Source organism: Papio anubis, chromosome 8, assembly GCF_008728515.1.
Source record: "Papio anubis isolate 15944 chromosome 8, Panubis1.0, whole genome shotgun sequence".
Classification (NCBI taxonomy): domain Eukaryota; kingdom Metazoa; phylum Chordata; class Mammalia; order Primates; family Cercopithecidae; genus Papio; species Papio anubis.
The window spans coordinates 128,727,296-128,835,528 of record NC_044983.1 but is presented as its reverse complement, the minus strand read 5'-3'; the positions used below and the strand labels follow the sequence as shown (position 1 = coordinate 128,835,528).

At 49.8% G+C, this 108,233-nt stretch overlaps 1 protein-coding gene and 2 long non-coding RNA genes across 6 annotated transcripts in view; 1 reads left to right on the top strand and 2 right to left on the bottom strand.

Annotated features, from left to right (window-relative positions):
• Positions 1-31,847: 31,847 nt before the first annotated feature.
• On the top strand, positions 31,848-77,513 carry ST3GAL1 (ST3 beta-galactoside alpha-2,3-sialyltransferase 1). Of its 3 annotated transcripts, none has more exons than XM_009213629.4 (9): positions 31,848-32,799; positions 32,917-32,971; positions 55,927-56,249; positions 56,453-56,807; positions 66,310-66,506; positions 67,449-67,628; positions 68,910-68,955; positions 70,372-70,491; positions 72,421-77,513. In XM_009213629.4, the coding sequence occupies exons 4-9, from the start codon at positions 56,502-56,504 to the stop codon at positions 72,592-72,594; spliced, it is 1,023 nt and encodes a 340-aa protein (XP_009211893.1). In that variant the 5' UTR covers positions 31,848-32,799; positions 32,917-32,971; positions 55,927-56,249; positions 56,453-56,501; the 3' UTR covers positions 72,595-77,513. The 3 variants fall into 3 exon arrangements, with proteins under 3 accessions (XP_009211893.1, XP_031525640.1, XP_031525639.1); XM_031669780.1 differs by adding an exon at positions 53,165-53,455 and having other exon boundaries at positions 31,848-32,971; XM_031669779.1 differs by having other exon boundaries at positions 31,848-32,971.
• Positions 77,514-84,406: 6,893 nt separating this feature from the next.
• LOC110744017 overlaps positions 84,407-108,233 on the bottom strand; it is a 32,506-nt gene continuing 8,679 nt past the window's right edge. For both annotated transcript variants that reach the window (XR_004185947.1, XR_004185948.1), the window contains exons 3-4: positions 86,889-87,025; positions 84,407-84,563 (exon numbers count right to left, since the gene is read on the bottom strand). This is a non-coding gene — a long non-coding RNA (uncharacterized LOC110744017). The remainder of the gene's footprint in view (positions 84,564-86,888; positions 87,026-108,233) is intronic.
• LOC116276417 lies at positions 94,743-96,289 on the bottom strand. Its single transcript, XR_004185949.1, has 3 exons — positions 96,204-96,289; positions 96,015-96,084; positions 94,743-95,097 (listed from the first exon to the last, which is right to left on the bottom strand). It is a non-coding gene; the product is annotated as an uncharacterized LOC116276417 (long non-coding RNA).

Below are 108,233 nucleotides of genomic sequence, written 5' to 3'. Positions count from 1 at the left end.
AGAGTGGTATTATTTTACAGATCCCTTTACTATCTGGCTTAAAGGAAAACAGCTGGGTTTTCATCTCTGCCTCTGTATTCAGTCTTTTGTGAAATCAGATGTCATTTGTCTCTGGGGAGCTCTACTGTACATGCAGGAGAGAATGAGAGTGAAAGAGTAAATGAAGCCTTCGTCTCATTATGAAAATGGCTTTGACATCGTGAATTCCCCAGAAGGATCTCAATGACCCACAGAGATCCCTGAAACATAGTTTTAAGAACCTCAGTACAGTGGTTAAGAACATGCCTTTTTTTTTTTTTTTTTTTTTTTTTAATTTTTAAGTTCTGGGATAAAAGGGCAGAATGTGTAGGTTTGTTACATAGGTATACATGTGACATGGTGGTTTGCTGCACCTGTCAACCTGTCATCTAGGTTTTAAGCATGCATTAGTTATTTGTCCTAATGCTCTCCCTCCCCTCACCCCCTGACTGGCCCTGGTGTGTGTTGTTCCCCTCCCTGTGTCCATGCGTTTTCATTGGAGAAGAACATGGCTTTTCAAGCAGGCTGCCTGGGGTCAGGGAGGTGTTTGGGAGGAATTGCATCCCGGATCCACTTGCAGCCCGTTGAGTTACCATAGACAAGAGATTTCACTTCTCTGCACCTCACATCCTCTATAAAGTAGGATAATAGTACCTAGTCATAGGATTATTGTAAGAGTTACTTTAGTTAATATTTTAAAGCTCTTAGAACAGTCAGGTACATATTAAATGCTATACAGGTTATGTATCTATAGCTACACACACGTATCACATACATACATACTATATACATACATATGTATATATGTACACATACATAACATATATATACTATATATGTGAGTATATATGTGTGTGTACTATATATTCATGTATATTTATGCTATATATTTATTGCATATACTAAAACCAACTGAAAAATCACAGATGTTACTATAGCAATCATCCATTTCACATTATTTCTAAAAATATGAATATGTAAGAGCCATTTCTTAAGGCAGCTTTTCTATCACCTACTAAGAGCGGGGGACAGCCGCTGCCCTGTTTGGGGTGCTGCAGAGCATAATCATAAACATGGGAGTCCAGATCCAGGTCAGCTGTTGGGGCTCAAGGAGTCTGCAGACCCCTGCTCTCACCTGTTTGTGTCACCAGAGCTCCGGATTAAGGGCTTTCTGACAACTCCGGACCACACTCGTCATCTTCTTTCCTTCCCTTTGTCTGATGAAGCAGCTGTCTTCATTTGGCTGCCTGATGGAGAACATCTGGCTCCAGGCACCACAGAAATCAAAGAAGGAACCCACGATGCTGGCCCCAGGAAGTCCCCAGAAACCTCAGGCAGCTCCTCCTCTCACACGGGATGCTTTTCCCGAAATACTTTTTGTCTGGAAGCTCTCCATGTGAGCTTTACAAAGGCATGTACATTCCCTTAGCCTTTGAAAATGCTCATAGGTTCAAGAACAACAACAACAAAAAGCCTTGGCGTCAGTAATCTGAGCACAGCATTGGAGTATGCTAAGAAGGCATCGGGGACTGGGAGCAGTGGCACATGCCTGTGATCCCAGCACTTTGGGAGGCCAAGGCGGGTGGATCACCTGAGGTCGGGAGTTCACGACCAGCCTGACTAATATGGTGAAACCCTGTCTCTACTAAACAAAATTAAGTGAGCGTGGTGGCACATGCCTATAATCCCAGCTACTTGGGAGGCTGAGACAGGAGAATTGCTTGTACCTAGGAGGTGGGAGGTTGCAGTGACCCGAGATGGTGCCGTTGCACTTTAGCCTGGGCAGCAAGAGCAAAACTCCGTCTTGAAAAAAAATAAATAAATAAATAAATAAATAAATAAATAAATAAAATGAAAGAAGGCATCAGGACACCGGCTCCTTGTCCTCTGAGTGCGTGCTGTGCGGCGAGGTTCTCAGCGTGACGCTCACCTGGAAGGCATTCTGAATAGGACGAGACCCACCATGTCACCCCCCTGCTCTAGTTTATTCATTAATTCAATTATCAAACGTCAGTGGAATGCCTACAAGGGCCGGGCAGCGTTCAGAGTGCTGGAGACACTTCCATAAACTCACAAGCAAACATTCCTTGCGAAACCTACGGTTCAGTCGGGGAGACTCCTGATAAATAACAAAGGTCACAAATTAGAGATTTCATGATGCGTAGGAGGACAGGTACTAGAAAAGAGTGGGCAGGGGGCTGGGGAGCGCTGGCAGCAGAGGGGCCCGGGGTCAGCAACACCGAGAAGAGAAAGATGAACAGATTTGAGGAAGGCGAGAACCTTGTCCACGTGGGTCTGGGGGACAGCTCTCGAATGGGGGATACAGAGCTGTGCCTGGTGAGTCAGGGAACTGAGAGTCCGGGAGCCTGGGCAGTGCATGAGGGGCTAGTGGTCAAGTGAGATGCGAAAGGGGCGGCCAGACCAGAGGGGTTCTTGTTGACCTTTGGTGATATGGCATGCCTCCAAGGTGACACTGCCCCTTGCTGGACTGCAGTGACTTCCTGTTGTTGACTTCCTAGGCTTCTCTGGGCATCTACCCTAGAGCCCACCATGGGTCCTGGAACCCCTCTTCTGGGTCCCCTGATGTTCTATGTCAGCTCTCGCCTAGCGTCCTCACCTTCATCTGTCTGCCTGTCTGCCTCCCCTGTTAGCTGGGCCTTTCAATTTTCCATCCCACCATAAGGGACAGCCGGCAGGTCCTGAGTTTTATGACCTTGTACATTTGTTTGGTAGCAGCACCTTCAACCTCTAAGCTCCTAAGACCTGTCTCTCTCCTTCATTAGAACTGCCGCATCCTCTCTTGCCCACTTTCTGTCTGGCATTTGCCTGACACATTCCTCCACTAGATGCCAAATTCCCCAGGGTGAGAACCCAGTCGGCCTCCATCTGCGTCACCTTGAGCACTATGGCAAGAGGGCTAGAAAGCCTGTCCCGTCGGTGGGAGGACCCATCACCACAGGGGTTTGCCAGCGAGTCCTGTATGCCTGGCCCTGCCTAGCTGTCTGTGAATCTCCTGTGTACGCTCTGCTCGGTCAACCGCTGGTTCGCTTTGTCCCACCCGTGCTGCGTTCCTGTACTAGCTTGTTAGTTGCAGAGCCCCATGTGTCTTAGCACAGGCTGATTCCTTTACCAGAAATGCCACTTTTCTATTTATTCATCCAGCAAGTGCATTTACTGGCCCTTGCTAACTCATTGGAAGGACCATCTCCATTAGGAAGCTGATGCCCTCTGTCTTGTGACACGTTTTCATCTGGATACATTGGACTGTGAATGCTAGGCCCTGGGGTGGAGAGGGGAAATGTGGTCCTGCCCTTGGAGCCCTAATATACCCTAGCTCCAGGGTCAGCAAATGTTTTCCGTAAAGGGCCAGGTCGTAACTATTTTAAGTTTTGTGGGCCAAATCGTATCTCTCATGACTATTCACATTTGCTGTTGTAGCACAAAGCAGCCATAGACAAAACATAAATGAATGAATGTATTTGTGTTCCATAAAACTTCATTTACAAAAATAGGTGGCAAGGCCAGATTTGGCCCGTGAGCTGTCGTTCAGTGACCCTGGTCTTGACTCAGTGTAGGCCATAGAGGGAAACAGCTTGTATAGCTCAATGTACTCATTAATTGCTAATTACTAGTGTTCCCATCACTGGACAGAGACTCTTCCAGGGCACAGACTGTCCCGCAGTCAGCATTGTGTCCTCAATGCCTAGCACAGCGCCTGACACAGAGTAGGCACCCAGGATGTGTGAATAAATCAATGAGCAAGTGAATGGAAATTCTATGGGTACTGAGCTTAGCAATCTAGGCTAGGCCCTGCTCCTTCCCTGCAGGCACAAAATGCTGGCAAAGGGCTTGGTGTGGTCTCTGGGGGCCCTGGAAGTGAAACTAAATAGGCTTCTCCAAGTGCACCATTTCTGGGTAATTTTTTTTTTTTTTTTTTTGAGACAGGGTCTCGCTGTGTCACCAGGCTGAAGTGCAGTGGCGCGATCTTGGCTCACTTCAACCTCTGCCTCCCAGGTTCAAGCAATTCTCCTGCCTCAACCTCCCGAGTAGCTGGTGCTACAGGTGTGGGCCACCACACCCAGCTAATTGTTGCTTTTTGTTGTTGTAGTTGTTTTTTAAGTAGAGTTGGGTTTTCACCATGTTGGCCAAGATGTTCTTAATCTCTTGACCTCAATCTGCCCACCTTGGCCTCCCACAGTGGTGGGATTATAGGCATGAGCCACCACGCCCAGCCCATTTCTGGTGATTTTAATGAGCTCTCGATGGGGGTGGGCTCAGTCCCCTGGGGTGGCCAGAGCCCATCTGGATTGACTTCAAGGAGCTATGATGTGAGCTAGGGCAGGTGGAGACTTTGCAGCATGGGACTTACCAGCAAGCGAGCTATTCCTTGCTTCCCGCAGATCTTTTCTGGCTCTGCGTGGGCCATGGGCTGAGTCCTGGCATACATTTCCCCCGTGCCTAGGATGAGCCAAGTGCTATTCTGACGGTTGCACACACATGATCTCATTTAATTGTCATGGCAACCTGGGTGGTGAATAGTATCATTATCCTCATTTTACACAGGGTAAACTGAGTCACAATATGCAACTTGCCTGAGGTCACACTGTAGCTTAGGGCAAAGTTGGGATTTGAACCCAGCAATCTGATTCCAGGGTCCTTGCTCATAACCATCATTATTCAAACTGACATGCAGTGTAAAGGATTCAGACCTGCAAGGACCAAGAGTGGACACTTCTCACCCCACCACCTCAACCCCTTTACTCCCGATGCCGACACTGTTGCACAGAGAACTAAAGTAATTGGCCCAAGATCACATGGCATTAGTAGAGGAAAGAGTTGAAGCTACGTGAGTCGATTTCCAACTCAATGCTTTCTCCACAAGCCCAAGCCCCTCTTTTGGCTTGGCACCTGTAGGCAAACAGAGGCAAGTCTCTCCTCTCTTTCTCTCTGCCTCCCCTCCCCACAGAGCAGAACAACCTCTCATCTTATCCTTTGTGAAAGACCAGCCCCTTCACAGAGAAGTGACAGTACAAACTTGCACCTTCGTTAGCATGGATGGGTGCCCTGGGCCTGGAATCAGTCAGATCAGGAATCAGGTGAGCTTGGGCAGGTCTCCTCACCTCTCTGACCCTCTGTTTTGTCATTTGGTGACTAGGGGTACAAGGCCTGACTTGGCTGAGTTGTTCCAAGAGCTGAGTGCAGTGATATGTCTCAGTGCCTGCCTGTCACAGCCCTTGGCCTTCAGCAAATGTGGTTTCCTGTCCTGCTTCCTCATTTCTCCCCACAGCTCTCTCGCCCATTCTGCCCCAGGAACAACAGTGTACCCCACCCACTGTACTCAGCTGGAAAACTGCATCCAATGACCTCTCTTCTAAGCAACCACTCTGACGTCACCTGGTGCAACATTCTAGGTCCATCCAGGAAGCAACGTTGGGCTATTTCTACCCCAGGCACTGTGGCAGCACTCTTTTTTCTTCTTGCCCTGTAATTACAGGGTTTTACAGTGGTTTCTCTGTTGCCTAAAAGTCTCAACATTTTCTTTGTTTCTCTCTTACACATAATTGTATCTCAGAAACCCACAAGCCATTAGGTCCCTGACCCTCAATGGATGCCCTTTTCTATGGAGACAGACATCTAGATCAAAAGAAAGATGCTGGCTGGTTAGAGTAAACTATTCGAATAGACAAAACCCTTCATGAGGCCTCTACATGGATTTTGCGGCCCTGGGTGGTTGGAGAGACTTAGGAGTCTTCATGAACTTTTCTACTTCCCCTCTTTTTGATATAGAATTATCTGCAGGAGCCCAGGCCCCAGACTCTGGCTGGGGAATGAGTGTGGTAGAATAATAGCAGAGGTTGGGGGCTCTAGTGTCCAGGAGACACAGGGATGGGTAGAGTTGCCGTGTTTGCAAAGGTGGGCATCCTCAGCTCTTGAGCTTGCCTGAATGCAGGCTGCCTGGAGCCTGACCCAACTTTCCTAATTCATGGCTCCCTTTGTGAGCTGAAAGAATTGTCAGTGATGGCAGCGGTGGCCTGTCTGGAGCAGCTGCTGTGGGGATGCCAGCTGCAGCAGGGGAGGTGTAGCTGGGGCTACGTGCTCCACAGAGCTGGCAGGGGCCAGGAACAGGTGGTAACCCCGCCTTCTACCAAGTTGGCAGGGCAGGAGCCCTGAGCTCCCCGGCACAGCTGCAGCTACCTAGCCACAGCTCTGGACCGAGGCATTCTGCCGCTCTCGAGGGCCCAGGAAGCCCCACTGTCGTGAAGGCTTGTAATTGCCTTCTCCTGCTCCCTGACATCTCACCACTCCCAGTGCCCACTCTGATTTTTAGAACAAAGTTGAAGCTGAGCCTGAGTGCTGTCGCAACCTAGCTGGGTGCGCATGCACACTGGGTGGTGCTGACATGCCAGACCCCTGCCACCTTGGCCCCCTCCAGACTTTGGTCACCAACAGGCACAGGAGGGAAGCCAAGAGGAGACTGAGGGCAGCTCAGTGTGGGCCTGCAAGCATCCCTCAGCACACACAGCCTGGGTGCTCTGGATGCCATGTTGATGGTGGCAGGAGGCAGACAGGCTCCTGAGTGGAAAGGGGTGGGTCCCAGGTGAAACACCACCTTCAACCCAGAGACAGCCTGAAGCCTGGAGGCCAGGCTGCCAGTTCTGGGGGGAGTCCATGGCCTAGAATAAGAACTTATGGCGCTTTATCCAAGCCCACCCATGGCCGCCCACGGACCAGTCAGCATGCACTTCCACCCTTCTGAGCCCATAAAAACCCTGGACTCAGCCAGACATGCAGGTGTCAGGAATACCAGCTGCAGGAAGGAGCTACCCTCTCTGGGTCTCCTTGACTCTTTGGATTAACCTAACTGCAGAAAGGAACTACCCACTATGTGTCTCCTCTGCCGAGAGCTAGACATTCATTGGGACAACCTGCCTGTGGAAAGGAGCTACCCACTGCAGGTCTCCTGAAAGCTGTTCTGTCACTCAATGAGGCTCCTCTCTGCCTTGCTCACCCTCCAGTTGTCTGCGTGCCTCATTCTTCCTGGACATGGGACAAGAACTCAGGATCCGCCAAATGGTGGGACTGTAAGTGCTGTAACACAAACAGGGCTGAAACACACCCTCCTCCCCCAATTCACCACATTGCAGGTGACAAGAAGGAGAGAAGAGCTGTGGCCCTTTGGGGAGTCCAGATCTAGGGGCTCCCCAAGCCAGGGCTGTGACAACCTCTTTGGGGCTCCACAGTTCCTGATGTCTCCAAGCTTCTGGGTGCCACCATGTTCCCCTGGAACGTTTGTAGATGTGTTACTTAGGAATGTGGCAGCTTTCTTGCTTCTTTATCCAGATATGGGTCCAGAAATGGGTGCCTGCAGCAGAAGCCGTGTGTGGTACATCTGGTCCAGCCGCAGCCTCACACGGAGCTGGCACCTGTGCCAGTACCCAGAACTGCCTGTTGCAGCAACCAGCATGCCTGGCTGTGCACAGTGGCTGGACCCTCTGCTAGCTTACCCAAACACCCCTTGCTGCTCCATGCCTGGCTTGCCCTTACCAGGTGTGTGATCTAGGCTGGTAGCATAAGCTAAGCACAACCTACTGGGCCGAGTGGGCGAAATGAGCCCAGCAGGCATGAGCAATACTCAGGTAGAAGGCGCTGCTAGCCACAGAGGTTTCTGGCTGGCAAAGTGATACCCAAGGATCCTGTGACATCAGAATCTGCTCACCTGCAAAATGCTGGTCTCACCTGGGGCTGTAGTGTTGCCTGGTTGCTGAGAGCTCTCTCTCGGGGACAATGCCTGGGTTTGTGTCCTGGCTCTGCCACTTTCTAGCTGGGAGACCTTGGACAAGTTCTTAACTCCTTTGTGTTTCACATTTTCATCTGAAAAATTGGGGTAATAATAGCTCATTCAGTCTTCATTAAAAACTTAAGAGGCAGGTTTTTAAATTATTGTTCCAGGCTTTGCTTGAGCTGAGAGGGCCAGCCAGAGTCAAGGTATAGGAGCAATTGAGCAGTGAGAGTGTGTCAGTCAGTTTTTGCTGTGTAACGAAACCATGAAATGGCATAAGAGCATTCATTTAGATCTCATGGTTCTGTGGGTCACATGTGGTGGTTCTGGCTTAGTCTGTGAGTTGAGTTGGCCCTGACTGGAGGGTCACAGGCTGCCTGAAGCATGTTTTTCTCATAATGGAGGTCAGAAGCTCCCCAAAGGACAGGTACACAAAGCTCTTATGGTTATGGTTGTGAACTGGCATCTTGGCACTTCTTCCCACATTCTATTGGCTAAAGCATGTCACAACATCCAGAGCGTGAAAAAATACACTCCCACTTCAAGAGACGAGGACCTGGGATAGAGACCCCTAGCCTCATCTCCTGTGGCTCCCATACCCAGCCTTCTGCCAGCCCATTTGTACTTGTTTGCCAGCAAGAAGCTCAACAGACATTTCTCAATTGGTCATAAATCTGCTACCTAGGGATGGTGCTGACCTCTTGCAGGCCTTCAGGGAGGTCCTGAGAGTCCCATGAGAGTTGACTTTGCTTTGTCACAGAGCAGGACAAGTGGCCATTCCATCTGTAATAAGACCCTTCTAAATGATCTGCAGGAACTCCTGATGCATCCTTGCAGTGCCCCTTTGAAGTAGCTGCCAGTTTAAGCATCACCATCTTCACTTTACAGAGGAAGAAATGAAGGCACAGAGAGGTTGAGTTACTTGCCTGAGGGTGTCCAGCAAAGAGTGGGCAGAGCCAGATTGAGGCTGAGGTGGTTTGGCTGTGGAGTCTTTGTACTGCTTCTGGGGGTGGAGAAAGCAACAGCTCCACATCTCTGTGACTTACCCTAGGACAGAGGCATGCATGGGGGTGTGGCAGTGTCTGTGAATCAAGACCTGGACCCTCCAGTCTCCCATGTGCTCTGTGGTGTTTGGGAGACTTAGCAACCCCCCACAAAAGAGTGAGGACCCACTTCCCCTGCTCCCAGAAGCCATGCAGCTCCCCTCTCAGCAGGGTAGAAGGGAGAGGCCCCTTGCTGCTCGCCAGCACCCTGGGGCAGGTGGGAGTGACAGAGCACAGCCCCATCTGTTTGAAGTTAGAAGTGATTGAGCACAGTTGTCCAGAAACTCCATGCAGTTTAGAAACACGGTGCTGAATATCTTCCCCCAGCAAGGCTGTCTCTCCTTGAGGGATTTCATCCCTGTCTCTTCCCCCCAGTGCTCTCAGCACCTTCTCTGTCCTAGGCTCTGAGGACAGAGACAGTGAGACGAGCCCCTTCCCTTGCCTGGTGAGGGTGTTGGGGGCACACCAGGAGTCCAGAGAAGGATTGTACTCCAGGGAGGATAGTGGTAGCAAAATAACAACAGTAATTAGTGTGTGCTTGTGGAGTGCCACGTGCTTAACACTTTGCCCCTTAGGCCAGCGTTATGTTTGCCTTCAGTTTTTGGATGCAACCCAGGCTCTCAGGGTTAACTAGCAAGACCCTGTGGCCACCAGGTGACTCTGCTGGATATGAACGTAGGCTTTTCTGTGCCAGCACCTCAGCACCCTGGACCAGCTGGGGTACAGGGTAAAGTACTCTGAGAGTCAGATCAGAAGGCTTAAGGTCCCACTTACTGTTCTGTCCCACACAGGCTGTGCGGCCTCAGGCAAGTCAGTTGACCTCTCTGAGCCTCAGACCCTCAGCTATGACTTGGAATTGCAAAACATTTCCAGAGAGGTAGAGGTCAAACCACACTGTACCTGTGATGGGGCTCTGAAGTAAAGCCGGAAACCTTCTGTGCCTGGGGAGCCTCAGTATCTAGGGGCAGTGTCCTGAGCCCCCATTCCAGGGAAGCCATTTGCATATTTTTTTTTTAAGATTTTTTAAAAATGTTGCTGAGTCTGTGTTTTTCTATCTCCTCTGAACTTTCCTTCTTGCTAGTTTTCTATATTGCTTCCTATTTTTTCTCTGCTTTGGGCATAGGCTTTAGAAATAGAATTTTAAATCTTAGATGGCTTCCCCATTCTGTATAGCGCTGGGGAGTGCTCACATCAGACTTCTGGGAGACTTTCCGCCCAGAGTTGGGTTGCTGGAGAAGACTGTAAAGGCACCACCATTTTTAAGGTTTTTGTTTTGTTTTGTTTTGTTTGGAAGTTTGGAAGTTTCATTTTAGAATCAGAAAAGTAGCCCATGACCATTGAAACAAATCTGAAAACAGAGAAAAGTATAAAGGCCCAAAACAGAAACAGAAAAACCTACCGAAACCGTCTCTCCCAGAAAGTACCTATCTCAGTAGTTCATACTGTTTTCTTTCACGAGATTTTGGTTCCTCTAGGTTTACGTACACTAAAATCGGAATTATGATTCTGAAATTCTCTTCTGTTTTCGTTTCCAATTTAACAGTGTAGTAGATATTCCTGCATGTTATTTAAAATTCTTCATGAGCATTATTAATGATTGAAAATTTCGTCCTGTAACAGATATTTTAACATATCATGATTTATCTAATGATTTCCTTAATGTAGAGCATGCAGGAGGAGCTCTCTAACATTTTGCTATTAAAAATAACGTGATAGGCCGGGGCAGTAGTTCAGACCTGTAATTCCAGCACTTTGGGAGGCCGAGGTGGGTGGATCACAAGGTCAGGAGTTCGAGACAAGCCTGGCCAACATGGTGAAACCCCTTCTCTAATAAAAATACAAAAATTAGCTGGGCATGGTGGCAGGTGCCTGTAATCCCAGCTACTCGGGAGGCTGAGGCAGAGAATCGCTTGAACCCAAGAGGCGGAGGTTGCAGTGAGCCGAGATCACACCACTGCACTCTAGCGTGGGTGACAGAGCAAGACTCTGTCTCAAAACAAAAACAAAACAAAAAAAAACACACAAAAATTAGCTGGGTGTGGTGGCACACACCTGTAATCCCAGCTACTCAGGAGGCTGAGGCAAGAGAACTGCCTGAACCTGGGAGGCGGAGGTTGCAGTGAGCTGGGATCACACCATAGCACTTCAGCCTTGATGACAAAGCGAGAATCTGTCTAAAAAATAAAAATAAAAATAAAAAAACCCACAAAAAACGTGATAAACATCTTTGGGCACAAAACTGCACATTGAGCTATTTCCTGGAATAGATTCCTAAAAGGGGAATTATGTATGCGGTGGAAGCAGAGAGCACTTTTTGAGGCTTTTGATGCCTCAAGCAAATGTCCTTTTGTTTTAGACTTGGAGGCTGTAGTGGGGTGGGCTGCCAGAGACCTGGCTTCGCTGCCGGGGCTCATGTTTCTGCTGAACAGGGGTCCAAACCCATGAGCTCCTGACTCAGGAAAGGTCCTAGGTTGGCCCATACCCAACATCTTTTCATGGTGACTTGTGAGAAGCTCTAGGAGTCTTGATGATCTAAACTGTTTCACTTGAAAGCGGAACTAGGAGCATTTTGAAGGCAGAAGTGTCAAGACGCAGAAACTTCTGTGGTGCCAGAAGAGGGGGCTGCCTCCAGCAAGATGGAATTCACCATGGAATATATACCAAGCAGCATGTGGGCAGGGGCTGTGCATACCACACCCCGCTGCGAGCTGTCCCCGGCTCCAGCCCCTCCTCTGCATTCCTCCCTATCAGCTGAGCTCTACACACTCATTTCTTTGCATAGTCTCTGCCTCCCCTAGAATTTCAGCTCTCTTCGTCTGTTTTGTTCTCTGCTGTAGCCTTAGCCCCCCAAAACATTACCTGGCCCATTACAGCTGCTCAATAAATATGCATGGGCTGAAAGAATGATGAGTGGGGAAGATTGTAAAGACCTGCTCACAAGTCCCAAAATATGATGCTTTACTTGCCCGCATTCCTTTACTGGGTTCTTTTTGTTTATTTTGTTTTGTTTTTGAGACAGAGTCTCACTCTTTCAGTCAGGCTGGAGTGCAGTGGTGCAATCTCAGCTCATTGCAGCTTCTGCCTCCTAGGTTCAAGCGATTCTCATGCCTCAGCCTCCCTAGTAGCTAAGATTACAGGCAAGTGCCATCATGCCCCCTAATGCTGTATTTTTTTAGTAGACATGGGGTTTCACTATGTTGGTCAGGTTGGTCTCAAACTCCTGACCTCAAGTGATCTACCCATCTCGGCCTCCCAAAGTGCTGGGATTACAGGCGTGAGCTCCCGAGCCTGGCCTCCTTTACTGAGTTCTTAATGTGTGCCTGGCATGTATCTCTCGGACACCCCCCAGGTAATTCTGTTATGGATAAGGTGACTGCTGTTGTCCCATTTATTTCTTCACTCATGCCAGCTTGACATTATAATAGAGCATTTCCCCCATGCTATTTTAAATTCTTTCTGAACCATAATTTATCTTCCTTTAACATACATAAGAACATTCTGGAATTTGCTCAATAGTTTGCACAGCTCTAGTATTTACCCAGGAATGGAATTGCTGGGGCCTAAGGTGTGCCTGTGTGTAACTTGCCCCTGTACTACCAGGGGCACCTAGTGTGGCTAATGAGTCCACACTTCACTGGCAGGGCGTGTCTGCACATGGCCTATCAACATTTGGCATCACAGTGCCTTCTAATTTTTGCCAGGCTAGTAGGTGTCAAGGATGTCTCATTCTATTTTCGTTTGCATTTCTGATTGCTATTGAGGCCCTAGACCTTCATGCCTGCCCTGCCTGCCCTCACCAGGCCCCTCTGTCCTCCCTTTCCCTACCCCACCCTGACCTCCATGTCTCTTCTGCTTACCCTTCAGAATTTCACATAGACATTTGCACCTCCAAGAGGCTGTAATCTCAGGCCTCCTCTCTTCCCTCCACGGACTGCCCTTGTCAATAGCAGGCTGAGGTCATGTTTACAAATTCTCCTCCAGAGCCTTGCACTGCTGGGATCAGAGTCTGCTCCAGCACCTACAGGCTCTGTGGCCTTAACCAAGGGCCTTAATCTCTCTGAGCCTGAGATCCTTATTTGCAAGCTGGGGATTAAAAATAGCACCTCCTGGAAGACTTTTCTTGAGAATTAGGTGGGATAATTTATTCAAAGTGTTTAGCGCATAGTATGGCTGAGCAAATGGTAGCTTTTGGGTTTTAGAGTCCTTGCAGTCCTTCCTTGTGACTATGTTTACCTGACCAGCCTCCAAGCCTAGGGAGGCCTCCTGGGTGGGGCTGTGTTTGCTGCATTTTTGTATTCCCAGCTTCCAGCAGCGCTGAGCAAACCTGAAGTCCTTGGCCAATTGGTATGTCAGTCTCGCTGGAGGAGATGTAAGCATCAAATGAGGGGTTGGTCCAGATGCCCTTTTAAAAGTCTTTTCCAACCCTGAAATTCTCTGATCAGGAAATTATCAAGGAAAAAATTCTCCTTGCAGGATCCTTTCTAAGATTTCTAAATGAAATTAATTATTACAAGGGGCAGGTAATTACAGGAGGCTGCAGCTGCGGCAGAGAGCGTCACACGGCTGGTGGCTGATTGGTGCATTTTGGAGGCTGCCATCTTTGTTCTGACTGGGGGATTGGAATCCTGGCAGAGGCAGGGCCTCTCCCTTAGCAGTACAGTGGAAGGCAGCCCTGCAGGACCCACCCTCAAGCTGGTCACCTCTCCACTGACTACCCCAGGGGATGGCAGGCAGCATCTGGTGGTATGTGAATATCAGACAGGTCATGCACAGTAGGAACAGAGGTGACTGTTGGAACACTCAGCCCAGGAATCAGTTTCATATATCCCCAGGGGCCACGTGGGTAACACAAATGGGTTGAAACATCTGGGCAAGACAGTAGAGAGCAGTGGGGTCTGCAGCGAATTGTAAAACTGACTAGGTGCCAGCCAAAGGAGATGGCTGCTGCTCAGCTCTGCGAGATCGTTCTATGGGTAATGTGAGCCCAGGGTTCCTGGATCTTCCCCTCCTTTTCCAAAGGTAGCCAGAACTCTAGATTTTTATGTAAAACTTTCTGATTATTGTTGCACCTAATTCAAAGTTTCGTTGTGCTCTACGGTGCAGACAGAACGTGCCTGTGGGGCAACTGTTTTCATACCTGATTTAGCCCAATACTTGACAGGCTGGAAAACTGAGGCTCAGCAGTTAAGGACTTTCCAGAAGTCCCTAGGGAGTTAGTGACCATGATGGACACAAAGTACACAAGTCTGGGCCAGGCGCGGTGGCTCACACCTGTAATCCCAGCACTTGGGGAGGCCAAAGCAGGCAGATCACTTGAGGTCAGGCGTTCAAGACCAGCCTGACCAACGTGGTGAAACCCTGTCTTTACTAAAAATACAAAATTAGCCCAGCGGGTTGGCACGCACCTGTAGTCCCAGCTACTTGAGAGGCCGAGGCGGGAGAATTGCTTGAACCTGGGAGGCAGAGGTTGCAGTGAACCGAGATTGCACCACTGCACTCCAGCCTGGGCAACAGAGTGAGACTCTGTCTCAAAATAAAAATAAAAAAAAAAAAGTGCACAAGTCTGGGTGAGTTATCCACCAGCTTGGTGGGCTCTTCCCCAGCACCTTTATTCAAGGCAGGGACTAAAGCTTAGAGGAGTAAAGGGACTTGCTCAAGGTCACATAGCTTGGAACAGTAGAATCCAGAGACGGACTGGGGCTTGCTGGCCCTTATCCATGGGACTGTCCAGCCACCGTGTTAGTGAAAACGTCCCCGTAATGGTTTCAGTAAAGTCCTAACCAGGAACTTGGCACAGGGCAAATTCTAGCCTGCTGCCAACCAGCAGGAAAACAGCTGTCATGCCAGTAGGCAGGAAGCTGCCAAGATGTTACTTCTGCCCAGGGAAAGTGGTTTGTGTGTTTGCTTAACTAACATGAGGCTGGAGGCAAAGGCTGCGGTGAGCAGAGATCAACTCTATCTCTTCCTGAAGGGTCCTTCCAGCTGGACGCCTGGAGTCTGATTTAAGAACATTCCTCTTACCCTTGACTTGGTGTTCTTAGAGAGCCTGCCTATAAAATCTCATAATCAGTGAGGGATGTTGATTCTTCTTTGTGATCGGGCACATGACTTAGGAAACGAACCTGGGCTTAGAGTTATGAGGGTCGTAAACACTCCCAGCTGGCAGTATCTTATCTGTGACATTGCGCTGGCCACTTTTATCATTGCTGCCCTGCCAGCCTTACAGAGCTATTGTGAGACTCTGGTTGAATGGATGGATCTCAATTGCCAAAAAAAATAGCTAGAGAAATGTAAACTGGTTTTGGCCTCATATTCCTCCTCCTTGAAGGATGACATTTGCACTGGAACAGGAATGATAGGAGGGAGCCAGAAAATTCAGCAGGTGCAGAGGCCCTGGGGCAAGAATGAGCTTGGAGAGTGAAGAACGGATGGGGATTTATTAGTCCATTCTTGCGTTGCTATAGAGGAATGCATGAGGGTGACTAATTTATAAATAAATGAGGTTTATTTGGCTCACAGTTCTGCAGGCTGTACAAAAAGCATGGCACTGGCATCTGCTTTTTGTGAGGACCTCAGGAAGCTTCAAGTTGTGGCAGAAGAAGAAGGGGAGCTGGCATGCCCCATGGAGGGAGAGGGGGCAAGAGAGAGGGAAGAGTGCTCATAATAAATATTGATAAAATTATACCTTCTAGGCATAGCAGGGAGGATCAGTAGACTTACCCGCATTAAAGACATAATAAGGCCCAACGCAATGGCTCGTGCCTATAATCCCAGCACTTTGGGAGGCCAAGGTGGGCGGATCACCTGAGGTCAGGAGTTCAAGACCAGCCTGGTGGGTTTAGTAGAAACTCCATCTCTAGTAAAAGTACAAAATTTAGCTGGGCATGGTGATGGGTGCCTGTAGTCCCAGCTACTTGGGAGACTAAGGCAGGAGAATCACTTAAACCTGGGAGACTGGAGGCGGAGGTTGCAGTGAGCCGAGATCGCACCACTGCACTGCATTCCAGCCTGGGTGACAGAGCAAGACACCATCCCCCCCCCCCCACCCCCAAAAAAAGACATAATAAAAGCTAACATATATTTATATAAATAGAGGGCATTTGGTAGTTATGATTTATCATAATCTAATGGGTTGAAATCATTTGTTTTGGTTTAACTAATTACCAATTCAATTCGTTCTAACCTCTTTTGGACTCACTCATAGGCTAGGCCTAGGATTAAAATAATAATTAGTATAAGAGCCGCGCTAATTATTAATTTTAGGTTGCCTCTCTGAAAAACTCATGGTAAGGGTAATAGCAGGAAGATTTCAAAGAGGGGAAATGTCATGGCTACTAGAGAAAACTTTATGAAAAAGGGGACGTGGCCAGAGCGTATTGGGTCAAAACTACATTCGTAGGGGCTCTTTTTAACAATGATAACCCTCGAGATCTAGCAGAGTGAGAACTCACTCATTACCCTAAGGACAGCGCCAAGCCATTCATGAGGATTTGCTCCCCGTGACCCAGATGCCTCCCACAGGGCCCCACCTCCAATACTGGGGATCACATTTTAAGGTGAGATTTGGAGGGGACAAATATCCAGACTACATCAGGAGCTGACATGACTGAAACAGTGTAAGGGAGACAGCAGGAGGACAAAGCAGAGGGGAGGCCGAAGTCCTGCCAGGAGCAGGGTGTGGACCCAGGAGGCCTGGCTGCCTGGCATGGCATGGGAGTGAGCTCTCCTGCAAGATGGCAATGGGGACCTCGTCCTCAGAGGCAGGCCTTTCCACTAAGGCCAGGACCATGATGGGACAGCAGAGAGGTCCAGAAAATGAAGAAGCTGGCAGAGGGTGGGGGAGTTGGATCACCCCAAAGACATCATCAAGAAGGGAGGGGCAGGTCATCTGGGCTGTGAAATATGAGTAGGGTTTGTCTGGGCAGTGAGAGGGAGATGGACTTTCCAGAGGGCTTGGCCTCTGCCAGGGGAGTGGGGGCGGGGGGACGGCACATGGAATTGTGTGGTGTTGCTTCCCTCCTGCTTTGGAAGCTGTGAGTGCCCCACAGGATTGAATTGAAGGCCTAGAACCCTGGATGGGAAAAACCAGGAACCCAGGAGATCTCAAGGGTCTTAGCAGGCAGACCCATATAATGTCTGGACCCTGACCCTCCCCACCTAGTGCCCCAGGATTGCAGAACACCCCCTTCCTTGTAGCCTTGCTCATTTGCTCAGAAGTCAAGGCCCAGGATGGAATCTCATTGCCTGAGAACGCAGGAGCATGAGGAGCTTCTAGGAAGCCCTTGCTTCTGTTGTGGGAGGGAGGCCTGTGTGTTTACCATCCCACAAGGAGAGCATGCGGTGGAGGAGAGGTGCTCCCCAGGAAAGGACTGGCGGCGGTGAGATGGGAGCACAGGATCCTTTGGGAGCAGGGCAACCCCAGCCCACCCTCACCCTCTTGATTCCTGCCTGTTCCATTCTCTTCCACGGCATGGAAGGAGTTCCCACCCCAGGCTCCTTGCTGGAGATATGACGGGAGCAAATAGCTGTGACACTGGTCCACTCTGAGCTCCTGCAGTGATCCTAAAGCCAAAATGAATAGTGCCCACTGCCTGTGGCCAGGGAGCTCGCTGCGCTGGGTGGGAAATGGTCCTATGAAGAATGAACTAGGGGTGGGTCGTTGGTGTTAATCTTAGATCCCCATGAGTAAGAAAGGACACATCTTTGTTGTCTGTGTCACTTTGATTATTAGTGAAGTAGAAATACTCTTTGTAGTCTATTGGTCATGTGCATTTCTTCAATATTGATTTGCCTTTTATCTACTATTTTTAAAAATTTGTGTTGTGTGCATTTGTGATGATCGTTTTGCAAGAGCTCTTTGCGTTTATTATGGATATTAGCCAGGCGTCCGACATGGGCTGAAAAGACGCTTGGTTTGCCATTTATTTTGCACTGTCATTCAGGGCATTTAGTCTGTTAGCACAGGAATCAAATTTTTTTTCTATTTTCTTTTTTCTTTTTTTTTCTGAGATGGAGTCTTGCTCTGTTACCCAGGCTAGAGTGCAGTGGTGTGATCTCAGCTCACTACAACCTCCACCTCCCGGGTTCAAGCAATTCTTCTGCCTCAGCCCCCCGAGTAGCTGGGATTATAGGTGCGAGCCACCATGCCTGGCTATTTTTATTTTTGTATTTTTAGTAGAGACGAGGTTTCACCATGTTAGCCAGGCAGGTCTTAAACTCCTGACGTCGTGATCCACCCGCCTCAGCCTCCCAAAGTACTGGGATTACAGGTGTGAGCCATCACGCCCAGCCAAAACCTTTTTCTAGAAAGAATCAGATAATAAATATTTTAGGCTTTGAGAGCCATGCCTTCTCACTTCCATCTGTTTGACTGTGCCATTGGAGCATGAAAGCAGCCGTGGACACTGTGTACACAGACGTTCACATTTCTTATGTGTTCAGTCTTTTCTTCTATGTAAATATGGGAGGACTTCCCTACTCCAAAATTAAATGAAAGAAAAACAAAAAACTAGAGAAGAGGAAAAGTCCTCAAAAGTGGTATAAGTGTAATAAGCAGTGATGAGTGCTGACAGAAGATGTACTAGCATCGCCTTGGATCTCCGTAGGTCTTTAGTCCCCAGGAGAAGAGGCGAGAGTGAGCACTGCTGCAGGCAGGGGCAAAGTCACGAGGGAAAGCCGAGGCATCCGGGCCTGGGGGAGCTCTTCAGCAGGGCCGGGGTTGGGGTGGCACTCCAAGGGGCATCCCCTCATCCTGTGCCTCTCCTCTGATCCTTATTCTCTCTGCTGACCTTGATGACTGTGTTCTCAGAGGACGACACTAGGCTCAATTGTGTCTTGAGAGACGTGTTCAGCCAACCACCTGGTCTTTGTCAGTCCCAGTGAAACCCCTTAGCGTCCTTCTATGGAAACATCAGGCCCCTTCCTCCCCTCTAATCTGGGCCCTCCCAGGGACTGGCTTGTCAGGTCTGATCTTAAGGAATCACATGTGAATTTTACACTTAGCTCCTCTACCCTTTTCTTTTAATGCTGTTACACAGATGTTCTGAAACCCAGTGCTGTATTTAAGATATAACTTTCCTATCCTATAACTTTGAATGATAAACTAAAACATCCAGCTGGTTTTGCAAAGGGTTTTCTGAGTGTGAGAGGGTCGGATGGGTGTTCTCCCCTTCTCCTCCCAACCCTCAGCTTGGTTGCTCTCATGACATACTGGAGAAACAGGCTTGGGCCTGGACCAACCCTGTGCAGACTCACAGACTCACAGCTGGCCATGGGACCTGGGACAGGCCCTTCACCTTTCAGTGGCCTCCGAGATGATATTATCTGTGATGCTTAACTTAATATTGAATGTCAACTCATTTGATTGAATGATAAAAAGTATTGTTCCTGGATGTGTCTTTGAGAGTGTTCCCAAAGGAGATTAACCTTTGAGTCAGTGGACTGGGAGAGGCAGACACACCCTCCATCTGAATGGGCACCCTCTAATCAGCTGCCAGCGTGGCCAGGATAAAAGCAGGCAGAGGAACATGAAAGGACTAGACTGGTAGATTGGCTGAGTCTTCTCGCCCCCATCTTTCTCCTGTGCTGGATGCTTCCTGTCCTCGAACATCGGACTCCAAGTTCTTCAGCTTTTGGACTGTTGGATTTACACCAGTGGTTTGCCAGGGACTCTTGGGCCTTTGGCCACAGACTGAAGGCTGTGCCGTCGGCTTCCGTCCTTTTGAGGTTTTGGGACTCATACTGATCCGCCACTAGTTTCCTTGCTTTTCAACTTGCAGACGGCCTATCGTGGGACTTTACCTTGTGATGCTGTGAGTCAATTCTTAATGTTTGTTTTTGTTTTTGTTTTGAGACAGCGTCCCACTCTGTCGCCAGGCTGGAGTGCAGTGGTGCATTCTCAGCTCACTGCAACCTCTGCCTCCCAGGTTCAAGCGATCCTCCTGCCTCAACCTCCCAAGTAGCTGGGATTACAGGCACCTGCCACCACACTCGGCTAATGTTTTGTATTTTTAGTAGAGATGGGGTTTCACCATGTTGGCCAGAATGGTCTCAATCTCTTGGCCTCATGATCCACCCACCTTGGCCTCCCAAAGTGCTGGGATTACAGGTGTGAGCCACCGTGCCTGGCCTTCTCCTTAATAAACTCCCCTTTATATATACATCTATCCTATTAGTCCTGTCCCTCTAGAGAACCCTGACTGGAAACGTCTCTAGTGAAGGTGCAGTGAGACAACTTAGCTAGTATGTATTGGCGTGACACGTTGGCATCACTCCAGAGCCTGGTGACCTAGGTTTGGGTGACTGACTTTGCTGCCTACTAGCTGTGTAGCCTGGAACAAGCGACTTCACTTCTTTGTGCTTGTGTAAATATGGGGGGATGATAAGGCACCTAATAATAGATTGTTTGGAAGATCGAATGGCTTAATCCACATCAGGTGTCTGAAACAGTGCACATCTACGTAGTTGGGAAATGTTAGCTATTGTAGGCCAAGTGCCAGTCACATAGTAGGTGTTCAATAAATACAACCACCTTTCTGTTATTAGATGTGCTGGAACAATTCCATTACACTAACTTTTGCTACTTTTGTAAGAACTGCAGATTTAATGCCTATCTACCTCCCCATAAGCAGTGTTAATTAAAGCCCCCAAGCCCAGATAACCTTGCTTTTCTGTCCCTAGCAAGCTTTGGCTTGATAAGAATTTTCAAAATGTGTTTGTTGATCTTTTAAAACCCCTGAGATGAATATTTACTGCCAAAATGTGCAAGTGTATCGCAAGGATTTAATTCAGGCGCTAGATAATAATGCTGGAGATTTAAAGAAGGAAAATGGCGACGTTTTCATTTCTTTGCCCTCTATCTGCTATCGCTATGAGCACTTCTGTTTATCATTTAAATCCTATTTGAAAAGGTCACTGGTTATTTGTGTGAATCATACAGTGTGAGGACTTAGGAAAAAAGAGCCAAAGATTGGCCGTCGCAGTCGCCTGCTTAATTCCCTGTCCTTCCCCCATGATGGAGTTTGCTTTGAGTCTCTGCTGTTCTCAGCTTGTGGTGGCCACCACGGGGTACAGGAGGACCCCTGGGTCCAGGCATGTGAGACTGTCAGTAATGATGAGAAGACCAGACACTGCTCAGAGTGCATGGAGTTTGTGAGTCCACTTGAAATTAGGCTGGTGCAACTGAGGAATGGTGCTTTAAATTTTATTCCATTTTAATTAATTAGCTAATTATTTTAATTAATTAGCTAATTTAATTAGTGGCACTAATTAATTAATTAGTGGCATTAATTAGTTAATTAGTGCAACTGAAGAACTGTATTTTAAACTGAAATTTTCAATCCACTCTCATTTTTACTTGCATTCCCATTTTACAGAGGAGAAGTCTGAGGGTCCAAATGCTTCAGCACTGGTTTAGAATTGCCCGGCGTGTACGTAGTGGACCTGCTCTCTTCAGATAGGTGCAGACTATCTCTGAAAGCTCTCTCTGCCGCAGTTCCTCTCTAACGATGTTCAGCAGGTATTCTCTGAGCCTCCTGTAGCCTGTGTTCCGCAGGTGTGAGGTGAAGGGAGATGGCGTATTTATTGGCCTCGTATCTGATAGTTGCCCGCACATTGTGCCCAGAGAAGCACTTTGGGAAGTGGAGCTGGTGTTCAAAAGGTCACTAATTGGCTTATTCCCGAGGATTCATCTTCAGGTGTTGAAATCTCTTTTTTGAAAGACCTAACCTGGGAAGTCCACTGAATACAGGTGTGTGATGCAGTTTCTCAGGGACAGCAGGAAACCAGGGGAAGTTTCCAGAGAGGAGAAGTGTGAAGAGCCATTCTCCATTGCTTTTTTTTTTTTTTTTTTTTTTGAGATGGAGTTTCACTCTTGCTGCCCAGGCTGGAGTGCAATGGCGTGATATTGGCTCACTGCAACCTCTGCCTTCTGGGTTCAAGTGATTCTCCTGCCTCAGCCACCCGAGTAGCTGGGATTACAGGCATGTGCCACCAGGCCCAGCTAATTTTGTTTATTTTTAGTAGAGATGGAGTTTCACCATGTTGGCCAGGCTGGTCTCGAACTCCAGACCTCAGTTGATTCACCCGCCTTGTCCTCCCAAAGGACTGGGATTACAGGCGTGAGCCACGGCGCCTGACCCTCCTTCACTAATTTGCTGGGTTACAGTCACTGCCCTCCAGAGGGACATGATCTGCTCTGCTTCCCTCACTGACCTCATCCTGTAAAATTATCCCTTTTACTCCCCACACTGGCTGAATACCACCAGCTCCTTTCCACCCTGTGATCTCCCACTGGCATGTCCCTCCACCTGAGCTCCACTCTCCTCACCTGGTGTTTGCAAGCGGCTCACTCAGGAGCTCAGTCTCACGGTCCCCCGGTGCCCCATGCCCTGTCATTTGCAGTGGTGTCCTGTGATCCTCACAGGAGCCTTGTGAAGTCAGTCCTGTTCTCATTTTACCGACGAACCTTAGAGAGGCTCCATAGCTCACTCAGAGTCTCAAAGCAAGTGAAACGCAAGGGTAGAGCCCACTTCTGTCTGGCCCTAGACCCTGTGCCTCAACTGTACAACCAGTATTCTCTGATAGAACTTTCCCAGTGACGGAAATGTTCAATATCTGTACTGTCCAGTTCAGTGGCCTCTCACTGCATGAGACTACTAGGCACTTGAAATTTGGCTGGTGCCACTGAAGAACTGTGCTTTAAATTTCATTCAATTTTAGTTAATTAGCGAATTATTTTAATTGATTAGCTAATTTAGTTAGGAACACTAATTAGTTAATTAATGAGTGCATCTGAGGAACTGCATTTTAAACTTAAAATTTAATTTTAATTGGAAATAGCCACATGAGGCTAGTAACTGTAAAGAACTGTGACAAGCCTGAGATGTCTCCCTGTTTGCAAGCTGACAAATTAGCCTGCTGACAGATGCTGGCAGAAGACAGGAGCTTCCTGGATCAGAGACGAGGGACTTCATTACTCACAGCACAGCGGGCAGCCGGCTTGAGTTTCATACTTGTGTCGTTTCTGCTTGCCTCCAAGTCCCATGGGGTTTTGTGCAAAAGCATTTACCATTATCTGCACTGTTTTGTATGATACACAAGCTTTCAGAGAGAGGGACTATATATATCACTCCTCATTGTATCTTCAGTATCCCAAAGAGAGCCTGGAACATTCTAGGGACCTAACAAGTCTCTACTAAATGACCAATAGCTCTGGTTCCTCACAAAAGCCAAGAGTCTGGACCCAGTGGTTATTGAGGATCCTCCCGGCTCTTGAAGAAGGTCTCTGAATTTAAGTGAGTGCCCTGCTTCTGAGGTTGTCTCTTCCTCACAGTCACTGCGGAGATCAGCCTCAAACAGGGCTCTCAGTTTCCTCCCTGCGGAGCCTGAGTCTGGGACTCCGTGCACGTAGATTGCAGAGGAAGTGTTCTAGGGAAAGGATGGGGGACACAGGGCTATGCAGGGGAGCTGCTGAGCAGGGATATACTCCCAGCTAGATCCTATGGCCAATCCCAGAGCACAAACTGCACCATGAGACTGTCCCACAAACCTAAAAGTTTGGCCTGGACCCAGGGACATTTGGGAGCCTCAGAAGATTATAGGCAGCAGGAAGGAAAGACAGAAATCCGAGAATTCCACATAAGAAAACGTGTTCTGGACTCTGGAGTCCAGGTAGTTTGGTGTTTGACTCAGACTCTAGGTGGCAGTAGGGAAGAGAAATGAGCATGCTTCCATGCTGTTGGGGAAAGGTGCATTTTTTTTCAACTCTAGTACTTACCATCAGCAGGGGACACCGAAGGAAAAGGCAAAGGAGGCCAACCTTGTGTAACCCCGTGTCCCTCCGTCATTGTCTGTGGGCTGCCTAGGGTGTGGGGGGTGAGAGGGTGGGCACCTCCCAGGGGAGGCAGCTCCTGTGTGGCCAGAGGCAGTTCTCTGGATCAAGGGACAGCTGCAAGCTGTCAGCAACCAATAGTCACAGCAGCTGCGGGGTGGTGGCCCAGCCAGAAGAGGCCCCTGGGCAGAGTGCCAGCAGCATCTACCCTGCAGGGACCCAGCACCTTCCAGGTAGCCTGACCCCAGCTAAGGAAATGAAAACCTGAAACCTGCCTTTCCAGGTGAAGTGGCTCCGAGGGTCACTGGGCGTAATTTGCTACCTAAGGAAAGTCCAGCGGTTCTTGATTACCATCCCCTGCCCTCCACGCCGCTCAGGTTTCCTGCTCGTCCTCTGGGCCGGCCTGGAGAAGAAACGCACAATAAGTCTTCTTTTCTTCATGTCCCTACCATGTGCCAGGAACTCTTCAAGAAACTTGGCCTATATTATCTCGTCTAACTTTCCCAGCAACCCCGAGACATGGGCCTCGTAATGCCCGTGCCTGCAAGGTGGAAGCCGTGGCTGGCCGAGGTGAAATCCCTTCCCGGCACCGCACAGCTAGGAATGGCAGTGCCAGGACTCAAAGCCAACCTCCTGGGCCAAAGCCTGTGCTCTTCCCCAGCATCTCCATGGGCGTGGGTCGGGGAGAGGACGCATCAGGAGACTGTGCCTTCCTGTTCTTTCTCTTTCTCCAGGCAGCCCCAGCAAGCACTGCAGGAATTCAGGGAGCGAAGAGGGAAGTCAAGGAGCCCCATCCTATGGTTTCCCCTACTGATGAGTAGTGGATTTGAGAATGTGCGTCTTTCCCCAACAGCATGGAAGCTCACTCATTGGTCTTCCCTACTGTCACCTGGCATCTGATTCAAACACCAAATTACCTGGACTCCAGAGTCTAGAACACGTTTCTTATGTGGAATTCTTGGATTCCCGTCTTTCCTTCCCGCTGCCTATAATCTTCTGAGACTCCCAAGTATCTCTGGGTCAAGGCCCAACGTGTAGGCCTGGGTTTTGAGATCCCTCTGCAGTTTGCCAAGTTTCTTTATTTCTATTTATTTATTTATTTATTGTAATTTTTTTTTTAGTAGAGACAGGGTTTCACCATGTTAGCCAGGATGGTCTCCATCCTCTGATCTTGTGACCCACCCACCTCGGACTCCCAAAGTGTTGGGATTAAGGCGTGAGCCACTGTACCCGGCCCAGGTTTCTTTTTTTTTTTTTTTTTTTTTTGAGACAAAGTCTCACTCTTGTCCCCCAAGCTGGAGTGCAATGGCACAATCTTGGCTCACTGCAACCTTCGCCTCCCAGGTTCGAGCAATTCTCCTGCCTCAGCCTCCTGAGTAGCTGGGATTACAGATGCATACCACCACGCCCAGCTAATTTTTGTATTTTAAGTAGAGACGGGGGTTTCACCATGTTGGACAGGCTGGTCTCAAACTCCTGACCTCAGGTGATCTGCCCACCTCAGCCTCCCAAAGTGTTGGGATTACAGACATGAGCCACCGTGCCCAGCCGCAGTTTGCCAAGTTTCTTCCAACCAATCCTATCTTTCAAGGTTGCCCATCACCATCTCCCACTGTAATACAAAGGAGGTCTGCCATTTATTTGCTCAATACCTAAAAATATTTGTTCTTATTTAGGGAGCCATGCCACATGCCCAAGATGGGCAGATCACTTTGTATGTGTTGTCTTGTGTGAGCCTCACGAGGACCCCATCAGGTCAGTCCTGTTGTTCTCATCTTACAGATGAAAAATTGGAACTCAGTGAGGTACAATAACCTATTCAAAGTCTCAAAGCCAGTGAGGAATAGAACAAGGATTAATGCAAGTCAGTCTGGCCCAGACCCTGTGCTCTCTACTTCTCGGTCAGCACTCTCCAATAGAACTTTCCCAGTGATGGAAATGCTGTATGTTGGTACTGCCCAGGTCAGTAGCTGCTAGCCACATGAGGCTGTTAAGCACTTAAAATTTAGCTGGTGCAACTGAGGAACTGTTCTTTAAATTATATTCAATTTTAATTAATTCAATTAATTTAATTAGTGGCATTAATTAGTTAATTAATGAGTGCAACTGAGGACTTGTACTTTAAATTTAAAATATAAGTTTAATTAGAAATAGCGGGTGAGCGCGGTGGCTCACACCTGTAATTCCAGCACTTTGAGAGGCCGAGGTGGGCGAGCTGCGAGGTCAGGAGTTCGAGGCTAGCCTGGCCAACATGGCGAAACCCTGTCTGCACTAAAAATACAAAACTTAGCCGGGCATGGTGGCATGCGCCTGTAATCCCAGCTACTCAGGAGACTGAGGCAGGAGAATCGCTTGAACCCAGGAGTTGGAGATTGCAGTGAGCCAAGATTGCACCACTGCACTCCATCCTGGGCGACAAGAGTGAAACTCCATCTCAAAAAAAAAAAAAGAAAAAGAAAGAAAGAAAAAAAAAAGAAAAGAAAAAAAAAGAAATAGCCACATGAGGCTAGTAGACATAAAGAACTGTGACAGATCTGAGATGTCACCCTATTTGCAAGCCAACAGATTAGCTTGCTGGCAGATGCTGACAAAAGATAGCAGCTTCCTGGATTAGAGTCAAAAGACTTTACTCCAGCACAGCAGGCAGCCTAAGTTTCACGTTTGCATCATTTCTACTTGTACCCCAAGTCTCATGGGCTTGCTTCATAGATGAGGAACCTCAATCTTTTACAATAATGGTCTGCAAGTGAACCTACTCAACTTTTCTCTTGGAGGGAGGCATTATCTTCATGATCCTGGAGGGTGAGCACATCTGAGCCCTGCTCTGGAAGGAGACACTGTCTCTATGTTCTATGCTCTGTGCCTCCTTAAAAAGGTAGTTCAGAAAAGAAACCTCCCTGTGCTTCTGCTTGCAAGACACACGGAAGTGCAAGAGACCCATAAAGAATTGTCTGTCAGCCATGATGCTGCATTGGATACTGCAACTCCCAATTGTCTGCAGTGACTGTTCTGGGATGTTTCACATGTATTACATCATTGACCACCCCCAGATGTCTGCAGAGTTAGCCTGTCTTTTCTGTTTAGCAGGTGAAGAAATTGAGGCTCACTCCCACCCAGCTTCCTGAACTTTGAGATCGTGGATTCTCCTACCCAATACCAACTCTTTCTACTTCCCCCTTGTTCCCCCAAAAAACAGAAACCTGGAATGTGTGTCCTCCTCACTCCTTTTCAAAACTTTACCCTCCAAAACTGGAATTCCTTTTCTCTTCTGCCTTGTCATCTTCTTCCGATTTTCCAGAAGAGTTGCCAGTCTGACCTCCTCCCCGAAGCCTTCCTTGCGTAGCCCAACCTGTGCTGAACTCCCCTGTCTCTTCTCGATCATAGAAGGTCCTATCTCATACTCTTCACTGACAGCTCTTGAGGGCAGAGTCTGTACCTTCCCATGGCCACTCTTCCCCAACATGGCCTATCTCAGGAGTTGGGGGAAAAACAAACCAACAAATAAGAACTCAAAAAACTAAACCAGAAACAAGCAGCTATTATTTTATGCCTGGGATTGACTTCCCACTTCACTACCCACTTTCAATTCCAGGCCCCAGGGAGTGGGTGAATGGGCTTGATTCTTTCCCAGAAAGGGGAGATGTTTTGAAATGACTCAAAGAAAAGCTGATTGGATTGGATTGAGTTTTGGTAAATCCACCCACAAGAGTAGAGAAACTTGACATTTGCCTTCCGAGCCAGCAAGAGGGAGGAATCTCATTTCCTTCTAACTGAGCAGGAGGCGATGGAATGATGCCTGAGCAGGTCTCAGGAGACTGGGTTCTAGTCCAAGTTCTGAGGCTGGCTGGCTACATGACCTTGGGGAAGACACTCCCCTTTTCCAGGTCTTAGTTTCTCATCTGTGATGCAGGACTGGAGGAGGGGGAGAGGAGTCAGACTCTCCAGTTGCCCTCCCACCCTGCCTTCCATTCTGGGCTTCAGTGGCTCTCCGGGCCAGGAGAGCCCAGCCTTCACTTCACAGGAACTCAGTGACGTTCTGCTCCTCCCAGCCTACTTCCTGCCACCTCCCTGAGCAGGACCAGCCTTCCCTCCTCTCCATGTACAGTGTAGACGTTGCACACTGCCTGGCTGAGGGAGCACCGACTGTAAGGCTGTGCTGAAATAGCAGCATTTGATTCTAATCCAAACTCCTCTATCTTCAGCCCTGATACATTACCTCATCATAAACGTAATTCACAGTGCCGCCATCGCTGCCTTGAAAGGTGGGCATGTTTTTCTCTGCACTCTCATTCAGTTATTTTTAGGAAATGCCATGTAGTTCCCATACACTTGACATCTACCTGCTTTCACTACATCTGGAGAGATTCAGGAAATCAGAAAGTCCTTGTTAAGGATAAGGCCTAGGGTGGAGCTGCGATGTACTTTCCATTTGTAAAACCCAGGCAGAAGAGTCCGTGCAGGTTAAAGACACAGATAAAGAAAAACAATTGATCGAAGAACAATTGGCCCAGCTAGGGTGGAGGTTCTCCAGGCAACCAGGGAGTGGGGGGCTGGACGGAGGGAGGAAGGAAAGGAGGGAGGGAGGGTCTTCAAGGAGGGGTGTCAGGGATGGGGCAGAGAGGGAGCAGACAGTGGATCCTAATCATTACAGGCACTGTGCTGAGAACTCTTACCACCTCTCACTGAATCCTTACAGCAGCCCCAGGATGTGGGTATGCTCATTATCCCTGTTTTGCAGATGAGAAAACTGAAGTTCAGAGATGAAATGGCTTATCCATGGCCACTGAGCTGCAAAATGGCAGAGCCTGAGTGGGAGTCGGATCTCCCCACCATCTACTCAGTTCTTACAAATCAAACGTTTGTTGGGGGGAGATAGAATGCTTGCAAAAGGAACTCTGTGTTTGTCAGCTTTGCTGCATAACAAAATCTTCCAAGCTCAGTGACTTGCAACAAATGTTTATTTCTTGTTCATTACAAGTGAAAATGCTGTGGGTAACCTGCAGGTCAGCTGTGGCTCAGCAAAGCTCTGTGAATTTTCTCAGTTTAAGGTCAAGGGTGAAGGTAGTCGCTAACCAGGACATGCTGTCCTCTAACCAGAACTGAAAGAACTACGTAGTCAAATTTCAGCTTTCTGCTCAGAGATGGCACATGTTAGAACCGCACATACTCTGTCGACCAAAGCAAGTGACGTGGCCAAGCCCAATATCAGTGGAGCAGGGAGGGATATTGTCTGTCCTCCCACAGTGAGAGGTGGAGGGTGCTAGAAGGGGAATAAATAGTTGCATAATACAGTTGGCTGGGCCGCACTGGGCTCTGCAGACAGATGCCTGGGTCTGACTCCTATCTCTGTCACTTAATAGTTGTGGTCATATGGCCTTCAGCAAAGTGCTTGACCACACTGTGCCTCAGCTTTCTCATCCGCAAAATGGGGATGATAATTATAGTCCTGCATTAATTTGCTAGAGCTACCATAACAAAATATCACAAACTTGGTGGCTTAAACGACAGAAATTTATTTTCTCACAGATCAGGAAGCCCAAGATCAAGGTGTCTTCAGGGTTGGTTTCTGATGAGGGCTCTCTTTCTGGCTTGCAAATGGCTGCCTTCTAATTTGTCCTCACATGACTTTCTTCTGTGCATATGGTGAGAGTGCTGTCTGGCACCTCTTTTTTTTTTTTTTAATAGGAACATCAGTTCTAGCAGATTGTGGCCCCACCATTATGATCTCATTTAACCTTATTATCTTCCTAAAGGTCTTATCTCCAAATACAGTCATCTTGAGGGTTAAGGCATCAACATATGAATTTGGTGGGGGTGTGGGGGACAGTTCAGTCCATAGCAAGGGCCAGTTCTGCAGGGCTGTTGTGATGATTTAAATGGGTTAGGATAGTGTCTGGCCTACAGGCAAGCACTGAATAAGAACTAGGCTGCTCTTAGTGCCCTGGTGGTAGCAGGCCCCACAGTATCATGATTGGGCATTCCCTGCAATGATAATGCCTCATTTGCTTTCTTTGTCCTTTGCAACCTCTCCCAATTCCTGGCATAAATGAGGTGACCAGGAAATGGATGCTTGTGTCCCCCAGTGAATCCTGAGGCAGTTGACAGAAGGCACGCAGGGTTTGAGGTGCCCTGGGCTGCACTCGCTGCTGTGTTGCTGACCTGCTTGGTGACTTTGGTCAAGCCACCGTCTTCTGCCAGCCAGGATGCATCTCATTAAGACAAAGCTTGTTTTGTCCACGAAATCTCAGCAGATTTCATTTCCCCATGCCTTTTGTGGCTATTCCTAAGTATTGGGTAGTGCTCAGAGCCAAAGTGCTAGAGATTGGGTTTTTGTTGTTGTTGTTGTTTTCTTGAGATGGAGTTTCGCTCTTATGACCCAGGTTGGAGCACAGTGGCGCAATCTTGGCTCTCTGCAACCTTCGCCTCCCTGCAACCTCTGCTTCCCAGGTTCAAGCGATTCTCCTGCCTCAGCCTCCCAAGTAGCTGGGATTACAGGTGCCTGCCACCACACCTAGCTCATTTTTGTATTTTTAGTTGAGACAGGGTTTCACCATGTTGGCCAAGCTGGTCTTTGAACTCCTGACCTCAAGTGATCCGCCCACCTTGACCTTCCAAAGTGCTGGGATTACAGGCTGAGCCACTGCACTCAGCCAGAGAGATTGTTTCTTTTACAGAAATGTTCTTATAGATTCCAAATGGACAGTAATTCTCCAAACCCCCTCCCACAGCTACTGCTCCCCACCTTAAGACAGCACCTAATGACCCTGCCAGATAGGGCCAGGCTGGACAGGCATAGGAGAAGTTACTCTCGCTGCCTGTGTCTGGGGCAGTTTCTGGGTTATGCCTAAGTGCACACACTTCCTTGGGGATGGGGGTGGGTGAGAACAGCCTTTGACCTGCAGACCTGGGTTCCAGTCCCCATTCTGCCCTTGCTCCCCTTAGTCCACCGAGCTGCTCGACCTCCGAGCTTCGGTTTCCTTCTGTGGGTGATGGCGAGGCTGGAGCTACCTCCCAAGGACTGCCATGGGGCTGGGGCCAATGGATGTGGGAAAGGCCTTAACCTATGCCAGGCACACAGCAGGTCCCAGAAAAAAGATGTGTGCCATCCCTCTCACTTTCTGTTTACCCCACCCGTCCTCATCCTTCACTGAGTGAGTGTTTTCCTGCTCTTGAGTAGCTACCCACAGACACAGAACCACCCAGGCTTGGGGCAACCTCTTGGGATTCCGTGGCAACACTGAGAAAGCCTGCGTGGATTTTTCTATCATCCTCGCCTGTTACCTTTCCCACATCTGGCCTTGCTTAGAAAGAACGATGTCTGAGGCTGTTTGTTTAGTAGAGAGCTCTGTTAGCTGAGGAGGGACAGATTAAAGGCCGTGGGGACAGCCAAGCCTGTCCAAGTCCCCTTGCCTGGTGTGGCTCAGCCCGGCAGCGTTGGAAAGGAGAGCACCAGGTGAAAGTTTTGGCGTCCTCCCAGCTCGTTGCTAATTCGTTATTTGTATGATGACTGATGCAGTGCATTTGACCTCTCAGTCTCAACTTCCTCATCAGGGAAACAGGAACAAAGATACCTTCTGTGAGATGTGCAGCATCTGGCCCAGAGTAGAAGGTGATGATGATGATGAAGATGATCATAGCTCAGCCCTTAGGGAGCATTGCTGACAGGCCAGGAATGCTTTAAGCACTTCATATTCATTGACCCTCTTAATCTTCTTGGCAACCCTAGGAGGTGGGCGCTATTATTCTTTTTCTTTACAGATGAGGAAACTGAGGCACAGTGAGGTTAAGTGACTCTGGGCAGGATGTACCACCAGTGAATGACAGGGCTGGGAATTGGACCCAGGCTGTCTTGCTCCATAGCCCCCGACCCTCATCACTGCCCTCAGACCCAGGTGACATCAATTATGTCAAGCTGTGTCTCCTCCCTACAACCTTCCCTGCACTGTTGGGGAAAAGGACACAAAGAGCAGGTGTTGCTTGTTCTGAAAAGTACTTACTTTTAATTAAACTAAAAATGTCCCTTTCGTGTTGTTTCTCTAGAGAGTCAGAGGCAAGGCAGCCCCTCCCTGGGCACTCACCTCCCTCTTCAGGGCCCCCGGTGGCCTCTCGGTGTGGGATATTTAATGTCTGAAGGCTTCCGACTCATCCATTATTGATGGGGCATGGGTACACTGTGGGGAGAGGGTGAGATTGAGGCCCAGGCAGTCTTAACAGCTCAGGAAGTTCTTTTTATCCCTGTCCCTGGTGGAAAAGTGCATTACAGGTGACAGGCGCAAAAGCAGCTGTGACCAAAGCTACTGCCAGCCGTGGGTAGGGCATGATTATCATTTGTTATTGCCCCCTACTGAGCACCCACTTCTCATTCAGGATTTAGGGAAAAAATTACAGCAATGGCAACACCACTTCTCTGATCTTGAGTCTTAGGTTCACGTCTCTCTGTTCCTTCACAAAATGCCTAGCTGTCTGTTTCCTGCCAGTTAGAAGAATATGCCAGGCTCAGAACTACCTCCCGCCCCGGCCCAGTGAGATCTGTGAGCTGCCCCCAGCCCTGTTGTGAGTGCACACACTTCCCCTGGGGTTGGGGGTGGGTGAGAACAGCCTTTGACCTGCAGACCTGGGTTCCAGTCCCCATTCTGCCCTTGCCCCCCTTAGTCCACCGAGCTGCTCGACCTCCGAGCTTCGGTTTCACTCTGTGTGTGATGGCGAGGCTGGAGCTACCCCAAGGGACTGTCATGAGGCTAAATAATGGATGTGAAAGGCCTTAACCCAGTGCCGGGCACACAGCAGGTCCCAGAAAAAGGATGTGCCATCCTCTCACTTTCTGTTTACTCCACCTGTCCTTATCCTTCAGGGTTTGAGCAAGATCCGCTTGTCCTGGCCCTCTTTGACTCATTCCTCCCCCATTTCGGTGTTGTGCACGTTGGTTAAAACTCTTTGGGGCAGGCTCTCCAAATTTAGTATTTTTACAACAGGAAGTGGTCTTAGAGCTCATGCAGCTCAGAGCTTTCTGTTTGCAGTTTGGGACAGGAAGCTTCTGCACGAAGGTCCCCTGGCTCCCGTCCAGTGCTCCTTAAGTGACTATCTTCTTTCCCCACACTGAGTGCCTTGATAGGGCTCAGAGGCTTCATGTGAGCACTTAGCATTTACTGTGTATATCTGAGCCAAGCAGGGACAGAAACTGTCTCACCGATCCTCACGCCCTCTCCCCATGCTCAGTGTCCTGAGTATTTTCTTCTATTTTTCAGATGAAGAAACTGAGGCTCAGAGAAGTTAAGAGACTCCATTGAGGTCACACAGCCGGTAAGTGGCAGAGCTGGGATTCGAACCCAGCTCTCTTTCACTCCAGAACCTGTGCTCTAAATTGCCTTGCTTTCTTTGCCTTAAAATGGGGAGACCTGCGACTTTGTTTTCTGTTTTGATGGTGCTCACACAGATTCCTGGGTTGAAAGGAGAGGGCCCCTGGGTCCAAGAATTCAGAAGGGTGGTGGTGTTTGAGAAAAACAGTCCCATTCCCAGTGGGTGCCGTGGCTGGGACAAACCCGGAGCTTCAGCACACATGGGTTCAGGATCGAGCCCACTGTGGCCAGCAGGGTCCTGGGTCCATTCTCCCAGGAGGGTTGCTCCGAGGCCCCAGGATCTCTAGGAACCAGACCCCTGGAACCCCACAGCAGGGCCCAGGTGCCTCTTCGTGTGCTGTGTGCCTCACGTTCTGCCTCAACCACAGAGGAGCCCGGCAGGCAGGACTCAGTCTCACTCAGCACCACTCTGGATGGTTGCATAGTTACACGGTGTGGTTTGTAGTATTTTTGGTTTTGTTGTTTTTGCAAAAGCCAAAGGAAGTCTGTGGGCTGAGTTCTACCTTCCTTTCTTTGAGGATAGTTGGTCTGCTCAGTCAGGGGCAAGCAGAGCTCAGCTAGGGGAAAAAACAAAAACAAAACAAAACAAAAAAACCCTCCAAACACAAAGTTCACAGATCAGAGGGCACCTGACCTAGCCGGACAGTGGCACTGGCTGTTCATGGGCAGGGCTCATTGGAAGTTCCGTTACAATCATCCCATTTTCCAGATGAGGACACTGAGGCCTAGAACCAACCACACCCTCACCTCTTGGGAGGCACAAATCAGAATGAATCTTTGCTCCCTGAGTGCTGAGTGCTTTGCTGTTTCACAGCTCGCTGTCCCTGCAGTCCACACATACTCATTGAGGGCCTACTGCTGCTCCCAGCAGGCACACAACAGTCAGGGAGTCGGTTGAACTGCCTGCCTCCTGGTGGGGGAAGACAGAGAGACAGACATTCAGTCCACTGTCAAGTGCTAGTTCCTCATGAAGGCTGTGAAGGGGAATGCCACAGAACAAGTGGCACAGACAGTGATGCTATTTTAGGGTGATCAGGCTAGGCTTCTCCAAGGAGAAGCATTTGGACAGAACCGTGAATGCAGTGGGTGAGCAAGCCATATGAATTCTGGGGTAGGAACAGTATTGGTAGAGGGAACAGCAGGTGCAAAGGCCCTGAGGCAGAGAGTATGCTTGGTGTACCATCACGCTCTTTGAGTTTGATTCTCTGGGTGTTTGCTACCCCACCCCCCACCACCATCACAGTGGCTGCTCACCTCTAGTATCCCTTCCTTAGTCACCTCCAAGTGTCTGCAGGAGTGTGGCAGTGGGATGGGGGTTGTGTAGCAAGAAAAATCAAACAAAATTGCATGGGGCAGAAGAAAGATGTATAATAGGAAACTACTTGTCTTAGTCCTTAATCTAACTCTTTGCACAATTTCTGTCTTTGATGAAGCTTGCAATGGTTTCATCTTCTTGCTTTGTATGTATTCTCAAAATACCTTCTTTAACTAGAGCTGTGAGTTCTCAGCACACTGCAGTCCACTATGTCAGGCCTGTCTTTCCAGGCAGAGCAGGAACCCAGATTCAAAAACCACAGAAATAAGAGAAGAAATAGTTTTGGAAACTACACTGCCGACCTTGTGCTGAGCTCAGGGAGGGAGGTGCAGCAGGCAGACAGTGGCTGGGTGGGGGTGCAGTGGCTGACAGACCTCCGGACCTCTGTCTGGGCACAGCCATTAGGCTTAGGCCCCTGTGTGGGGACTCAGGTCCCTCCTTCATCACAGGGTGGTGTTAGCACCAGCCGAGTTCCTGGGGGAGCGGTTCGTGGGGCTGGGTGTGCTGGAAGAGACATGCTGAGGAGTTAGGGGCCCCAGGTTCTCTCTGACTTTGTTTTCTGTTTTGATTTTGCTCACATAGATTTATCAGTTGATAAAAAAGAAGGGCTCCTGGGTCCAAGAACTCGGAAGAGGGGTGGTATTTGGGAAAAATAGCCCCATCCCCGTTGGGTGCCGTGGCCTGGACAATCCCAGAGCATCCACACACCAGCGTTCAGGATTGAGCCCATTATGGCCGGCAGAGGCCCTGGTCCCCGTCCCAGGAAAGTTGCTCTGAGGCTCCAGGCTCTCTAGGAACCAGACCCCTGGGCTCCACAGCAGGGCCAGGTGCCTCTTCATGTGCTGTAGTCTCATCTGAGTGCCACCTCGGCCAGTGTACAACCTTGGGCAAGTCTCGCCCCCTCCTGGAGACTCTGAAAATGGAACAGAAAGGTGTGGTCATCTGTATGTTCCTGTGGTCTGGAAACGCTACAACCAACCTTTTTGCCTCTAAGGCAGGTAGCAGCCAGGCATGGGAACTGGGCTTCTGTCAGCTCCCCTTTGATTCTGTAGACCTCTGGCTCTTAGCAAAGAGATGTCCTAGAAAGGGGGGCAGTACCTTGGTGATCCTGTCTTGGACATTTAGACCAGAGCTTCCGCCCATTCTCACCTCTCCTTGACCTGAGACCTGTGGCTGCAGAACCAGAAACTCATTTCCAGAAGCAGCAGAATGTCTCTGTTTCCACAGGGCTCAGAAGTATTTATTAAGCCTTCCATTAACTGCATCTTACTCAGCTGGAAAAATAATACTCAGAAAGCAATTCTGTCTGGTTTCTGGCCTGTAAGCTCCTGAAGAGTTCTTGTAAGGAAGGCTCAAAAAACGCCTGTGCTGTGTGACTCGGAGCCCAGCCCTGCAGCTTCCCTCCAAGGAGCAGGCAGCTCAGTGGTTGACCAGCAAGCCCATTATCATTCAGCACCATTGGGTAATCCATGTGTCTGCCTGTCAATTAAACAAGTGCTTAAGAGGGGCCTGGGGCCAGGGGCACATACCGAGAGTACTAAGGCTAAATAAGACACAGCGCGTGCCCTCCACAGCAGTTCAGGCGCAACATGACCACTTTCTCTATTCGGTAAAACTCAGTTCTTGACTTTATTATTCGCAGTTCAAAAGTGGCGTGAGCTTTTGTGTCGGCTCCCCTTCACCCCCTAAGTGCCATAGTGGGCATGCAGAGGGCCCATATAGATGCCTGCACATGCAATGGGTTACGATATAGGACAGGAACACCAAGCTTGGGGGATCCACCATCTTGTGACAGACAGCGAGCAAGCCAGCTTTTTGTCCCAGAGGGAGACATTACCGCATGTCTCAGGATTGGTTGCTGCAAATGCAAGCCAGGTACAGAGCAGTCAGAGCCTTGCATTCTTTGTCTACCCAGCAAGATGTGTAGGAATGCAAGAAACTCATGGAGGAATGTCTGCAAACAATGCATTAGCATTGCACATATCTGGATCTGAATCCTACCTCTAACAATTTAACTAAGTGTTAAATTGGGTAAATTGCAATCACTGGACTTCTCAGCCTCAGTTTCCTCTTCTATAAAGTGGGGATAATGCCTACTTTCCAGGTGATTGTGAAAGAGAGTGTAGGGTCACTCCTCTGGGAATACAGTAGGGAACTAAGAAAGCCCTTGAGTTCAAGAAACTTAGTTGCTCGGGGAATCCTTTCAGCTATATGTAAGTATGCAATGTCAGTCATGTGTGTGGCTCATGCCTGTAATCCCAGCACTTTGGGAGGCTGAGGCAGGCAGATCACGAGGTCAGGAGATGGAGACCATCTTGGCTAACATGGTGAAACCCTGTCTCTACTAAAAATACAAAAAATTAGCTGGGCGTGGTGGCACATGCCTGTAGTCCCAGCTACTCGGGAGGCTGAAGGAGGAAAATCGCTTGAACCCAGGAGGTGGAGGTTGCAGTGAGCCAAGATCATGCCACTGCACTCCAGCCTGGGCGACAGAGCGAGACTCTATCTCAAAAAAATAAAAAAAAATAATAGAGGGAAAAATGCAGAGACCGATACATATCATGGTTCAGGGACAGTTTCTGCAAGGACTTGCCATTTGACCCAGCATCCTGAATTGAGTAAAGGAATGACCTTACTACCTGTGGGAAGAGCATTCTGGGCAGAACAGATAGCCTGTGTGTAGGTCCTATGCTTGGCCTGCTTGAGGGATAGCGTGGAAGATGATGCAACTCTGCAGAGTGAACAAGGAAAAGGCATGGAAAATGGAATCAGAGAGTAGGCAGGGACCAGTTCATGTAGGATCTTGCAGGCCTTGATGAGAGCCTTGGATTGCATTGTGGGTGTGGAGAGAACCCACTGGAGGCTTCAGGTAGGTGGGGGCAGGAGGAGAAAATGGCATGGAGGAGGCCGGGAGAGGCTGCAAGGTCTGGGATTTGCTTTTATCCTGCTGCTACTAACAAGTTAGCCTGTTAGTGTTTCACGGATCCTGGCAGAAGACGTGAGATTCCTGGGTCAGGAGTGTTGTAAAGTGGGAAAGATCTGACTGCTTTTTGTGCACAAAGCCTGAGCTCAGAATGAACTCTTCTGAGTTTGAAGGGGAATGATAGCTCAGTCAACACTTTCAGAAGCTGAGCCTCAGTCAACAAATAGGAAAGAGATTCTTGGAACAGATTCCAGGACACAGCGTATCAGAAGGCTCTTATTCTCTCTCAGCCTCCACGTCTTACCTGCAAAATAGGGAGAACATTGCTTCCCAGGCATATTGTGGGGCCTTGTAAATAGAAATTGAATCTGAAGACTTATTCTCTGAGTTAATAAGAAACAGCAAATTCTTCCTAATAATTTATCCTTCTAGGTTTTTGATGATCCCCTTTCTTCACTGAGAAGCTATTAATGTTTCTATGTAGCTCTGGTGCACAACACACACACTCTCAGACATGCTTGCAAAGTTTGCCTGCCAGTGTCTTCCTGGATAAAGGATGGTGTTGGTCATTTAGGGGACGAGCAGAGAGAAGAAGGTGAAAAGAGTCAGAACCCAGAGGGGCAAGAGAAAATAGCCAGGGTGGCCTCTTTTTTTCCTTTTTTCTTTTTTTCCTGATACAGAGTCTTGCTCTGACGCCCAGGCTGGTGTGCAGTGGCGTAATCTTAGCTCACTGCAACCTCCACCTCCCAGGTTCAAGTGATTCTCCTGCCTCAGCCCCCCGAGTAGCTGGGACTACAGGCGTGTGCCACCGCGCCTAGCTAATTTTTTGTTTTTCTAGTAGAAATGGGGTTTCACCGTATTGGCCAGGCTGGTCTCAAACTCCTGACCTTGTGGTCCACCTGCCTGGGCCTCCCAAAGTGCTGGGATTACAGGCGTGAGCCACCGCGCCCGGCCAGGGTGGTTTTTCTTTAGATCACGTTTCTTCCTCCCGCCCCATGCTGTACATCTGAAGGGAGCTGAGGCTTATACGCAGTGTCCCCCACGTGCAAACTCATGTGCACCCTCTACCCACCCCAGGATGCTCAGCCAGCTGGCCAAGCTTTAGAGCTGGAATTCAGATGGCAGTCTCTAGCCAGTGCTGGGCACATTCTGCCATCCCCATCCCTAGACCTTGTGCCTTTCCAGTCTTCGTTTCTCCCAAAGACCTAAGCAGTACAGCCTGCCTTGGCAAGGCCCGCCTCTTGTCACTGCATTGTGGGAGGAAATAAAATGGCACTTGCGTGTTTTAAAGTTGAGCAGAACAAGACGTTTTTAAAATGCTGTGTTCCCTATGTGGGAGGCCTTCTAATGGGCAGCTGGGGACAAGGCGTCCAGTCCTCCCACCCCCGGGAGGTCCCGGAAGGGACTGCAGCGTGGGATGGGAGGCACACTCCCAGCGTTGGATGCCCACCTGGTGACCAGCTCAGACAGAACTGGGACAGAGCTACCTCCTGCACCTGTGGCCATGAGGGTGTTTGGACATTCCCAGCAGTCATTCAGCATAGCTCCCTTTACCTCTCCTGTCAGACTTGCCTCCTCATTGGACAGAGGGTGAAGAGGACTCGTGATCACTTTGTGGGGAGGGTGGGCAGAGTAGGGCTGAGTGGAGGTGAACTCCCCCTGCCGCATGAACGCTCCCCCAGGTGGGGCATGGGCGCCATCCAGAGAGACCAGCTGAGGCTGAAAGGTAGATTCTTAGAATGAAGAGCTGGGCCTCTGGAGCCAGGCTGCTTGGATCACCTTTTATCTTATTCTATTTTTTTGAGACAGAGTTGCACTCTGTCACCCAGGCTGAAGTGCAGTGCTACGATCTCGGCTCACTGCAACCTCCACCTCCCGGGTTCAAGCAATTCTCATGCCTCAGCCTCCCAAGTATCTGGGATTATAGGCATGTGCCACCACGCCCAGATAATTTTGTATTTTTAGTAGAGACAGGGTTTCACCATGTTGGCCAGCCTGGTCTCAAACTCCTGACCTCAAGTGATCCATCCGCCGCAGCCTCCCAAAGTGCTGGGATTACAGGCATGAGCCACCACGCCTAGCCCCATTTCTTCACTTTGAAAGAGAACATATCACCCCCTTGGTAAAGCTGTTGAGGTCAAACAAGCAACCTGAGAGAAGTGCTGACTTGGTGCCTGGTGCAGACTTGGTGCACTTTAGGGACAGGACCCAGTGCTTTCTTCCCCAGCCATCTCCAGGACTCATGAGCTGAGGACACACTTGCGGAGACATCAATACTAGTATCTCACTCTCTCCATAGTCCACGCCTCCTGTCCCCCAGGGACAGGCTCTGGGAATGCCTCCTGTTCAGAACGGGCCCCTGCTCTCCTACCTGCTTGCTGGGCCTCTGCAGGCCCAAGCTGCCCAGTGTCCTCTCGTATCTTCCATCCCGAGCCTCACCAGGACTGCCACGCTTCAGCTGCTCTGAACATGCCCTGGACCCGTGGTGCCCATGCTCCCTCTGCTCCGGCCACCCGTGGACAGCTCTCGGTCCTCCCGGTGGACAGCTTGGCAGTCCCTTGTCAAGAGGGCAAGGTCTCCCTCCTTTCCTGACTGCTGGGCCCTTTCTGATGAGAGCTACCCTTCCTCTCCTCTGGGGCCCAGGGATGGGTGTGCAGCTGGGCCTGGGCCAGGGCAGTTAGTCCTGTGATCCAACTGGACACGGTGACACCCCTCCAGCCTTCAGTGTCTGGGGATGGGATGGTTCATGCCAAATGCCTGCTGTCGCCTGACGTTCCCACAGATCCCAGAACCCTGGAGGGTGCTGCGCGCCTCGCCATCGCCGCAGCTGGGTTTATAATGTGATCTTAATCCCCGTTGTGAACACCGCTAGAGGTTGCCCCTCGGCTCCCTCAGGCGCCTCCTGGATGCCCCTGAAAATCAGTAGCGTTAAAATATTTCCATGAAGTCAGGGACTAGGGAGGAGGGGGCCTCTTTAAGTCACGTGTCAGACTGTGAATCTCAGCTCCAGAGCGGCCACACCCCCAGCTTTTCCTTTATGCTGAGGGTTTTAGAACCAGTGACAGATGCCTGAGGGCAGGTGCAAGGGGCATTAGGAGCTCTGAATTGTCTCTTTTTTATCAGCCTCCTGCACCACCCAAATGGGGAGAAATCCTTTGTTCTGGGACAGGTGTGAGCCTGAGTGCCCTATGGTGCAACCGCTTGAATTCCTAGCCACATTACACGCTTCTAATGTCATTTGGATGTCCTGGGACTCCAAATTTAGCACTCCTCAATCCACACACATAAGAAGATTTGTGGATTTAAATTCTTTTTGTGAGGCTGTGAATATGAAAACATATTCACCTCCTTCTCATGTGATCCTAATCCTGGTTAATCGTGTTTCTCTGGGGCACTTCTCCACACTGCCTACTCTGAGCCACTATTTGTGCTTCAGGGGAATCTTTTTATTTCCCCCAAGTTCCCCAGCAAAGGAACAAGCAGGAGGCACCAAGGTGCAAAGAGGAAGATTTGGAAGCACATCGAAGGGTTCTCCCAACCTGCTGGCACTGCTGGACTGTGGGGGAAATGGGCAAGCGTCGATGCAGAAAGGAGCAGGGAAACAGAGGCTCCAAAGGAAACAGGCTTCCCAAGTCACCGCCATGGAGACTAGGCCACTCTCTCAACTCCCACAGGGTGTCCCGTGCACCCCTCTCCAGTTCAGCCACCATGTGCCAGTTGCAATCACTGCTGTCGTTGCTCACAAGCCAGCCGGGCTCCCCCTTGCCTTCAGTCCCCAAGTCCGTGTTCCTCAGGACTTCCATGATCCAACTCCACCCACAGCAGCCACTCTGAAGGGCATCCTGTTTGCTGAAACATACCGATGTCTCCATCATCACCACCATGTGCTTTTTTGGGCACAGGCCTGGTTTACCCTCCCCTTCTGCCCTCCTCTGTCAGTGCTAAGCCTCCTGCCTCCGTGGCCACCTGCCTTACACAGCCTTCCTTGTCTCTTTGGTTGTCATTCACCTGCCACTTGTGGATCGCTACGGCCCTTGGCGTCATGTCCTGGGAGGCACTGGTCCCTCATGAGCAGATTTCTATGTGTGAACTGCCCTGGGCTGGATCCTGGAGCCGGCCTAGTCTGTGGCTTCGCTATCTAGCAGTGAAGATACGCATGCCGCCAGCTGTGTTCTTGAAGCATCGCAGGCATGCTTGGATAGCTGGGTGAGAGGTACAGAAGTGAAGCATGGAAGAGCAGGCTCAGGAATCAGCCCTCACCCCTTCCTACCCACATGACTTGGAGTAAGCTACTGATGCCCAAGGGCCTCAGCATCCCCTTCTGTAAAATGGGATTATGGCGTCACCTCCCTCATAGGACCTGGAACTGTACTCTAGCTAGTCCCTAAAATACTGCGTAGTCTCTCAAAGCCCAACTTCCTTCTCTGCCCAAAGAACAAATGCCTGCCCAAAGAGCCCCTGGGGACTTTAGCCAGGCATCCGCACAAAAGAAATGTGTTAGCTACGGATGGGTCAGGCACGCACAGATAAGGTGGGGAGGCAGGAGATAGGGAGAAGGAGAGCGGACCAGAGGCCGCTAGATTGAGTTAGAGATATTCCATGGGCTTTTGTCTGCAGAATTATCAAACAATAAGGATTCTTTGATATTTAAGCCCGGCAGCAGTCGGAGAACAACAGGAGAGGACCCAGCAGATCAAACTCCCAGAGGGGCCTGGGAGTGGGCAGGGAGTGGGCAGTGGTCAAGCCACAGGCACTGATTGGAGCAGCCTTGGGTGGGCTAAGGGGACCTTGCCCTCTGGCTCTACTGGTGTTGACTACATTTCTGTGGGAGGTGCTGGTGCTGTCATCAGGGAGCCTAGGGAACAGGGTGCTTGGGGTGTCCCCCTGGTCGGACCTGGAATGTGTTGAGCTTGGCTGAGTGGTGCAATGGTTCCCCTGGTGCCATCCCTGCCAAAGACCCTATCAGTGTCATGAGCCTGATGATGAAATCTCCCCATGGGTGAGTGCCCCAGCAGCAGCTGGAGCAGAGTTTGGGCAGATTCTAGCGAGAGCAGCTACCCAAGGTGGAGGCGAGGCCAGAGCTCAGGGCATCCAGCTGACTCATGCGCTTCTTGCAAATCCTCTGAGGTGGCCAGCGCCTCAGAGGGGTCTCTGGGGTGGGGCTGGAGGCATGGCTTTCTGTAGAGCACAGCTCCTGGGGCACTCATTGCTTAGAGAACATTGTCAGCTGTGCCCCTTGGAGTTAGGTCTGTGGGGTCATCTGGACTGGTCATGGTGCTGGCAGGACACAGATGGTGCATTAAAAGTGGGCAGTGGAGGGGAGCTGAGTTGAAAGGTTACTCACAAAGTCATAGTGTGGTGTGGGAAACAGCAAATATGGTGCAATCCCTGGGACTGGGGCTGTTTCCAACCCTAGGGCTGAAGGGACAAGAGGACAGAGACTTACTGAAACCCCCAGGACACAGCTGATGTGTGGATGGGGCCATTCGACAGAAGCAAGAGACCACCAGCCCTTGGTTGTCCAACAGGGAGGGCACCAAGGCAGTCACTGCCTGTCCCCAGTCCCCTCTCTCCCTCTGGCCTTCCTCCAGGGCTTCATGTGGCTCCCAGAAGGTTGTCCAGACCTCATCGGGCCACCAGATCTTGCCTGGCCCACCCCTGCCTGCCAGTGCTGTTGCAGTCTTACAAATCCACTTGACTTTGTTTCTTTCAGTTCCTTGGACTCACCTACTGTCCCCACAGCCCTTCACACCTGTAGCTTCCCCTGCCTTGCAGGCTGTCACACTCACTGCCCAATCACCTGTCCACCCTGTGGACCCTCAGTCACTACCACTTCCCCCAGACACCCGCCTGTCCCTCCCATGCCCTCTGCTTTGTGGCACTGAAGGCTGCCAGTCAGGGCTCTCCAGGAGAGCAGAGCCTATCCCATATTTGTGTATGCATGTTAAGAGATTCAACTTTCGGAACTGGCTCAGGCAGCTGTGGAGGCTGCCAGGTTCAAAACCTGGTGGGCAAGCCAGAGGGCTGGAATCTCAGGCAGGACTTGATTTCTCTGTTACAATCTTGAGGCAGAATTTCTTCTTTTCCAGGGAACCTCAGTTTTTGCCCTTCAGGCCTTCAACTGACTGGATGAGGCCCACCTACATTCATCTCCTTTACTTAAAGTTAACTGATTGTGGAGCTTAACCACATCTGCATGCTACCTTCCCTGAAACACCTAGAGTGTCTGACCAAACTCCTGGACACCATGGCCTAGCCAAGCTGGCTCATTACATTTATTTATTTGCTTAGAGATAAGTCTCACTCCCCCAGGCTGGAGTATGATCATAGCTCATTGCAGCCTTGAATTCCCGGGCTCAAGTGATCCTCCTGCCTCAGGCTCCACATAGCTGGGATGACAGGTACAAGCCACATGCCTGCTGATAAATCTAACCATCACAGCTGGTCTTTTGTGTGATTCCTTAATAATCTCAGCCTCTGTCCTGCCCTGTGATGTTGTTTTCAGTGAGCAAGGATGAAAATCATTCTATTTTTCTCTCTCTTGTTTTTTTTTTCAACCAAGTCTCGCTCTGTTGCCCAGGCTAGAATGCAGTGGCGCAATCTCGGCTCACTGCAACCTTTGCCTCCCAGGTTCAAGCAATTCTTCTGCCTCAGCCTCCTGAGTAGCTGGGACTACAGGCATCCGCCACCACACCCAGCTAATTTTTTTTAGTTTTAGAGATGGAGTTTCACCATATTGACCAGGCTGGTCTCAAACTCCTCACCTCAAGGGATCCACACTCCTCAGCCTCCCAAAGTGCTGGGATTACAGGCATGAGCCACCGCACCTGGCCATTCTACTTTGTCTAACCATTGTTTTGTTCAGCACTTAACAGTAACTGCTAGACAGCTGGTGCCCAGTGAGTAACTGTCAAATGAAAGAATGAAAGCAAGAGAGAGAATCTACAAAGGGGCTTGGCAGTGTCCAGGTCAGAGATGTTGCCAAGACAAAGTGAGATGCTGTATGTCAAGTGTCTGCATGTAGTAGGTGTGAAACTCACACATGCTATTTCTTCTTCATTTTCAACCCCGCCAGCCACTATCCACACACACACACATGCAGTTCTGAATTTCTCAGAGGAATGATGATCCCGGGTAGGTGACATTTTCCTAATATTAATATTAATGTTGAATATTCTTTTGTGATGGTCGAGAATTGTTCTAAGCACTATATATATATATACACACACACACACACCCCAATAGTATTGTTTCCAATGTGTGTTAAATATTCAAGATTATTAGTAACATGATTGTACGGCACGGTGGCTCACGCCTGTAATCCCAGCACTTTGGGAGGCAGAGGTGGACAGATCACAAGGTCAGGAGTTCGAGACCAGCCTGGCCAACATAGTGAAACCACGTCTCTGCTGAAAATACAAAAATGAGCCAGGCACAGTGGTGCACATCTGTAGTTCCAGCTACGCGGGAGGGCGAGGCAGGAGAATCGCTTGAACCCGGGAGGCAGAGGTTATGGTGAGCCGAGATCACGCCACTGTACTCCAGTCTGGGTGACAGAACGAGACTCCATCTCAAAAAAAAAAAAAAAAAAAAGAAAAAAGAAAGAAAGAAAGACAGTGACTCTCAGGACTAACCAATATTCATTAATTTGCTCAATTAGCCGAGTCTAGGTGAGCAGGGGCTGGGATCATTGTCGCATTTTACAGATGAAGAGCTGACTGGCCTTGGCTCCTGAGGTGGCCCCAGTCACGCTGTGCTCCATGGCTGCTGTCCCCAGGGGCTTGGGGTGGGTGTTCCCTCCTCTCCTGGGAGGCGCAGGCAGCCTCAGGGCAGCACAGTTGCTGACTGGCTTCATTTGAGACTGATTTTTTTTTTTTTTTATATCGGAGTCTGGCTCTGTCACCTCGGGCTGAGGCAGTGGCCAGATTCAGCTCACTGCAAGTTCGCCTCCCGGTTCCCCGCCGGGCTTATCTCCTGCCTCTAGCCTCCCGAGGCTGGGACTACAGGGCGCCTGCCGCACTGGGCCTCGGGCTAGTTTTTATTTTAGAGGACGGGTTTCACCAGAGCCTGCCAGGGATGGTTCCCTGGATTCTGATCTGGGTGGATCCTGCCTGGCCTCGCCTCCCAGCAAGCGGGATTACAGGCTTGAGCCTCATCATACTCGGCCGAGACTGATTTAATCGGAGAAAGAGGTAAACGCCCGCCAGCACCTGAACCTGCTACTGACCAGGAGCTTGTCATCACCTGTTTACCTTGCAGTGGCCAGGGCCTCCTCTCAAGCCTCACCTCACTGTGGTCCTGTTTCTCTTGGATGATGTTCTCTGGAGGGAAATGGGTCTGGCTTCCCTCACTGCTGATCCTTCCTGACCCGGGGGAGGAGAGCGGCATCGAGTGGGTCCAGGCCTGGCTCGGCCATGAGAGCACAGCTGCCAGCTTCAGGGGTGACTCAGCGGGTGGAGCTGAGCTGCAAGGAGAAAACAGAACAAGGGAAAGGAAGGCTCACGCTTGCCCCTGCCAGGCCCTGAGCTGCGTCACACGCAAAGCCCGCCCAGTGCTCGCACTGCCACCATGGAATGGGGATAGGCTGGTCCCTCTTCCACAGCTCAGACACCAAGGAGGCCCAGGGCAGGGGCGGACCTCAGCCTGGCACCATCCACTTCATACTAGCAGGTGTGAAGTTGGGATTCGGCATCAGCCGTAATCCTGACTTTACACCTACCGGCCGAGGGCCTTGGGTAGGTGGCTTGACCACTGCAGGCCTCTGTCCCAGCTCTGAAAGCTGGAGATAATACCCAGTACCCTCATCGGGAGCTTGTTGTGGGCCCAGCCAATGTGCACCGGTATTGTGCTTAGAACAGGGTGTAGAAAAGACAAAGGTGATGGTAGGTGTCCTCAGTGTTGACACATTACTGCTCTATGCAGTCACCTCAAGTAGGGATGGTTTCTAACCCCCGCTTTATAGATGAGGAACTTGAAGCTCAGCAGCCCATGTAACTTCCCGGGGATCACCGCAAACAGACCTCGACCCCTTGTGGCAACAGCTAAACCGACTCCTGACCTTCTCTCCTCCCCAAAGCTCTACCCTCTCTCTCTTTTCAGTTGCATCCCATGACACCTCCTAAGATCATGGCCCTGGGAATGGGAAGAACACCCACTCCAGGGCAGCCGGCCTGTAGAATACAGCAGATTCTGTCTAAGGAGTCAAGTGTGTCTTGGGACTTGGGCATCTGGTTTTCTTTAGCCCTGGTGCACTTTTCCTGTGTATCCTTGGAAAAGTCCCTTCCCATTTCTGAGCTCAGCTTCCACATCTGTGGAATGAAGTGAGGCAGCAGCTTGAAGCGTAAGGATTTGATTCAGGGATCCAAGTGCTTATAAAGTTCTGAGAAGGGCAATGAGAATGGGGGCCCTCCAGGGTTTGGGCTGCAGTGCTTCAGGTTGAGGCCCATAGGCCACGAAACTTCAGGAAGTCAGGACAGAATCTGCAGCTGCCCCACTGCCTGGAAGTGGAAGAAGGCAGGTTCTGGAGTCCAGATTCTGGGGCAGCCACACAGCAGCTTCTACCACTGCTGGAGGGAGGAAGGCTCTTGCCTCGCCCACCTGCCATCCCAACTATCACTGCTCAGATCTCAACCATTTCCAGAGCACTGTGGACAGGGATGCTGGGAAATGTAGTTCCCAGGCTTCCAGCTCCTGCAGTCTGGGGAAGCACACAGCGGTTGGGAACAAGCCCTCACTCCTGTAGACAGTGGCCAGCGTAGGAACCCCTGCTGCAACAAGAAACAGGGTGCTCTGAGAACCCTCAAATGCAGGCAGGATTGATGCAACTCTCAATAGGGTATTTGAGCCGTGTGGCTTGCAGATACCACTCTAGTTTCTAGCCTTATTCGTTGATGATAGCTACAAGTTTGCTGAGTTCTTAAATGTTTCTGAACAGTCTCCCATCATGATTCCCTGTGTGTGATACCCAGGGAGCAGGGAGGGTTAAGGATATCAGCAAAGAGAAGGCCTCATCACCCAGGGTCAGCGGTATCAGGCCAGGAGTACCCCTTAGCTGCAGGGGGATGGACAGGTGGCAGGAATCCTGGGGCAGGGGTGGGCTTGCTAAAGCCCAGGAAGGCTTCTAACCAGGCGCCTCTAGCTCTGACTCACTTGGCCCAGGTTTCTTATTAGGCGGATTCTCTGAATGAGGGATTAAAGTGGAGGTCAGACACACCCCCTTGTAATAACACAGGGGCACAAGGGACTGCACTGGGAGAGTTCCATATGGAAGTTCCACACACTCAGCTTCCAGGTACTGCATCTTCTTCCTGGGGACCCGTGCTGAGCACAGAGTATGTAAGAAAGGAGGGAAGGAAGGAGGGAGGAAAGAAACGTTTAGACATTGATCCCAAAGATACAAAAGACCTGGTCCAAGTTGGCTCTGCCATCTGGTTGTTTTAACTCAATCCAGGTGCCTGCCCTCTGTCAGCCTCAGTTTCCTTGTCTGCAAGTTGACAGTGAAGGTAACTCCCATGTATTGAGCATCTGTTAAATGTGAAGCATTTATGTACTTAATCCTCATGTGTCCCTTTGAAGAGATGTGATTTTCCCCCATCTTGCTGGTGCAGGCCCTGAGCCCGATGAGGTAGATGAAGTCCCTACCCAAGACCTCTCGGCTAGGAGGTCGGAGATTCAGGATTCAAACCCAGATCTGGCTGACCCCCCAATACCCGTATTCTGTTCACCACCCAGTGAGTGGGGCTGCTGAAAGGGTCAAATGGATGGCAGCTGTGACTGTTTTGGCAAACTATAAAAAACAATGCAAAACAAATGAGATGATCCCCAATTCAAGACTGGCAGTCGGAGGCTGTGAGGGTGGCCAGGCTTTCCTGCGGATGTGTAAATCGTGGATACTTTAGAAGACAATGCATCTGCGTTTCCAAGCATGTGGGAAAAAAGACTGATTGGAGAGTGGAAAATTGGAGATATCAGAGCAACTTTGAGGAACCTTTTCCTGGGGAAGGTCAAAGCTGGTTGCAAACTCAGGTGGGCCTGACTCTGTACATAGGGCTCTGGGACAGCTACCTCCTGACCTGAGGCATGGCTTTTGCAGAGTCCTCTGGGTCTGGGAGCCCCTGGGAACCCTGACCTTTCCCCTAGTATGTTAGGAGCTCCTTCCTGCCGGTCCTGGGAGGTCTTGGCCACAGGAGTAGAAAGCATGAAGATTTAGCTGTTCAGCACATCAAGGAATTCACACAAATAATGAATTCAGCGAGAATCATCATTTGTGTAATACCACTGGTTTGCATGATTTGATGCCTGATTTCATTTGGTTTTAAATAACCCTGCCAGTGGGACGGACTAAGGGTTCTGCTGGACTTTCTCCTTTTTGTTTACAAATGAGGACCTTGAAGCTTAGTGGGGAGAGACAGAATTGACCTTTGTGGTCACCTACGCTGTGGCAGGAACTGAGCTGCTCACTTTTGTGCAAGGCCTTTTATCTCACAGCAACCCTTCGTGTTAGCAGTTTTGTTTGTTTGTTTTTTTGAGACGAAGTCTCACTTTGTCAGCCAGGCTGGAGTGCAGTGGTGCGATCTGGGCTTACTGCAACCTCCACTTCTCAGGTTCAAGTGATTGTCCTGCCTCAGCCTCCCAAGTAGCTGGGATTACAGGCACCTATCACACCCGGCTAATTTTTGTATTTTTAGTAGACACAGGGTTTCACCATGTTGGCCAGGCTGGTCTCGAACTCCTGACCTCAGGTGATCCACCCACCTCGGCCTCCCAAAGTGCTGGGATTACAGGCGTGAGCCACCATGCCTGGCCTGTGTGAGCATTTTTAATCCTATTTTGTAGATTCAGGAATTGAGGATCAGAGAGGGCAAGTGCCTTGCCCATGAACACACATCCAGGAATGGGAAGAGTCAGGATTTGAATGCAGGTCTGTCTGTGCCTTTGTTGTTGTTGTTTTTGTTGTTCAGACAACTGTTGGCCATGATCCACTAGGAAATTCTTTACAAAACCAGATTAAATGGGTTCCAAGCATCCAGTGACCAGGCCGGGGCCAGAGAGCAGTTCAGAAAGGAGTCATTCTTCTTACCGGAAGGTTTGAGGGCCTTTAAGTATCCAAGATTTACTGGTCAGGTCTTACTTGGTCCCACCCTGTGCCCATACATGAAGCCAGCCGGCCAGGATCCCAAAGCCCACGGGAGGATCTGTTTTTCAATATGGGAAGTCCCCGGATGTGTTGCACTAGAAGTCATCCTCGCTGTCTGTGCAGAGCTGGCCTGGGAGCAGGATGTTCTGACATAAAGTGAAAGCAGATGCAGTGGGGCCCCTTGGGTGGGGCAAGGGGGTGGTGGCTGCCACGGCTGCAGTTGCAACTTTCCAGCCTGCAAATCTGCCTCTTCCTCCCACCATCTGTGCACTTGGCTGGTGTGAGGAGGTTTGCCTCGGCACCTCTGAGGCCTCTCTGGCCCCACCCTCTTCTCTGAATTTGCCAAGCCGCTGACGCATACAGGCAACCAATCCAAGAACAGGAACATGGAAAGGCAAAGGAAAGATGCTGTACTTCTACTTTGGGCAATGGCAGAAGCTTGTACCAGATCTTTTCTCCCACTGAGAACTATGAAAGCTGGAAAAACTTGAAATCCAGCTCTTTGAAGGCATTAGAGAACAACTAAAGCAGCCAGGACTTGAGGTGTGAAGACCCCCAAGAGAAAGGAAATAAGTTGGGGGAAACCCAATACTCCCTGCTCCTTTCCTGCACAAGGTATGTGCTGATTTTTGCAGAGGGTTCAGAGGACGAGCAAAGAGCAACAGTTCAAAGTGTTTGGCAGTCTCACAAGGTGGGGAAACAGAACAGAGATAGGTAGGTAGGTAGAGGGAGTCAGTGAGTTCAGGACTACTAAGTCAACCAAAACCCAGGGAACCAAGAACCTAGAGCAAAAAGAACCACAAAGAAAAGAACGTGTGCTCTGTGCCTTTTAAAATTTTCCTTTCAAGGCATTTGCCAGCACTTAAGTTTCATGGGTCCAGAGTCTAAGAAACCAAGCAGAAAACAGCAGATGAAAAGCTGAAAAGGCTGGCCATGGTGGCTCATGCCTATAATCCCAGTACTTTGGGAGGCCGAGGTGGGTGGATCACCTGAGGTCGAGAGTTCAAGACCAGCCTGACCAACATGGAGAAACCTCGCCTCTACTAAAAATACAAAAATTAGCCAGGCACAGTGGCGTGTGCCCATAGTCCCAGCTACTTAGGAGGCTGAGGCAGAAGAATCACTTGAACCCAGGAGGTAGAGGATATAGTGAGCCAAGATCACACCACTGCACTCCAGCCTGGGCAACAGAATGAGACTCTATCTCAAAACCAAAAACACAGTAACAACAACAACAACAAAAATGGAAGGCTAAAAAGTTAAGCTAAGCTTATGGTGATCCCATATTACAGGGGAGACAGAAATTGGAGATAGGAGCCTGTAAGGAAGAGTCACCCTGATAAGCATCTCAGTTTACCTGTTGAGAACGGCTATGCCCCAGGGGTAAGAGTAAACCAGAAATAGACCAGTCTTCATGAAAAGTGAAACACAGCCGCAGTCAGAACAGAGTAATGTGCCCCTTCTGTACCTGCTGGTCTGGAGACAACCAGTCCTCTCTGAAGGAGGACAGCCTCATCCAGAGCCTCTACATTTTTGTCATATACAATACAAACAGCAACCAGGCCTGCCAAGGACAGAACCAAATAACCAAAGAAAGACAGAGCAACCGAGAAAATAGACAATAGAAATAGACCCATGTTATCCAAGTATCACAGGATATCCAATGTGGGCTTTAAGATGGCTGTGGTGAATAATTGCACAAAGATAGATGACAAGATGGAGACATTCACCAGCAAAGTAGAACCTGTCAAAAAATTAGGTGGAAATTCCAGAACTAAAAGACACCACTGAAATGAAGAACTGAATACATAATTCAAATAGAGTAGGCACAGCAAGAAGGGAAGCTAAACAAGGTAGTACCCAACATAAGAGGCTGGAGGGATGACAGTAAACCAAGTCCAAAGAAGTTATCAGAAAGGGAATGGGGGAGATAGGGCAGATAAGAGCAAGTATTGATGGAATTGAACGATGAGCCGTGGCTACATAGAAAGCCACAGGAGAAGGCAGGAGTCTGGCTTTGCCACCATTTTGCTGTGTGACCTTGGATAAGTCACTTGCCTTCTCTCGGTTTCAGGGAGACAAGCCTAAGGGTTACCCACCTTTCCCGTAGGTAGGTGGCTTGGGGATTACATGGGGAAAGTTGTGGCCACTCTGCATTGAAAGTGTCAACTTTGCCAACAGCCTGCACAGTTCACTCAGGCATACCTGTTCTCTGGTGACCATAGTGCCAGGGGCTGTGTGAAGGGCTGGGAGGGCATCCCAGCCTGTGATGGGTATTTACTACCATCTCGTTCAGCGGGTATTTACTACAGGTTCAAAACTCCATGCGGTTCATTCATCCGTGTTTGCAGGAGTTCCACACAATTCTCTCAGTCTCTGGTCATTGCCCCTCAACTCCCCATTGCCAGAGGAGTTTATCTTCATTAGGTACTCTCCGTATGGAAATTCTTACTTTCCAGTCCTCAAAAGTGTGCTAACATTTGTCAGTCTTGTGCTGGTGACCCCACTAAGCTCTGTTGTGTGCAGGTGCTTCATGCCTCCTTGTATTGAGCATGTGGCCAGGAAATGACTGCCATTTGGCAGAGGACAGGAAGCCAGCTTCCCTCCTTCCCCATCCTTCCCTGCTCCCTCTCTTCTTTCTCCTTGTTCTGGGAGGCCAGGCCTCCCTCACCACACACTTGGCATGCACAGATCTTTGGCCTGTGGCGTCTTGACCCAGGTTTCATTTCTGGGAGCCAGGGCTGGCATTCCCCCATGCCTGCGGGCTGCCCCACACTTGCTAGAGCACAGAGAAGACATGCAGTCCTGTTTCTTCCCTGCAGCCAGGGAAGGGGTGGGGTGGCGTTCTTGCTTTTCCATTGCAGTTTTATCTAGGGCTTTGGAAAGCACTAAATGATACCAGCTCGGAAGCCTCTGATGGTTATGGGGAGTACCCTGGCCTTGGAGGTGTGGCTGCAGGATGCCCCAGAGGAGAGGAGGCTGTCACAGTCCCACAGCCTGTGCAGCACAACCTTGCTCTCTGCCCTGCCTCTCATCCAACCCCTAGCAGCAGTCTAGAGCATTAATATCTCTCATGCAGAAGCAGGGCATTGTAGGAAACATGACCTCTCATCCATAGCCTTGTTTGATCAACACGGTTCAACAGTCATCTATTTCAGAGAACTCATCTCTGCCCTGGCATTAGGGGTGCAGAAACACTAAGGGCAAGGGTGCCCTAGGCCCTGTTCATTGTAAAGGCTAATGTAATAAGACCATGGCATTCCTCTGCTCAGCCCCACCAGCGGGTTTCCAGAGAAACCCACTAACCCAGAGAGAACTTAGTCTTGACTGTGGCTTCTCTGGCCCAACGTACTCTCACCCCAGCTGCATGCCCAGATTCCCTTTCACCCCCCACCCACTCCTCTCCTCCAGCCTGTGTCTGATCCAGGCATACTGGCCTCCTTTGTTCCAAAGGATCTGGGGCCCTATTGATGCCTGGGAGGCCCCTACCTTAGATCCCTTTACGATGTACCCCAGCCACCTTGTCCAGGGCCTGGAGAATGCAAGGACCAGCAAATATGCAGTCGATGAATGAGATGAATGGACAACCTTGACGGGCTGGCAGCCCTGAGAAATTAGCAGAATTTGTGTTATCAATCCCTTTTTCCCATTGAAGGGATGGTTCAGAAGGGCTAGGTGACTTGTTCGTGGTCACACAGTGAGTAGAGTGGGACAGGCTGCTGAGAATGGAAATCTGACTCGGAGTCTGTGCTTTCTTTCTCAGATCTCCCTCTGGACTGTTGGCTGTTTTGTTTCCCTCCATTCATTTCTGGGTTCCTTCATGACCCAAGCCTCCACTGAGCATTGAGTGTGTGCACGGGTGACAGGGTCACTGCCATCGCGAGGCTGAGTTTCCATCCTCACGATGCTCCCCGTCCAGGGAGGAGACATATGTGTGAAGAGTGCAGACAGAGTGCAGCCAGGACCCTGGGGAGCCAGGAGAGGCCCCTAACTCACTCCAGGAGTGGACAGGGCTTCCTCCAGGAGTCGGCACCAGCTGAGCCCTAGAGAATAAGTAAGAACCATCGGCCACGCAGGGTGGGGGTGGTTTTCTGGGCAGTGGGAACAGCCTGAGCGGGGGCACAGAGGTAGGAGCAACTGTGACCTGTGGGTCAGTCATGTTGCTTGACGTTACAAATAATCTCCTTTATCCCATGAAGGGGACGCATTCCCTCATGTATCTGAAAAGTCAAGATGAGGGTGGGGCTGCAGGTTGAGCAGGATCAAGGATTTAGCACCATTTGTTCAGGTTGTTCAGCTCTAGTCTCTTCTACACAAGCTAGCAAAATAGCCAGCAGGATGTTCCACATGTCAACAACAAGCCAACCAGAGCAAAAGAGTTTCTTCCCTCGCTACAGAAGCTGGACTGGATGAATTAAGGCATATGCCCATCCCTGGATCAATTACTGGGGTAAGAGGTGGGAACCCTCTGCCAGTCAAGTGAATTGTGAGCCTACCTGTGATGGTGCAGAAGTTATTCTTACTCAAATTACAGAACTGCTCCTTGATGGGGGCAGGTGGGGAGAGAATTGGATGGGACACCTGTGGACACCACTAGGTTATAAACAAAATCTAGATTCTCATGAAAAGTGAAAATTGGAGCAGGGGCCGGATAAAAATGACATTGCCAACTGAGCTGCAGAGCTCAGACCTTATCCTCCGTACGTTGGGCTTCTACTTCTGGAAGCTGTAGAGGGTTGTACCCTATGTATCTTGGACCCTGGATGTCTCCAGAAAGGCACTGTGGATTTAATATGGTTTTTTGAGCTGCCCCCCTTTCTACCAAAAGGTTATCAATCTCCTTTCAACTCTAATTTTCCTGGAAAAAAAAAAAATACCCTGCTTATTGGCGATCTACACCTTGAGGATGGGGAGGAATTGATCAGATTCCTTCCATTCTTCAGCATTCCAAGCAAAGACCAAAGAGGCCATGCTCCAGGGCAGGGGTGTAACCGCAGTTGTATCATACAGAAATCCCAAGGTGTCAGTGAGAGCCAGGGGGGTCTCTGATGGGCATTTGAGAGGTACCCGTTTACTTTCCTCAAAAGAATATTCCCCCCTTGCTCTATATCCCTCCAGCTGTAGTAATCTGAAGAACAATTAACAAGACAGGTGTCTGCTGCAGGGTAGAGCCCTCTAACCCCCTGTTCTTGGTCCCCTAAGAGGGGACCATAGTAACCCTAACCCTAACCCCTCCAGATGCAAGGAATCAGAGGACTGTGGATTTGGACTCAGATCCTGCTCCTTCCTTTCTTTAGGCAAGTCATCTAACCTCTTTGAGTCTCAGTTTCTTCTGAGACACTCTCCTTAGGGAGAGTCTCAGTTTCTTCTGAGAAACTCTGAGAGTTTCTTCAAGACAAAAAGGGAAACTAGTATCTAGCTGGCAGTATATTCCGAGGATTATCTGAAGAGATATGTATGCATGAATATCTCATGCTCTCAGCTCTTAGTGGATCATCAAAGAATATTGATTCATTCATGTGCTGAAGAAGGATTTTTTTTGTTTTTGAGATGGAGTCTTGCACTGTTGCCCAGGCTGGAGTGCAGTGGTGCAATCTCGGCTCACTGCAAGCTCTGCCTCCCAGGTTCAAGGGATTCTCCTGCCTCAGCCTCCCAAGTAGCTGGGACTGCAGGTACTCGCCACCATGCCCGGATAATTTTTGCATTTTTTTTTAGTAGGGATAGGGTTTCACCGTGTTAACCAGGATGGTCTCGATCTCCTGACCTCTGATCCGCCTGCCTCGGCCTCCCAGAGTGCTGGGATTACAGGCGTGAGCCACCGCGCCCGACTGAAGAAGGAAAATTAAAGTTCAGCAATGGCCTAATAGATACCAGAAGCCCAGCATACATCATTTTATCTTATCTTCATAACCATTCTATAAGTAGGGGTGTTAATATCCCACTTTACAAAAGAAGAAACTGAGGGTCAGGAAGGTTGAATAACTTTCCCAAGGCTCCACAGATGGGAAATCAGAGCTTGAACTTGGACTGTCTAAAGCCCCTTCTATGGAAGTAAGGCCAGTTGGCAGAGCTTGAATGGCCCGGGTAAAAGGAACCCTGGGTCACTCTCTAAGCATACCATTGTTGTTGTGCTTGTTGCTGAAATCCAAAATCTGGAAGAGAATGAAGTAGAGAGAAAGCAAATAACATGTATTTAACAATCCCTGGGTATATTGTACCTACATGCGTCATGAGCTCTTTTACAAACGTTTGTTGAGTGTGTCAGTGTGCTAGGTTCTTGTTGTTGGAAGTATGGAGGGGACACTTTCTGCATCCCATAGTAACCTTGCAAAGAGATGATAACATCCGTTGTATGCACGCACTGAGGCTCACACAGGTAGATAAACCATCCGGAGCCACCTGCCAGGTTGGCATGACACCAGAAGGAAGACCACGGAATGCATCCTGGTGGAGATGTGGAGAGAAACATTTTTTATAGCAGGATCACAGAATCTCACCCTGTTTTCTTCCTCCTTTTCTTTGCAGATGACAGACAACCTTCTGTGCTTTCATCAAGCTGGTTGCATACCCACCGTGTCTCTGGCGACAGCATGAGAAAGAAAAAGCCCTAATTAAGGATCATCAGAAACCACAGTTGGAGGAGGACGGCAGAGACAGCTTCCCTCCCCGCTATACCAAGACCCTTCCTTCGAGGTCCTTGCTCCTGAGGGACCCTGGACTGTCACAGCGATTAATGACCCCTTATCTTGTTTGGATGGGAAAGGAAATCACTGGTTAAAGCTTGATCAGGAGACATTATCAGCTCTGTAAGGATCGCAGAAGAATAGGCTACTTTATTTTCTGAAAAGGTAAATATATGCAAGCAAAGCCAACATGTCACGAATGGCCTTGGTCTACCACACAGCGGTGTCTGGGACACAGTGGGGGGTCATCCCCCAGCGGGAGTGAAGTCGACCTTAGCGGCCCTTGTGTCCTCCCTTGGAATTCCCGCCATCCCTTCTGATTGAGCCTCCACCTCTGGGATTTTTCTTCCGTTTTTCTCCTCTCTTAGGAGGGAGTTCTGCTACCCATCGTGGGAGGCCGCCATCAGGGCTGCGAAGATGGTGACCCTGCGGAAGAGGACCCTGAAGGTGCTCACCTTCCTCGTGCTCTTCATCTTCCTCACCTCCTTCTTCCTGAACTACTCCCACACCATGGTGGCCACCACCTGGTTCCCCAAGCAGATGGTCCTGGAGCTCTCCGAGAACCTGAAGAGGCTGATCAAGCACAGGCCCTGCACCTGCACCCACTGCATCGGGCAGCGCAAGCTCTCGGTCTGGTTCGACGAGAGGTTCAACCAGACTGTGCAGCCGCTGCTGACCGCCCAGAATGCGCTCCTGGAGGACGACACCTACCGATGGTGGCTGGTGAGATGCTGCCTGAGAGTGGGGTCTGGGCTGAGAGTTGGGGTGTGGACTGAGAGTGGGGATCTGGATGAGGGTAGGGGGCCTGGGCTGAGAGTGGGGGTCTGGGCTGAGGGTAGGGGTCTGGTAATGAGAGTGAGGTGCTCCCAGAGTTAATGCTCAGTCCCCGTGTACACCTGGGGCCCTGCAAGGCAGTTTATTCAGTAGGATTCAGATTATTGTCCAACACTATTTATTGAGGATCTATTATATCTAAGAGCAGGAAGCACGGCTTTCGTTTTCTGTGGCTGCCATAGCAAATTTCTGCATGCTTCATGGCTCAAAACACCAGAAGTGCATCCTCTCGCAGCTCTGGAGGCCAGAAATCTGAAATCAAATTATGGGCAGGCTTGGCTCCTCCTGGAGGCTCTGAGGGGGAAGCCGCCCCAGGCCCGCTCCTGGCTCCTGCCGGCTGCTGGCAGTGCTGAGTGTTCCTGGGCTCAGAGCTGCGACAGTCCAGCCTCTGCCTCCACTTCCATAGGGCCTTCCTCCCTGTGTCCCCTTATCTCTCACATGTCCCTCTCCTTTTCCTATGAGGACACCTGTCATCAGGTTTAGGGCGCACCCTAATCCAGGATGATCTCATGCAGAGATCCTCAACAATTTCACCCGCAGAGGCCCTTTCTCCAAATGTCATGCTCACAGATTCCAGTGACTTGCACTTGAACATCTCTCTTTGGGAGCCACTATTTCACCCACTACAGCTATTGAAATGCAAAAAGAGAGAGAGATCCTTATTCTCATGGAATTTTATTCTGACTGGGAGGGGAAGATAGGAAATAAACAAGGTAGGCTCACATAGCAGTGCTTTGAAGAGAGAGCAAATGAGGTTTATCATAGAAACTTAGAGGGGGCTTCTGTCAATGGGGTCGCCAGGGAGGTCTCTGAGACAGCAGGACTCAAGTTGAGACCCACAGGCAGAGAAGGCAGCAGCCATGAGAAGAGCAGGACCATGCACTGCAGATGTCTGGGACAGCGGGTGCAGGAGCCCCAGGGTGGCCTCTGCTGGATGTGTTGGGGAGTGGAGGCTGGGGGACTGTGAATTTGCGAGGTGCAGTGAGACGAGGCCTAAGAGTCGGCAAGACCTGGGAGAGGACTCTGGGATTTCTTGTAAGTGCAACAGGAAGTCACTGTAGAATTTTTATCAGGGAGTTTCATGATCTGATCGTGTCATTTGAAAGGTCATTCCCATTGTTCAGTGCAAAATAGATTGAAGAAGAGCAAGATATATGTGTTCATGTCTTATTTATTGAGCATCTACTATATGCCAAGCATCACTACATGGAGATGGAAAAGGTAGAGTCTTTCCTTTCTTGGGTTGCAGGAGTGATGGGGAGAGAAGGGAAAACAGACAAACTCAAGCCAGGATGATAGGTGCTGCACAGGAAGCGGGCGCAGGAGCTGTGGTCTCCGTGTCCAACTCCCCTTGAAGCCTGGGGTTATCACAGACGGCTTCCCACAGGAGGCGATGGCCAGGCTCATCATGAAGGATTCAGAGAGGTTATCCAGGTAGATTCTGGAGGAAGGTTTATTTGAAATGAACAGAAAACATGCGTGAGACTGAGAAGGGTGGAAAGTCCTGGGCTGTGCTTCTGAAGACCTGGCTGAGTCCTGGTTTGCTGATCTGTGTTGAGCACCACTGTGTGCAGGTCCTGGGGTGGGCTCTGGGGAGGTGACAGAGAACCAGGCAGGTAGGGTCTTTTCCTTTCAGAGATCCAAGGGTCTAGAGAAGGAGGTGGTGAGCCAGGCATGGTAAGGATTAGGGTCTGCTCTCAGCCTCGGCGCTATGGACTTGTGGGGCTGGATCAGCCTTAGCCACACGGGCTGCCCCGTGCATTGCAGGATGTTTAGCAGCATCCCTGGCCTCTACCTGCTAAATGCTAGGAGTGCCCCATCCCCAAGTTGTGATAGCCAGAAGTCTCCAGACATTGTCAGGTGTCCCAGGTGGGGTGTGTGTTGGGGGCGGGGGGGGCACATGCATGCACAAAATTGCCCTCCCTTGAGAACCAGCAGGGTTGGGAAAATGACACATTGATGGCAGAGGTAGCTTCACGTACATCCCATGTCCTCTCTGGATCTGATTCCCCCTGTAGCAGCGTTGCTGGGACCACATTAAGTCCAAACTTCCTCTTCAGAGCCTGGAGTCTGTGATACTCAGTGTCACCATGGGATTCTGTTTACAAAGGCCTTTGGGGACCAACAGGGTGCTACATAGCCTGGATATAAACCAAACAGGAAGAGACCTTACACACTGGCAGGTAAAGGAGAAACTTGGGGGCCTTTGTCCTCATTTTACAGATAAGGAAACTGAAACTCAGAAAAGTTAGGTGACTTTTGCAAAAGAGAACATCAAATCCAGCCTCTAGAAATACCATATTAAAAAACTGTTATTAGAGAGCATTACCAAGACAGTATCGATCTTTCTTCTTGGGGAAGGTGGTTTCTAAAACTTAGGCTGGTGTCACCCAAGGGGGTTAAAAAGGCATAAGGGAAAAACATCAGCTTTTGGATATAACCTATGTGTCTTCAAAGAACACAGGCTATCATGTAGACTTAGGAACTGAGGCCTGGCATCAGGGTTCCTGGGTTTTGTCCCAGACTTCATAGGTCCCATCAGGAGTGACTGTGAAGAAGCTCTTCATCTCACTGCGTCTCAGGTTCCTTCCTGTTACATGGGAGGAATAAGCTATTTCACCAGGTTCTCTACAACCCTGCAATTATTAGTTTTAACAATTGTATTTATTTTTGTTGGTTTAATGGGCAAGTAATACTGAACTTATGTGTTTTATTTTGTTTTCAGTATTAATTAAGGCTGAATATATTTCCACTTAGTTGTTCCCTGTTTACCAGATGTCCTCCCCTGCCTGCAGCCCTTCTCTGCAGTCTTTTTCTGAAGTTTAGCCTCTGGTGACTGATCCCAGGGTAGCCACTTGGAAGGAATAGGGCTTCATCCTCTGGAAATCAACAGAAAGGAGAGGGGCTTTAGAGCTTTGGGGTTCTAAAAAATGTACAGATAATACAGAGACTACATGCTTTGAATAAAGAATCGGGATAGAGGCAGGGAATATTTGACATCAAAGCCATCCTGGGAGTTCCTGGCTGCGCCATTGCTCTGCTTAAAGGCCCCCCTGCAGGCAGGACCAGTTCATGAACAGAACTGGACTTGGGTGCTGATATGGTTTGGCTGTGTCCTCACCCAAATCTCATCTTGAATTGTAGCTCCCACAAATCCCACGTTTTGGGAGGGACCCGGTGGGAGATAATTAATCATAGGGGCGGTTTCCCCCCATACTGTTGAGGGAGCTGGAAGAGTCTTAGGTGAGAATGTGAGGTCCCGAGCTCCCATCCTGCCCTGAGCTTCATAGACCTCATCAGTCAAGTGGGCATCACAATTCCACCTCGTCCCAGCCCTGGCAGGAAGAGGGACACAGGAGCAGTCACCGGGGCTCACTCTTTGAGTTGAGTTGAGTTGAGTTTACAAATCAGCCCTGTGCCCTGCCCTGCAAGTGAAGAGACTACACCACCATCCCAGGCTGGACCTACTGACCCCTGTGACCCTCTCCTCGGGTCTCTGTCCCAGATATCCAGGAACAGGGATCCCTTCCCCAGTCCCCATGTCCAATTCGGAGAAAAGCTATGTTGAATTCTGACTCTGCCTTCTCTACTTGCTCCCAACTTGGGAAACCATTCTGTGATACACAGGGAACATTCTCAAGGGACAGAAAGAGTGCGATCCTCCCCTGGTTTCCACCCCCTGCCCTCCTAAGGCATCTTCCCATCCCAGACATCCATGCTCAGTGCCCAAATGCAAAATGATACCATCATACTGTCCACCTGGCACCTAGCACCAACTCTGGCCAGGTCCTGGACCCAGCTATCCAGGTACCACTGCCTCGCCGTCACCACCCCCACTGCCACGAGGGTGTAGCTATTTCATTGTCCTCACTTTGCACTTACCAGGTCACCCACTGTCGAAGGGCACAGTCAGATCCCCTTCTAATTAAAGGACATGGTGGTCTGGAGTCAGACGCAGGATATTCAATCTGTCTTCGTCCTGGGAAACTCACTTCACCTCTGTAAGCTTCAGTTTCCTCACCCATAAAATGGGTCTATAAGATCACCTTTCTCATAGAACCATTATAGCAACTCAGTGAGAATTATCAGGTTCTCAGCACAGAGCCCTGCATAGAGCAACCATAGAACACACGCTTCCACCCAGGGTGAGCCATCGGAGTCCTGCACAAGCCCTTTCTAAGCACCGCCTGTACCTGCACTAACCTGTCCATCCACACGGCACCAAGGATGTGGTAGGGGCTCTGTTGTGATGAGCTGAATGAATGAATGTGTGTTAGCTTTAGCAGCTGTCATTCACTTATTCAGTAGACATATCTTGAGCCTGTACTACCTGGCATGCTTGTGTCTGCTGCTTGAATGCCAAAGGGGCCAGGGAAACCAACAGCAGCTGGGGATTGGAATGAGGCCTGCGGTGAGGCGCCAGTGGTGCCAGCCATGTGTGGAAGGCCAGAGACTGATATTTCCAGGGTCCAAGGGAGGCTTCTCAGAAGGTGATGCATCGTTCATTGGCCATGGAAGGAGGAAGGAGGGTGGGAAGGGAGTGCGGGTACCTCTTCCCAACACTCTCGGGACAGGTGTGGCCTGTGGATAGGGACGACTTCCAGCCATCGTGCCTCAAGACAGGACAAACTCTGCCACAGTGCACGCTCCAGAGTTCCCATGGATCATGCCCAAGTGCAGGGTGAGTTGAGGCACCCAGGGCTCCAGCTTCACGGAGATGCCCGCTCTTGGGCTATGCCCCTGGGCATGAGTGGGCTTTCTTACCCCACTTGCCTGACTCCTCACTCGCCTCGCCCACCCTCGCCCCCAGCCTGTAGTGCTTGACTCCATGGAGATCCTCCTTCCTTCTCCTGCCTTACTCCTCATCCCTTTCCAGATGGCACCCACCAGTGACACCTGCATCCGCGCCTCAGCCCCTGCTTCCAGGGAAGCCGACCCGAGGCCCATGCTTCCCTAAGGAGCTCAGACCACCAGGCGGCAGGCATTGATTGAGCGCTGATTGTATACAGAGACATATACTTGGAAATTAGCCAGGAAGGCTGGGGAGGGCGTGTCTCTGAACTTCCAAACACTCTGTCCTGTGTTCATATCAGTAGCACTGTCATACCTTTTTTTTTTTTTTTTTGACATGGAGTTTCACTCTTGTTGCCCAGGCTGGAGTGCAATGGCGTGATCTCGGCTCGCCACAACTTCTGCCTCCCAGGTTCAAGTGATTCTCCTGCCTCAGTCTCCCGAGTAGCTGGGATTACAGGCATGCACCACCACCCCCAACTAATTTTGTAGTTTTAGTAGAGACCAGGTTTCTCCATGTTGGTCAGGCCGGTCTCGAACTCCCGACCTCAGGTGACCCGCCTGCCTTGGCCTCCCAAAGTGTTGGGATTACAGGCGTGAGCCACTGCGCCTGGCCAGCACTGTCATACTTTTATTGTCACTGACAAAAGGCAGAGAAAACCGGAATCTTTCTTTCCCAAAACAGTGACGCTACATGGAGTAACCTGCCGCTCCATCTCAGCTGGTATGGGGAGGACTTAGGATGATAATCTAGAGAAAGAGCCAGTTTCCCATCTGAGTTCTACCTGGCCCTGCACTCACTCAATGACCTCAGGTGAGCCCTTTCCAGGGCCTGGGCCTCCGTTTCCCCTTTTGCCAGTGAAAGATTGGAACGGATCCAAGATTTCTGAAGTGTGGGGCTTGTGATGTTAGGTGAGGCAGGGCATTAGAGAAAGTCGCATCACAGAGCCCGGAGGTCATTCCTGCCGTCCCTCCTTTCCGCCTGTCTCTGCAGTGCTGGGGCTTCAGTTTGGCCTGGTGTCTTACTTTGCACCTTGTCAGGGCTTGTGAGCCTTGTTCTAAGGGAGAGGAGAGTTTGCGTGGGCAGGCAGCAGGGTAGAGCTGGAACCGAATACAGTAGCTTAGTTTTCATTGCATTGTACAACTACCATTTTACTTCTGCCAGGTAATTCTTGCTTTCTACTTGTGGTAGAGATGAGAGGTTTCCTTTTCAAATAAATTTATTTTTATTTTTTGGCCAGGTGCGGTGGCTCACACCTGTAATCCCAGCACTTTGGGAGGCGGAGGCGGGTGGATCACCTGAGGTCAGGAGTTCGAGACCAGCCTGGTGAACATGGTGAAACCCCGTCTCTACTAAAAATATAAAAATTAGCCAGGCACAGTGGTATGCACCTGTAATCCCAGCTACTTGGGAGGCTGAGGCAGGAGAATCCCTTGAACCCAGGAGGTGGAGGTTGCAGTGAGCCGAAATAGTACCACTGCATTCCAGCCTGGGCGATACAGTGAGACTCCATCTCAAATAAATAAATAAATAAATTTTTCTTAAATGAGTCATTAAAGTCAGTCAGTAAGAGTCCAGCGAGATTATGTGGTGCTGTGTGAAGCATGCAACATGCTCCTCACACACATCCACGGCCGACCTTGAGTCCTGGCTTCTCGGACCTCTGTGGCACCCCGTAGGCACTCAGTAAATGTCACTGCATGATGGATACACGGTGCCAGGCTCCCAAATCAAAGTAGCGGCATGATGGAAGGCCATCCTGTGGGCCTGGGCACATCTTCACAAGCCTGGGGGGCACAGCAGCGCTTGCTGGTTGGAGACCTCCGTGGAGTTTCCTGCAGGGGAGTCTGGCTGTGGTCCTGTACCCTGGGGCTCTGAGTGTGGTCCCCCCACCAGCCCTGGCACAGCATCGCCCAGGGGTCTGTTAGAAATGCAGGATTTCGGGGCCAGCTCAAACCTCCTGAGTCAGATCTGCGCCTTAGCAAGCCTCCTGGGGCGTTTTCCGCACATTCAGGATCATGGGGCCGCCCTGGGCAGTTCCATCAGAAGCAGGCATTTTATCTGGATATCGCATTTGTGTGTGTGACAACGTATTCATAATATTTATTTTAACCACTTGTATGTGTACAATTCAGTGGCATTAAATACATTCACAGCGTGTGTAACCATCACCACTATCTATAACCATAACTAGCAGATTTTTGTCATCCCAAGCAAAAACTCTGTCCCCATTAAATGGTAACTTCCCCTTACCACCACCTCCTCCTCCCAGCACCTGACAGCCACCCTGCCACTCTCTGTCTCTATGAATTTGATTACTCCAGGTACCTCACATAAGTGGAATCAGATAATCTTTGTCTTTCTGTGTCTGGCTTCTTTCCCTAATCATAATATTAGTATTTTCAGGGTCCATCCATGTTGTAACTATTTTGAACTTTTTTCTTTTTATAGCTAATAATGTCCCATCATGTGTCTAGAACATCTTATGTTTGTTTATTCATCCGTCACTGGAGACTGGGTTGCTCCCACCTTTTATCTATTATGAATAATGCTGCTTTGAACATGGGTATACCAATATCTGCTTGAGACCCTGCTTTCAGTTTCTGGGGGTGTATACGTAGGAGTGGAGCTGGCAGGCCACATGGCTGTTCTGTCTTACCTTTTGAAAGACCACCTGTGTTTTACCTCGGCTGCACGGTTTTACATCCCCACCAGCAATGCAGGAGTTCCATTTTCTCCACATTCTCACCGACTTGTTGTTTTGCGCTTTTACTTATAACTGTAGCAGTGGGTGTGAAGTGTGGTCCAGATTGTGCTGCTTCCCATGACGTGTTTAATGGTCTTAAGCCAGAGGAGAGGCTGCCTGGGTTTAACTGGAAGAGCACTCTGGTTCTGCTTGCGTGCCTCCCCTTGGGGCATCTGATTCCTTCCATTGCAGTGGGGACTGGGTGCCCCGGGATCTCCCTACATATGCCCAGGTCACTCATCTTCTGGATAGTGGCCAAAGCCACTGCTGGTCACTTCCTCCTCTCCCAGCCACTCCTTGCCTCTGGGGCCTGGAGTAAGCTGATGGGAACCGCCCCACAGCTTACCACCCCTACCAAAAAACCCAGGGTCCAGGCTTTCCAAAGGCTAAGATTCCAAGAGCCAGAGTCAGGGTTGTGTTGTGGGAGAAACCTGCGGGTGGGTTTCTAATAGCCTGGGTTCAAATCCTGGTTTGTATCTGGGATGTGTTGCTTACCTCTCTGGCCGCAGAGCATCCCACCTCGCCCACAGTGAAATGACACAGCACTGTGGCATGGGGACAGGTGAGGAAGGCTGAGGCACCAACAGGCATCACTACACAGTGTGGCCAGAGCTCCACCTGAGGCGGTGGGCCAGCCTGGGCGTGCAGCGTGGGCCAACAGGGAAACCAAGTCATCCTGGTTTTAGCACTGAGAGTCCTGCATCTAGAGAAACCCCTTAACCTGGGCAAATAAGGATATTTAGTCACCCTGGGAATAAAACTAGTGTTCAGCCTGCGAGCAGCTGACCCTCGAGCTAGGTCTTTTTTCTTTTTTCTTTCTTTTTTTTTTTTTTTTTTTTTTTTGAGTTGGAGTCTCTCTCTGTCACCCAGGCTGGAGTGCAGTGGCGCGATCTTGGCTCACTGCAACCTCCGCCTTCCGGGTTCAAGCAATTCTCCCTCCTCAGCCTCCCAAGTAGCTGGGACTACAGGCATGCACCACCATGCCTGGCTTTTTTGTATTTTTAGTAGAGATGGGGTTTCACCATATTGGCCAGGCTGGTCTCAAACTCCTAACTTCACAACTCACCTGCCTTGGTCTCCCAAAGTGCTGGGATTCCAGGCTTGAGCCACTGCACCTGGCCTGGGCTAGGTCTTTAAAAGAAGATGAAAATGATTTGCTAGGCAGATCACAGAGGCCTTGTGCATCCAGCAAACTGCTGATTCTTCAGTCTGACTGGAACCCAACAGTCCTGGGGCCAGGGGAACTGAGGGTCAGGCAGGAGAGATGGCAGACGTCCCTACTGCTCTGTCCCTCATCCCTGGCTGGGGCTGGAGAACTGGCATTTCCACCTACTCCTCGCTCTTCTTGTTAAGGTTTGAGCGAGAGCACATAGCCCCTGGGCCCTGGTGTCTGAGCAGGGTGGGAGTAAGACACAGCTAGAAGACTCCTGCTATTTTTCTATCTTTCAAGCAGCGGTGACACGTAGAGGGATGGAGGGCCTTTTAGAGAGAGGGGAGCCCCCAGGGAAGAGCAGGTTGGAGAAACGCTGATGGCATGTGGAGTTGGAGGGGCCTCTGAGGCCAGGTGTGGTTGGATCACCCAAGTGGCTTCAGCAGTACCTGGCACATAGTAGGTGCTCAGTAAACACTTGCAGAATACATGAATAATCTCTTTACTTCCAGAGTAACCCTTAGTCTCCTTGAAGGATGAAGTGGAGGTGTCTGTGTGTGAGCCGCCTCCATCTCCAGGGACCCAGCAGAGAGAAGGGTGAACAGGAGGCCCCAGTAAACAACAGCAGGTAGCTCAAGGGCTCTGCTGCCAGGAAGCTGGGGCCACAAAGCCAGGTTGACCACCTTCTGTCCTCCGCCCACAGAGGCTCCAGCGGGAGAAGAAGCCCAATAACTTGAACAACACCATCAAGGAGCTGTTCAGAGTGGTGCCTGGGAATGTGGACCCCATGCTGGAGAAGAGGTCGGTGGGCTGCCGGCGCTGTGCCGTTGTGGGCAACTCAGGCAACCTGAGGGAGTCTTCTTATGGGCCTGAGATAGACAGGCACGACTTTGTGCTCCGGTGAGTGCCACACCCTGCCCCAAGCCCACTGTGCTGCACCCAGAGGCCCCTTGGAGCTATAGGAAGCATCTTGGCTCAGGCTCAGGAAGGCAAGGTTCAGTCCTGGTGTCTCTGGACTTACCTAGGGACCCCAGGCTCCACACTGCACCCCCTAGGCCTCAGATTCCCCACCTCTGCATTATTGCAGGACGAGAATGGACTAGAAGGGCCTCTGCGTGCAGAGGAAGCCATACACAGGAGGTCCCCCGTTGTTGGAAGCTTGCCACATGGAGGCCTGGGGAGAGAGCAAAATTAATGTGAGGACTCTTAAATCTTTAAAATTCATCCCCATTTTGTAATCTAGGCCATAATAAAACCAAATCTTTTATGTAAAATGTGTTTTTCCCTGTCACCAAGTGAAATAGATATTCCAGGAAGATGCCCCAAGTTTGTCCTGGGTCTCTTGCCATTCCCACCACACCACTCATAAGTGCTCCATGCTGAGAAGTGCGGGGGTGGGGACTGGCCATCCCCAGCAGCCTTCTAGAATAGTCTCTGCTGTCTGTGATTCCTGACTTTAGTCCTTAGACCACTTACCTGCCTCTCGGAGCCTCAGTGTACCAGGTGTCCCACGGGAAAGTCCATGGTAAGGATCAGAGTCAGGTTTCCTTGCTGCAAAACTAGGGCTGTGGAAATAGCCTTTGGATGAGATTGTCTGTGACAGGCGGGCAGCGGTGGTGATGGCTAGACTCCCTTGAGGTCACGAAAGAGAGAAAAATAGCAGAAGCCTTCTCGCTGTGTCTTCATTGTCTCTATTTTACAGATGAAAAGGAGGAGGCCCGGGGAAGGCAGATGACATGCCTGAGGTCACACTGGAGGCTCACTGTCTCTCTCGGAGAGCTCAGGCTCGCTGAGAACACGTGCCCATGCTACAAGACTCAACTTTCTCCCCTTCTCTCCCAGGATGAACAAGGCGCCCACGGCAGGGTTTGAGGCTGATGTTGGGACGAAGACCACCCACCATCTGGTATACCCTGAGAGCTTCCGGGAGCTGGGAGATAATGTCAGCATGATCCTGGTGCCCTTCAAGACCATCGACTTGGAGTGGGTGGTGAGCGCCACCACCACGGGCACCATTTCCCAGTGAGTCCCCCCTGTGGCCCCGCCTCACTGCTCCGCCCCCTGCAGTGACACCCTGTCCCCCAGCCCTGCGGTGGTCCTGCTGTGCCTCCACCGGGGTGCCTCCCCTCTTCCAGCCTCCTCCAGCACACACAAGCCCAGTTCCTGTAGCTGCCTCCCCAACTGTTCCAACTCTTCCCTCCTCATCACTTAATGAACCACAAGCTTTAGTGTCCTCTTGCTAACAATGCCCAGAGGGACCTCCACGCACCCCGGAGACTCTTCGGGAAGAGGGGCCGCCACTAGAAAGGGTCGGTTCTGCCTCCCTTTATTTCTGAAGTGCAGCCTGACAAATAACAGCACCTTGCTTTTCAAACTTACATGAGCCTGGCCAGGTGAGGGTTCCTAAGATATGAGGGATGGGGAGTACAGGTGCAACCTGGGCCCCTCCCCAGGGCAGGCAGTGCTGAGCAAGGCAGCTGTGGCTTCCCTGACAATCAGGAACCTAGTTTTCTGAGCAGGCACCGCACATGGCACTTGGCACATATTATCTCAATTAATCCTCACAATAGCCGTTATCGTTTGCTCCATTCTCCCAGTGAGGACTCTGGAGCTCGGCCAAGCACCTTGCCCAGGGTTGAACTTCACACAGAGCCTGTGCTCTCCTCTAACCCTGACTGAAGGGAAGTGCTTTGATGTCCAGATTTCCACAAGCCGTCTTGTCTTCGGCCAGGTTTTCTAGGAACAGAGCCAGCCCCGGGATGTGGGTGCAGGAGACTAGGGGTGAGGGAGGCAGACCGGGGTGGGAGCCAGGTCTGGATGTGGCTCAGCTGCAGTCTCCTCCGGGAGCAGGAATCGTACCCGTGGGACCAGCTTTGACACCTCTGCACTCGGGGTACATGCAACCGCCCAGCTGAGGAAGGGGCAGCCGCGGGTCTCACCAGCCAGTGCCCCAGCTCGGCAGGGGTGCCCTGGCCCTGAGAGGTGGAGGCACCACGGCCCCCACTCCATTCCTTAAGGCTGTGCTTGGAGCAAGTCCTCCTCACCTTTTTGGGGAATAGGGGTCAAAACCCAGCAGAATGTCCTCAAATTAGGCAAGGCCGCTCTCTGGTGTCTATCGGGGATTGCTGTGGGCAGGGGGTTTCTGTGGCTGAGGTAGGGAGGTGAGGGTCCCTGAGGGAAGGTGTGGGGGGCAGGAGAGGCTACGCCTGCTTCATTCTCTAGTCACTACCGCCACAGCTGCGTGCCCAGGTTCCTGGGCCTGTCGCCTGCCCCGTTAACCAGCTTCTCTTTCTCCAACTGCAGCACCTATGTCCCGGTTCCTGCAAAGATCAGAGTGAAACAGGATAAGGTGAGTGGAAGCCCCAGCCCCTTTGTTCTAAGTTCAGGTTTCCTCATCTAAGGCTCTGCTCTCGGGTACAGCATTGAGTTGCAAGACAGCCCCCAGATCCCCAGGCTGCTGGAGGTAGCATCTCCCACTTAGCTAGCCCCCTGGGGGAAGAAGTCAAACACTGGGAGAGATTCTCAAAGCGGGGTCCCCCGGGCCAGCAGCATCACCCGGGAACTTGTCACAGATGCACATCCTCAGGCCCGTCTCGAACCTACTGATTAGAAACCCTGGCCGCCCCGCATTCTGGTTTTAACATGTTCTCCAGGGACCCCTACGTACGCTGTGGTTTGTGAATTCCTCTCAAAGCCAGGCCTCACCTCCTGCCTCTCATCTCTTTCCATGTCTGCATCTTCCCCAGCAGGCCCCTGGCATGAGGCTGGTCAAGGGATGGGCAAAGGGCAGAAGAAGGAGGGAAGTGAGGTGCCTACCACACTGGCCTTTTGCATACGCTATCAAACTTAGATAGGCTCAGAGAGGTCAGGAAACTTGCCCAGAGACACACAGCTAGTTCTGGATAAGGGTAGAATTGAAGACTTCCTGTGCCTCCAGCATCTTGCCCTTTGCATTGGGCTGTGCTGCCTCAGGGAAAAGGCCACTTATGGGTCTCTACAGGGTGGCATTGGTGGAAAGGACAGCCTCCTAGAGATGGTAGGAGGCCACACTGAGAGGTGAATGGTTTACCAGAGGTCCACAGAATCCACCCTTCCAGTCCATTCCAAGGGGCTGGAGTTTGGCTTTCTGGACATGCACGCCCTCTCCTGCCTGAGAAGTCCCTTTCACTGTCCTCAAGGCCGGCTTTGGGTGAGGAACCAAGGCCAAGCCTGATACCGGCCCCCTCCCAGCTCAGCTACTGCCGGCTGCGTGACATGGGGCAGGTCACTTAGCCTCTCTGGGCTTCAGTTTTCTTATCTGTAGCAGGAGGAGAGGGAAACCTGGGACATGAGGTCATTTTAAGGATTGGCGATGATTCCAGCCATCCTCAGGTGGCTTGGTGCTTATGTCTTCACTCATTGACAGTGTCTGGTCCCACCGCACGCTGTTCCCTGGGGCCCCCTTCTCCTGAGCAGTCTCCTGTCTCACCCCTTGGCCTGCTTGGGTTTTTCTGTGTGTCAGCTCAGCGATCCTCCTCACACCGTCCTGTAGGGCCATCCTCTGCATCATTGCTCTCCATAGCACTTATTAGCTCAGCACCTCTGTCTCTTACTCATGTGGATGAGTGTCCATCTTTCCCACGAGCATGGAGGCCCACGAGTGCAGGGGTATCTGTCAGGCTCACGGCTGTGCCTCCATGGCCGCAACAGTGTGTGTGTCTGATAGGCACTCCATGTCCTTTGCCCACCAGAACTCACTAAGGGCCATGTCTTCCCATCCCCGCAGATCCTGATCTACCACCCAGCCTTCATCAAGTATGTGTTTGACAACTGGCTGCAAGGGCACGGGCGGTACCCATCTACCGGCATCCTCTCGGTCATCTTCTCAATGCATGTCTGCGATGAGGTATGCCACCCTCCTCCTGCCCGCAGGGCTGCCCAGAGGACAGAGCTCACCGTCCTGTGTTCCCGAGGGAGGGCAGGGAGAGGGAGGGCAGGTAGACCTAGCCTGCCTCTTCCAGAAGCTCGGATTCTGTCTCTATGTCAGGGCTTGCAACGTGTGTCTCCCAGGGTGTTTCAGTGAGTGACAGTGCTCTATGAGAAAGTTCTCAGGAGCAAGAGTTCTGGCACATTCTGTGTGAGTGCCCAGGACCATGGCGGTGGAAGCTCGGATCAAGCAGCAGATTCCGGATACAGGAGTGGATTCTCATAGTGAGAATTGTCTAAGGCTGCGGTTCTCAATCCCACTTACTCCTTAGAATCATCTGTGGGTCTAAGTTCCAGCACCCAGGCCACATCCTGGCCCAATTTTTCCAGAATTAATGGAGCCAGGACCCCATGGGTTCCACTGTCTGCCGACAATGAGAACCAGTGATCTCGAGAAGCACGCATTTCCCTTCTGACGTCCTTCGCCGTCTACCAGGCTGTGTTCGGGTTTCCACGGATGCTCTGAGAGGCTTGCTGCCGCCCCAGGAAGAGGAGCAGGAGGGCGGGTCACACAGCCCCCACTTCCTTCCTGACCCTGGGTTCAGGCAGGGCCCTTCTTGTCTCGTCCAGCCCAGCCCCAGCCCCACCCTGCCTGGTGCCTGGTGGAAATCCCAGGAAGGAGTCAGAGGCACTGCAAGGCAGGTCCCCAGGCTCGGCCCTGCCCTGGTGTTCCAGGTTGCAACGTGGGTGCCCCTGTCATTTCCGCACCCCACCCACCTCCAGCCAGCTGGTCCCAGACCCTTGCTTGGGTTTCTGCTCAGAGCCCTTTCTCCCATGGTTCCCACCTGTTTGGCCCTAATGTCCCTGCCCTGGAGCAGGCCCACGTCCATGTTGCATTTCCTTAGAAAGCCACATATGGCATGGAGCTGTCCGCTGTCCCCTCTTTGTCCCCACCCCTCCAATCTGTCTTCCACGCTGCAGTGCATATAGCACATCCTCTCCCTGGAAACCCCTCCATGCGATTCCTTCCAGTCATCTTGTACTGATTTTCTAAGACTCGACCCACATGCCACCTCCTCTGAAGAGCTTCCTCTGACTTCTCAGGGCATCAGCCCCTCCCTCCTCTGTGCTGTGGGAGCCCTGAATTTAGCCCCAGTTCCAACAAGCATCGCTCAGTCAGTGACTCCAAGAAGCTGTAAGCCCCAAGGCTGCTTCCCCCAGCAGCTGCCCAGCTGGCATCTGATCAAGCTCTGCCTGAACTTCAACACAGCCAGTAGGGTGCTGGGCTCAGAATAAATGCACAGCGTTTGTCATGTATGTGAAAGGCCTGGCCTAGTGGCCACGAGGGCGCCTGGTCCAGATGAATGTTGGCCGCAGAGAAGAAAGGGATCAGCCCTGCCCTCTGCCTCATTGCAATCGTGATTCTTGGACCCATTTTCCAGATGAGGAAAGTGAGGCTCAAACAAGTGATTTCACATGCCCAGAGCATCATGGAGTGGCAGAGCTGGGATTTGGGGCAGTTTGCTTGGCCCCAAAGCCCTGCTTTCCTTCCACTCTCTTCCATTCCATGGCCTCCTTCCTATTGCCTCCCTCTGTAGCTCCTCGATTCTGGAAGAATAGGTTGCCCTTGCTGCAGAGGTAAGACCCGGGCTCCGAGACCACCCACATGCAGTCATCTCTCAGGGTGCTTCTGGCATTGGACTTGAGCTTTACTTAACTTGCATTTGCTTCACCAAGCCTCTGAGAGTTCCAGGAACGTAGAGAAGGGTTTTAATGAAGGGTTAGTATGAGTCCTTGGAAATGCTGTTTATGGTCCTGTGGGATTCCAGGAACGCCTACAGGCTTCCTTTCTCAGAGGTGCCACCAGCAGCCCTGCTGTCTGGTTCTCATCTTTGCTTTGCCCCCACAGGTGGACCTGTACGGCTTCGGGGCAGACAGCAAAGGGAACTGGCACCACTACTGGGAAAACAACCCGTCCGCGGGAGCTTTTCGCAAGACGGGGGTGCACGATGCGGACTTCGAGTCTAACGTGACGGCCACCTTGGCCTCCATCAATAAAATCCGGATCTTCAAGGGGAGATGACGCAGTGAAGGGTTGAGGATGGACGCACTGTCACACCTCTGCGTTTCCAGCCCCAGCATCTTGCCGGAGCCGTTCCATCCCGGAGCTTGGAGGGGCAGCCTCAGGTGTGTGCCCAGGCACCGCTCGCAGCCTCTTGCACCCAGCCATTGGCAGCATCTATTCAGCAAGGTCACTAAGCTCTGCCAGAGTGGCAGAGCATGTCTCGGAACCTGTCTTGAGTGGGGACAGCGTCCCCCCACCGCTGCCCCAGAGCTGGGGAGGCGCTGGGAAAGGTTCAACCTCCACACACTAAAATCATTTTAGCTCCCGGAGCGAGCTTGGGGAACAAATGTAGAAGACGCCTATATTCTGAGAGACAGGACAGTTTCCCAGGAAGATGGGCAGAGATGAGTGGCGATTCTGTCTAGCACAGAGACATGCCAGGCGCTGTTGGCACCCAGATGCTGCCCTTCTTTGCACGAAGCCCGGCCTCTCGCTTGGCGTGACAACCCTGTCATCTTCTTCCCAGAACTCATTTATGAGCCACCAGAGGCTCCTACCCCAAAGATTTTCACAGAAACTGGAGGCCAGGTGCCGTGGCTCACACCTGTAATCCCAACACTTTGGGAGGCCGAGGCGGGAGGATCACTTGAGCCCAGGAGTTCAAGACCAGTCTGAGCAACATAGTGAGACTCCTGTCTCTACAAAAATTAAAGATTTAAAAAAATTAGCCAGGCATGGTGGCACACACTTGTAGCCCCAGCTACTAGGGAGGTTGAGGAGGGAAGATCTCTTGTGCCCAGAAGTTTGAGGCTGCAGTGAGCTGTGATCACACCACTGCACTCCAGCCTGGGCAACAGAGTGAGACCCTGTCTCTGACAAAAAAAAAAAAAAGGAAAAGAAAAAATCCCCAAACTTGGCGCCGTGTTTCTGACTCCTGCAGATACCTCTTCCCAAGCAGATGTTCCTTTGAGTAGTCCATCTCGTGGTTCTAATCGTGGCGAGAGCAGATCTGACCACTTCCATGTGCCTTTGTATTTGGGAAAGAAAAGCATGCATGGGCTGAAATGAAACAAAAGCCCTTACTTGGGAAAAGGGACCCCCACCAGCGGCCCTGCTTGCTCTCTGGCTGGGAACATCTTTTCTGGTTTCCTGAGCCAGCACCTGAATTGGAACAAAGCTCTGAGGATATTCAACAGCACCCAGCAGCGCGTCAGAATGGAACGTACATTCTCATTCTCAGACTCTTCAATAGGGTGCCCGCAACCTCCAAAGCCACACGGGAGGCTGCCAGCAGCATTTTCCCCGAGGGCCTGAGCTCAGGGTCAAGTCCCTGCTGGCCATCTTGGGGCTGTCACTGGGGGTCTGGGCCAAGGATATCCCAGGAATGGTGACTGCCACATACCTCATCTTCTTACTCCCCAGCTGTTCTCCTTTCCTTGTTAGCCTTCCTGATTATTTATTGATTCTTTTTTTATTCAACTGACATTGTTGCACCCTGGCTCTGTTGGTGGTCCTGGTGTTTTAATGAAGCTTGCCTCACCCAGTAGCTGGCAAACGGGGGTGTGTTTAAGGGGGGTCTGTAGGAGTCCTCAGACGTGGGATGTTGGGGATATCTAGGGCTTGGATGGTTTGTGGAATGTCCTCAGCATCCTCCCGTTCCAACCCAACCTTCCTTCTTCCTCATTGTGGACTTGGATTTATTCTCAGGCTAGGAGTCTCCAAAACTCTGTGAAACCTTACTGCTGCTGGGTGGGGAGTGGAGAGTAACAGAAATGTGGGAACCAGTGATTGTTGGCTCCAGTTACTAATGTTTAAGCAGGAAAACCACTTTTCTTGTTGAAGATATCCCTGAAAAGGCCGCTGCTGCTTTGAGGAGGCGTGACTTTTTCCTGGTGGAGCGTGACGGAGGCGTGGGGCCTGTGCTCCCAGGCGCGGGGGAGCCCCCTCTGCACACAGGGAGGGAGGAGCTTGGGGACATCAGTGATGGGTCACAGGTGGCTTCAGGCCATTCACAAGAGTCCCCGGAAGTTGCATGCCAAGTTTGGTTTTTTCCCTGAATCTCTACTTATGAGCATTTTTCTGGAGAGAGGGTCTATAGCTTTTATCAGATTCTCAAAGGTTCAGAATGGGGAATGTGTTAAACAGAAAACCTGTTTCAGCTTTAAAATCCTCCAAAATTTTAAGATTTTTTTTTTTTTTTCTGAGAAAGGCTGGTAAATCGCTGAGTCGTCATTCAGAACATACAGCCTCGAAGGGCAGAGTTCACAGCCATATATGAGGTGCAGAACTCAGCAAACGTTTGTTGAGTGGCTGAGTGACTCCAGGGGCAGACTCCAGATCGTCAGACACTGAAACAGAGAGTGTTGCTATCTCCTGAACTCTTCCCTTTCTCCTAAAAGCTGAGTCTCTACAGGGATGGCAGGCTCGGGCTGAGCAATCGACTTCTCTGGGTTTTGCTGTGCAGGAATAGGTCCCTCAACATGAAGAGGCGTCTGTGTCTGAGCCACATGCTGCCTGGGTCGATGGCCTGGTCTCCGTCTGGTCTCCCCGTCTCCCACTAGGATGGTCAAGCTGTGAGATCTCTTCCAGCCTCCAGATCCAGCTTTGCCGTTACACTGATGAGAAAATCAAGGCCACATTGCAGCTGGGTGGGGAGTGGAGCGTGACAGGCATGGGAGAGGACAGTGATTGTTGACTCTAGTTACTGATGTTTAATCAGAAAAACCACTTTTCCTGTTGAGCACATTTCCTAAAAGGCTGCTGCTGTGTAGGGAGGTGTGGCCTTGTCCTGGTGGAGTGTGAAGGAGGGAAGTGACGGGCAGTCGTGAACTGTCTGGGACAGATAGCACAAGTCAGAGTTTGGGCAGAAAAAGGGTGTTACCGGCGCTATGTTGAAATTGTCCGGAGGCGGGCTTTCCCAGCAAGTCTCCATTCAGCGTCTGGAAAAAGTGTAACCAGAATGGAGGCGTCTGACTCTCCTGGGCTCTCTCAGCACCGAGCTCTGTCCGCAGGCTGCCTGGGTGGCCTCTCATGCCCTCCAGTGCAGGAGACCACATTTCTCTTTCCCATAGCAGATAGCTCTTATGTTTCATTGGCTTAGCAGTGGGCACTTAATGGAATAAAAGCCAGTTGTTGCAGCCAGAATTAAATGCACCAGTTTGGCTTAAACCAACTGGAACTCATCCCTGGGGTGAAGGTGGCTGGGAATTAGACAAGAGTGTGTATTAGCCAAAGGGCAGTATGCATGCTGTCAGCAAGAGTACGACGAGCACTCGTGGCAGGCACGTAGTGGCGGGGGCTCCCGCAGGCCCCTGAATCCCAGCCCACAACTCTTTCTACTCTGCAGACAGAGAGTTCCTTGGAGACTGGCCCTGCGTTCAAACAGAACAGAGGGGTCCCTGCCTGCAGCACCCAGCGCTGAACCTGAAGCTGCAAAGATAGGCTGACGAAGTGGCCCATGAGGTGTCAGCAACATCCCAGCCCCCTGGGTCTCCCCAGTGAGTCAGGGCACTGATTTGCTCTAGCTGGAGCTACATGCACCTCCCCTGCCCTCAGCCACCTTTTAGGGGAGAAAGGAGGACAGAGTTATAACCTCTGGTTCTCTGCAGGGATCCTGGGCTGGAAGAAAGTTCATAAATGGATGAATGCCTTTTAAAACTCTGGCTTTTCCAAACATCATTCAGCAAAGCATTTGGTTAGGCTTAGAGAGAAAAGCCAGATATGAGAAAATAGAACGTAAAATAGGGGGAAAAAACATAAAGAAGGTAGAGAGGGCAGTTAAGATCTGGGTGATTCTTTAGGGAAAGGGCTGGTTGGGAGGCTTTGATGGAATCCCATTCTCTGCCGTGGCCAGAAGGTGGTGCTAGAGGCCAGTCCTACCTGGATGTGACTCTGGCCTCCTGGCAAAGGTGGATTAACACCACAAAGAACATTTTGAACTGGTATGTTTGCTTTGAAGTAGTCTGAAAATAAATAAAAAGGAAACCAAAAGAACTCTCTCTCCCTCCCCTGGCTAGGATCAAAAATGCTGTGTGCAGGGAAGCCCAAGCCTCAAGGGGCCACTGTCCAGCTAAAGATGACTGCACACCAGCCATGCGCCATCAGGAACCAGCACCTGTCCTTGCCCCTGAGAAGAGCCCCAGGGGTATCATTATATCCATCGTGGACATCTGGTTTGCAGCAAATGTGGCTACATGCCATCAGGATTATCCTGCCCTGTGAACTGGGCTAGCCAGTTTTGAGATAGAGTCAGCCTCCCCATTTTTGTTTGTCATGAAAACACCAGCTCCTGCACCTCTGGGGTGCTCCCTGACACTTGTGCAAAGAAAAAGAGGAAGACTTAGAAGAAAAGGCAGAGACAGGCAAGGCAGCATCTCACAGCTTGTCAGGATCAGGGCATTACCGACTTTTTTTTTTCTTACCAAAAGAGCACTGAATTTCCTATGGGCGGTGAGCCACCTTTACACCTCCTATTCTCCCTCCCAGCCCATCAGGCGATCCCATCATCCAGCCTCATCACTCAGCTTCTTCCTAGTACAAAACTGCCATTGGTTGCACGTCCTGAGCTGGGGGACGTCAGCTTTAACCCTAGCCTGTGTCAGGGCCTCCCCCTTAAGCCCCCCGCCCCTTAGGGTGATCGCGGGTTCCTTCCCTTCCTCCTGCACAATCGCTTCCCTTCACTGAATTCCCTTCAAAGCCAAAGTTTCTTGAGCACTTTTTCTTGTGTGCAGTCTTGTGTGTTTGGCTGTTGGTGTTTTAAAATTTGCTTTCTATTCCCCCTCGCCTCCATGTCGTTGCGCAGCTGAGCACTGGTTGGGATGCATTCAAATAACGTTAGCAAGATCCTGCTTTCCTCAGCCCCCGCTCTGTTTTATTTATTGTTTAATATTTCCAATGATCCAAATCAAAGTGAATAAATAAAGAGCTATTTTATCGTTTGGGGGTGTGTGTTGTTTTTCTACAAGGGTCAGGCATTTGCGCTGCCTTCAACCCTCCAGCTCAGAGGGCCTACTGGGTTGGCGTCACCACTACTGAATGGCCAGATTTCAGAATACAGAGGAGAGCCCCAGCGTAGGCCTTGGAGAGGCCTCTTCTCAAGCCCAGGAGTGCCGTGCCCTGCTGTGTGACTGGCGAGTCACCTACCTTCTCTGAACCTCCGCTGCCTGCCGCCTGTGTCAAATGGGCGTGACAACACTGGCCATCAGAGGGGATGTGAGATTAAAAACAAAAGCATCTCAAGAGGCCCAGTAGACATGCACCACCTGCTTGAACGTTTGCTGAGTAAATTCACCTTGGCCAGGGCCTGATATGGGCTGGCCTAGAGTCTGTCCTCCCCCACAGAGACAGGCACACCCAGGGGTGGGCATGAGTTTGGTCCAAAGTTGGCACTAATCTCCCTTTAAAAAAAAACAGATTCAGAAACCCAGTGTTGGGAGCCTGTAAGATAAAATCGGTATAAACAGTAACCAGGCCTCCCAGTTTGTATGGCACACAATACCTCCCTAGGCGTGATCTTTAACTCTCAGAACAGCCCTGCAGGCTGGTGCATGACTGAGGGCGGAGGTGGGTTCACAGCAAGGCGTCTCTCTCCAGTCCTGGGCCTCCTGTCTGCCCTGCTGCCTCCCTGTCACTCTGTGCTTAGCAAGGATGTTTCCTGAGATATTTGAGACACTGTCTATGGGGACCTTCTGAGGGCAGTCCCCAGAGGAAGGATGGGGCAAAGATTCACACAGAGGCTCTGCAGCCAGGCCACCCTGGGTCCCACCTATTAGCTGTGTGAGTCTGAGCAAGTAACTTAACCTCTCTGCCTGATCTCATGATGGGTAAGTTTGGTATGATGTAATACCTCTGTATACATACACGTAGAGAATTAAATGAGTTAACCTACGCAAAAGGCTTACAACAACAAATGTTAGTTATTAGTACATCAGACACAGGAGCAGAGAAGGAGCTGTCTGCAAGACTGAAATGAACAGCAAGGTTCTGCTGGGGAACCCGGTCTGATTCCCTCCCTCCCCCCATGCCTCTGTCCTGCTCCTGCTCCCTGCCACGGGCCTTCATGCTGCCCCTGTATCTTCTCTAAATTGTTTCCTCAACTCTAGACTTCCCTTTCCTCCTCGTCCCATCACTTCTCTGTCCTCTCCCTGCAGGGCCCTGCTGTCACCTGGCGATAATACGTGCTCCCACCCCTCCATTCTATGGAAGATACAGCCTCTCCCAAATTCGCTCCTGGTTGGCCTCACATCACAGCTGCAATGTGGACCAGTGGCCACGAGGTGGTGCCATGCTGCAGTCGGCCCCGCCGCCCACTTTTCCAGACCAGCTCTGCCGGACTCCAGTGCCTGGCCGCCCTGTCCTGCACATCACACCCTGGCCTCAGGCTAGAGCCCATAGCCAGGGAAAGAAATCGTCAGGGCCCTCCTTGGAGAGCCCTGAGGGCCTAAAGGCATTCCTCCAGGACGCCCCGGCACCTGCCTGGATGCTGGGAGCAGAGTCAAGGCCCATCTGCCCCTGCATTCCCACCCCTCCCCCAAATGCAGATCCTCCCAGGATTTGGCCTGGAAGCCCTGGGACCTCCTAGGAATACCCGCCAGGCTGCTCCAAACGCACGGTTGGCCATCAACAAAAAGCGAGGGGACTAAAAAGAAGTTCCTAGGTGGAATTTTCCACTTCCTCTTCACTCTCCCAGGATGTTTAATGTGCACAGGGATTGAAAGGAGAGTGTGGTAGCCCTGTTGGCTCATTCTCTACATTCAGCCATGGCTGGTATTTCCCACCCATGCCCCCTCGTTTTTCTTTTCTTTCTGGTTGTCGATGGTCCACAGTGACCAGGGGTGAGCCTCAGAGGCTGCCACTTTGCCCCTGACTGTGAGTGAGCACCTCCCAGGTGCAGCCGTCCTCCCTGACCACAGCATCACCTGGCAGGGTAGGGGGTGGGGAGGGCCCTGTCTTCCAGCGTCCAGTCATAGGGGCCTCCCCGCTTGTCCTCCCAATGCCTCTGGCAGCTGGCTTATTCACACAGGATTCACTGAAGTTCCTCATGCCACAAAAAGAAATTGTCTGTGTACCCTCAGAGGCTCCTCTCCTACTAGGGGACAGAGGCTATCTGAGGCAAGTCCAGGAGGCCGATGCTCTAGCGGACCTGGACAGGAAATGTCTGTGATTCTCCAGACCTTCCTCATCTGCTGGGGAAGGGCCAGCCCCTGTCTGCTTCAGTTGCTTCATTCAAGGACTCTGGGGGTCATGTTCAAACACCTGTGGGATATCACCCTGATGACATTCTCTATAGAAATGATGGTAACAATGCAGCTATCTGCCCTGCCCCCTCCCTCCGTCTGATGCCTGCCCTGGGCCCATCCTTTCCTGAAGAACCAGGTGAAGCTTCCTCCACGTGTCAGAGTCAAAGACCTCCTGGTCATTTTCAGCTGAAACTTGAGGTCTCCATAATTCGGCATATTCCAGGTTACCTGCTTCTCAGAGATGCCGGCTGTTACGTGCCCGTATCCTCCAGTATCTTGTGAGTGCTTGACTCCAATCCTACTGCTATAGACGGAATTGTGTCACCCCCACCCATGCATATGTTGAAGCCCTAAGACCCTGTTGGGGTGGTATTTGGAGACGGGGCCTTTGGGAGGTAATTAGGGTTTGATGAAGTGATGGGGGCTCTTATGATAAGGTTTGCGCCCTAGAGGAGACCCACAGACTTCTTTACCATGTGAGGCTGCAGTGAAAGGCAGCTGTCAGCGGCCAGGAGGAGGGGCCTCATGAGAACCCCGCCACGCTGGCTCCCTGACCCCAGACTTCCAACCTCCAGAACTGCAAGAAAGTACATTTCTGTTTAAGTCACTGACTTATGGTATTTTTTTAATTGTAGCCCAAGCTGATTCACCTGCTCACACGAACACTGCCGCCATTTCATAGGGTGAGGCACCTCAGGCAGGTAAGAGACTTGGCCTCTTTGAGCCTTACTTTCCTCCCTCAAAATATAGAAGTAATAATAATACCTGCCCTGAAAGGTTGCTGTAAGGGGTAGACTAATGACCCTTGTCTGCCAAGTAGGGGACATGGAGTAGCGGGCCGCAGACGGTGGTCAAGGAGTGAGCTTGGTGCAGGGAACCAATTTCTCCCTCTCCCCAACTACCTAAGACTCCTGTAGAGGTGTCACCCTAAGCCCTCCAAGGATGGCAGCTCTGCCCTCCTCTGTTTCCCTCGGACATGCACCTCCTGCAGGTGGAAAAGACTCAGCTGACTGATCGGACCCTGGGGCCCTCAGCGCAGCCACCTCTCAGCTGAGCTCTGAAAAGCAGAGGCTTCCTGTTTTCTGGGCCCCCACCTGGCTGCACGTGGCTCACCTTCCAGGCTGATGGGGCTGCCACAAAGGGGAGGCTGTGTTTGGATACAGAAAGTCAGTTCAATTGGATGAGATAATGAAGAGGGATATTTTGCTGCAATTCTAAGCCACATGTTCCAATTCAGCTTGACTCAGAACACAGCTGAGGTGGTTCCCGAATCAATCCCTCCATTAGCTCAGAGCCCATACTGAGGGTAATGGGATTGAGGCCCTAAGACCCCAGCCACTTGGAGACAGAACTCTGGGCCTCGTCAGGCTATAGATCACAAAGCCCTGGGTTTGGATGTGGCCTGCAGGGAGTTGAATGAGATGGTCCAAGGAGCAAAATACAGGAAAGGAGGTTAGAAGAAGCAGCCAGGGAGGCCACAGGTCTGTGGCATCGCGGTGCCTCTGAGGCTATAGCAAGGTCACTTCAAGGAGACTGAGGCCTCGCCCTGGTGATGCCTGTCCCCAGAGGTGGTGAAGTGTCACCATGCATGACCTGGGTGAGAGCAGGCTCTCTTTGGGATGGAGGTGGAAACTAGGCGGGAATCGCCTAAGAGCTACGAAGACCCGTGTATAAGTAGCGAGTAGGGCACTCCAGCAGTGTGCCAAGAGGGAAGGGCCGTGCAGGGCGGGCACAGGGTTAAAGGAGAAGGTCACATATTTGAGGAAGGATGTTTTGACTAGCAGCAGAGACTGCAGCAGACTTAAATGCTGTCCAGAAGGAGCCAGTAGAGAGAGGAAGATGCAGCAGAGAGAAGGAGGGTGGAGCAGGGCTCTCGAGAGGGACATGGCATGGAGGGACCCCCACCTCCATCACAAGAGGATGGTGAGGTGCCGGGGTGGGGACCCAGGCAGAGGCAGACAGCTTTAGCGGCACAAAGCTGAGGTCATTGCCATCTGATAGCTTCCTTTTCCCCTAGAGTTGGGGAGATTAAATGCTGAGCTGAGGCGAAGACAGGCGGAGAGAACAATTGAGGCACGTTTTCCCATGGACTGTGGGTCATCAGAGTAAATGACTATGAGGACAGGCAGCTGGCGTGGAGGACTGGGTTGATGCTAGAGAGGATGCGTCTAGAGGGCCCCACCTGTGCAGTCAGGTGCCTTTACTCAGCTGCTGCCTGGGTGCAGGGATGGAGGTGGGCTGCTGGCCTGCATGTGGGGGTGGAAGCTGAGTGAAAGAGGAAAGGCAGGAGAAGATGCAGACCCCGTGAGCGGATTCCTGTGGGTGTTAGGACACAGGGTCTTCCCAGGAACCACCTGGGGGCTGAGAGTCTGGGCAACCTGGGCACAAGGAGTGCGAACAGCGGTTTCAAGATGGCGCAGTTCCCAGTGATGGAGCGGGGCCCAGGGAGAGGCGGTGCAAGACATCCAGGGTCTCGGAGGGCAGGGGCTGCACGTGAGCTCCACAGGGACACCAGAGTCATGCCAGATAAGGGCACAGGTTGGGAAGAAAAACCCTCACTGATGTGCAAAGCCCGCCATGAGTGAGGGAATGCAGGCGGCAAGATGGTGGGTGCTGGCAACAGGAAATTCGGAGCAGCGTGTGGCAAAGAAAGGTCCTAAACACCCACGTAGGCCCCGGAAGATGCAGACCTCGCCCCAGCACTGCTGCCGGAGCCGAATAAGAGAGCTGTGGGCTGGGATGTTGGCAGGGGACAGAGCCCCCAGGTTCATTGCGCTGGTCAGGCAAGAGCCTGCCCCTTCACAGGCTGGTGACTCCCTGGGATGCCATGGTGCTGGGCACCTCCTGGCATACAGGGTACCCTAGGCAGATATCAGAACGCTCTTTTCTGAGCCCTGGGGAGGGTGTCTCCGTAGAGCCAATTGCCATGGGAAGTGGTATGTCCTGCGGACTTTTTCACATGCAGATACCCAGGCCCAGCTTCCGGTGGGCACCTAAATGCTCTGAGAACTTTCCTCCCACTTTTGTAAGTTTGGGATGGGCTTTCCTGAAGCTGTGTCCAAAATAGGGAACAATCGTTTGCATAGATTTGCAGGTGGCTGGAAGATTTCTTCCCTTTGTCGGCCACCCAAGGGGAGGGTATGACTGGGTCATGGACACCCATGGACAGCCACGGGCCCCAGCAGTCAAAGACCGGGGTTCACGGACAGACCCTCTCTGCAAACCAGGAACAGTGATTCCGGGTGTATCTGCCTCACAGGACTGTGATAAGCGAACGTGCTTTACATGTATATTTCACTTGGCAAATACGCACTGAGGGCCACGGGGGCTGGAGATACAGAGACGGGCAAGAGAAGGTCTCTGCCACCAGAGGGTGAGAGTTAACGGGGGGACGGGCGGGCAGCCAGACAGCCGCAACTTCCACGAAAAAAAGGGGCTTGTGAATAATGACCGCAGCTGGCTCCCTTTCACACGCCAGCAACGTGGGCTGAGTGCTTTACCTCCATTAAGCTCATTTAATCCTGCAACAATCCTGCCAAGAGCCATTGGTCTCCCGAGAGGGGAATTTAAAGAGGAAACTGAGCCTCACTCAAGGAGGTTAAGTGACTTGCCAAGAAGTTAGGGATGTAGCCAGAACTTAAATCGCGAGGGCTAGGGTTCCTGAGTCCTGGGTAAAGATTGCAAGTGCGCCATACTCCCCAGGGGTGTGGGGACAGAGGACGGTGTTGCTCCAGAGCAAAGCACTTTGGGGATGAGTGCCCGTGGCTGGCTCATGGCGACAGAGCTGGCCCAGCCTGACGGCCAGGTTTGTTCATCCGGGCCTGGGCCAAGAGCGCCTGGTGACGGTGGCCACCAGAGGGCGCAACGGACCCACCTTCCACCGTATTCAACATGGGGTTTGGTCGGGAACAGCCACAAACTGAAAACCTCAAGGGAAAAGCCACACGCCCACGTGTAAGGCCGAAACTTAAAAGAACTTGATCTTAGATAGTAACAAGGACAACACATTCCAGCTAAGGAGATTGTATCTCTGTCATCCAGCTAAGAAAATAGATTGAGAAGAAGTCTGTGTCCAGTTGGAAAATGTCAAAGCCCCAATCTAGGGTGAGTGTCTGACCAGCGGCCCACAGCTTCAAAGGGCGACCGGCTCCTGCCTGTCCAGACCTCCACGCCTTGGCGTTTCTACCTGGCCTCCCTCTCCCACCCCTTCTCCTTGACTCTCCAGTGATTTCTTAGCTGTGTGACCAATGGGGAAAACCTGACTTCTTTGAACGTCGGTTTCTTAATTTATAAATGGGTATAAGGTGACATAGTGTATATTAAGAAAAGAGAGCAGGCAGCCTTTTCTGAGTCCTTTCTGTGTGCCACACATTTCACACGCATTTTCTCCTTTAATTCTCGCAACAGCCCCCGTGAATGACACGGGGGTGGTGTCCGCATGGAAGATCTGAGGCACAGAGACTGTTAGTTACGCGCCCGTAGCCACAGTTCATAACTGATCAACCAGGATTAAAAACCAGGTCTGAGTCTGTCTCAGCCGGGACAGAAGAGGCTGCCGCTACAATACTGACAAACCCCCCAATCCAACGACCTAAGATGGAACAACAAAGGTTTCTTTATTGCCAGGTCAAAGTCTGATGGAAGCTGCAGTATCCTACATGAGCCCTGCATGTGGTGGCTCAGGCCACCCAGCTGTCTTCATCTTGGGACAACGCCAACTTCGACTTCAGCATGTGCCCTTCAAGGTCACTGCACAAGGGGAGAAGGACATAAAGGTGGCTTGTTGGCTCCTAACTCTCCACATGGAGTCGATACTCATCGCTTTCATTCCAGCTCTGGAGCCAAAACCAGCTACATTGTCCAATCAAAGCTGCAAGAAAACTGGAAGGTGAGTCGGAGCCCCTGGAACAGTGGAGGGGCACTAACCAGTTCTCCTCATGCCTCTCCTCGATGTCACAGGCCTGGCCATGGAGCCAGCTGGTGAGAGGCTCCTGGTGCTGCCCTTGTCTGTGCTGGGTGAACACAGGCTGAGTGCTCCATTCTGCAGGCTCAGTGGGATGGACAGGCCAGGGCAGACCCACGGCAGAGACTCCAGGCGACAGGAGCGCTGGGATCAAGGCTGTTCACCCCAGTCTCAATCCCTGCCTCCTGCTGTCTGAAAGGCTGGTGTGCTGGAGAGAAGCTGGGTGTGCTCCTGGCCTCTGGCTCCTTCTGCAAAAGCCTGTTCCCACTGCAGGCTGTGATGGCTGGGCTGCTGTCTCATGGGAAAGTGAGCTCTGTCCTCAGAGCCACACAGGCGAAGGCTGGAGAGCTGCTTTTTGGAGATGCTATGCAGCAGCTTGGGCATCAGAGAAGAGATAATGGAAAGAGAGCGGGTTCTGCTAATGAATCCAGGCCATTTGCTATCTTGCAGACAGGTGGCTGCTTCCCTACCTACACTGGCTTCTGGTGCCTCCGTTTCCAAATCTGTACATTGGAGGGCTTGGAAAAAATCAATGTGTCTTACAATGTTTTGCCTAATTGCTCACTTCCCAGGATAGTTATGAAGAAGTTCACTGAGGATGGAATGGTGCTCTTTTTCCCTTCTGAATGTCCAGCACCTAACACAATGCCAGGCACATAGAAGGCGTGCAGATAAAAATCCTGTTGATTGACTAGTAGGCCTTTGAGAGTTTATTCTATTTGAATAGAAGGAGACCTAACATTTGCCGAGTGGGTCCCATGTTTCAGCCCATTCTCGGTGTTTGCATGAGCTCACCCATCTGCTTCTCACATGACCCTGGGGACAGGGAGCCTCACTGACATGCATGTTTTACAGAAGAGAAAACAAGTGCTCTGAGAGGTGGACCACCTCGCCCAGCGTGCATGGCTGAGCAGCCGTCACCCCGAATGCGAACCCGGCAGTCAGGCTCAAAGCTTGCATTCCAAACCGTTCCCTTGCAGCATCCCTGAAACGGCCATTACACGTGCCTTCAAGATACCTGATGCTGTGTTAGCCAAAGCAGAGATCGAGCTCCTGGAGAGGAAACATGCCTGAAATGATATGAGGCCTGGCTAGTGATGATTTGCACTCCATCCCCCTCAAGGCCGTAGGGACAGAGACTTTCAGCTTTGCTCCAAAGGCCCTTCGGTGGTGGCCCCGTCAGCTGGTTCATCACCAAGGAGCCAGCCCTGTCCAGGGAATACCAGGAGATGCCAGAAGATTCTTTTGGCCAAGAGCACTGAGCAGCCCCAGGTGGGAGTGTAGCAGGCAGCAGTGCGAGTGCTCATGCAGCTCAGAGAAGAGAGTGTGGTCACACCAAGCTGGGTGCTGAGGGTGCAATAGGAGTTTACCAAAGAGAGAAAAAGGGGAGAGGCTAGGTGTCCTCCATTGACTTCCAGGACATGCCTCTGTCCTTGTTTGCCGTTTTCTTCTCTGATTCCTTCTCAAGCACTTTGTAGGTCCCCCGCCCTCAACACTGCCTTCAACTAGCTGCACTCCCCAAGGCTCCATCCTTGTCCCACTTCTACAAACCACAGTCACACCACACTCATCCTGGCCATGGGTGCCACAGCTCCCCACTTTCCTCTTTCCTTACTCGAGTCCCCACATCCATAATCTTCTGAATAGCTTCCCTTGGATGTCTGAAAGTGCTCAACAACCACAGGCCCACACCACCATCCTCGTTTTCCCCTCTCCCTTGCTCCTGCTCCATGGGTGTCTGTTTCAGGCACATTGGCCTCCCTGGTATGCCAGGCAGAGGCCAGCTCACCATCCCGGATGCTCCCTCTCTCTCCTCCCCCACGGCTGTCCCATCGCCAAACTCTGTCCATTCTGCTTCTGTAATCTCCATTGCTCAAACCCAGTCTTCTGCCCAACCCCCTGCCCTCAGCTCTAGCTTAGGTTTTTATCTTCCAATGAGATGATATCAAGAACCTACTAACTACAGATTCCCTTTTCTGCTACTTATCTTACCACATTCCAATCCATTCTCTACACAGTGTACAAACGAATCTATCTAAAATCCAAATCTGATTGTACCTGTCAGCTATTTGCCATGGTAATGCTGCATAACAAACTATGAGACTAGTTACCTGAGAAGGCTCTGCTCCAGGTTTTAGCTCACTTCCACTTGCCTTTAGCCTGCAAGGGTATCCAGGTCTTGTCCACTCATCACTCTTGGTCCAGAACATCGGCAGAAGGCAGGAGCACAGGGAGACAAGTCCCACTGCTAAAGCACATTTAAGCCTTTATGTTATGTCCTCTAAAATCAGAGGAGCTGAAGAAAATCATATGAGGAGACAGATTAAAGATGACCACAACTTCTCTGGCATTCCTCTCAAGAGTGCTCCTGCAGATTCCCTTGAATCTGCACAAGCTCCTTTGACTCCTTCAACTAATGGCAGAGAACCCTATGCCAGTTATGGGTTCAGGCCTTAAGAGTCTGGAAACTTCCAACTTCTATTTCTGGGGACACTTACTCTTGGGACCTGGCCATGACAGTGCAAGGAAACTCCAGCAGCCCCACAGAGAGGACCATATGGACAGGAATCAAGGCCAATACCAACTCACCAACCATGTGAGGGTGCCATGTTGGAAGAGTATTCTCCAGTTCCCGTTGAGCTGCTCCAACTGCTATCATGTGGAACAGAGATGAATCATGCCCACCAAGACCTATCCTAATTGCAAGTTTGTGAGCTGGGTCAATTGGTTTTTTGTTTTGGTTTAGTTTGTTCTTTTTTTGAACCACTAAGATTTGGAGTAGTTTGTTACATAGCAATGGATAACTAGAAAAGATAGCTAAGCCCAATGTCAATGATGAGGAAAGACTCTCTTTGCACTAGGAAGCCATGGCAAGGGTATAGCTGTACCCCATTACAAGGGAGTTAAACACTGGGGCTACTCACTTAATTTACTGCGGTGACTATGTTGTTCATACGCTCAAACTTTCACTGGCTCCCCCACCAAGAAAAAGACCAAGACTTGCCCACTCTTGGTGGAAATGTAAATTAGGACAGCCATTATGGAAAATAGTAAGACAGTTCCCCAAAAAATCAAAAAATAGAACTACCATATGATCCAGAAATACCACTACTGAGTATATATCCAAAAGAAATGAAACCAGGATCTCAAAGAGATATCTGCATTTCCATTTTTATTTCAGCACTATTCACAGTAGCCAAGATATGGAATTAACCTAAGTGTCCATTGGTGGGTGAATGTGCAGAGAAAATGTATATATTCACAGTGGAATACTAGTCAGCCTTGAAAAAGAAAGAAATCCTGTAATTTATGGCAATATGGATAAACATAGAGGATATTATGGTAAGTGAAATAAGCCAGGGACAGAAAAACAAATACCACATGATCTCACTCACATGTAGAATCTAAAAAAGTTGAATTCATAGAAGAGTAGAATGGTTATCAGAAACTAGGGGTGAGGTTGACTAGGGGTGTTGGTCAAAACATACAAAATTTCTGTTGAATAGAAGGAATAAGTTTACAAGATCTATTGTACAATATGCTGACTATAGTTAATAACATAGTATAGGCCGGGTGCGGTGGCTCAAGCCTGTAATCCCAGCACTTTGGGAGGCCAAGACGGGCGGATCACGAGGTCAGGAGATCGAGACCATCCTGGCTAACACGGTGAAACCCAGTCTCTACTAAAAAATACAAAAAACTAGCCGGGCGAGGTGGCGGGCGCCTGTAGTCCCAGCTACTCGGGAGGCTGAGGCAGGAGAATGGCATAAACCCGGGAGGCGGAGCTTGCAGTGAGCTGAGATCCGGCCACTGCACTCCAGCCTGGGCAACAGAGCGAGACTCCGTCTTAAAAAAAACAAACAAACAAACAAACAAACAAACAAAAACCAAAAAAAAACCCATAGTATCGTATTGTTGAAAATTGCTAAGAGAATTAGTTTTTCTCACCACATACAAAAAGATATGAGGTAATGCATATGTTAACTATACACTATATATGTTTATATATTTATATATAAATATGATAAAAGTATATACATATATTTATGTAGAAATATAAAAGTATATAAATATACATATAATTTTCTCAGGCACAAAAACATGTTTAAAAGATGATAATGGACTTCTCGAATCATTTCATTCCTTCAACAAATATTTATTGAGTGTGTACTAGGTTCTATTTTAGGGTTGGCAATATGGCAGTGAATAAAACAGACAAAAATTCTGCCCTCTTGAAGCTTACATTTCAGTGGAATTTATCTGTCTTCAGTACATTCATTAAAGGACAGTGACATGGTGGCAGATATAAAGGCTTTGCAGCAGATCACTTGTTAGTCCTGTTATCTTTTCTTATACTTCATATTCTTAGCTACAAAATAAGGAAACTTATTCAAGGGATATTTAAAGGGTTGATTACAAGCAATGTGTGTATACTTAGTAGGTATGCAAGAATTTACTTATCTTGATAGACATTACTTTCTTATCTAATACTGAGGAAAAAGTAAAAACCAAACTCCACAGAGAGCCAGGAGCTGGTTCCAGCCAACCTTCTTCCTCACCACATCCACAGGCCCCATCAGCGACACAACAGTCCCTGAGACCCATGTTGCGCTTCACTTCTGGGACTCAGTGTCTGCTATCAGTATTTCTTAAAGTGCTCTTCTCATTCTCATTGGTTTGCCCAACCTTCTGATCTGAGCTTCAATGTCATTTCCTCCAGGAAGTCTTCCTTGATTTCCTCATAGGAGCACAGAGACCTTCTAAAGGATCCCAAGTTTTCTTATCACATGGTTGGAGTATCTCTGTATTCATCCATCTCTAACCTTAGCCTGGGGCCCCTGAAGACCCGAATCCAGTTTGTATTCCGTATGATGTCCTCAGAACTTGGCACATGCTTGGACCAGAAGGGACACTTGAGCAACAGGAGTTGTAAATATCCAGTGAGCACTTGCTCCACCAAGCACTGAGCTGGGTGCTTCCAGGAACCACCTCTAGTCTCCATAGCAACTAAGAGCATTGTTCGCCTCATCCTACAGTGAGGCCATGATGCAGCAAGGCTACAGGTGCCAGGGTTCCGGCACTGCACATGGAGAAGGAAGTGTGCCGAGACATCCCCAGACCCTCCCCATCTCAGTCCAGGTCAGACTCCATCATTGCTTAGTTGCTTAAGCCACAGGGACTTGCCTTGAGTCCACCTTCTTTCCCCAACTCCCAACCTTCAATCCATCCCTATAATCTATGAGATCATCCTCCACAAGAGGTCATGTGGTTTTCTCTCACTGTTCCAGCCCATTGCAATCTTCTGTCTTACCTGTCCTGTGCCGGTGCATGAGGTTCTTGGTACCTTGCCTTAGTGCATAGTAGGCTCTCGGTGGATATCTGTTCCTTCCCTTTGATGATGGAAATAGGAACTCAGAGGGTTGCTGTGAGGATGAAGTGAAGAATGGCTGGTGCTAGGTTCATAGCGAGCATTGAATGTGGTGGTGGTGGAGGTGGCAGTGGCAGCAGTGATATTATTCATGAGATGAAAAATGAAAACGAGACTCAGAAGGCTCAATAACTGCCCAAATTCACAGAGCCAGTGTGTGGCAGGGCTGTGAGCAAGACCACGTCTGCTGGATCTCAAAGCTCAGGTGTCTTCCAGCGGCATAGAGGAACTCTGGCAGAAGCAGAGGATGGAGGTATAGCTGGCATCTTCTCTTTCTCTCTGGAGCCCACATGTGACCAGACTTGGCAATCCAGGGTAGTGGGATGCCATGGAGGTTGGCAAGCATTTCATCCCCCCAACAGAAGAGGCAGAGGAGGAAATAGGCTGCATGATTCCTGAGCTGGGCCTGGTGGAGGGGGTGGGGTGAGGGCAGCAGTATTCGGGTGATCTCAACTCTGGCCTGTGTGAATGGGCTGGATGGACAAGAGTCCATTGGCTTGAGGACAGTGGACAGGAGGCTGGAGAGCTGTCAACTAAGAAGGGTACTTGCCTCTGGCAACCACCAACTACCTCCCTGCACATGAGTGCCTCAGTCTTGGCTGCAACATTTGTAGGAGATAACCGTTGGTTTGGCCCTTACCTGAGGATTCAGATGCCCCACAAGAACGTGAGGATAGCTACCACAGCTATTCATTCCACCCAAGTTCATTGGTCTCAGCACTGTGACAGCTGTTGGTGGTTCTTACTACCCTGATAAAATCCTTGCATTCTCCCAATGGAGGTGGCCAAACCAGCCACCAGAAGACAGTGTGACAAGTGACCAAGGAAGAGTACAGAGCCTGAGCTTGCCTAGAGAAGTCATGGAGGACTTCCAGGAGGAAGAGGTCATTAGGCTGAGACATGAGAGATAAGAGTTAGCCAAGCACGGAAGAGGGAAGAGAGTGTGCCAGGCAGAGGGAAGAGCACTGTGAAGTCCCAGCACCGAGATTAGGGCACAATCACAAGGCAGATGATGTTCTATCCAGTTCACACTCTCCAGACAGTTTGACTCGTATTGGGATTAAGGGAGGAGGCGTGCATCTCCCCAAATGGCCTGGAGATCCCACAGAACCAGGACCACCCTGGATCTCCAGAGGTGAGGGGAGAGCCTGGTTCAGGCACATAATGTGTGTGAGGAATGGAACTGGTTTGGACTGAATGAATTTGTAATAGAAAGGCCTGGCCAGGCACGGTCTCTCACACCTGTAATCCCAGCAGTTTGGGAGGCTGAGACAAGTGGATCATTTGAGGTCAGGAGTTCGAGATCAGCCTGGCCAACATGATGAAACCCCGTCTCTACTAAAAATACAAAAATTAGCTGGGCATGGTGGCACATGCCTGGAATCCCAGCGACTTGGGAGGCTGAGGCAGGAAAACCACTTGAAATCAGGAGGCGGAGGTTTTGGTGAGCTGAGATCATCCCATTGCACTCCAGTCTGGGTGACAGAGTGAGACCCTGTCTCAAAAAAAAAAAAAGGAAGGAAAGAAGGAGAAAGCAAGAAAGAAAAGAAAAGAAAGAAAAAAGAGAAAGAAAGAAAAGAAAAAAGAAAGAAAGAAAGAAAGAAAGAAAGAAAGAAAGAAAGAAAGAAAGAAAGAAAGAAAGAAAGAGAAAGAAAGAAAGAAAAGAGGAAGGAAGGAGAGAGAGAGAGAGAAAAGGGAAGGGAAGGGGAGGGGAGGGAATGGAATGGAAAGGAAAGGAAAGGAAAGAAGGAAAGGAAAGAGAGAAGAGAGAAGAGAAGAGGAGAGAAAAGGAGAGGAGGGGAGGAGAGGGGAGAGGAGGGAATGGGAGGGGAAGGGAGGGAAAGGCTGGAGGGAGGGAGAGTTAAGAGTTAAGAAGGAACCAGTAGATGGTTCCTTCCTCCCCCCTCCTTATATATGCAAGTGTATTTTAATAGAGTTGCAATAATAGAGGGTAATCAGTTTTTTGGGTTTTATTTATTGGCTTGTTATTCATAACCATTACTCTCCCCACTGAAACATTTCCCAATCCCCACTTCAACAGCAGTGAGCACTTTTATCTAGGAGATACACCTTATTGAACATCCACTGTGCACTAAATGTGGTGTTATGGAACACAGAGAGAGGCCCTTGGTCCTGGCAGTCAGGGAGCGGGGGGGTTGGTGGGTGCTTAGTGGGGGAACAATATCATTAAATGAACAAGCCTGATAGGAAGGGGCAGGATGCCTCAGGGATCCAGAAGGCACCTCTCGCTGCTAGAGGAAGCCCGGGCTGAGGGAAGGAGACAGAAGGGCTGGGCGAGATGGGAAGACAGCAGTAGTTAGCCAAGTGAAGAGGCCAGAGAAGGATGTCCAGATAGGCAGAAAAACACATGCAAAGCCCTTCTGCTCCTTCATTTCCTCATCTTCAAAGTAGAAATGACTGTACCTCCAGAATAAATTATAAAATGCATGTAAGTGTTTTGGGAGGCTGAAGCAGGAGGATCACTTGATCCCGGGAGGCTGAGGCTGCAGTGAGCCGTGATCATGCCACTGCGCTCCAGCCTGGGTGACAAAGTGAGACGCTGTCTCAAAAAAAAGAAAAAGAAATAGAAAGAAAGACAAGAAAGAGAGAGAGAGAGAGAGGGAGGGAGGGAAGGGAAGGGCACGTAAAGCTCTTAGCACAGTTGCTAGAACATAGCTAGTGTCCTAAATAAATAAATAATAAACAGCAAGTGAGGCAATGCAAAAGTTACTACTACACAACTTAAAAAAAAAATTATTTCTACCTACTATTACAAATAATTTTTAAAAGTCAACCTGCAGAATGGGAGAAAATATTTGCAGATCATATACTTAATAAGGGCCCAATATCCTGAATACATAAAGAACTCTTGCAGCTCAACAACAAGAAGAAAATTCAAAATGGGCAAAAGGTATGAACAAACATTTCACCAAAAAAGATATATAAATGGCTGATAAGCAATTGAAAAGAGGTCCAACATTATTAATCATTAGGAAAATACAAATCAAAACTACACTGAGGTAATGCTTCCCACCCACTAAAATAGCTATAGTGAAAAAGACGGAAACTAACAAATGTTGGTGAGGATGTGGAGAAATTGGAGTCTTGGTGCATTGCTGGTGGTAATTTAAAATGATGCAGCTTCAGTTTGGCCGTTAAACAGAGAGTTACCCATATGACCCAGCAATTCTACTCCTAGGCATATACCCCAAATAATAGGAAACAGGTACTTAAATAAACACGTACTCTTTTCACAATAGCCAAAATGTGGCAACAATCAAAATGGCCAATAGAAGAATGGACAAACAAATTATGGCATATACAGTCATCACCCAGTTTCTGTGAGGAAGTGCTTCTAGGATACCAAAATCCATAAAAACAAAATCCATGGATACTCAAATTAGTAAATTCTCGAGTCCCTGATGTAAACAGCTGTAGTATTTGCATATATTGTAACCTAGGCACATCCTCTTGTATACTTTAAATCAATCTCTATGTTACTTATAATACCTAATACAATGTAAATATTATTTAAATAGCTGCTATACTATATTGTTTAGGGCGTAATGACAAGAAAATACGTCTGTACATATTTAGCACAGATGCAAATTTTTCAAATATTTTCAATCGGTGGTTGAAGGATCTACAAATACTTAGGACTGACTGTACCATAAGACGGAATATTATTCAGCCGTAAACAGGAATGAAGTACTGGTACACGCTGCAGTGTGGAGGAGCCTCAAGAACATTATGCAGAGTGTAAGAAGCCGGGTAGGAAAAGTCACATGTCATATGATTCCGTTTATATGAAAAATCCATAAATCTATATCAACAAAAAGCAGACCGGTGATTGCCAGGGTTGGGGGAGTGAAGGGTGTGGGGAGAATGAGGAGTGACTGCTTAGTGGGGACAGGGTTATACTTGGGGTGGATGAAGATATTTTGGAGCTAGATAGAAGTGGTGATTATACATTGTGAATGTACTAAATGCCACTAAGTACTGCACTTCCAAATGGCTAATGGTATGTTATACACATTTCACCTCAACTTAAAAAACAACTAAAAATAATAAACAGATATTTGTATTATATTAAATATGAATCTATATTATTATAATATTCATATTAATGTGAATATTATATTAAAATTTTATACATTTTCTGATTTGACAATGAGCCCTATGAGACAGGCAGAGGATGTGTTAATAATCCCTTTTCATGGATGTCAAAACCTTGGCCCAGGGTGGTTAAAAGACGTGCTCAGAATCTCACAGGGCATTAGTAACAGTAGAAAGCTTACATAAATCTAGCCCCCTTACTGCTTTTGGGGAGAATGCAGGGGCCAAGCATCTCCATTGCTGGGCCTCAGGGCCAGAGGTTGGGGAGATAGGAGCCTGTTGGAGGCTGAGTTTCAGGGCAGCTGTCCAGGCCTGTGCTCGATGGGTGGGAATTCTTCTAGGGGATACAGGTTACACATTCCCAGCAGCAGGCCTTTAGCATAGAAAGGATCAGAGGAAAATAAGGAGGAAGGGTCAGAAGAGGAACAGTGAAGGAGAAAAGCTGAGCCCTTCCATTGTCCATTGGCAGAGGTTCCATTTGAGTTTCTAAGGAAATCGGAGCCCACAGAATTGTTCCACAAATAGAGCTTTGATTGTATTGCACGTCCTGGAAATCAGGCTTCCTGTTACATAAATGTGGCTTCCCTTTACCCGCTGAACTTTCCGAAGTAAGGTGGAAAATGCAGAGTGCACAGCCACTCTGGGCCATGATTGCATGGATAGTGGGAGTCTCGTTGCCCTGGCTCACGTAGACACAGTGAGGGTGGGAGTGTTGGAAAAAGCAGGGCTGATCAGGTTATCCCTCTGGCTGAATTCTTCCCAGAGTTCCCAACTCCCTGCAAAATCAAGTCCAAGCTGTAGTGAAAAGGCCCTAACTTCTCCCCCAGGGCCCTGTCCCCCAGCCCTGCTGAGCTAGTTGCTGCCAGCAATTGTCTCCATTTCTGCTGCTGGACTAGTTCGTCCAGGATGGGAGCAGGTTTCCGGTCTATTGGAAAATCATCCCCTGCCTGTTCCAGCCTTGGCTGGAGCACCAGTCACCTCTTTCTATCCCTGATCAGGCTTCCAGAGCTGCCAGGACAACTATTGCTCTCATTTCATCAGAACTGTTTCTCTGTTTCTGTCTACCTCCTGTGATGGGGAGCTTTTAGTTAGAGATGTGTGTTTTCTTTGTGTTCTCAGTGCCTGACATAGTGCCTGGCATCTGGTAGGAGCTCAGTAAGGGTTGGTTGAATTGAAAAGGGCATCGCTTTTTTAAAGTTGGATGGAAAGGTAGATGGATAAATGGAAGGATTGGAGCTGAGTGCAAACAAAAGGGGACTAGGGGTCAAGCTCAGAGACCCCTTCCCACATCGATCCCAACTCACTGGGAAGCCATAGGACCACCCTGTTTCTCCTCAGACCCCAAGTCTCCCATTTATAAGATACGGGATTTGGGCAGCATGGTCCCCCAAAGCCTTTCCTGTTCTGATCCTCTATAAGATTTGGAGCCCATGTTCCTCTGTGGGATGGAGGGGACCCTACCAAGGCCAAAGGCTCCTGTCAGGGAATTTTGGACAGTTGCCTTCCATGGACAGGTCCACCTGGGGTAGGGAGGAGGATCAACCTAGATCCCTGGGGTTCTTTGCTTCAGACTTGAATTCTGACTTTCCCTTATACTTTAGTGTCCACCATCGTATGTGCTTTCTTTGACTCTTGCAGAGAGCCAGGGAGCAGGGGCCACCGGCTCCACATTTAGGGATGTGCAGTTACTTACCCAAGGGCTCCCAACAAAATAACACTGCTGTCCTTCGTTGGACTTTGAAGGTATCTGTTGAAATGCAAAACTGATGTAGGAGAAGGAGCTCAGTAAGTCCGCATGCCCAGGACCCCTTTGTTTAAATTACCTAGCATGCTCTCCTGAGCCCCAGCAGGGCACGGAGGGTTGAGAATAGAGTTCACATACGTTTTGAAGGGGTCAGGCTGGGCTGGGAAGCTCCAGAATGCAGTGATCTGCCAGTTTGGGTGCTATCTGAAGGCAAGGGGTCCAAAGAGTGGCAAAGTGAAGGATGAGGGTGGACGAGGGCGTGGGGCAGTAGGAGGAAAACAGGGTTGGTACCTAGGGGTAAAGAAAAGCATCATCAGAGTCATTCCTTCCAGCCTCATCCCTCCTGCCCTTCCTACCACTGCACAAGCAACTTCTCACCTTTGAATTCTTTCCTGCCACTGCAGATAAGCCTAGTGAGATCCATGATATTTGCCTCTTGCTAACCTCTCCCAGCTCCGTGGCTCACATCGCCAGCTTTTCTCATCTCACCCCTGTTGTGCCCCACATCTCACCATTCTCTCTACTTGTGTCCCTGCCGTGCCGCGTGCCTTTGTCCTGACTATTCCCTGCCTCTAGTGCCCTTCCCCACACTCTCTACAAGATCAACTCCTCCTTGTTGAAATATAATAGAAATGCCAGTTTGCCCCTCAGTCACAGCTGGTTCCTTCTATCCTCTGTCCACCTTGAGACTAATGACAGTGCCCAAGTTAGAACTCAGTATAAGACACTAAAGTAGTGTGGTACCTGCCACCTCTTATCTCCCCATGACACAACACACGAGGACTTTTAGCTTTGTGTCCCCATGCTTAACACATTATCCTGCACTTAGATTATTCTGTAATATGCGTAATAGCCAATATGTGTTGGGTGCAGACTAGGCACTGGGCCAGGACTTCATATGGAAGAATATATTGAACCTTTACATCTATAGACAGGGCTGTGGCTAGCCCCAGACATTCAGAGGCACCCTTGAATGGTGAGCAACCTACGTGACTGTCCTTGGCAGGCCTACCTGTCATATAGACATAATCATCATTATTGTCATTGACACTATAGTTGGCATCACCAGTTGCACTGTAAAAAATGAGGAATAAGACACCCAGAAAGGGCCAGGTGAGGTGACTCATGCCTGTAATCCTAGCACTTTGGAAGGCCTAGGCAGGCAGATTACTTGAGGTCAGGAATTCGAGGCCAGCCTGGCCAACATGGTGAAGCCCCGTCTCTACCAAAAATACAAAAATTATCCAGATGTTTTGGCATACGCCTGTAATCCCAGCTACTCTGGAAGCTGAGACAAGAGAATTGCGTGAACCCAGGAGGCAGAGGTTACAGTGAACCAACATCGCGCCACTGAACTCTAGCCTGGGGGACAAAGCGATAATCCATCTCAAAAAAAAAAAAAAAAGAGGCCCAGAAAGCTTTAGGATCTTTTCCAGAGTCACAGAGCTAGTAAATAACCAGCAAGAGGGAAAAATGCCCAAACTCCTTCCTTCCTCCTGTCCTCACCACCTCCCTCAGTGTCACAGAGCCCTGCTCTGTGATGACAGTGTAGTAGTAGTAGTAAATGATAGATCCAGATTTGACCTGGACATCTGACTTTAGAGTTCAAACTATTAACTATTTTACTATAGTTTGCCATTTTCTACCGTGCTTGGCTGCCAACGTGTATGATTTGAATGTTGGAAAGAAAGAGCCAATGAATGTAATACCTTTAACAAGGGATAGCGTTAGACGGCATTTCAGGTACAGCATCAGCCAAAGCACATGGGCACCGTGGATCAGGGCAGTGTCATTTGTAGACCCAGCAGCCTATGATGAATGGATGCTTTCCACGGTTCTCTGACTTCTGACCTTCCCTGGCCTGCCCACCAGGCTGAAGCACCCCCTGCTGGTGCAGCAAAGACCTGACCCCACCATATACATTTTGTGTGAGATTTGGGGCAAATTTCTTTTATTTTTTATTTATTTTTTATTTTTTGAGATGGAGTTTCACTCTTGTCTCCCAGGTTGGAGTGCAATGGCGTGATCTCGGCTCACTGCAACCCCTGCCTCCTGGATTCAAGTGATTCTCCTGCTTCAGCTTCCCGAGTAGCTGGGATTACAGGGGCCTGCCACCACACCCAGCTAATTTTTATATTTTTAGTAGAGACAGGGTTTCACCATGTTGGCAAGGTTGGTCTCAAACTCCTGACCTGGCCTCCCAAAGTGCTAGAATTACAGGCATGAGCCACTGCTTCCGGCCTTGGGGCACATTTCTTAGTTTATCTGAGACTCAACATCCTTACCTGTAAAATATGGGGAAAAAAAAATAGTGCCTTCCTCATTTGGTTAAGGTTTGAGAGAAGTAATAGAGTTTGCTTAATATGGAGCCACAAATATTGAGAGAGCTCAATAAACAACTATAGAAATCTGATATCACATTTTTGGTAAATATAGTGACACTTACAGGATGGACACTGTGCCCTGGTCCTGCTCTGCCTGGGTCCCAGAGGTCTGACTTCTGCAAACTACATTTCCCAAGCTCCCTGTCAATGGCTTGTGGCTGGGTTCAACCAATAGGAGACACTGACAGGGTGGTGAGGGCAGGAGGAAGGAAAGAGTTTGGGCATTTTCCCCTCCTGCTGGTCTTCAGGCAGCATCTCTGCAGTGGCTGCACCTCCTCCCTGGTCCCAGCCTCTGCCAGGCAGCCCCTGGCAGGGTTCTAGCTCCACTAACCCTGGGATGCTAACACCCCATCCTCCAGCCCCAGCAAAGGAAGCTTCCTGCTGTTCTAACCTCTCAGTTGTCTCAATGTCCTCCTTGTGAGTAGGGTTACCAAAATTAGCAAATAAAAACATGGGAAGTCCAGTTAAATTTGCATTTCAGATAAACAACAAACCTATTTCCAAATATTACATGGGACATACAATTTCATGTAAAAAAAAATCATTGTTTATCTGAAATGCAAATGTAACTGGCAATTCTGTATTTTATCTGGCAACCCTACATAAAAGGCTTCTCAGTTCTTCCAATACCGTTGAACCTAATTCTCTGGATTAAATTTCCTCCATTAAACTTTCAGTAGAAGCTCTTTGATTGCTGGATCCCACTTGGTACAGATGTTGAGTTCAATGTGAGCCAATGCATATTTCTGGAATCCTGACATTATTCCCTATTCCAGCCTTCTACTCACCTTCCCACTCCCCATGAGTTCAAAGAAGAATATGGAATTTAAAACCAACATTCATTAAGCATCTTATGTGCCAAGTACTAAAAAACTTGGCAGAGATAAAACACTTTGCTATCTTAATTGCTGGCATCAGAGCACCTCTGAGCTTTGTTTAAGAAAATACCTTCACAAGTCACTTGGGGTAGAATGTGAGACCCTGAGGGCAGGGACTGAGACAAAGAAAGGACCGACTGCACAGCTCTGCTGAGGAAAATAAAGGGAATTTCTTCTTTGCCTCTGAGAGAGCAGAGAAGAGATGTTCCTGTTGCTATATTGCTGTAGAGCAAAGGCCCTAGAACTTAGTGACATAAAACAACGATTTTATTGTGCTCACGAATTCTGTGGGTCAAGAACCGGGACAGTGCATGGCAGAGGTGGCTCACCTCTGCTCCAGGATGTCTGGGACCTCAACTGGGAAGACTCAACCGATTGGGGTGACTCAACAACAGGCAGCTCGGGCCATCAAAAGGCACTTTCAGTTTTTACAGATGGGACTTCAGTCAGGGCTGGTGACTAGAGCATCTATCACAACCTCTCCATGTGATCAGGACTTCCTCACAGGACTGTGGCTCAGGGGAGTGGAACCTCTCACCTGTCAACTCAGGTTTCCAAAAGCAGCGTCCAGTGGAGGAGGCAGAAGCTGCTTTGCAGGGAACATAATTACTCTCTCCATGCCCTGCTTGGGTGGAGCCATCTCAGGCTGAATAGCCCAGGGACGGGGCAGAAACTGCCACTCTGGTTGGGAACAGGGCAGGGTTATATGGTAGAAGAGCATGTGAGATGGGATATATGGTTGCAACCTTTGCTGAGTCAAAAAGCATAATCTGGGATAGAGGAGAGGCAGAAAAAGAAGAGGAGAACCAAAAAACTAGCATACCATTAGAACAAAATGTGGAAGGAATGACAGTGAAAACGGCCTGGGCGAGATAAGAGGTGGCCCTAGACATTTAAGAATGGGTCATTGCTGAGCATCGTTGTTCATGCCTAGGACCCCAACACTTTGGGAGGCTGAGACAGGAGGATTGCTTAAGCCCAGGAGTTTGAGACCAGCCTGGGGAACGTGGTGAGACTCTATCTCCAAAAGGAAAAAAAAAAATTAGCCAGGTGTGGTGGTGCACACCTGAGGTCCCAGCTACTCAGGAGGCTGAAATGGGAGAATTGCTTGAGCCCAGGAGGTTGAGGCCGCAGTGAGTGGTGATGGTATCACTGCACTCCAGCCTGGGTAATAGAGTGAGACCCTGTCTCAGTAAATAAATACATAAACAAATTTCAAGAAATAGGTTGTTGCAGGTGTAGACATAGCTATGGAGTGAAGGCTCTCCTCTGCCTTCCACCTTTAGCCAAGGATCCTGCACACACACAAAGGCCTTGGGCTGCTGTGACAGTGTGTGCGTGTGTGCGTGTGTCACAGAAAGGGATGGCGCCTCATGCCTGACTTATCATAATGTAAATAAAGATGGAATAATGACACTGAAAATTAATGAATTTGACAAGAAGAAAAGCAAAGTGCCAGAACCCTGAGCCCTTGAACCCAAGTCCTTAGAAATGAGCAGACACTTGGGGTGGGCTTTGGATCTCCATAGAATATAGAAAGAGAAGTCAAGCCTGTTTTGTTTATTCATTCATTCAAGAAGCTTTGGTTGTGCACCAGAGACTGTGTTAGTTGCTGAGGCAACAATAGGGGCAAAAATAGCCAGGGACTGGCTTCATGGAGGTTCTGCTTTAGCAGGAAAAGACAGGCAATAAACAAGTAAGAAAATATAATACAAATGAAAATGTCAGGTTGGCTGACACCCGCAACATCTCAGTGGCTTAATACAATGAAAATGTATTTTTTTCCTCAGACAGAAACTCAATATGGGGGTTTATTAGGAGGTCTTGCTTGATGTGGGGCTCCACTATCTCATGACTCCACCATTGGCTAAGGACATTTTGTCCTCACGGAATTCTCTGTGCCTGCCCCTTACAGACAGGAGTAGGGAGAGCACAGAGGACAATGTGGAAGATTTTTTCAAACCAGGACTCAAAACAGACCACACTCCTCTCACCCACATACCATTGACTGGGGCATCTTCATAAAGGCACCCACACCTCACTGCAAACAAGTCTTGAAATGTGGTCCAGTAGGGTGCCCAGGAGGAGGAGGAGGAGGAGGAATGAGACAAATGCTATCAAGGAAATAAAGGCGGTATCAAGACTGGGAGTACTAATTCATATTGGGATAACTAATTCATATTGAGTGGCCAGGTCAAGACTGTTTGAGGACGTGGGATTTGGGCTGAGATCTGAAGAGGAATTAGACAGCTATTCAAATTTCTGGGGAAGAGTGTTCTAGAATCAATGGAAAACAAGGACAAACCTCAGCAGTGGGACTTTGCTATGGTTTAAATGTGTCCCTCAGGAGCTCCTACATTGGGAACATGATGCCACTGTGACAGTGTTAGCCCTCATGAATAGGTTAATGTTGCTATCATGGAAGTAAGTGTAAAAGTTTGGCCCCTGTTTTTCTCTGTCTTGCCTCCTATCTCCCTTCTGCCTTCTGCCTTCTGCCTTCTACTTTGGAATAACCCTCACCAGATCCCAGCGCAATGCCCTTGGACTTCCCAGCCTCCAGAACTGTAAGAAATAAACCTCTTTTCCTTATAAATTATCCAGTCCGTGGTATTCTTTTATAGCAACAGAAACTTGAGTAAGACAATCATAGTTTGGTGTGTTCAGGGAACAAGAAATAGGTCAGGGTGACTGGTGTCTGGTAAGCCAAAGAGAGGATGATTTGGGGTGAGATCAGAGAGGCAGGCAGTGGTCAGATCATGCAGGTTCCCACAGGCTCCAAGAGGGGCATTTAGGTCTTAATTTTAAGTGCTATGGGAAGCCACTGCAGGATTTAAAGCAAGGGAGTACTAGTATCTGAGCTGTGTTTTTCAAATATCCTGATTCCGAGGGCCAAGGAAACCTTCACAGGTATCTGAGTTATATGGCCACCATTTCAATCCATCCTCACAACAGCTTAAAAAGAGATAATACTGGGCTTTTTCATGACTATGAAGACATGGAGGGTTAGAAGGAGACTATAATCACACATGACCTTGGCACAGCCAAGTCTGATTTCAGATCCAAGCCCAAGAGAGGAAATGTGGTTGAGAACAGAAACCAAAGCTCCATCAGGATCCAAGGGTGGAGAAATGCCCATGGGGTATTGCTGAAGACCCAAAGGCTGGCAGCATGAGAACCTCCCCACCTGGAGGCCCAAAGGTGCACCCTGCCTTCCTGAAGGAGGGGTCTCCAGTGCGTACTCCCTGAGCCATGGGGAGAGAGCCCCAAGCAAGAAGTCTGGGATGCCTGTGCTTTTAGGTCATTGGGAAGCTGGGTGACCTTTGGGACAAAGGGTCTGTCCATGATCACTGCAGAGAGAGCTCCAGCCACTGTGATTTGCTAAATAATGGCCCCCATGTCCTAATCTCCAGAACCTGGGAATAGGTTACCCTACATAGCAAAAGGGGTTTTGCAGATGTGATTAAATTAAGGATCTCAAGGTGGAGATGCTACCCTCGATTACCTGAGTGGGCCCAATGTCATCACAAGGGTCCTTATCAGAGGGAGGCAGATAAGGAGATGTAATGATGGAGTGATGTGGGGCCCGAGTCAAAGAATGATGGCAGCCCCCAGAAGCTGGAAGGAGCAAGGAAATGGATTCCCCTCTGGCGCCTCCAGAACAAATGCAGTCCTGCCTCAATTTAAGCCCATGGAGATGCATTTTCGGTTTCTGACCTCCAGAACTTTACAATAACAAATTCTTGTTGTTTTAAGCCACCGAGTTTGCGGTTATTTGCAACAATCCCCATAGCAAACTCACACACCCACCAACCAAGACAGTGACTGGGGGAAAATCCAGAGCTTTTTTTAGTTGCTGTTTGTTTCCTCTGGCAGTCATTCTTCTTCCCCTTCTCTGTTTCTCCACAAAAATTATTCATGGAAATTTTGAAGCCAAGAACACTAGTGGGCTTATCTTGGGGGTACCAAAGAATGTCACCAGTGCCCCTGACTTTGATCCAGCCTGAGGACCAAAGCAGTGGTGGTAGCTGAAACCCTGAGTCCAGTGGGAGAGAAGAGAGTCAAGCCCTCTAGATGTCCCTGAGGAAGGCAGGAGGAAAGCGCATTTCCCCATTTCCCCTCAGTAAGCCACATGGGGTCAGAGGAAGCAGTACTCAGGGACAGCTTTCCTAAAATCCTCCAGCAATGGGGCCTTTAAGAGGCTCTGGGAGTTGGCACCAAAGTCAAGGGCTCCTTTCCACTGCCAGGTTTTCAGATTCCTGATGAGTGAGGCCTAGCAAAAAAGCCCAGCCTTTGATGCTTGGCCACCTTGGCAGAGGGGTTGTTTTGGCCCCTCCATGGCTGCTGGGCAGCTGGTAAGCCTGGAAGGCAGGGCCTTGGTTAATCAGCAAGGCTCTTGTTTGTCTGGCTTGGCCTTTTGGTGACTTACCACCCTTTGGCCTATATATGAGAGTTTGCGATATCAGCATTTAGTACAATGTAATGAGTAACCAGGGTCTGGAGGCTTCTATACCTGCCTTTTATAAACACAGCTGATTAGCCTTAATCTCCCTGGGGACTTTGAGCTCAGGGTTGGGGATGGGGGTGCAGGGGTAAATTCGACACGATTGAGGACTTGTCGTTTCCTCTGGGGACAGGGTCCTGAGCCCTGAGCCAGCTAGCCTTGGATTCAAGTCCCAGCTTTCCTTATCTGCTGTGGGGTGGAAATGTCAACCAGCCTCTTAGCGCCTCCACTTCCATCTCTGCAAGAGACATGCCTTTGTCCACTCAGTGAACACTTATTAACCATAAATAAGTGTTATGGGATATATGATATAATGGAGCAAAGTACATGAGAGATTTTCTCTTTTTTTTTAAGCACTAGTTAAGTATTCAATAATTGAAAATCTTCCTCTGAGTCTGTGGGTGTAGATGAAGGTGGTGAGAGTTTTCTCCCAAGGGCTCCCAGAGACACAGGGCCTCTAACAGAGAAGTGTAGAGTGGCTGGGGGCATGCTGAAGGTGAGAGTAGTAGTGCATTCCCAGTGAGATCAGGTTGGGCTTTGCGTCCTGATCAGCATGTGGCACGAGGCAAGGTGCTCAGGCTCAGGCATCCCTGATGTACATCCTCCAGCAAGTGACCCAGTGTCTCCGAGCCTCAATGTTCTCATCTCTAAAAGGAGGATGATTAGTTATGCCTCCCAGTGTTACCAGAAAGGGGTCCAGATCCAGACCCCAAGAGAAGGTTCTTGGATCTCACTCAAGACAGAATTCAGGGCAAGTCTGATGAGGAAAGTGAAAGCGGTGGTTCACATCTGTAATCCCAGCACTTTGCGAGGCCAAGGTGGGCGGATCACCTGAGGTCAGGAGTTTGAGGCCAGCCTGGCCAACACAGTGAGACCCCATCTCTACTAAAAATACAAAAGTTGGTGGTGTGAGCCTGTAGTCCCAGCTACTCCAGAGGCTGAGGCAGGAGAATCGCTTGAACCTGGGAGGCAGATGTTGCAGTGAGTGGAGATGGCACCACTGCACTTTAGCTTGGGGAACAGAGTGAAACTGCACCTCAGAAAAAAGAAAAAGGAATAAGGAAGCATTGCTCCATAGTCAGAGCAGCCCTGAGGGCTGCTGTTGCCCATATTTATGGGGTTTTTTTTATTATATATATAGGGTAACTTCTTGATGTTGCCATGGCATTTGTAAACTGTCATGGAACTGGTGGGAATGTAGCAGTGAGGATAAGCAGAGGTCATTCTCATTGCCTTCTTGGTTTTGATGGGATTTAGCTGGTTACTTTGCTGTAGTCTGTTTTATCAGCAAGGTCTTTAAGACCTGTATCTCGTGCCTACCTCCTATCTCACTCATCCTGTGATTTAGAATGCCTTAACTGTCTGGGAATGTAGCCAAGGAGGTCTCAGCCTCATTTTACCCAGCCCCTATTCAAGATGGAGTTGCTCTGTTTCAAATGCCTCTGACACCAAGATTGTTAGGAAGATTTGGTGAGATGACTTGCAGAGAGCTGTGTCCAGGGTGACTGGCACCTCCTAAGGGTTTAGTGAGAAGTTAGCCCGCTTTTCTTCTCTCCAGCTTCATTGCCTTTGCCCATGCTCTCAGAGCACCCCCCAACAAAGGAAAGCTTTATTTTGTATGGCAGGGAGCTCCCCATAAGCAGAAGCATCTCAGCAGAAATTGGACTTCTGCATGTGGAGCATTAATGGTACCAGAAAAGGGGTCCCAATCTGGACACTAAGAGAGGGTTTTTGGATCTTGTGCAAGGAAGAATTCAGGGCAAGTCCATGGAGTAAAGTGAAAGCAAGTTTATTAAGAAAGTAAGGAATAAAGAATGGCTACTCTATAGGCAGAGCAGCAGCTTGAGCTGCTGGCCTAAGGATACTTATTGTTACTTCTTGATTATATGCTAAACAAGGGGTGGGTTATTCATGAGTTTTCTGGGAAAGGGGTGGGAAACTCCTGGAATTGAGGGCTCCTCCCCGTTTTTAGACCACATATGGTAATTTCCTGATGTTGCATGGCATTTGTAAACTGTCATGGCGCTGGTGGGATTGTCTTTTAGCATGCTAATGCATTATAATTAGTGTATAGTGAGCACTGAGGATGACCAGAGGTCACTCTTTTTGCCATCTTGGTTTTGGCAGGTTTTGGCCAGCTCCTTTACTGCAAGTTGTTTTATTAGCAAGGTCATTATGACCTGTTTCTTGTGCTAACCTCCAATCTCATCCTGTGACTTAGAATACCTAACTTACTGGGAATGCAGCCCAGTAGGTCTCAGCCTTATTTTACCCAGCCCCTATTCAAGATGGAGTCACTCTGTTCAAATGCCTCTGATGTTAAGAAAAATTGACAAAGATGGCCACCCTCAGTGGCCCGAGGTCCAACTGAGCCACAGGGAGCTACCAGAATACTCCAGGGCAGCTGACCACTGGGGAGCCAGGAGCCATGAGGGCAAGAGAGCAGTGGAGCTGATGGGTCATGAGGACTCACAGCTTATTCTTCAAGTCCAGAGAGTTTGAAAACATCAAGGATACTTCATAGAGTATCCACTCATATAATTGGAACATGTTAAAGCTTGGAAGAAGGCTCAGACAGGAATGGGTCTAAACCCTCATCCTACAGACTAGGAAACTGAGCCCTCAGGGGATGAGGACTTGCCCAAGGTATTAACCAGGAATCTGAGCAGTTCTTCATAACCAGAGCCAACCTGCAACCTCAACCATGCCAGTTTTAACCTAACAGTCTTCCCTCCAGTGTCTTCAGGCTCCCCAAACACCCCTGATGGAGAGAAGGCCCCATAGTCCATGCTGGGCACTGGCAGCCAGAATTATTCCAGAGCCCATATGTGGGAATGTGAAGAAACCTTGACTTAACCACCAAGGCCAAGGGCAGGAAAAGACATCGACACCTCCAGGAAGCTATGGCAGAACCACTGTGGGGGTGTCCACAGGGGGTGATTGTGAGGATATGAAGTAGGAGGGTACTGTGCCAGAAAGTGACAAATCATTTGAGCTGAGATAGTAGTAAGATTTGGTCCAAAGAACAAAGCAAGGGAAATGTTAAGTACCATGTATTGAGTTCTTAAGCACTTTCCATATAGTGGACGTTGTGCTATATCCTTTAAATATATGGTGTCACTTAATCCTTAAATATCTCTTCCTTAAAGAGGCCAACTATTTCAAATAGTTATTCCTATTACTTTTTGTATTAGTTCATTTTCATACTGCTATAAGGACATATCTGAGACTGGGGACTTTACAAAGAAAAAGAGGTTTAATGGACTCACAGTTCCACATGGCTGGGGAGGACTCACATTCATGGCAGAAGGCAAAGGAGGAGCAAAGGCATGTCTTACATGGCAGCAGGCAAGACGGCATGTGCAGGGGAACTGCTATTTATTCACTTATTTATTTATTCAGACAGGGTCTCACTCTGTTGCCCTGGCTGGAGTGCAGTGGCATGATCTAGGCTCACTGCAACATCTGCCTCCCAGGTTCGTTATTCTCCCACCTCAGCCTCCCAAGTAGCTGGGAGTATAAGCATGCACCACCATGCCTGGCTAATTTTTGTATTTTTAGTAGAGACCATGTTTCGTCATATTGGCCAGGATGGTCTCAAACTCCTGACCTCAAGCGATCCACCTGCCTCAGCCTCCCAAAATGCTGGGATTACAGGTATGACCCACTGCACCCAGCTGGAACTTCCCTTTATAAAACCGTAAGATCTCCTGAGACATATTCACTATTACAAGAACAGCATGGGAACAACCTGCCCCCATGATTCAGTTACCTCCCACCAGGTCCCTCCCTTGATATGTAGGATTATGGGAGCTACGGTTCAAGATGAGATTTGGGTGGGGACACAGCCAAACCGTACGGCTCTTCATCTCAGCTCTTAACTCAACTCCTGATCATTATGTTTGTTACTAAAGGCATTCATTTATTCAACACATATTATAAGTTACATACAATCTGTTAGGGCTGAGGATAACATAGTAAGAATATGTGTTTTAAAAAAATAAATTGTCCCTGCTATCACAGAGCTTCTAGGCTAGAGGTAAGACAAGTATATATTAAGTAATTACACAAATGGCACAAACTGGTTTCCTGCTATTGAATCATGAACTCCGTGAAGACCAGGACCAAGCTTGTCTTTTTGGGTCAAATGGTATGCTGATGTTTATAGAGATCCCAAAAGCTGATTGTCAAATACACAGGACTCTTGCCAACCAGTTAAACTTCAGTAGCTTGAAATTGGCCTGAGTGGGAGTATTTACAGCATGAGAATTGGCAACGGCTACAAATCAGGGATTTTTTCTTCTTTTGCAGAGTGTGGTTTCCCAGCATGGCCTCTTCCCCTCTGCACCAGGCCCACCCACATAAAAAACTTGGTGATACACATCTGATGAATGCTCTCACAATC

Excerpts from the sequence above, each read along its gene's own strand:
- ST3GAL1 (XM_009213629.4), top strand. The coding sequence starts at position 56,502 with ATGGTGACCCTGCGGAAGAGGACCCTGAAGGTGCTCACCTTCCTCGTG. Across the intron at positions 56,808-66,309 it reads ACACCTACCGATGGTGGCTG|AGGCTCCAGCGGGAGAAGAA; the intron begins GTGAGATGCTGC and ends CTCCGCCCACAG. Across the intron at positions 67,629-68,909 it reads ACCACGGGCACCATTTCCCA|CACCTATGTCCCGGTTCCTG; the intron begins GTGAGTCCCCCC and ends CTCCAACTGCAG.